At 44.8% G+C, this 144,179-nt stretch overlaps 3 protein-coding genes across 4 annotated transcripts; 1 reads left to right on the top strand and 2 right to left on the bottom strand.

Annotated features, from left to right (window-relative positions):
- The first annotated feature begins 5,291 nt into the window (after positions 1-5,291).
- Positions 5,292-6,653, top strand: dpm3 (dolichyl-phosphate mannosyltransferase subunit 3, regulatory). The gene is made up of 2 exons (XM_034546091.1): positions 5,292-5,336; positions 5,592-6,653. Exon 2 carries the CDS (start codon positions 5,615-5,617, stop codon positions 5,891-5,893), a length of 279 nt encoding a protein of 92 aa, XP_034401982.1. The 5' UTR covers positions 5,292-5,336; positions 5,592-5,614; the 3' UTR covers positions 5,894-6,653.
- Positions 6,654-13,424: 6,771 nt separating this feature from the next.
- efna1a (ephrin-A1a) lies at positions 13,425-27,232 on the bottom strand. 2 transcript variants are annotated; one of them, XM_034544430.1, is made up of 5 exons: positions 26,875-27,232; positions 16,368-16,663; positions 15,360-15,425; positions 15,146-15,247; positions 13,425-15,014 (listed from the first exon to the last, which is right to left on the bottom strand). In XM_034544430.1, the coding sequence occupies exons 1-5, from the start codon at positions 26,970-26,972 to the stop codon at positions 14,890-14,892; spliced, it is 687 nt and encodes a 228-aa protein (XP_034400321.1). In that variant the 5' UTR covers positions 26,973-27,232; the 3' UTR covers positions 13,425-14,889. The 2 variants fall into 2 exon arrangements, with proteins under 2 accessions (XP_034400321.1, XP_034400320.1); XM_034544429.1 differs by having other exon boundaries at positions 13,425-15,017.
- A 29,605-nt stretch (positions 27,233-56,837) lies between these two features.
- efna3a (ephrin-A3a) lies at positions 56,838-114,516 on the bottom strand. Its single transcript, XM_034545297.1, has 5 exons — positions 114,339-114,516; positions 66,520-66,821; positions 66,246-66,311; positions 64,688-64,765; positions 56,838-59,040 (listed from the first exon to the last, which is right to left on the bottom strand). Exons 1-5 carry the CDS (start codon positions 114,446-114,448, stop codon positions 58,922-58,924), a joined length of 675 nt encoding a protein of 224 aa, XP_034401188.1. The 5' UTR covers positions 114,449-114,516; the 3' UTR covers positions 56,838-58,921.
- Positions 114,517-144,179: the final 29,663 nt, after the last annotated feature.

Here is a 144,179-nt window from a genome sequence, read left to right on the forward strand (position 1 = left end):
ATGCCCTGAACGCCAGGCCTAATCCAGTGGAGCAGGAAAGGACATCGTCTGCATAACGAGAGACCAAAGGCAATTTATGGTATGCAGGCAGTGATGCTGACTGGACTTAATGAGTTTTTCTATGTAACTCCATGTTTCGTTGGCGGTGTTTGGCTAGCTAATGCGTGGCCCATTTTCTCCAGAGCCCCCTCATTACATCAGTGAAATGAGGCGATAAAGTTCGCAGTGTCTGCCCTGAAATCAATGTGGTATTGGCAGAAAATATGTGTGCCCTGCTGACGGTCTGCAGCTGCACATGGCGAGCAGTCAGATTCACCGAAGCAGGAGCTGCCTCTCACTAACACCTGCGTGGAACGCATCGATCAAAGGTGAGCAGATAAGACTACCGGACAACATTTCCCTCTTCCTCCCATTACCATCCGTTATGTAAACACAAGATGAAGTCAGTTTGCTCTCATCTAGACATGCAGCCCTACATCAGCCGCCCCATGCTGAGCACACAGCACTGACCCACATTAATACATTTATAATCAATACCTCCCCGGGTCCCGTGCGCAGACTCGCCCATCAGACATCGGAGGAAATTGTGCAGTCCAATTTAAAATGGCCCAAGGGGAACTTCCATAACCATGTGCCAATTAGTTCCCCTGTCAATAATGGTAATGCTAAAGGACATTGTGTTCCAGGGTGAGAGGAGACGATGGATGGAGGGAGGAGGGAGACATCATCAAGCGTATGCCCGTTGTTCATTGTTAATGGCTGTTACACTGACAAGACGCATTTGATCACACACACACACGCACACACACACGTGCACACACACACACACGCACACACACACACACACACACACACACACACATGGGGGCCGTGGTTGAGGGGGTTGTGTTAAGGGGCCAAATTACACAACCCATGAAGATAATAAGTAATGACGTCTTATAAAGGTCAACAAACAAAGCACTAGTAGGACAATCACAGGCCGCGTGATGAGATTCATTAGGACAGCGTGGAGAGAGAGAGAAAGAGAGAGAGAGAGAGAAAAAGAGGGGTGGGTGGGGGGTGATGCATTCCACCGTTTGCCACTGCGCCGCGCCCGTCACAGCAGCAGCTGAAACAGGTGTGTGTCTTTACTCGGGGGCACCGAGGGCAAGACAAGTGCTATTCTCACATGGCTCAGGCTGGTCACACTTGACCACACTCTGACCTTACACCCACTTGCGTAGCCCAAGACTTCATTAAGTAGGCCCTAAGTAGCGCGGGGGTCTCGCAACTATTATCTCGGCAATTTCATGCAGACTCTCCCTGTCCACAAATGATCTTGGCTCAAGGATATTCAAGAGCGCTGCGCTTATCAACGTCAAGACTTTCGTCAGCCCCCCGCTTCGAATTCGGGACCCCTGATGAGCTGTATCACGGGGGCCTCTCCGGGCCAAGGCTTCTGGGTTGATCCGTGGTCACCTCACCTGTCTGAGGAGCCACTTGTAAAGTCATCCCACAAACTCGGCTTCACTCAACGTGGTCTGTCCCGGCACGAAAAGGAATCTGCGAGGGCCAGGTGACGTTTCAAGAAGAGCGTGGAGAAGTATTCAAGGAGACGACACGAACCGAACCCGTGATTTGGGAGAACTAACGACTTGCCGGGCTGTCACAAGTCAAAGCTCGAGACATGAGACTGTCAAACTTAAATCGCAAACAGTTTTGATGTTGTGAAAGCTCCTGAAAGCGACACGCAGATCTAGTGTGGCGACACAGAATTGTGCAAGACGGGCATAATTAATTATGATGGGCTAAAATTAGGCCTGTGCATTATCAGCTATAACAAAAAGGCACTTTTAACACAACTTTGAAGGGAAAATCTTCAAATGCTGTGTTCAGCATTGAGAGACCTGATAATCATTTTTTATGATATTGATATTTAATGTCAATGTGATAGCTGTTTTGTCTTTATTTGTTGGGTATTTCAATACGTGAGGGAATCTCGTTTATTTCTGATAAAAGAAGTACTTTATTAATCCCTCATTGGGGAAATTTATTTTTACCTTTGGTTATAATTCAATACCCAATGGGCCTGAAATACACACAGGCACCCACAAGACCCAAAGACGTGCATTAGTGAGGGAGGCTGCCACTCACAAATAAAGGCTATTAAAATTACTTTCCCGTTTTCTCAGCCCAAGATCGACTGAAGAAGATTTTGTTTACTTGAGACTTTTTCTAAAGGTTAGATTTGGGGAAAAAGGGAATTGTCCCCAAAAGACTTAAAGAGAGCTGTACTACTGGGAGATTTTGGGATTTCTTGGGTTGCATGTTTGTCCCGAATCAACTAGAACCAGATCAAGTTTGAGGGGAGAAATACGTTTGTAAAAATAGTGCTTTTCTAATGTCTCGTTTAAACACATTTTGAAAAGGTCTAGGAAGCCGAAAGATCGCCTCTTCAATTTAACCTCCATCCTCCAGCCCTCATCTTTCACTGATTGGTCTGACATTTAGCTGCCAGGCTCACTCTATTTAATTTCATTCCAGACAAATATTTCCCAGAAGAACCTTGAAAGATTTCGTCTGGTTTTGCCAGGCTCACGTCTCCTCCCTGTGCTTCGGCCACCGAACGAGTATCAGTTCTCTCTCCTCCACCAGCGACAAAACCCCTGGAGCGTAGACATTGTGACGCACTTTTAGTCACACTCTTTTCCTTTTCCCAAACTCTAATGACAACAACACACACAGCTATGGTCTCCAGCTCAGGAAACAGAGGGTTCCTGTTTTTAAGTCCGAGCTCCATTGTTATCTTAAACAACGTTTTGACCGTACACTCTCTCGCCCTCTCTCGCTCTCTCTCGCCCTCGCTCGCTCTCGCTCCTTCCGTCTGCTTTTCTCTTTCTCCCCAGCTCTTGCTTCACACCCTTGACATATTACACAGTCATTATCTAGCCAACTCTTGTTCCCCATATATAGTCCTTTAATAGCACACATTCTTATCTGGACCTTTCCCTCTACTAATATTGACAAAGTCATGAGATAGAATCAACACAACCCTCCATTACCACTTTTCCTGTTTTATCAATGCTCCCTATCTTTGCTCTGTGGATGGAGTCACGCGGTCACTCGTGTATCTGCGCTTGAGGCTCAAGTATCTCCTCTCCCACCGCTCCATCTCTGCCAATCCCTCACTGTCTTCACGCTCTTTTCTCATTCCTTCTGCCTACGCTGCCATACTCTCTCCCCATGTGTGGGAACCGAGGTGCAGTATGCAGTCGATTGAGCAGTCGAAGGTGTTAGGGGGATTGAGGAAAAGTCTGGATAAGCAACAGCTGGATTTAATGCACCATTAAGGTCATTGGTTGTTCAAGCTGCACCTGCAAATCCCCTGATTTCACCCCCCAGCCCCTCTGTCTAAACCTCTCTCCCCTGTCTGCTCCCGCCTCTCCTCTTCTCCCTGTTGCCCTCTCCTTTTTCATTCTCACATTCTCAGCTCTCCCTTTCTTTTTCATTTCTGGCCCTCTCAGCTTTCTCGCTCTTGCCCTGTCAACTATGAAATCCCCCCCCGCCTGCTCTCTCTTCTCTGGTTCTTTATCAGGAGTAACTGCTGCCACTGTTTCACCTCTCTCTCTTTCTGCCTCCCCGCATCCCTGTCTCCTTTTCTGTCTCACTCCGCATGCCCCCCTGTCTCTCTCTCTCTCTCTCTCTCTCTCTCTCCTTCTCTGTCTGCATGTCTCCCTTTCATTCTCTCTGTTTCATTGCCCCTCCCGCTCGCAGGCTGTTGTGTTGTGTCTGCCAGGCCTTCTCAGCCGGAGCGCAGGTTTCCTGAGTACTGGAACGGAACAGGAACTGGCAGTGAGATACACTGAGAAACGCCAGCTCGCCTGTTCCCACTGAGCGTCTCATGGCGATGCAACACAGGCAGGACGCAGCACACGCTATGATGTATGCCATGAGGCAGCATGTCATTCCACCTGGATGCCGTTTATTCTATCGATGCAGTCATATCATACTCCACCTTTTAAATGTTTACACTATATTTCTTACACAAATAGAATTCACAGAAAATGAAGTCAATAATTCATAATTGATGTCATATATTTAGCAAAGGTATGCCGCAGATGTACTGAGTTAGCATTTTTATGACGAAGATGTTTCCTTCCTTATTTTCTGAGATTTTACTGATTAAATGGGGACATTATTCAAAGCGTATTCAAGATTTATGTTTCAGTCTTGCATATAACAGTCTCCATAAACAGAAGCAACAGGCTTTACCCCTCTGGCAGACGCACAGATCGTCACTCACACCATTAACACTGGTGCCGACAAACATAAACACCACTGTCCTAAGAATAACTCTCCATTTTTCCCCAAAGAATGATGTTTATTTCTCAGTGGTTCTTTAGTGCGTCCCTCTCCCCAACTAACTGAATGATGTTTACGTCTCCCACTCCTCCTGATTTCACCCTGGAGAGGTCTGTGCCCTCCGCACCTGGACAGGTCACCTCCCTGAATGAACGGACACGTCCCATAGCACCTAAAGAGACACAGAGATCAAACAACAGGGTGCTCCCCGAGGCCCCTAATTAAATTGTTGTTGGATTCCTCGCTTTGAAATAACATTAGTAATTATGGATAGCTTTCAGCTAGCGCTAATGGTAAATTCATTTCCAAAATGGCTTTTCTAAATTAAGAGGATGGCACAGAGAAACAGTTAAAGGTCTAATGTGAATTAAAGACCTGACAGGGGTCCTCATTATAGATTCAGTGGAAACAAATTGTTTTCTGTCTCTCAGCTAGTGTTGTTAATACATCCGCCAACAGTCTAGGGCACCGTTTTAATGAAAAACATAAACAGAGACACCATTGAGATTTACTGAGAAGTGTAATGAGGGAATGTTGTAATTCATCTTCCTGACCACTGTCTTCTCATACCACTTACAGAGAGGACGATATCTACAACAGGACACATACAATAAAGTATGAATTTAGTAGTACAATAGTACTACTAATACAATAGTATATGTATATATATGTGTGTATAGATAGATTTAAACAAGTTCAGGCTTAACATGTACAGTAACATGTAGATGTAGACAGTATTAAAAACGTTATGTTTTTAGATTGACTGTATTCGAGATTTGAAGTATACAAATTAATAATGATAACGATTTAAGCTTTTTCATTTAAAAAAAGTTTGATTGTGAATAATTAATTTTGCGAATTGTATGACACAAATTAATAAAGATTCAGTAGATTTGTAGGAATTTCTGTCGCAACACACAGCACTGACTACATGTCCCATGAGGCGTCACGGCCTACGTCATAACACTGCGCTGAGCTGAGGTGGCTTTAGAGAGGTAAACACATCGGATACTTTCTCCCAACTGTATTTATTGAAGGAAACGCTATTTAAACGAAGGACTCCTCCACTTTAGTATCCCTCGTGCGGCGCTTTGCTCCCGCCGCCTCGTGCCATGTGCCGGTTGTCTGTCTCGTGTGTTGTTGCGTTGTATCCATCGACATCGCTCACCAGCTAACACGGTGCTACTTCCGCTGTGCTAAAGCTAAGCTAACTGAACCTGCAGCCGCCTGACCGCTCGTTTCCGTTGCAGGTTGTTTCTCGGCAGCTCTCGTCATGACCAAACTCGTGGAGTGGTTGCTCGGCGTGTCGCTGGTGGGCGCAGCGTGGGCGTTGGTCTCCTTCGACCTGCTGGACCTGAGCCTGCCGCAGACTTACAGAGAGGTGGCCTGGCCGATGCCGCTGTACCTGCTGGTGTCATTCGGCTGCTTCTCCCTGGCCACGGTGGGATACAGGGTGGCCACCTTCAATGACTGTGACGAGGCCGCGAAGGAGCTGATGGAGCAGATAAAAGAAGCCAAAGAGGACTTGAGGAAAAGGGGCCTGAAGATGTAAAACTGTAGATAAGGAGGACTGTGTAGGAACATTTGAGAGACTAGAAAGGGATGAACGGACGAGTTTTACACACGACCAAGCGCCTGTACAAAAATAGATCTTGTTTAGGATGTGTGAAATGTGTTGAACTACTACTTCGAATTGGCACCTTTTTTTTTCTTGTTTCCAGCAGACGTGATCAGAATCATACCATCATAATGACCCGTCATGCAGCAATGTTTCTTCTTCAGGCTCGATAAGATATTGATCAAATGTGCTTCGGGAAATTAGAAATTAACGGCCTGATGGATGTTCTCTGTGCTACTTATAAGTGACAACACAGCAGTTTGCACTTTGGAGATGCATGTTTCGTATTCTTACCATTGAAATACCTCTTTTATGAAGTGAAAGATATTTAACATCACAAGTTTGTTTGAATCTGTTTAGCGGGTGCATTTACTGATTAACACACCCCAAACCAACGAAAACTGTAAACACATGGTGATTTCTTGTGTTGGTATTTACACAGTTAAATACCCCGAGAGTCACTGGTCAGCTAAAATATCATCTGTAACAAGTTGTCGATCAATGAAATGCCAACAAATGAAACCAGAAGGTCACACTGGAACAATATCTCTAAATACTGTGTGGAGATGGTTGCTTCTCTGTATGGACTAGATTTGATCTGTAAAGAAGTGTACATGCGATTGTCCAATTTCAGACTTGTGCCCCGAGGCTATTGCTGGAACTTAATTAAAGTGGAGTCTATTTTTCTTCAGTTTTTCTGCATACAGATGTGTTTGTGGGTTGGGGGCCTGCATAGGGCCAGGAGTTTATGCGAGTATGTGCATGAGTGCGCTGCATATATATGATGCATTCCTTACATGGCCCGGGGCTTTATGTCAATGCCTCCTTCTGTGCAAGAGACAGATCTCTTTTGTCCCATTTTGTAGTCGACGACATGAGATATATTCCATACAGCATTCCCTCACAAAGGTTTGCTCCAATCAGAGAATGTAAGCTAAGTATGTAGTCCTGCACTAATCTGATGTTGGCGAATACAGTTCTTTTGTGTGCGCTTTAAAATGCTGCATATGCTCATTTTCAGCGAGTTCCCCCGCTGAGCATAAACAAAGCGTAGCCTGGCCAAAGGCGTCATTACAGGGTTTCAAAAGCTCCCATAACTTAAGAAGAAATGCAAAAGAGTTAACGATTCTCTGTGCAAGCAAGCGCTGCCTGTTGTGTCGTTTGGCTGCAGCCCCATCATGCTTTGCAACGTCAGCCCCCCCCCCCCCCCCCCCCCCCCCCCCCATGTGAACGTCTGCAAGCTGTTGCAAGAGCAGACTGGATGAAAGGCAACCTGTTATTTACCAGCAAATCTTCTCCTTTTGCCAATTACACCAAAGGCTTCTCTTGGTAGGCAGTTATGTTCTGCCTCGTGACCACATGAGAAATAGTTAAATCGCTTTTCTTTGTCATCATTCTGCCCATGTCTAACTTTGAAGACATCCGTCTGTTTTTATCCTGCAGGCTGTCAGGCAAAAGTGCAACTCGGAATAGGCCAAACATTTTACCAACCAAGTGTGTGTGTGTGTGTGTGTGTGTATGTAGCTACAGCACAAGTAGTTTTAATCCTTTGTTTCAAACACACAGTAAGCTTCATTCCAGACTTATCTCTTGGCATGATAGCAAATGTAATCAAGTGTAATCTGATGCACAGACAGATGTATTAAAAGCCGTCCCATGACAAACAACCTTGAAGACTCAAGCTTTTTGTCTTTTTCTTTTAGGCATCACCACTGCTGTTGATTTTACAAGTGAGTGGCAGTATTTACAAGAGATGGTGCACCTGATATACAGCAACTTGAAGCACTTAGTAAAATCCATAATAATAATAATTACATAGCAGTTTTGTTTCCCCGCCTCTCAAGATTTTTGGCTTACCATGAGTATTTTTTATTTTCTTGATGTTAATGATCTTTCGTATATCCCTGTAGGAATCAAACCTTCACACAGTCCTTCATAATTTATATCACTTATATCACTTTGAGCTATAAGATTACCTAAACCTGACCTGAAATAATACAAAACCAAAGTGTTTCCAAATTGAAAATATTAAGCTGGTTTGTTATGAATTACATAAATTATTTATCCGTTCTTGTATCCCAAAGCTGTTCTGTAAACTCATGTCAAAGTCATCTAAAATCTCTCGGTGATATAACGTGTCTAAGCGGCAACTTCAAAATCCCCTCGCTTCAATTTTCTTATTTGGGGGCGGGGGACATTTGGAGTATGAGGGCCACTTAGCCACACCATTTTTTTTCTTCATACTTGCTCGGTCTGGCTGAGAAAGATGGCCAACGTGCCCGGAATGTTCTTTATGTTCTGTTCCGAAGTGGTGAGGTGAGAGGCGTCGGATAAATTGGGAGAGGAGCTGAACAACGAGAGGAACCCTGAAGGGGACAGAGCCCGTGAGAGGGGCCGGCCACGGGGTTAATTGTGCCCGCAGCATGGCCTCCCCGAGAGCTGAAGAAAAAACATTCACAGGGACACTCGATGACACCAAGGAGCAAATCCATCTCGACAGGCTGAGAACCAAAAATGGAAAAATGATAACCTATCATTTTTCTGCACAGAATACTTTTTTCTTCCCACCCACACATTCCACAGCAAAACCTCAAACCCATATACAGATAGAGAGAGAGAGAGAGAGAGAGAGAGAGAGAGTGAATGGTTTAAAGTGGCCGAACAAAAGAAGTGTGGAAGTAAGAATGAATTTGAAAAAAAAGGAAAGTGACCGAGTGAAAGTGACCGAGTGACAGGAAACTGAAGCATGAGCTGGAACAAGACAAATGACCGTAGCGGAGAGTGTGTGACAGGACTATTTCCGGGAAGAGCAGACCACACCCTGACCGCCAGAGAAGGCAGCGAACCAAAATGTGTCCCGATTGGCCGAGAGGCTGAGTCCTACTCTGTGGAACCAAGGTGCTTCCTTCCCATCAGCCCAGTCTGACCCAGCTGTCATCTAAAGCTTTTACAAGCTCTAAAGCTGGACTCCAGCAAAAGAGGGAATAAAGGAGCTTCCAAATATGCTGCTAAAATAAAATAAAAAAACGGCATGTAATCCGAGCGTGCGTCATCGCTGAATAAAAATGACGTGAACCTGGTTAAAAAGTCACTCACGGCTTAGTCTATTCTTCTTTCGCTGCTCATAAACAACTGCTTTGATACTTACAGGACACCAGGTTCCAATTCTAGGGCAGCATGGAGGCTTATAAATGCTACAAATAGCTACAATAACATTAGGCAACGTCCCAGAGGCCCTGTGAGGCTGATACTCCTGGCTCTTCCGAGTAGTAACACATGCTAGCAGGCAGACAGGCACTGCCCATCAGAGTCAGAAACGGTTTATTGCACAGCACGTTGGGGTTTGGCGAGGTGATTGGTGTGCAACAGTAAACACAGTGCAAGACATAATTAAAAAAATATGGTAAAGAAACAGATAAGAGTTAAAAACAAGTATATTATTAAGTGTAACATGTATTTATAGATAAATGATGTGCAGGGGTGTGCGACTGTAAGTAATTATCATGGGGATGTAAGTGTCCCGGGCTTCATTGATGAACCCGACTGCAGATGGAAGAAACTGTATTCATGGCGTGAGGTCTTGGTCCTGATGGACCGCAGTCTCCTGCCAGAGGGAAGGGACTCAAAGAGCTCGTGCCCAGGGTGAGAGCCGTCGGCTACAATCTTTCTTGCCCATCTCGTGGTTCTGGAGGCGAAATAGTCTTGGAGGGACGTCAGATTGCAGCCAACCACCCTCTCAGAAGAGCGAATGATACACTGCAGTCTGCCCTGGTCCTCGGAAGTGGCTGCAGCGTACCAGACGCTGATGGAGGAGCAGAGGATGGACTCGATGATAACAGTGTAGAAGTCGTTGTCTTTGGCGGGTTGAACTTCTTCAGCTGCCTCAGGAAGAACATCCTCTGCTAAGCCTTCTTTGTGATGGAGCTGATGTTAAGCTCTCATTTGAGGTCCTGGGTTATGATGGAGTCCAGGAAGAGGAAGGACACCACGGCGTTGACGTGGGAGTCAAACAGGGTGATGGGGGCGGGTGGGGCTGGGTTCTTTCGTAAATCCACAACCGTCTCCACTGTCTTTAGAGAGTTGAGCTCTAAGTTGTTAAGTCCGCACCAGGTCACCAGATGGTCAGTCTCCCACCTGTCTCCACACCGGAGATGAGTCTAAAGAGGGCGGAGTCATCCGCGAACTCCAGGAGCTTGACGGACTGGTGACTCAGGCGGTGCAGCTGTTGGTGTACAGGGAGGAGAGCAGAGGGGAAAGAACGCGGCCTTGAGGGGAACCGGTGCTGATGGTCGGAGTGGCTGAGGTGCGTTGTCCCAGCTTCACACGCCGCTTCCTGTCGGACAGGAAGTCTGTGTATCATGGATCATGTGTCTTACTGATAGTGAGGCGTGACTACGTCCAGAGAGTGATGGACTAGCTGGCCAGGCCAAACCTATACTCTGAATTGTGAATTTTCTTGTTGTGGCCTCCTCACAATTTTTAGTTACACACAATGTTGGCTCAGCTCTCGCACGATTAAACGCTGATGTGCAATAAATTGATAAAGGCCTTGTTTTTTGGGAAATGTTTGATTTCATACGGCCCCAATTTGTGCCTCTCATGTTTTAGTATTATATTATATTATATTATAAGTCACATAGCTAAGCATTTACGTATATTTTGGCATAGTGCTGTTGTTTGTTCCCACTTAAAGCTAACATCAGCATACATAATACAATAACATGCTGATGTTTCAGAGGTATGTTTACTATGTATACAATCTTAATGAACATCATACTTTGTGCAGGGATTTTAATTTTAGTCAAGTATTGGACAAATGTATTGCAATTCATCCTCAGGAGGGCATGCATGTCTCCACAATATTTCATTGCAATCCACAATGCAATCAACATTTGTGTCAACACATTCCACTCAAAACCACTAATGTCAAACTCAGTAGCGCCAGAAGAAAAGTCCGGGGATCGCCTAAGTCCATATGATTCATCCTCTGGTGACCATAATTGTGATGGCAAACCATCAAGTGGATGCTCACATGCACTAACAACACACACACAGAGCGATAACTTAATCATCTGCTCAGGTAGACATTTCTCCACTGTATCTTTACATTTCCTGCTATTAATGTTCAGATTGTTAGATACAGCTCTTAAAGACAGCATCTGCTGCACGATAAAAAAAGATTTTTACCCCTTTCTCAAGTCGGCCTGCTGTTGGAGGGACAGTGTGTGTAACGATCACTGGTACTCGCAGACTGGAACCCAAAAGCACGACAGTGAAACAGTCTGAGTTGCAAGGAAAGTTCTGCTTACTATCAGTTCAGGAAAGGACAAAATCAGGAGATCAGACTATCTGGCTAACAAAAAAAAGGTCCAAGAACAGGCAGATCAATTTAAACGGGCTAGGAAATGCTGGAGAGCTTGGAACACACCAACAAGACAATCTGGCAGGGACCAGGTGAAAGTGGGCTGGTCTAAATTCTGAGGGACCAATAACAGAATGAGCTGCGGGTGAGGAAGACCAGGGGAGGGAAATGAGTTGATGGCATGGTCTGAGAAAGAGGCGGGACCTGAAATAACAGGAGAGTTAGTGATGAAGCAGAAGCAGATGAAAAGCAACTAAGAGGTGGTGGAGTTCGTGACAGTGTGTAGGATCTAGTGGTTCAGTTGCAGATTGCAACCAACTTATGAAAACATAGTTATTAATATTATATTCAATTTCTGCTGATAAACCAACTCGATAGTAGTTGGAAATGATGTACTGTAACGCCATGCTTAAATTGTATAAAGTGAAAGAATCCCAGTTATTTTTGTCAATATTGATGTCATACTGTAACATTCTTTACTTTAATACAAAACATGTTTCTGTTGTTCTTGTATTGTACAAAGGGAGGAGAAAGCAAGGAGATGAGTCATTTCTGGAAACCTGAATTGGAAATATAGCAACAGCTGGAGCAATGGAAGAAACATATTTTACATCGTGCTGCTGATGTCATTTCCTTTTCATTAAGATGATTGAAAGAGTCTTTGAGGATTCTAGAAATACTTTCTGAACAGCTCTTTTATGCATGAAGATATTATCATGGTAATACACGAGAGGAACAAACTGAGGCTTGGTTTAATATGCATTCTACTTTACAGCATGTGTCCTCGAAGCATCTTCTTTCATCATATTCCCAATATTCAGATAATTGGATTCATACTCACCTTGCTACCGCTTGTAATGCATCTGATCTATGAATTTGAGCTTTCAAATCTTATGCCAACATCAAATAGAGATTTCAGGCCTGTGAAAACGATACCCTCAGGAGGATTCCTGTGCTCCACGGTCGTTCCGGCTGTCCGCTGACTGCCCTTAACGTTTACTACTTCAGCGTTAAAGGTTTCACACTTGCCGGTCACATTTACTCAAGACGCCCAACGAGCAAGTAAATAAAAATAATTGTCTGCTCTTGACGAGCTACCGCTCAGTGGAGCCTCTTCTTGGGGTCGGGCGGTCAAGGGGCCTGTCCGCCTGCCCTAATTTATGACCATCCTTTTGAAAACATTGGTTGTGAGGCAGGGCCAGCACTTTTTTTTTTTTTTGGTGCAACAGCTGTTTTCACTGTCACAGCCGTAATGCTCCCCTGGGAAAGGAGAGGCAAGAGGAGAGATGGGAACAATTGCTCGTCATGCAACTTGCACACAAGCAAAGTTTCGTGGCTGAAGAACAGAGGAGCTGTGTGGGGGGGGGGGTTAGCTTAGGGGGAGGCTCGACAGAAGGTTGAGATAAGTAGAGGGATCACACCTGTGTGCTTAGTCTTCATGCCAAAAGGCAACCGTAACGGTAGTGATAAACACACCTCTCATGGTTTTTGCCTCCATCTCTCGATTGTAGCTGGCCTCCAGCCACCCGTGGCCTCGGTTCTATTTAACTCACATTAGCGTGTGTGATTCATTATGTGAGCTATTGGCTCCTTCTGTGGAGATCTTTAGAGCGTAATCATATGTAGAAATGGGCTGGGTTTCCTGAAAGCTTTTCAGCACCAAAATCACCTTACTTTAAGGATAATGCTGGGAAACCAGATCACTTTTCTAAGGGTAGCAAATTAAAACTTTACCCAAAAGCATGTGCATACAAGACTGCTAGTCCTGTTACGGCTTTACTTGCCGTTTACTAAATGTGCTAAAGCCAATGTGTCAACTACAATGGTAATGTTAACATGCGGATCTTAGTTTAGCATGTTAGTTACTACAAGACACAAAACGGACCAATATTACCAAATAAACGGTCTACACGGTGGAGGGATGACTGCCTAGACATGCAAGCATATCGAAAACAAACACAAAAAGCTGTTCGGGTTTTCCAAAAATATAATTTTTTATTTCACATGAAATTTTCACATTTAGCATATTCATCAAACATTTTTTATATAATCTTCTGTCTCTCTTTCTCTCTCTCTCTCTCTCTCTCTATATATATATATATATATATATAAATATATACATATTATACACCTTTTTGTCTTCTTTTTTTTTTTAACTTACACATGTACAAAATTAGGTAACAAGAATTCAGATAAAAAATAAAAAAAAGACCGACTTCAATGGTAGTCATACACCGTTGAGCTTTGTTGGTCAAGCCAGCCCGGCAGGTGAAGTTGTACTTGGCAGCTTAGCTTGATGTCGTGTCTCGTCTCTTGTGAACTGGTGACTGACTATAACCTTTTCAAATCACCCCAAACTGTGTGAATTATTAGGTCCAAGTAAATGAAGTTTGTGTTGAAAACATGAGGACAGCACCATGATACACAGGGTTGGGTCCTGTAGTAATAACAGATACCAGCGCTCCATGCTAGACAGTTTAACCAATGCAGCGGCAAGATCCAACAAACAGAGAAGTCCAGCCTCTCCGCAACACACACACACACACCCATATCTCAGTGTTCACTTTTGGCAGAAAAACATTTTGTATCATCACTCGTTCAAGCAATCGCTCCCTTTTTCTTTCTCTCACTTCAACTCACACGTTTGCCCTTTCACACAAGTACTAACTCTACCAGGAGAGAGAGAGCGCTCCCCGTTGCCGCCAGTAAACATTTCTCTTTGTGAGCACATGGTATATACAGTAAAACCTCTCAGCTGCAAATGTTATAAATTATCTTCACAGAATGTACACGCAACACAGTTCGATGGAGTGTGTTTTCACGTCTCATGTCATCTGATGTCAGTGTGTGTGTGGGTGTGTATGTGTAACACTGTTATGGGGTGTATGTCGTACTGGGCCGCGTTAGTGCTACAGTATCAAAGCACATGGTCGAGTTCGCAGAGGATTGGTAGTCATGAGAACGGCCCCCGCGCCTGTCAATGCTACATTTAGAGAAAGTAATCACTTGGGACACCAATGCCACTCGATACCATTACGATAACAGGACAACAAGTAATACACAATACTCAAGGGTGGAATAGTGTACAAGTTGGAGAGATGACTGATCTTTGGCTCAAAAAGGTGAGAGATTACTTTTCCACTGAATGTGGAGTCATCCCGTCTAAATTTATAGAATTCAAACAGAGTTGATGTCTTTGCTCTTGATTGTTCTTCGGCCACTTTAGGTCCCTCTTCATCTTCTTCATATTGTCTTCTAGGGTTATCCTCCAAACTTGGAGAGAGCCCGGAATACAAATCAAGATCGAGAGCTTGGTCTTTCCGAGAAAAAAACCTTTTGGAAAATAAGATGAAGCACAGATACTTTGTCTCAAACGCTCAGGAGTTACTCCGCACGTTCGGGACGAGCGAGTCCCTCTGTACTTTACCAGCTTCAAAAGTGTCTCCCCGTGGCCAGCACTGGGCATGGAAAACAAAGTTGTTTTGAGTCAGTGGTCTCATCCCCACAGACTGTCTTCATTGTAGTCCCTGAACAGAAAGTCTGCTGACAGCGGTCCTTTCATGTACTCTCAGTGCAACAATAGCAGTAATGAAGATGGGACGAGCAGGGAGAGAACCGAGAGGGACGCAGCCGTCGCCACAGAGTTTGACCGCGCGCTCTTCTGGACGTCCGGCAGGATTACCACTGGGTCATCTGCTTGAAGATGGGAGATAAAGAAGACACGTTAGCGCCACATATTTACAACACAAACGCAATCCTGAATGGGCCTGGACTGTTTTAAGATCAGGGATAATTATAAAGGACACTAGGCTTGGTAAGCATACCTGCAGGCAGTCTGTTGGACGGGTTGTGAACCCCACCCCCAGCTCCAGCTCCAACTACAGCCCCACCCGTGCCTCCTTTAGCCACTCTGGCCTCTTGAGAGCCTAAAAGAAAAAAACAAAAATGCCATCAATTACTGTGGGGTCTCACAATAGCTTAAGCCGACTATCACAACTATGCTGCTTTCCCTACAGCTGGGAGGGCGGTTAAACTCACCATCAGCAGCTACGACGTCCACCCTGAGCCTGAGGCACTCCTGTCCATGATGGTGCAACGGTTTGGCTGCCGGGAAGAAACAACACAGGCGTTAACATCCCAACTAATACACTTAGCCTTTTACTGGCCCCTTAATTCACCTTCACGAACACGCTTGTCAACAGACAGATACAAAGCTTAGGAAGCCATCTGTGACCAGGCGAAGTGTGTCTCGTCCTGCAGTTTATCTAATTACAGCCGCGGTCATGGGGGCAACACTCCTGGCTCTTTACATTCTAGCAGGGGAAGTGTTGCATAAACTTTGCAAACTGAGCCAACACCCCATGTTACGCTTCAATGCGCAGGCCACCGAGCTCCAGCTTGTTACGGTTCGTAGCAAAACAAAACAGAATTTTGAGCTCCCTTCCTTCAGTCGAAATATGAGCTTGATTGCTGTGACATATTCCCATATGGTTCCCATATGATGAATCTTTTGGATGGGTTGCCTTGAAATTCAGTATACACATTAGTGTCCCTCTCAGGATACTTTGTAATCATTTTGTCTGTCGCTTAACTTTTCATTTAGTCAAAATCGGAATTTGGTCTTTTTGCATGTTGGTCTTAAAACGCAGGTTTATGACTGAATACCTGCAAAACCAATGATCCTCGATCAGCCTCGGCTGTACGTTGTGTTAAGGGCTGATTAGCTAATGCTAACACGCTAAACTAAGATGTTGATCATCAGAGCGTGATAATATGCTGAGGTTGGCCTGTCCATTCACATCCAGCAGTTTCTAACTGCGCGGAGAAAATTAGGAGCATTGAAAATGTTTGTTTGCTGCGAGGAGATATACAATTATATATGCGTGTGTGTATATATCCATACAAAAATCGGTTCATGTCAGTGCGACCGTCATTGCGGAAAGTCAAAGTTCTCAATTGTTGGAAAACATATATAATTATAATTGGAAAAAAGAAGACTGACAAACACAGAGAACACTTTGAAAAGAAAGTTATATTGACACTCACAGATATAATAGTAGCTTTCTCCTTGACGAAACTCCTTTCCCAGAGTGAACGGGGTAAACCGCTGGAACTTCTCAGAGAACTTCTCAGGGGCGTGGGGGGCAAACGGATGACCACACTCCCAACGCATCTGGTCGTACGATTGGGGCTTGCAGGAGTCGTAGTCCTCGCGCTCCACCATGTAGAGCACGTATCGCTCAGCATCCAGCAGTGGCACCTCCCCCTGAGGGTAGTGGGGGCAGACGATGTCCAGGTAGTCGTTGAGCTTCACCTCCACGGTGTAGTCGTCCCATAGAAACCTGCAGGGAGGAGGCAGAGGAGGACCGTTATGCGAGTGGCAGGAGACCGATAGCCGCGCTTATGCCATCGGAGCGGTAATAAATATAAGCCTCAAAACCTGTGATTACATATTGATCGGCTACACGCCAGAGTGCAACAGGGAAATCAGAGGAAAGTCTAGGAGGCCTGGGAATAAGACATAGAGAGCAGGAGTGTTTGTGAGTGACGAAATATGTGTGTGCTGGCGCGGAATGAAGAGGGGAAAACGAAATAAGGGGAATAATGATCTGCAGAGAACATGTGCATGAATATGGATGAACGTGAGGCCGAGTGCACATTGATCCCACGTGCCCCGGGAGTCGAGAGACGTTTACAAAGAAACATTAGCAGTCAGTTAGCCCGTCAAGACAGGAGATGAGTATCGACATCAGCGTGCCGACACGCAGATGAAGAGGCAGAGTATGCATTATGACGAGTCCACTTCTACAGACGCGGACACACAAACCGGAGTTGACGAGCGATATGGATTCAAATGAAGGTCACATGTGTTCTAAGCCATTCATTAGGGTGAGAGAGACAGGCGGACGCATACAAAACGAGTCCGGTGACGGCCCGTAACCGTCTCCCACCACATTCCCTCTCATTACAAATACAGAGACACAGTCAGACTGTCTGCCTCCCCTCCATTCCTCCTTGCATCCCTCCCGTCACTCCTCCACCCTCTCCACCCACTTTACGATGGCCCTCAAGTGGACTAAACTCCCCTCCCCTCCCCTTCGACGTAGGCTAAAGGAGCAATCGCAGAAAACCTTTGAGCATTTAAACCTGCTTCTAATGTCCCCACAACACACAATTGAATTATTACAGAAACACGTAAAAACAACAGCATTCTCTCAGGCCGTCTGAACTGCCAATGATTCCTTTTCTGTCAGTTATTATGAGTTTATCGCCAGGGAATTGACATAAAAAGGTATTTCAGCTTTGTTCCTTGCCCCCTGACTGAGTGGCTGCTCAGGGAGCGGCTCACAGCTAATGCTCTCTTCTCAGCTAAAGCCATCTATCAGCGGAGCGGTAGCTGGCCGCTAACAACACACACACACACACACACTTCCCAGTAACTCCCATCTATCAACAACCTAAAGCAGTAGCTACCTACTGTTTGCCCCCACTGAATACGAATACACACACACACACACACACACACACACACACACACACACACACACACACACACACACACACACACACACACACACACACACACACACACACACACACACACACACACACACACACACACACACACACACACACACACACACACACACACACACACACACACACACACACACACACACACACACACACACACACACACACACACACACACACACACACACACACACACACACACACACACACACACACACACACACACACACACACACACACACACACACACGATGCCTATCAGTTACCGTCTCCTACTGTTCTGGAGCACCAGGGGTTCTCGGAGAATGGAAGAAATTTGACAGACTTCAATATTTTCACAACATACAAGGAGAATGTGTGTCTAATATAGGGTTTTGTTGCTTTTGCAATGAATACATGGCTAGTTCGTGAGGCTTTCATCGACTCCAAAGAAAGAGGCAGGCAGCCAGTGTGAGTAAGCGATTCAATCTGATCTACAGATCTCAAAGAGTTCCAAAAGCCTACAGGGTGCCAATCGGACACCTTTAGCACTGAAAACCCCCCTCACCACTGGGTTTTTCTTTGAGAACTCTGTTATTTTCTCATAAAACCCCTAAATGTAACAAGCGGCATTTGGGGACTGTGTGTTTGTGTGACACGGTCCATATGTGTGACTAACGATCAAAGTGCACGGGCCCCTGCCGCTCGTTAGCTGCTGTTGTTGTTTTTGGCCGGGGGTCCCCCTTGTGCCGCCTGGTAAAAGGACAGACGCCGTGGCTCCAAACACCGGGCCCTGACTCCTGCTCCCCCCTCCCCCCTTTACCTCTCTCCGCCTGGCTGCATTCCCTCAATGCTGATGACCAGATTAGCCGGCAACGCCATTATAACAGCCACACACGCCCGAACACAAGCACCTTTTTTTGTATACCGATGAATCTTCCATCTAACTGTGCTGATAATAGTGTGCCCCAGCCAACTTTTGATGTGTGTGTGTGTGTGTAATTATCATTGTGCGATGGTCCAGACAGCTTTGTGCTTATCTGCAACTTGCCCGCCACGCTCCGTTTACCAGATTGGCGCTAAAGTGTTTTTTCCCCCTTCCACTTTCAATTCCAGTCGAATCGATAACACTATTGAACAAACACTGTTGTCTGCGTTTGCCAGACAGAGTTATCATCACGCTGCAAACACAGAAAACACACACACAAACAAATCCCCTAAAGCCAATCCCGCATCCCGCCGCCCCCACTCACGCAGAGCCCGGATAACAAACCAGTTGTGGTATGCTCCCAATGTGTTCATCTAAAAAAGGGGGTCAAAGGGGGGTGCAATTAAAACACAAAAAGGGGTATTAAAGTTGCCCCGGAGGGGGGTAATTATGCCCTCCCGCTCCCCACTTCCCAGTCCCTTTAGGCTGAGAGTTTTTTTTGGGGGGGGGGGAGGGGGGGAGGGTATGAATAGGCGTGGGCTGGGGGGAAATGGCTTTTGAAGTTTCTTTCAGTCAGAGCAAGTATCTATGCGAGTGCTACAGTTGCTTCATTAATGCCACCGTTCCATACAGGGTCTCTATTCACAACGCGCCTGAACTGAGGGAATACCTCACTTAGCAGAGAAAACAGTGGTTGAATACGAAACCCGGGGAGGCTGGCTATCCCTTTTACTAATGGCAAATAGTTTTAATTATCCTGCTGCCTTGTGTTCCCCTCCAACGCCTCTGCATTGAAACCTTCCCCATCATCTGCTTAATTAACTGATCGGAGTAACACCCTTCAAAGGGAGCTTAGGTCTCTGTGTGAAAAGGTTTAGCTAACAAAGTCAAATCATGCCACCGTCACTTTAGCAGACAAAGTCCTGCTCCGTCTCCCCCAGTGTGAGTCCCTTGTTATTTCCCTCCTCCAGACTGTTCCCCTCTCTCTGTCTTGATTTATTCCCATTCATCCGAAAAAAAATACTCTCTCTTTATGACAGTGCTGCTTGGAGCTTCAGCCGAAGCAACAGCATGGAAGAGTTGTATTCTGTACTTACGGATGATTTGTGGAGCAATGGCAGATATGCAGCGGGGATTGCGTGCATGCGTGTCCGTCTCATCCTGAGACTTTTACTTGTGATTGTTTGTGTGGGACTGTGTGTGTGTGCGTGTGTGTTGCGTCAGTGATATGGAGGATAATAAATGCCAATAATGGACAGCGATGATAGCAGTGAGGGAATGTATAAATGTGTGTGTGTACAATCTGCTGAAAAATAGACTCCAGGCTGTTACCGGCTGCTCTTGCATCCTATCCGAAGAAGGAATTTCTGATTTATTTGAGCCTCTTCAGCAGCAGGAGTCTAATCTCTCTTCTTTAATCTCTCTGGCCCGCGTTTTGCTTTCTTCTCCACCTCTACCCCCTCCTTTCACCCATCCATCACCCTCTCATCTCTGCACTCTATCGCCCTGTGGAATGCTGGACCTCTGAGGCGAAGAAGCCGCGATGTGGATCAAAGGTCGGACAATCTCCAAGTCAGCACCGGAGGGGCCTGGTGCTTTTTATTATTATTCTAGCGACGAGTGCTCACGCAGGAATCGCACACGTTAAAGATCGATTCGGAACTACTTTAAAGGTCCATAAAAGGCCACGTCTAAAAACAGGAGCTCCGGTCTACTTGACCTGTGCGGTCACCCCGACCACATAAACATGATCATTTTCCTTTTTTTGTGCACGACAGTAATGTGACCCATAAGGTAACCGGCCTGCGCCACAGATGATTGAACCGGAATGCGGGGACCACCTAATCGGCTCATCCAAGCCTGGATTATTGGGTGGCGCAGAGGCTGAGCTCTGGTCCATTCATCAGCACCAGACCCTGTTTAATACGGGGGCTTAGAGTGGACAGCGAGGCCCAGAGCAGCAACAGAGGGGCTGGGGCCAGAGTATAGGGTGAGATAGGCAGAGTGGGGCTTTCTTTTTTTTTGTCCCACTCCTATTGTTTTCACACAGAGAAGGGGTATTACTCCTTTACACTGGCGTTTTGGAGTTCAGGAGAGACACAGTGATTGTGAATATGTGTGTAAGTGTGTCCGTGGTTGCAGAGGGGAAAGTGAGAGGTGTTAACAGAGCAATGAAAGACACTGGCCACAAGGGAGCCATTTCTTTCAAGATACATCTGAAGCGACGCGACTCCACGGAGGGAGGTGGCACATCAGAGAGCGGTGAAGCCGCTCGCAGGTGCATCATGAGTTTAGTTAAGCGGGAGGGTTTAACGTTATTGCTCAAACTCTTTTTTGTTTCATCTGTCTATCTGTTCATCCATCAATGTCAGCCGTCCCCGCCCACTCTCTGTCCGTCTTTCATCACTCAATAAGCAAACCAGATCCTCATGTCAACTCTCTCCCTACCCCCAACCCCAGACCAAGACTTGGTGAACCAATCACAAAGATGGTATTCCAAATATGCAACTTTCTGACCCACCGTTTGCAGAGCACAATGCCGCGTGGGTATGCCGCGTCGCCATAGAAACGAATATGGTCCAACTCACGCGGCTCCTCCTTCTTAAACACAATATTCAAACCTTCATTCTTTGCACCGTTTGACTTTTTGTCATCCATCTCAATCAGCTTTCTCCCGTCCGTCATTCAACCTTTGTCTGTCCGGATCATTGGTCATTCCGCCGGCGTTCTTGGCTGAACTTGCCAAGCTCCCTTTTGCCACCCAGCAAAACAACAAAGCTTTAAGTCCAGCAGATAAATAATTGGCTGATTCTGCTGCACCGAGAAGGCGTGGATGAATACATATGCTCTTTCCAACTGTCTCACGCTGTCCCCTGAGCCATTTGTATCCTATAAAATGGGCCAGAACACAAAGGTGACTACTGACAACACATTTCTCAGGAGGCAAATATCTGTACAAGAAAATTGATTTTCCTGGATTGATTTCCACAAGGCAAAACGTTCATGCTCATCTTTTTTTTAACATGAACTCTTGTCTGAGCTGGTGGCTTAAGGAATTCCATGGGGAAATAATGTGAGCTCAAGCCACAGTTATTAAATAGATTTATTTTAATGCAGTAGCAGTAGCAGTAGTAGTAGTAGTAGTAGTAGCTTATCTAGTAGTAACGATGGTAATAATACAACTGACCCCGAGGTGGCGGTAGTATTCGCTGTCTGGACATGTTTACACACTGAACCCAGAAATCCAACAAAAAGGAGAAAAAAAGTTTTACACAATGAGCCTTATTTACACAACAAAACAAACACAATGCTTAATTTTCAGAGATAATATCTGACTCCTGCTTACTAATTCTTCCACATCCAAACACATATACACTGTTGGCACATTGAATGTCACCAAGACTTGACAAACAAGTCTGGAGGACACACGCGCTCTTTATCACACACTGCAGTCTCCACTCATAAATCTGCATATTAATGCTTTTTTCATCCTCTGATTTTTCTGTGCGGTTGAAAAGAGGAGGAGCAAGGGATGTCTGCTGCGAAGATAAGGAAGAGGCAGGTTGACTGGGGTGACTTTGATCAGAGGAGAATCCAAAATAGAGACTCAGAGAATTGACAGCAGTAGAGGCGGGGGGGTGGATCCCAAATCATCCTCAGGGCTCGACAGTCGAGCACATCCATAATGGTAACAATGAATCACTGCCAATATACTTATTCCCTTTGTTCAAATATATTCATCCCACAAACAAGCCTGGGAAATGCAAGCGCCTCTCAGAGTCCAGAACCTTTACAGTCTTGCGTGTGTTGGTGTGAGAACTGTATTGTTTATTGTGCAGACAGGATACGCTGTTTTCCCGGTAAAAGCCGTGGCCAGGAAGTGCAGCACGCCTGCAGGAAGGTAAAACCTTTGGCCTGATTCTCTATCTGATGCAGTCAATAAAACAAGCCAATGACACTGGCTACAACAAGTGTGAATATTGAACAGGATAAAAATCTGCTTTTTGGAGTCAGGGGTAACTCCTGGGAATGTGTTCAATGAGGTAAAGTCTTCCTACAGACGAGTACAGACTGTAAAGATTGGGAACGTCAACACACTTCAATGCACATTGAGCCTGCAAGAGGCGATTACCATCAGTTTGACAATCTCTCAGAGTATTTCCCCCAGATTGAATTCACCAGACAGATTACAAATCAGATTAAATGGTGGTGGGAGGGGACAGACAATGCGATAAAAAGATGGGGATAGACATCGGAATTTGCTGAAGAGAAGGAGGCGGGGCGTTTAGAGCGAAGGCTGGATTAGGAAGTAAAGTGGGAAACGGAGATGTTTTTCAAGGAAACTAGCTTTGGATCAGATTACATGGAAATCGCAGAAATCCCACACCTATCGTGTCCACCCAATCACACCCGCTCACTAGCTAATCTTATCTTTCTTCTCGAACATGCGCATGCTCACATGCACGGAAGTCAAACAGACACGTGAACCTGTTTGAGCTCTGAGACTGGCTCGACCGCTTCCATCTCCACTGCTTCAGCAAGCCACTCCAGAGGGGAGAAGCACAAGAATAAACCTGTTTGCTGGGAAGACTAGAGCGGCTTTTTTTTTTTTTTTTTTTCATAGGGTGGTAGAAGAAGGAAGCTTTAAGAAAGAGGGCCGGTGGGGAGCGTGAAGGAAAGGGCAAAGTGCCTTGTGACAGCCTGCCACGGATGCCAAGAACGATAACAAATTCCACACCTCTTAGCGTGCTTCGCTCCTTCCCCCCTTCTCCGAGAGCCAGAGTTGGAGATGAGGAAATAAAAGACTGAAAAGGGACAGCTTGTAAAGTTGAGATAAAAGCTGGTGAAGGAGCGAAGGGGAGCGAAAAGACAGGAGGGGGAAAGAATGAGAGTTTCCCAGAGGCAGAGCCACGGCCGTGTGAAGAGGGGCCGGCCTGAGTGGCAGCCAGTATTCAGGGACCACCGCCGCGACAGAATGACTGACAGATTGATAGAGGCTGTGCCACTTCATCACATAGCGAACTCTGACCCCCCAATCGGTCACACCAGTTACTATTCTCTTTCTGTGGCTCACCGTGAAGACCGTTCCCCAATTTGTATGGGAAGCATCACAAAACACCCTTATTGACTGGATAAATGCCACACACAAGAAACATTCACACTGAGGAAACATACCTTGAATAAGGCCCTCATTTGAGCAATCGCAGCTCAAAAAGCATATTCAATGAAATGAATTAAAGGTTCGCGAAATACATTTTGGAAGCATATTTTGCCCATTTTAGCTGAATCAAAAAAAGCTCATTAAAGGCATCGCATAGCCAAAACTTCAGAGTCAGAATAGCTTAGCTCAAAAATGTGTCATCATCATGGTGAGGATGATGTCAAAATAAACATGTGCATGAGAGAGCCATGAAACAGTTAACAGACTCGCAGAACTGGAGACCACAGAACCAAGTTAAAACGGGAACTTGGCCAAGGAGAGGGGGAGGGAGGTGCTGGAGAGAGGGAGAGACAGGTACAAAGCAGAGGAGGAGGAGGAGGGGGGTGGTGGAGGTGGGGGGGTGGGGAGTCTACTCGGGCTCTGTCAGCAGGAGAAGAGGGGGAAAGGGAGGAAGGAGCAGATTATTGGAGTCCAGAGGGCTCCTGGGACGATGTTAACATCAATCACCACTGTGTGGCACATGTGTGTGTGGATGACTGAGGTTAATGTGTATAAGAGTGTGAGTCACACAAATCTGGTGATGTTGTGAATGTGCGCACACACACGCTTACTTTACAAAAGACACGTACACACACTGGCACGCAGGGGCCCGAACTAAATGGGCACACTGGTGAGCCTCTTTCTGGGAATCGGCCGGTGCTGGTGATTAAGCTGTTGCTAATCAGACACAAAGGTTACAAATATACTAACAAGTGAAAAGGTCAGCGAGGGCTGAAAGACTCGCAGTCAGCAATAGAGTTCACTCATGCTGGAACAAAGTGGTCGTTAAAGTACAGACAGGGATGACCTTGGAAGTCACACACACACACACACACACACTCGTGTGTGTGTGTGTGTGTGCGTGTGTGTTGCTAAATCCCTCAACAATCAGAGAAATAGGAAATTAGCCTGCACCCCATGCACCACAGTGATCAATCTGATTAACGACAGCTTTCTCACCATCAAGATGGAACAATAAACCGGGAAAAAAAAAAGAGGGGAAAACACATCTCACAAGAGAAAAGATGGACGTCAACACGCTGTATGAAGTGACGGGTCAAAAGGGGAAAGCAGCTTGCTGGAAATGATGAAAAGCACCAAATGAAAACATCTCAGTGACTCTGTGATTTTTCCACGAATACAGGATTAAAAGTAGTGAAAAGGGGGAGATTTAGCACAATCATCAGGAGCAAAAATAGCGAGTGCAAAAGGGCGGATTACTAGTGTGTGTGTGTGTATATATATATATATATATATATATATATATATATATATATATATATATATATATATACACACACACACAAACACACGCGCATGATCACTGTCGTTCCACAGTGGGGGGAAACAACTAAATGCCTTTCCATCTGGGACTTTCAGGGCTTTGACGCTGTACTCGTGACCTTTACGACAACTGTGAACACTGTAGTTTCAACCACTGGGGAGATCCGGAGGGAAACAGTGGTTGAATGTAAGCTTGTGGGAGCATTATTGAATATCTGTTTGTTTTCAACCAAGACAAGACACATGTGCAGAGAGAGAGAGAGAGAGAGAGAGAGAGAGAGAGACTGATTGATTTAGATGGCGTTGTCAGTTGGTGTGATTGAGTGTCCTGCTTTGTGATTGTCTGCTAGGATTCCCTGTTTGTGCTTGCCCATCCCGAGTGGGTGCGTTTGTGTGCGGGTGCGTGTAGAAGTTTGTTTGTGGCATGTAAATGTAACTCTCCTCGTCCCCCCCCTGGCCACCATCAAACATAATTCTAATTGACCCCCGTTTATTCTGAATGGCCCCTAACCCCCCACAATTTGAGCTCCAATTCCTCCTCCCTTGAGCAATCCATCTCTCTCCCCCACAGCGTGACCTACTGGGCAGGCCTCAAGTTACCTCCTCCGTCTCTGTCACACACCATTATTACTCGCCTTACCACCTGAAATATGAACACCCCTATGTCTCCCTGACAGCCACGTAAACCCCATGTGGTATCTCTTGATTTAGGAGACACCTCAACCTCCCACTCCACACAGAAGATTCAGACTCGGCATCAGATGGGGAGGATATGATATTTCAACACGTTGTTCTGTTAGTCAAACCAGAAAGAAAGAAGAAAAAAAACACTCAAATATAACCCACTTGCAAAAGGGGGGGGGGGGGGGGGGGGAGATTTCAGCTCCTTGGATGAAGATTCAACAGCATCAAACAGAACTGAAATTCTCTGACTTTTTAACTGTTTTATCACAATGCTACCATATTAAACCCTCTTCCCTCTTACAATACATGGACTCACATATACATGTGTGCATCAGGAGTCCAAATAAGGAAGTGCATTTTAGTATTCATATATCCTACTTAATAAAATTAAAATACAAAGAACAACAATCCTTGCATTTCTCTGTCCATGAAACACATTCACCAATGTAAAAAAGGAGCTATCCTCTCCCTCACAAGTAACTCTCTTGTCCAGATAAATAGATGGTGTGACTAATCCCGCAGCATTGGTACACAGATTGTGAAACGGATTAAATCTCAACAGGTTAGACAAAGTATTACAGGTAAACAGCACCATAATAACAGGGTCGAGCCCAGAAAGGGCGGAAGGGGGAGGGAGAGAGACTCCCAACTGTCCTTCATTATCATGACAACCGCAGCCAGTTGCTTCCATCACAAGCAGCTCGCTGAATATGCATGAGCCGCAACTATTCAACCGCATCCGAGTATGGATCATAATCATGCAATCTGCACTGGTAATTAGGGTGAAAGTTGATTTTATGTTCAAGATGCCAAACAGTCTTGTTTTTTTTTTGTTTTTTTTGGGGAGTGGGGGGGGGCATTGGTAAATAAAATAAGTGAGTGCAAAGGTGGATTCAAGAGCACTGCATGAGCATGGGAAACCTCACACGAAAAGAGATACTTACTTGGGGTTCGTGCTGTTCCAGTAGACGCTGTGCCGCTCCGCTGAAGTGAACCAGGCGCAGACGCTCACAACGAAGCCCACAATCCAGACCAAATCCATGGCGGAGAGGAGTGGAGGCGTGCAGAGAGGAAACACAACTCAGGTAGTAGTATGTTGCGCGAAAAAAGAATAAACGACAACAACGAAAAAAAAAAGAAAAAAAAGTTCACCGAGAGGAGCTCGTCCACGCACCTCGAGACCGCACGAGTAGTTAAACACTTTGCGCCACGCGGTGAACCGACAAGACAAGAAAACGCAAGGAGATACGCGCGGCAGTAAAAAAAAATACTAAACAAAACACCGTAGAAAAATCAGGTTAACTCGACAAATCCGTAGTCAATGAAAGCCCGAGCTGCGTGGTGGCTGGTTTTGTGAAATGCCCACAGCCGCGAGCCCCGCCTCTTTACCAGAGGGGACCAATCAGAGGGCGGTCCGAGAGACGCGAGCTCCGCAGCTTTCTCTGCATGTCGGCCTGCTGCGTGTTTACGCGTTGAACACAATATCACAACTGCATCATGTACAGTGGGTCCACAGCACAGCATCTAGACATATTACCCCGGCATTTGTACGCTAGATATTTGCAGTATAATATCAACACGTCAAAAATGTCTGCTTCCAGTAACCTTATCATACTTCGTGGTATTTTTCAATGTAGCTACATTTTTTTAACTTTTTTGCAGATTTGATAGTTTACAATTCCATAGTACCCTACGTTTAAAACATTTGACACCCCTAGAAAGGTATCAGTTCAGTCAACTACAATATGAGTCATGTTGCGTGTTCATTATGAACATTGCTACTCTGTTGTCTTTAATGTCTTTTTATATTTATCTTGTTATTTGTATATTACATGTGAATATGTACGACGAGAGCGTACGTGTAACCGGAGTCAAATTCCACGTATGTGCACACATACGTGGAATTTGCTGATTCTGATGCTGATGTTTTAAAGCAGGAAATCACTCATCATGTAGTCATATGATATATTTTTTACGTTACTTTGGTGCATGTAAAATAAGCAATTTTATTTCACTTGCAACATATACATGGACACCTAACATTAAGCAGCTTTTACACAAAACTTATTGTGAATTGAAACCTGAACATTGAAAGCTGCAAAACACTGTTTTCTTATATCTGATGCAAAGGCATTACATTTCACCTTTGTTCAAGTTATTATGTCCAATGTCGAATGCATTCAAACTATTTTTCTTATCTATCACTGAAGTGCACCACCCTTTCTTGAGTACTGGTTGAGCAACATCTGGTTTGTTTGCACAATGATTTCTTGAAGGGAAGTTGTTATTTTTTCAATCTTACACAGTTCTTTTTCCACTATGTGTAAATATTATTTTCAGGGTGTTCATTCGTAATATCAACGTGGAAGCAATTGCACCTTAACTTTGAAAACGATAACTCTTTGAGCCTCGGAAATAGGCCTCATGTCACGTAAAACCTAGATAGTCAAATACAAAGACTATATCTTCAGCTGGAAGCTCATAACCTTCTTGCTGTCAGATACATTGCAAATCCTGATTCTCATTTTCTGTTCCATTGACATGAATAATCTGTACCGCGAGCTGCTTGTTCAGCCCAGTGAGCCATATTGCTAGAGGGGGGTTTCAAGCCTGCTTCTGCTCGACATGGCACTTTATTAGCTATGCCTGCTTAGCAGAACAGCAGCTTTCAACGGTATCAGAGCAAACAACAACAAAAAAGAAAAAGAAATGGAAAAAAAAGAGAGAGGTGCAACCATTGTGGATAATACATTTAAACAGCTGAGAGTTTCGAGCATTGACACAATGTCCAGACATAGATACAAATCATTGATGTGAAAACTCAGCAGGTATTTGGTCCATATTCAAGAAAGCAGTGAAGGAAGGCAGAGAGAGCAGTATACTCTCCCGATGTAACCAAAATGTAGTCTGTGCAGCCCTGAGATGGAGCCTTTAAGATGTTATGTTTTTGTAAAAGTCATCTCATATCAGGTTAGCCACAGGAGACAGTGCATGAAATTTGAGACGGTTGTGTCTGTCACAGAGGGCCTGGCAGTTTCACGAGATGATTAAACTGTCAGGTATACTCCTGACTGCAAATCCACAGTTTATCGGACAGTTTAATTGTCACAGCGCAATTACATACCATTCACCTGGTGCTCCAAGCGGATTAGAGCAACCATTAATATCTCTTTACATCTGTGCTGTGTTGTCCTCTTTGAATAATCACCTCAGACACCCACACGATTGCGTCAAGCGTTTTACATAAAGCCTATACTTTTACTGTTTACTTTATGCAGCCTCAAGTGGAGTCCTCTGTATATTACAGGCAAAATAGTCTATGTTCTATGTGGTTCTGAGTATAGTCACAGTTCATGCAATCTGCATAAAAAAAAATTCAGCCTGAACTGACAAACCATTTCAGATCTAACAGTACAAACGCAGAAAGGCACATATATATGATAATTCTGTGCTACTCTGTGTCAAGCAGGTCGTCCAAAATAATGTGTTTTGTATTCATGAAGAGCGCTCATCTTCCCGGTGGATACATTTTTTAGAGTCCAATTGTTTTTTCTGGCTCGGTGGGAAGATAAAAGGTTGTGAGGGACTGCCAACATAATTGTCATTTGCATTGCAATATAACATTTGTTGTGGAAAAGCTTTCGCCACGCCGCAGACATTTATGTCAAAACTCTATCAGCAGCCAAATGAGTAGACCTTTCATTGCCAACCAACCTGAAATACGGAAGGAATAAATAGAAAGATGAAGTGGGACAAAACTGCAGCTCAGCCCTGATATATATATATATATATATATATATATACACACACACATATATATACTCTTCAACAGCCAGACACACAAACACGCGCACACGGATCTCTGCAGGCTTGCATGTTCACATAAACACAAACCAGGTCGCACAAACACACATAAACACAAACCAGGTCGCACAAACACACATAAACACCAAACCAGGTCGCACAAACACACATAAACACAACCCTATCCACCTCAAATCCTGACAGAATTTGCACCAAGCCTGTTCTGTGGCATGAAAATAAGATATAGGAAAATAATAGGGAAAGCTGTTTCAAGTAGGCATGGGAACAGGCTGTCCATAATTTGTTTTTTTCCATCCATTTTAACCAGCGTAATTAGATGATGTCAGAAGGAGTTGCACTTTCTGTGATCCTGAAAAGAGAAATCAAAACATGGAGGATTTTCCCCTCACAAATCTCCGAAAAGTGTAAAGAACGTTCACCTCTGTACGGGAACAAACTACAGACATGCTTTTTAATGGTCTTGTGTTTGTGTGTGTGTGTGTGTGTGTGTGTTTCCTTGCGTTTATCTGTCTGTCCACAGTCAATCTTGCATACTACTGGTACCATTTTTCTGTTTTCATTCATGACTGTACTGTATGTTTAAAGACCTCTCCTGGTTGCGGTGATTCACACTTTTTTGAAAGGTTTGCTTTATTGAATGTTTTGTACCGTCACTGACTGCTGAATCTTCACTCCTCTTAATGGGCCGGTGGGCGAAGCACGTAATCAACAATTGCTTCAGTAGCAAAAGATCGGCTAGGCTAAAAACAAGCCTTATCTAGTCAGTCACAGTCCACATTTTGACCTTTGCCGTGGCTCAAGAGATGACATCCACACAAACATTTGGTCTCATCTTCAATCGGAGTCTCTGCAGGTTAATTTGATCGATATGTTATGATCCACGATACCAGATAGACAAATCCCTGTTTATGTTGACTGTAAGAGTAGGTTTGGGCGGGGAGAGGGAGACGCACCTGGCGGGGATGAATACACGTTTCTAGTTCAGCATGTGCAGAGACTCGTCTTGAGTCAGCTCGTTGCCACTTTCTTCCTTCTGGCTCTCCAGCGTGACCATTAAAGGAGAACTGTGTGGCCCCTTCAGAATACAACTGTTAGGTTTAATGACAGACTATCATCATGCTCCCATCCCCAAACAACACCTCACCATCTATTTACATAAGAGAACTGTGTTGGTGTGAACTGAGCAGCAGCCCAGCAGTGCTCGGGCCTCATCGTGTCCACCATTGTTGTTCCTGAACCGGCGAGCTCTTTCTCAGCAAACAATGGAAGTGAAGTGTTTCCTTTAATTAGCATTACTTAGGTCTACCTTATCTAATGAAATACTGACGCTGTAAAGAAAGCATCGCCGTCCTTCCCCAAATGGTTCGCCTGTTGAGAACAAGTTTGTTCATGGTCTTTTTTTGTTTTTGTTTGCTCTGGCACAAGTGTTGATTTTTCTTTGGCTTTCCTGAGGCCATGGAAGCAAAGTTAATGATTAGGTGGAGCAATTTTCAAGGTAATCAGTGAGTAACCGTAGCATTACAGCAAGCTGATGAAGTGGTAAGTGCCAGTTCTTAATTAGCTGTATTTAATTACCAGAGGTAAACAAAGAGGTGGTTGATTAGCCGTAGTCGTATCCAATGATCAGCGTGTCGGCTGAGAGATTGGAGTTCAGGTAAGACTATTAAGACGACATCGTAGTGAGGGGCTCCGCTGACGGCCAGGCAGTCGTTCTGCTTAGACAGTAAAGAAAGACACCCACACACACAGACACACACAAATGTACGCCTGCATACCCACCAAACAGCCAAACTGAGAGACAAAGAGCAGCTGAGAAGGAGGCGGATGAGGAGGAGGAGGATCGAGGAGAAATGCAAACACAGTGTTAGATAACGAGAGTGGAAGACCAAGAATGAAAGCAAAAGTGAGGAGGCGTGTGAGATGAGAGTGAAGAGCTTAAAAAAAGATGCTCTTAAGAAGGACAATATGCAAAGTATGAAAGATGCCGGAGAAAAAGTACAAAGGAGGGATGAAGCAAAAATGGACATCTTTTCACCTATAAATGATGCAGGCAAACCTGTGGGCCTGTTATTAGCGACATGTTACCTTCAACCGACCTGCAATTATGTGTCCCTCCCTTGGGCAAATTGAATTTTTGAGGTGCGATGCATCATTTCCCTTACACTGTCAAAATCTAGTGTGGTGTGTGAGATATATATTTATATATATATATATAGCCAAACAAATGAACGATGCAGTGCCGTCTCTTGGGAAACGCAGAGTCATTTGGATAGCAGCAACAAATGGAGGGAGTCCGTCACATCCATTCAGTGCAGCTTCAAGCAGCACAGAAAGCACCAACGGAAATCTACAGGAAGTTTAATAACGCGTAGGAGATAAGAAGGAGGAAGGTTTTGAAATAAAGGTGAAAAGGGACTTGATGTGTAAACATAAATATATTTGAGGCGAAATTGAGTGCAGAGGAGAAGCGGAAGCAGGGACGGATGCCAAATGAATGAGAGGGGGCCGGCGTGAGGAGAGAGTGATAAAGATAGGAATAGACAGGAAACAAACAAGAAGGACAGAGGGAGAGAGGAGAGGCACAACATGTAATAAGATGTTCAGATGAGGACTGTCGTAGAAATATATGGGAGCTGGATACGAGAGTGAAGCTGGAGAGATGGAACAAGATAATAGAGAGGACTATGTAGTAGTAGCAGTAAGGAGTATGATTTTAGTAAAGCAGAAAAAAGATTATAAGAAAGTCTCAGAAGAAATAGCTGAGAGATGAAGAAAGAAAGTTGCATAAAAGGTATCGTTTTTAATGAGCCATTGAGAAAGACAGAGATATAGTGAAATAAACATTTGGAGTGTGGAGAGACATTTGGAGAAAAAAAGATGGAGAGGAGTGTGAGTTAAGGGAGGGAGACGAGTTTTCATCTACAAAACAAAAGCCCGAAACAAAAAATGAGAGAAATTTGGAGCTAAGTGGTGTGAGAAAGTGAGGGGGGAGGGGGCTTCCACCGAAGTGGGCAGGTGGAACAGAGTGAGAAAAACAGAAATTGAATAGTGGAATGCGAAAGTACTTTTTAAGGAAAAATACAGACAAATGCAGGGCGAGAAAGAAAAAAAAAAAGGGAGAGATTGACACTCGAATGTAAATAGGGGAGAGGAGGATATAGGCTGGATAAAAAAAGACGCACACTGGTGGATTCCTCAAAAGCCCCTTCAATATGTATGAGGGCAGCTCCATAGACTGCTGCAGCCACAAACAAGCAACCGAACAGAAAGGAGAGCAGCAGTGCAGGTTGTGTTGAAAAGAAAGAGCTCCTCTCCTGTCAGCAGACTTTACAGTGTGTCCAGGGAGTCCAGAGAAAGGGGACCACCCAGAGGTTCTGTTTACCATCCCCTGCTTCCCCTTGACACAACAACACAACAACAGCCTGGCATCGCTCAGGAGGCTCCGTGTGAATATCCGTTCCGCTGAATTACAAGGGCCGACCGAAGCACTATTACGTCATTACAATACGTACAAAACTCAAATAACATCAACAACCCAGCACCGCGGGACACTTATACAATGGCGTTTTTGAACGGAAAGGCTCTAACAATCTCACGGGGGCCAGCTGAGCACCTTTTGAGGTGGAAGGGAAGCTGAATAGTAATGACTGTCGTGGTTGGAAGAAGCTGTAGGCTAGATGCAACTGATCCCGCAGAAGAGTCAACAGAACGAGATTTGAGGAAAAAAACAGCATGTGCTCTCACGCTCGTCAATCCCAAGGATGCCGAAGCCGTCCAATGTTTGCTCATTACCTCCTGAAATATGTTCAAATCCCTGTGACATGCTCCGTCTTGCGATCTGTCCAGAGAGCCCAGACCTCCCCGGCACTGCTAGGCCCTCAGGAGCCTTGAGGGAGACGGGAGACATTGTCAGTTGGCGGTCCCAGAATAGCGCCATCCTTACCGTCACACTGACGGCAAGTGACACCATTGCTAACAAGGGGTTGGACTTAACATGCACTGCTCAATGGCTTTGCGGTGGTATTGCCGCTGACTCCTGCTGACAGATGGGAAGTAGTATTCGTGCAACTTCAGAAAGTTGCACGAATACTCATGTGCGTTATATATTCAAAGCTGGTTTAGGGCTTTGCAGCTGAACCTCAGCAAGAGATGGCGTGAAAAAAGATGCAGTGAAGAGGTCTGGGTGTATACGCACTGAGAGACAGTGTGGTAAATAGATGGCTTGGGGCTTTTCAGCAACAAACAAGATGGTGTGAAAAAAAGAAATGCCGCCGCTCCAATGTCTGGAGGAGCACAGAGATAGAGCTAAATCCTACTGACACGAATGCAGTGGCTGCGCGCACGCTGAAGATGTGTTTACATAAGTCTGTTTATGAATGAGCGAAGAGTAGGCACATGTGGTCTCGGGCTCCAAGGGGAGGAATTGTCTCTGTTGCCCTGTGTGCCATGCTAAAAAACAATCAGCTTAATAGCAATTACTCCACCCTCCATTCAAGCTGGCACATGCTACCACTCTGTCTCATTACACGAGGAAACAAGTGACTTTTACAGCCTCTGACCTCCCTTCCTTTTTTCCATATGAACAGCCGTCCCTCTGCCCCGGCACACTCCGCCAGCCAAACCTCTCTCTTTCCTAAGAAAATACGGAATGAGAGGAAATGAATTTTATTACCCCATTTCCCTCCCTCTGCTTATTGACAAAGGCACCGCACTCACCCTCGGCGACTTCTGCTTTCCCATTACTTAAAGAGAGGAAGGGAAAATGAATTTTACAGCCTGTGGTCCTATCTGTCTCCTTACTCTGCAGCCACCCCTAACCTCCCATCTGAAGTAGCACACTCCGCCACCACTCTCCCTCTTTCTCATTACTTAACACAAAGATTGGAAATGAATTTTACTGCCCGTGCCTTTTCTTCTCTCCTCAGCACCGCTCCATAGTTGCTCATCCACGTTGCTCTTATTGTCTCTCTCCTTTGCAGCCTTAAAGAAGGAGAAAATCAATTTTACAGCCCCCTCTCCCCCATAAAATGGCACACTTCAGATTCGTCTTGTTTCTTCCCTTTCTACTTGTTCAAGGGTCCAAAATAATTTTTTGGCCCTCAAGCTTCCGTTTTATAGCCCCGGGCGTTCTCCAGAAGAGCGGCACACTTCATCCTTCTCTCTGAAAGCCTCACAAGGCATTAGCATACAGGTGGTGTCTTTTGTCTGCCTGTGAGGCACACTTCTGCTCTGTATAGTGCCCATGTGTCCACTTTCAACGCCCGCCAGCAGAGGTATTGTGAAAGGGCAGAGGGTATTAAAAGGTCACTTAGGAAAACCGGCCCTTCTGTTGCCACACCTCCTCCGACACCTCCCATAGATAAGGTGCAGTCATTAGTCTGGAGCTGCGCTGCCCTTTCCCTGCGTGAACCCCTTCAGCAGTACGGGGGAGTTTATCTGGCTTTTTTTATTCATCATGTTTGTAAAATGTAAAATGTTTCTGCTTAAAATGTGAACACTCACGTTTGACCTTCCGCAGAATTAACTTTTCACAAAAGAAACGTTATTTTGATTATGGGTTTTATTTGCATTTGCTACATTCACAGAGCGCATTCTCAGAGAGGTCACAGAGAGCATTGGCTTCAAAACACATCTTTTGATTCCTCTCCTCCCCGACGTGCAATGTTACCGCAAGCCTTTTCATTTTTTACATGACTACACACATATCTGCCGCCCAGATGCTACCCAGCCTCCCCCATCCTCCCTGCCTCCACCACACCTCCCTCCTCCAGCTGCCCTGCTCCACTTGTGGCTGCTGCTCCAGCACCCTATTCATTAACAGCTTCTTAATGCTCCCAGATGGGACGACTGTAATTTACGGTGGCCTCAGTGTGTTTACGTTTGTGTGTATGTGGGACTGTGTATATGATACGGTGTATTTGTCCATAAAAGCTAGGGATAGCAGGCAGATTTGTTTATATGTGCAACGGTTTAGAACCGATGGAGAAAATAAAAACCCTTATCATAATTGGACTGCAGCTACGATTGTTTGGAACCATTCTCCACACAACATTTGCACGTGCTCAAGAATAAACTGGGAGCATATGCAAATATATTTGAGCTGATTTCCCTCTTCGTCCTTTGTTTGACTCCAGCATAAGCACGTATTGCTGGAGGGCAGAGTGAGGACAACGATTAAAGCACATAGTTCAGGTTTTCACTTTGCTCGATCATCAAGGGGTTTGTCTCCAGAACTGACCTCAGCTGGAGCAGCACAGTTTTTCCATCCCATTTCCCCTCCGCTGTGCACCACTTTGTGCTTGGCGCTGCTGAATTAAGATGTCATGATGAGCTTGTGTGGGAAGTCCCCGCGTCCACGCAAACATCAACATGTGTGCGCGCGTGCATGCATGTGTGTGTGTGTGTGTGTGTGTGTGTGTGTGTGTTTACGCGCTGACATGTGTGCGTATCTGACTGATGTTCCATGCCCGAAAACCTCAGCTCACGGATGCTTTGCACGCTCACTCCCTGAGATTGTGGAGTATCGATTCCCGGCTTCGCTCCTGGAGGGTGAGGCTGGGTGGAGGTGGTGGTGATGGTTAAGGTGGGTGGAGGTTACAGAGGTTGCAGCAGATCGACGGGCTTTTGCCAAGGAAAGCCTGTTTCCTAGAACCGACAAACACACACTCCGACAAACAAACACACGGGCAGTTCTCCTTGCTTAAACACAGCGCACGCATACTGTAAAAGCCCACCCGCATTTGGTAACAATGAAATGTTCACATACACCACGCAGAAACATAACCATGTGCGCTACACGCAGACATGACAAACTGCTGTGTTAAGAGGGAACTTTCCCCTCCTTGACTCTTTGACCATCTCTCCGCTGCCAATCCTGCAGAGCGCCACACACACATAGTAAAAATAACCCCTACGAGGGCCAGTCAGCACTCGCCGGGGCCCGCTCTGAAAACACAGGGTGCCCACATCGCCTGTTAGCAGCACCACTTCTATTTGCAGAGACGTGCGCGTTGGGTAACAGTCAGGCTCCAGTGGTGGGAACTGCTGCTTGCGAATGCGGCAAAGGATTGTGGGAAGAGATATTTGTGTGTGGGGTGGGGGGGCGTGGTCTAACCGTGGCACCTTTGAGCACTTATTCCTAATTACTCCGTTTGTGCTCGATATCGCTAATGGTTCGCAGACGTGACACACATGTGGAGACACAGTGACGAGGCCGAGATGATGGAGTGGTACATGGGGACACTCTACGCACCAATATCCTAGCAAGAAAAACAGATGGAAACGAGAACCAGCACACTCCATGCAGACGTGTAAATACACGTACACACACACACACACACACACACACAGATGTGCATACAGGTTCAGGGCCATGAGCACAAAGGCTGAAGGGAAAACAAACACAGACAGGAGGATTCTTTGGTAGCGTCCACATTCCCTTTAGCATACAAGGATTGGCTGTCACATTCAAACACACACACATGCATTCAGGCCAAGTGTGTCCTCATCCCCAGCATGCGTAGATAAGTATATGTGTTTGCGAGTGTGTCCTCTCCGAATGGACCACAATGCACAGCTCGCCAGGAGAGAGAGACCTGAGTGTGTCAGTGTGGTCAGGTCAGGGGCCCCGTCTCTCCACTTTCTCCAGCATCCAGGTTCTCTCTGCCTTCTCTTCCTCTTGTCCTCCCTTGTTTTTAACATCGCCTTCCTCTCTCTCGGTCACATTTTGGCATGTTCATCCGTCTGTCTGCCCGATTTGTCCAGACGCTGGCCCTACCCAGGTTTCTCCCAACGCACATATACAAACATGCAGATGGAAATTTTTCAAGAAAGAAAAAGAGAGAGACAGAGAGTAGGAGCAGGCTTTCCTAGAACTGCAGAGACACATGCATTTAGAAACATAGAGACAGATACATTTTGGACAAACCCCAACACAAAAATGCAGTAGGTTGTTGAGTAGCATCCAGCTCAGTTCACACGGTCGCAAACATCTCCCATCCACCCTCTATTGGACATGTCTCTCGTGTGAGTGCTGACCACATTACAAATGCTGAAACAAAACACTCACTGTTTAGTACCAAACATAAAAGACCACAACACCCTGGAAACCAACATATCTAAATACAGTCATGGTTCAGGAAAAAATGACTTTTATCCTAAACAACCAAAACATGGGAGACAAAAACAAAACTGCACATCCTGGAATATGAGTCCAGTCTTCCTAGAAAACAGAACCAGCATGCTGGAGCCCGAAAAAATATTTTATGGATGAGGGATCACTACTTTGCCCTAAAATATTTTTGTTTTGGCTCAGTGGATTCAATTCATCTGTCAATTTTGATTATGTGAGAGTGTTGGGTGTGACTGTAGCCAACAGTTACAGGCAGCAGGACTGGACCAAACACAGGCATATGGCAGGACCTCTGAAGACGGGTTGGACGTGATGCATTGGTGTGAGGTCATCATCTTTTGTATTTGGTGACGGTGTAGAAATTCACCAAGCTAAACAGCTGAGCGTTGATTGATAATCAAGGGCCTCTGTGTAATGTAGCCAAAGTTCATACAGGCATGTGTATGAACATGTATGCATCTCGCGTGATGCAATTTTGCTCTGTGTGCATGAGTGTGCATTTGATCTGCTCGTTAATGGCCTGCAGCACGAGGCACAAACACACCTGGTGATAGCGATCTTTCATCAGGCCCTATTCACTTTTTATTTAATAGAGAAAGAGTGTGATGAGGAGATCCCTGGATCAAGTATAATTAGCCTGGACATTTGGCTCTGAGCTGCAGGAAAGCCGTTAAAAGATCCCGACCGTCAGTGCGCACTATTAGAATGATTTATTCACATCCAAGCGCGGTTCAGGGCTTGCCAAAAATGTCTTCATTTCTGGTTTGGAGAATGAATTGACCTTGGGAACTGAAATAATTGGTTGTGTATGGGGCACTTGTACTTGGAGTACAAAATGTCACAGTGTTCACAGACAGCAAAATGATGTGGTCAAATCTACATGAGGAAAAGGATGTCCCGCATGAAAACAAAGAGTCCTCACCAACAATTAGGTTGAATGTCGCCCCTATTAAATGTACCATGTTGCATGAAACAGAAATGATCGCGCTCACCCGCTGCAACCCCCTCACTGATTCTGGCATCGCGGCCTCGGAGCAATCATCCCAGAAATGCAGAACCAAGCCGAAGAAAACAATGCCATCAAGCCAATCTCCGTGACTTGTCATGACAACCAAGGTTTCTATATTTTTTTCACCCTGGAGGTCAATTGTGCCCTCCAGCTTGTTTACTGCTGGTAAGAAATTCAATCTTGCATCTAATCAAACCAAGCGAGTGAAGCCATATCTTTGCGGTTTAACCAGTTATTCGCTTTTTTATTGCCTCATGGAAGATGGAAATCACAGATGTGTTAAATGTCTTTCAAAATCTGGAAACACCATGACGGACATCCACAGAGCTATGAGAGGAAGTTTAGGGAATATATAACGATAAATGGCTGGTGGTGATACTGGTTTTCTCTGATGGGCTGACTCATCTTCGTAGTGACTCGCACTCCGGGCTGCTTTTTCAGAAACCATAGAGAAAAAGAAGATTGCGGTAATAACACACACTCCGAGCCAAAAATAATCACAAATGTGTTCAAGCAAGTGAATACTACCCCACAGGAAGGAAGGCTTTCCTCAGCGGTTCAAGTCACTAATGAAGTAAGACATCTGAACTGAAGAGAAAACACTGATCATCTGACTGATCAGAGCTCAGGGCACGCAGATCATTCTTTTAAATAGTCCTTTAACATTTGTGTGAACATAGTTAGGGACACAAGCTCATTGGCTTTCTTGGTGAGAGTTAGAGAAGGTTGATACCAACCACATGTCTGTAGAGCAAATATGAAGCTACCGACAGCATGTTAGCTTAGCTTAGCATAAAGACTAGAAGTCTAGAAACCTCTGAAGCTCACGTGTTTCCCTCGTTTGTTTAATCTGTATAAAAACATCGTTGCTAGCTGTGGACAGAGCCATTCTTGTCATTTCCACTATTTCCAGTCATTGTGCTAAGCTAAACTAAGCTAAGCAAACCGACTGCACCTCCCTATTGAAAATGTACAGACATGAAAGTGTTGTAAATCTACACAACTTCCGGACAATCCAGTATCGAGCAAGATGTACATTTAATGAAACTGTTGGGAGGCATATCAAATAGTCTTTCATTCATACGATCTCTACATACATATAGTACAATTGTGTGTGTGTGTGTGTATATATATATATAAAATAAATAAAGCACAACCCAGCCAAGCGATTCAATAATTTTGTGAGGAAATACTATTTGCTGCATGTACTTTTTAAGAATTGAATCTTATTCTACTGATGCACTTCCGAGCTTCTGCTACATGCTTACAACCTACAAATGTAAATGAACCGTAATCTCCTTCCATCCTCGAGAGAGAGACTGTAATTCCAGAAGTCAAAATGACACCAAGGAGGATCACAGCGTGATAATCCTGGAGTGAACATTATTGTTTGTTAATGAGGGCAGCGTCCACATTGGATGGCCCGAGGGCCATCAGCTATCGGACAACCTGACCCAGTTTCAATCAACAGCTGACCTTCTTCCGCTTGACCTGCTGTAGATGGTGCGGAGAGCTGCCGGCAACGCCACGGCCTTCGTAAGCTTTGTTCACTGTTTTTATCCTCCATCCAAACTAGTGATTAACTGTGAATGTGAACAGTCAGAAAAAGTGGAAATAAATAAAGAGGTTGCACACCAGAGAGACCACGGCAGCACTGTGTACATATTTCTGTTAATATGATAACACAAACATTGAACATAGATAAGCAGGCTCAATCTGAATAAATGTGGGTTATCACATTTATGGCATGGACGTGGAGATACCAATGAGGAATACATTCAATTTCAGGTTATCCTTAGACTCAAGGATATGGATCTCAAGGAGTGTTACAAAGAATATCGGTAGTTTTATTTTGTTTAGAAAAAAATCTTTTTCTTTTTACTTACTAATCAGTCTAAATGTATACATGTAGTGTGCCAATTTTAAAGACCTTTTTACACTACTATGTTTCAAGAAAAAGATTTTCAAGTATTATTCTAATAGATTGTATTGGTTTTGACGTTGAGCGAAACAGAATCGATCTGATTGATTCTTTTGTTTTCGATGTGCAGCTATGTCCATGTAGACCTTGAGGAGTCCTCGTGGAATAAAGCAAAAACGAGAATTCACAACGCAGTCTCACACTTAAAGCTTTCTTCTACTCCTTCATCAGTGGCCACATAGCTTGCTACCACTGTGTTGCCTCGCTTGAAGTATACACTGCTGCCTCATTCCCACAGAGCATAGCACTGTTAATACATTGCTCAAGGGAACTTTAGCAGTAGTTACTGAAGTTAAAGTGAGCAGTTTTTATTCCTCCCCATTAAGACTTTCCCAGCAGTGCCAGCCATCTTCCAGCCATAATCGTGCAATCATAACATCCACTCCCTCCATGGTAATGAAATAAAGCTGCGTGTAAAACCAATATGGAACGGCTTGACATATTAGAAGGGATTTTTCATCTTATTCCAGTGCCGTGTGGTGAATGACACTTTGTTTATACTTCTCTGCAATTCATGCTGTTAGTGTTTTAGACAGCTTGTCAGGTCCTGCAGAGTTTTTCACAACATCTGTGTCCAGTTATGCTGAATGCATGTGTATTTAAAACTATTGGTGAGTTTGATAGACAGCTGCTGGAAGCACTGCATGTCTGTGCATTGTCTGCATAAGTGGCAACGGGGTCTGGACGAGGACATAACCTCCACAGAGATGGATATCTTAAGCTCACAGTGTGCGGCGCGTTGCAGGCCTGCGTGGAAGTGTTAAACGCTGAGTCATAAATCAGCCGTGACACTACTGCTGCTGATGAGATTATTGCTTTCAGCTGTTTTCGGACATGCCAGAAGTATTAATTACGTGTTTGAGAGGCCCGATCCCTTACCGAGACATTTGTGACAGTAAAGAACAACAATGAGCGCAGCAAGGAAAAAACTACGAAAACGGGGAAAACAATAAATCAGTTGTGTTGTTTTCTTAACAGCAACCACCATTAGAAAGTCCAAGGCTGGAATTATGGTAGAGGAGCTGAGCAGATTGTTTTAAACAGGAACAAAAGAAAACACCTTCACGTTAAAGGAATAGTTTCACATTTTAGGATCTTTGCAATGTTTTCAAAAGGACAATTTTGTAAATTTTTTGTGTACATTACAGGTTACTCTGTAATCCTATCGGGATGTAGATAAGTAAAGTGGTGTATGCGTTGCTTATATGTATGTCTCTATACATGAGTGTGTGTGTGTGTGTGTGTGAGAGAGAGATACGATGGCCGTCCCTGGGAGTGTGTTGTTGTTGTGCGTGTTGCGTGCTGCTAAAGAGTTTATGTTATTCCGTCCCTCCTCTCCCTCGTTTACTGGCTATTCTGAGAAAATCCAAATTACAGTCTTTCAGCGTGTGGTTGGCTTGTGTGGTTCCAAATTTGTACTTAACCTACCCCTCCTGCTCCGTCCCTCTCCCTTCGCCTTCCTTGACTCCCCCCCATCTCTCTATACCTCCCTTGGTCAAATGGCATTCATATTTCTGTCTCTCTACTTTGCATTCCTCATTCTGTTAATTGAATCTAAATGTACTTTGAATGAGTCTCATTAGTTAAATGTGATTTAATTTGAATCCAAGTAGCACACAGTACACCACAGCTGTCAGAATTACATATTGAAGTCATAAGAAACAAGTTTTCCCATGCTCCTCTCTGTCTTCCCCTCTCACACTCCATCTCCTCATCCTTTTCCTCTCCTCCCTCCACATTTATTGCTTTCTCCTCTTGTTGATTTGTCCCAGTGCCTGTTGCTGTGCGAATGGAAGTCCTGAACACATCCACGTCTTCTCTAAAATACATATCCTCCCTGCGGCTTTACTCGCCGCTCAGTTTCAGCGCTTCCTGTCTCCCCCCTCCAGACTGCCTGTAATTACCATTGTAGCCTATGGATTTGCATCCCCCTCTCCATTCACAAAATGGCTATTTTTATCTGAGTCGCAGCTACACCGATATATTTTCTTTTTTTTTCACAGTATGTCTATTTGTGTAAGGATTTATGCAAATGCTCATTTAGCGAGCCGCTTTCCAGATTGCTTGGCTCTATGCGGATACCTGTTAAATCTATTCTCCCCCCCCCCCCCCCCACACACACACACGTCTGTCAGATATCAGTCATGGTGCAGTCGCTAAAACGACAGAATGAAAATAACCTCTGCACCTCTGAAATGGCTCATTGCCTCGGCACACTAGTGCGCCCTCTGAGGCTGTTGGCAGTTCTTTGTAGTCATTACTGAATATTTTTTGTTTTAGAAAAAAAAATCCCTTTTCATTTTGCCCTTAAATGCCGTGACGTACCAGGCTGGCTTTGAACTCCCTCTGATGAGAATAGGCAAAGCAATTTGTTAGTTTTCTCTCACAGATGTGGGTGAACATTCAAGCTTTAAAAAGCCCACATGAGAGTGCTTGACTTTTTCTTCTGTATCTGGAAGGACATCTTCATCTTGTGTGTTGAGACAGACCAGCTTTCTCTCAGGGGACTCTCTTCTCCTACTTTACATTATACGCAAAGAGGGTATTTATGGCCGGACATGAGCATCAAAGCGTGATGCCTCAGTTCAAGCTATTGCACTTTGACATGTAGCACAATGGACGTGCTCAGTACAGATTATGTTATGATGACCACCTCCGCTGCAATGCATCACGTCAAAAGGATTTAACCGAAAATAGGACGCTGAATCTGTCTGACGCGGCCTCATCGTTGCGGCGACTATTTTTAGACGTTTACTTTTCAGGGCAGATTAATGGACTTCTTGGTAAAAAAGATCTTGTTAAATCTTTGGGGCAAATCTGCTCTCACATCTCTCAAGTTGTTATTTCTGCTTTTTAGTCAGAGTGAAATGCAACCGGATCATTAACCATCTGAAGTGACCAGCTGCCTCATTTTCTCCTTGTCTATCTGTGGCCCCAATCCATGTCTTCCTGTGGTACTTGGCTACTGTTTACTACTTCTGTCTGCGTGTGCGTTTTGCCCGTGCGCGCTTGTGCAGCAAGCTGGCGAAAAACGCATGACCATGATGAGTGCTCACCACTCGCCCCTCTAATCCTGTCGAGGAGAAAGGGGAGAGGCTGCGTCAAGGCCGAGCCCTGCTGGTATGACCCAACGCTGTGTGACATTCTCAGCAGCATCCCCTCCGGCTCCGCATGACAGCGAAGGCGGTCACTTTTCGGGCCTCCTCTTCCTCGTCCTTCCCCGCCTTTCCAAGCCAAATAAGCCCGTGTTTGGTTGAGTCGCATGGTTACACGCGATAAATAAACAAATCTGCATATTTGTGTTTTTCTGAACTGAGTGTTGCGAGTCATGCACTGATGGTAGCTCCCATTTAAGGGTGGTACAAGGCTCTCCTCAAAATTCAGGAAATAATATCAGCGATGGAAAAATAGTCGGGGTCATGCTTGCGTGTGATCTAATGGGCTGGAAACAACTGGAGAGACAAGAGCTTCTGTTCGCCTGATGGCTAATCTCAGATCAGTGGATGAGGAGCCAGTTTTCATCCACCTTCAACTACTCCACTCCAATCCAGTTATCCTTTTTGTTCTTTTCTTTTTCCTACTCCTATTATTTTTGGATGCTGTCCTCTACAAATCTCAGCAGTCCCGCTCATGCTTCCAGAACTCTCTCCTCCGTCTCAAGCCTTTCTTTCTACCTTGAACCCGCTCTGCTTCTCGCTGCATTCCTCCTTTCTATCTCCTTTGCCTTTCCACACTTCCATCGCTGCCTTTCTCTCTCCCCTTCTCCCCCCCTTTCCTCCTTGTTCCCTTGCTTCGGTTTTGTGAAAGGGGGCTTTATCAGCGCGGCTGAATGGTGCAGGTCCACTGGAGGCACGGACAATGGGCCCATCATCAGAGGGAAGCAGAACCCATGAAAGAGGAACAAAGACCCTTCTGCCCAAGAGGGGCCCCACTCTGCACCTCACACCAACGCAGCAACAGCCTCCACTGGCCCTGCATGCTGTGTGTGAGTGTGTGTGTGTGTGTGTGTGTGTGTGTGTGTGTGTGTGTGTGTGTGTGTGTGTGTGCTTAGGAAAGTAATGTGTGTGTTCTTGCCTGGTTTAGCAGGTGCTGCCTCTTGGGATTTCTGCATTATGGATCCGCCCCCCCTAAAATGGCTTTGCTTTCAGCTATCGTCCTTAAACAGGCTCCTATACCACAAATTCCTTATTTCGGAAATGTATCTTTCTGCACGGCCTCCTGTGCATTGTGCACTTGTGTTTATTGGCAGGTAGAAGCCCTGAGCCGTTCAACCAAGGAAGGGTTAGAAGGTACATGCTTTCCTTCCTTCGGCTGTAACTTGACAACATGCTCCCGTCATGAATATGCATGCTCACTCCCTGTCTCCTCGGAGGAGTAAGAGACTCTTTAAAAAGAAACGTGTTTGTGCCGAGGAAGATGTTTGTGTGAGCGGAGTGCGAGACGAGTCCTGTTTGTCGAACAGGTTTTTCAGTGGAAGTGACTGGACATGACAGATTTGACAAAGAGCTCATCCCTTCCTCCATTTGTCATCCCTGTTGCCCTGTTGTACTGCAATATGTAGGACACCCTTGGAAAGAAACATGACCTGAATTTGATAATTGGATCGCTCTTTTATTGTTTGTAGGTTTCATATTAAATTCTGCAAATAATAATACATTTCATTTGTAGCGCTATAAAAAAGGTACTCAAGAGTACCTAATAAATTAAAAGCAATTGCTAATCTTTCTGAGGTCCATAAACGTAGGACATAATTGAAAGAAAATAGACAGTAACAGATATAAAAAAGAAAAAAAAGAGTTCACAGATTCATCGAGAGAAAAATCTGCAGATTAGTCAATAAAAATGATTATTATTACAATCTTTAATTTGTTCATACAAACATAGTTTTATTTAATTATTTTCTTTCTGTTTCTCTTATTTTTCTAATTATCTCTTATTTATATTACTATAATTGTTCTTATTGGGAGTGGGAGGGTGACAGGGTGGGAGATGCTAACATGGTAACAAGAAGCTAATGCTGATGTTAAGCAGGTATAATGTACAAAAACAAAGTTGTTCGTTTTCAGGTCATAAACTGCAAACATAAACAGTTTTTCAAACAAAGCACATGATCCTCCACATGATGGAGATGATCTGTAGGATGAATACATTTGTGTCATATTACTGTTCCCAAGGTCAAAACAACTTTTAAGCCAACATGGATAAAGTGATATCGACGAAATCATATCAACGACCCAGCTAGCATGTCAACACATCCATATCCATGACAACCAGGGACACTCCATCCAGAAAAGGAAAAAGCTGGTCGATGGACCTTGAGCTGGGATGGTTTCAGTTTCAAGACGAGATAATGCAGATACATACTATACTATCCAGATGTGTTCAGTCAACAGTTCATTTTGTGCACAAATGATAATATGGAAGAAGGTGTGCCACGAAGGTACATTACAGCCCTGTATGGATTTCTTTGAGCTCACAACCAGAATAATTTTACTAATAACTACAGCTGCTGTGGATATTCGCTCTGTTGATATTGTGAAATAATATTTAATATTTTAGGGGAGTTAAGGTCATATTAATCTGTCGACCTTAATGGGCTGTGCTTTACTTATACTGTACATTAGACCACTCATCAACCTTCATTATGGCAGTGAAGGCCTCTTATGACCTGGTCCAGAGGTTGAGAGTGCCTGTACAGTCACTCTCTGCTTTTATCGCTCATCAAGAGGGAGAAAATGTGCAAATAATGGTCTGTATATTGTACATATGTCAGTTTGTGTGTGTGCCTGCTTGTTTGTGCATGTGATCTGCACCATACGTATTAGCTCATCATTTTTTGTGTTTCCAAAATGTCCATCGTTGAGCCGGACAGTTGCGGTGTGACGGCAGATGCTTGGGCGCCGACCCGGACCAGAGGTCTTTCTATTTCTGAATGAAGACAGGATACAGGGAGCATATTATGCTGCCCACAGAACAGGACACATGCAATCAACCTTTGACCGTGGGTCATTTCGAATCATTATCTCCAAGCTTAAGAGAGGGACTAATCCCTGCTGTGTTTACCACACAACTGGCACAACAGCTGGATGGTCTGTTTGCAGCCTGTCCTGGACCTCATGGTCGGCTAATACATATGGATACTATCTGGGGTGATGTGCTCTCATTTGGATTTCCACCAATGGGCTTCAAGGAGGCATTAGTGCATGCACAGTAAGCTATGTTCATCTCAGGAGATATGAGGGGCTCAGCCCAGTTGGGTGCTCTAAATCATCCCATTGCGATTGGCAAATTTCACAATTCCAGTGAAAGAAATCGTATTAGTGAAGGATTAATTGGAGTGTTCATGTTAGCCATGAGGTGGGTGCTATGAAGCTTTGATAGACCTTCCTTGCTGGTGATCCCCTATAAATGGATTGGTGAGCTCACTGCAGCACAGCCTGTTGTCTGGAGCAGCAGGGTGCAGAGAAAGTGCCAAGTAACATCTGAAAGTGGCGCAGCAGAATGAATTTGTGTGTGCTCGTGAAATGAATAGGTGGTGCTGGAGGCCTGGTGATGAAGTGACTACTTGCAGGCCATGGCATACAGACACATGTCGTAGCTTCTTCCATTTTTATTTGGCAGGGCAGCGATAAAAAGATGTTTTGCAGTTGGTCAACTGGTATAAAGTGATGTGTAAAATTTAAAGGAGTAGTTTGACATATACTGTATAATAAACCTTTATTGCTTTCTCGCTGATTATGAAGCTACTGCCAGCCATTTAGCCAGTTAGCTTAGCATCACAAGTGGAAACAGGAAAAGCTAGCCTGTTATAAATGTTAGTGTGACTGAGTTCTGAGCACACTGAACCACAGCATCTGAGTTAAGGCAACAATCACAGCAAGTCTACCGCCACTGAAATGCCTTTTTACAAGACATTGAACTCCTAGCGGTTGTTGGGAATGTTTTTTTTTAGCTAAATGTGTAGTATTGCTACCCTGTACTGCAATATGTAGGACACCCTTGGAAAGAAACATGACCTGAATTTGATAATTGGATCGCTCTTTTATTGTTTGTAGGTTTCATATTAAATTCTGCAAATAATAATACATTTCATTTGTAGCGCTATAAAAAAGGTACTCAAGAGTACCTAATAAATTAAAAGCAATTGCTAATCTTTCTGAGGTCCATAAACGTAGGACATAATTGAAAGAAAATAGACAGTAACAGATATAAAAAAGAAAAAAAAGAGTTCACAGATTCATCGAGAGAAAAATCTGCAGATTAGTCAATAAAAATGATTATTATTACAATCTTTAATTTTTTCATACAAACATAGTTTTATTTAATTATTTTCTTTCTGTTCCTCTTATTTTTCTAATTATCTCTTATTTATATTACTATAATTGTTCTTATTGGGAGTGGGAGGGTGACAGGGTGGGAGATGCTAACATGGTAACAAGAAGCTAATGCTGATGTTAAGCAGGTATAATGTTAATAATTAGCTTAGCATCACAAGTGGAAACAGGAAAAGCTAGCCTGTTATAAATGTTAGTGTGACTGAGTTCTGAGCACACTGAACCACAGCATCTGAGTTAAGGCAACAATCACAGCAAGTCTACCGCCACTGAAATGCCTTTTTACAAGACATTGAACTCCTAGCGGTTGTTGGGAATGTTTTTTTTTAGCTAAATGTGTAGTATTGCTACCTTCAAAATGAACGGAGCCCACTTTACATGGGAAATCAAGTTCTCATTTGTCATCCATCCCAGGGAACACTGAAGCTGTAGGAAAAGAAAAAGAAGGACATAATTTGGTGTTCTTTGCTTTTCACCATTAACTTTAGGAAAAACTAAGATCATAACACAAGGCAGGATTTGAACAAATAACTACCATGAGCTATGACACTAGTGTGTGTCACAACTTGGAGCTATCAGAAAATTTCCACTTGCGAAATTGTGAATACCACATCGGTGAGACGTTTACAGTAAATGTAGATAAGTCGCATTATAACAATAAACACGCTTGAACGCATCATCTGCGCGGGGGAAATGTATGACAAATTAACCTTTACAAAGACCATTAATCTATGACAGCGTACAATGCAAGGAATCTGTTACGTGAAGACAAAACAAAAATGTCCACTCCCCGCTGCCAACGGGGACTGTGATTAAATTGAAATTATATAGTAGGAATAAGCCCAATAATTTAAGGAAGAAATCAGCAGAAAGTCGGTGTCATTGTTATTCTGCTTTTCTGCGATGTGTTTTTAACAGGGATTGCGTAACAGCTCTGCCAGGACAGGTGAACCATGTTGTGACTTGTTTTCATTCTGTTGAATAAGTACTGCCTTGAGCATGCATCCACATGCACATCCACATTTGCACTCAACTCACTGACACACACGTCATTCTCCTTTTACTCATCCCGCATCGACTTCATTTGCTCTTTCAATATCCATTTATGGATTTAAACACAAATGCTGCAGATGTGTGTGTCTAAGTTTCACCTCTGTTTGATCCCACTCAGTGAAATCAACGGTACTTTATAACACATCCTGATGGCCTAAGAGGACTTAGTGTCTGGGCAGAGGTCACTTCCCTCATATAGGCTTGTTGATAATGGTTAAAGGGCCAGCTGAGGTCTTTTAATCTCTCTCTCTACATCCAGGGTTCTTTTCAAACAACATAATCAAATACAATCTTGCTGATAGGCTGTCTTTGAGGATAACAGCGTTAAACTGAGGCTGTGCCTGGAAGTCGTCCGTGTCTGTCAGTGCTTGACTCTTGTGCCCATTCCGGGACCTCGATGCCACCGTGGAAGTGAGGTTTGTTCTGGGTCATTTAAGGGGAAATGAACTGGGTGTTCTCCGTTAACGGACTCTTTTGTTTAAATCGCACCGAAATGTAATGGATAAGAAATACTTGAAAATCATTATCATCCTTCATAAAATTAAAATAAGAGTCATTAGAGATTGCCAGAAGAGTAAACTGACAATTTAACAGCCATTAATCTTTTTTTTTTAAATCAGTTATTCAGAATGAAGGTTGCAAACGATTTCAGAGTTTCTCAAAATGCTCAATATTAGAGAGGGAGTGTTCAGAAATCTCAATTGTCTCCAGGGAAGTGAAAGGGAACAAAAACCCCACCTGCACAAGTATCAACACATGTGTTTATGGGAAGGGTTGCCTCAATGTAGTCTGTAAGATACAGGCTGTTCATCACCTCTTCAGATCCAGGTGAAAGGACAGGAAATCAGGTATTATTCACGGGGGAGTGATTGTTGAATGTTTGCTGATTTTATTGGTCAATTGCTTTGCATGAAGCCTCCTGGTACATTGAACCATGTGACACATACATCGTGTGCCACAGCTTCACATGTCGTGTGTCTAAAGCCTCCCTCACTGTTTACTGAGGCTCACAGATATAAAGACTCAGGTTTGATTAGGCACAGGTGCTGCTTGTTAAAGGCAGGACTTCACCAACAGTCATGCTGCGTTCATGTGATGTTGGGTTTCCCGTAAATACAAGCTGCCAGCGGGCTTTTTAAAACATTTTTTAAATAGGGCATGCGATCTCTGCAAACTCGACATATGTCCAATTTTAAAATTACTGTTATTACCTACTGTAAAAAAAACAATGAACTCCACTCATGAAAATGCTGTTAATTTTTGATTATAGGGCTGATTAATAATAATAATAATAATAATAATAACAAATACACTTTCCAAAACCTTCAAGTTCTAGCAACGAGATGCCACTGTGTTCTTTAATAATAATAATAATAATGCATTGAATTTATATAGCGCTTTTCATGATACTCAAAGACACTTCACATAATTATAAATAAATAAGAATAACTAAAATACAGGTAAAACAAATAAAACTCAGTCGCTCGGACCCTAATAAATAAAAATAATAAAAAACATGGAGCAAACAATCACACATTAAAAGCATGGGTTTTGATTTGCGATTTGAATATGGAAATATCAGTGCAGTCTCGGATGAGTTTGGGGAGAGAGTTCCAGAGGGAGGGGGCAGGTATAGAAAAGCCTTTCACTTCATTTGAAGGCTGCACCACTCTGTGTTAACATCTCATCTATCATTATGGCTATTAACACTCTGCAGCTTGCTGGTGTACTGTTGCGCTCACACGAGTCTGATGTGCTGTGAACGGGTATTTGGCTTCAGCCTCAAAGATTATTTATGCTCCAGAATAAGAAACAGTTTACTGTGAAGGCCAATGCATAGCCGTTGATGAAAGACGATGTAAACACCAACAACTCATAAACACAGACTGTTTGTGAAATGTTTTCATGAGATCGGTTTCCGTATGTCTTTCTTTTCTGAATGCGTGTTTGTAAGTCACAGAGCATGTCGGTCTCAGTTTGCATCAAAGTATGCATAACACAGAAGGAATACTGAAATTGAAAGGCATTTGCAAGATTAGTTTGTCAATATGACATTTTGGGGCAACATTCCCCCGAGGAAAGTGAGCCAAGATACCTTTTGACATCTGAAGCAGTCAGTTGAAGTGAGTGGATCTGACACATGCTCACACAATGTATATATAATATAGCTATGGAGTGCAACACGTTTGACCTTTAAATAAATTGCCCCTTGATATTAGTCATTCGTCATCAGACTGAGGAGTTCAGCAGTCTAAACGTTCAAAATGGGTGTCAACTAAATCATGGTGTCCAAATATGAAATATTCATGCTTAAGGATTTTATTTGTACACTTGTAAAACATTATGCTTGTATTGGACACCCGAGTAGATGTATTTCTAGCGTCTGTATTGGATTAGCATAACATCTTTTACAAACATTCATGGATGAACCTAAATAACTGTCTATCCCCTGGTTTGTGGCCATGCTAGTTGTCGTCCCACCACTGAAGTATCTCAGCTGTTGAATGACATTTTGTTCATGTTTTCCAGAGGATGAAACCTACTGACTGATCCCCAGACTTTTCATCTGTCACTATTGTTGTGGGGATTTATCATGTTGTCCATTTGAGATGTAACTTGTATCTCTTAACCCTGAACATAGTGTGCTTGCAGGCGGCTCATCCTGACCTCACAAACTCGGAGCGGCATCCAAACTCACCAAACCCAAATAACAAATGTATCTTATCAAATGTATCTCATGTCTGACTTGCTGTACCGTCATGCTCTCCCCACGTAGCCCTCTTCCTTGGAGACAGCAGCACATACAAAGACGGGGACCTTGGCCTTGAACTTGGCGTGAATCACAAAGTGAGAAACCCAGCTTCCTGGTTGTCATCTCGAGGCTGGTTTTCCTTCTTTTTTTTTAAATTTGTTCACAAACCACACAAGATGTACTCTCTTTGCAGCTTTCTGTAAATTATAAATCGTGTTATCTTTCCTTTTATACTGAATACTCCTTCACAACATCTTTTTGGGAGACAAGCATTTAGCGATTGCTGGGTTTAAGATTTGGCCAGATGTCCAAAGTGTGGGCACAAGTGAATATCTGCCCCCCCACACACACACGCACACACGCACACACTCGCACCCCTCCCCACCCCCCCCCCACCCCCCCCACCCACACACACACACACACACACACACACACACACACACACACACACTGCACAAGGTCTATGGCTGTTTGTGTGAGTGGGTCCCCAGCTGTTGAGTGCTGTGCAGATGTAGCGACCAGAAATGAGGGATTACAGCTAAATCTGGAGGCAGAGGGGAAAAGGGGACGAGGAGGAGGGTGGGGTGATTAGGGAACAATGTGGTGGTTGGGGGTTAGGTACGATGAAGACGTGAGTTAAGAGGGGTCAGAGGAAATGCAAGCTTATGGTACAGAGATTTGACACAGGGCGAGATTTGCAGTAGAGGAAATTAGAGACAGAGAAAGAACACAGAAAGGAAGAAGAGATGAGAAAGCTGGAGGGCGTAAAAAATGGAAATAGAAAAAAACTATCCCATGGAGGGAATCTGTGAAGCTGTAGCACACTCAATTTTGTTTTTCAATTGATTACAAATTCATTGATTTTCTTCAACTTTCTCCACAATCTGCAGAGCAGGCTGTGCAGGCAAGAAGAAGCATGCAGTTAAATAATCTTGAAATCTCAATTCCATTAATATACTCACACATGGGAGACTTTGGGATGTATTTGCTAACAGAGTTCCTGCAACGGAACAGTGCAGCTTTCAGCTGAGATCAGATGTGTTTCTATAATTCATAAGACGCTTTAGCTTCTTAAATGGAAAAACAGATAATGGTTTATGTCTGACTTCGCTGATATGTTTATGAATGTAAATACAATGTGAAAACCTCAACTAAGGGCAAACAATATTTGTCCTTTTGCAGCCTGATATTTACCTCTTTTTGTTTTTATATCCCAGGGTTACAGTCAAATCCTGCCCTGTTTAATATTCAACACATTTTCACACGCGCGACTGCAGCTTGTACTCGAGGCTGCTGCAGACGCCGAACGTGGTCTGTTTGATATTCCGCGATAACTTTCCTCCACTTGTCAACGCATTAGTCAACTGATCTGGAGAGGATTGGCAAGAGCCCAAATTAATGTGCGCGAAAGCAAAGCCCTCTAGGAAGCTTAACGCCGTTCTGATTAAGATGCACATTCACATTTTTCTGCCTCTCTTCCCAAGATCCAAGAAAGTCTGCCTCAGAAAACCCAGAATCAGTGTGCTGTTATTGTAGAATTGGAGGGTTTCATGTAATGTAGGCCCATTATGACTTCAATAAGCTTGTGCCTATTTCAAGGAAGCCAAACCGCTTGCAGATTTCCCATTTTTGACTTCAACGTGACCCTTGTTCCACGAGGGACAATTATAGGCTCAAAAGGGACTATTAACGAGCTTGAATGCCAAGCCCACAGATCCTTCTGTATCAGTTCAGTAGCTGTGAAATATAATACAATAAAGGCCGACATCTCACACGTCCTACCAGCCTTGAAAGCTTGTATGTCACCACAAATGAGCCAGGCATCATACATGTGTTTCTTCAATCCGTGCACGAAATGAAGAGTAAAGACAGGGGATTACGTGCCAGACAACAACCAACAAACCTGTCCTCAGAATGCACAGATTAAGTCATTAACAAACTCTTTTACACGGAAATGTAAGTTTATTCTTGTCTCAAACTGTGATGACTCACCCCCTGGACTAATATAATCCTGAAGGTTGAAAGAAATGGTTAGTACAGTAGGTCATAATCCTTTTAACAGTTACATAAGAGACATGTTTCCCAAATGACGCCTTTGATGGTTCATCATTCCTCCACACTGGACGTCCCTCAGCCGCCTCACTGGCAGCCTTGACGTACATTAAACCCCTTGAATGAGTTGGAGGAGATCTTATACTCACTGGACAGTTTACCATGTATTCAGACCAACTTCAACATCTGTTTAGGATACACAAGCCACCTGAAACATAAACCAACCCATCATTGTTCATCTAAACTAATATGTCATCCTATAAGCAAACATAGTTACTGTAAATCTGTTGCATAATGTTTTTCAGATGTCCTGGAGTGCTTCTCTCCAGCAGAGACACAGGCTGAAAGAAAGCTTTGGCGACACCTGTAGGTGGAAAGTAGATAAGACGGTTACACCAAGTACAAGTCTGCAGCCTGGCAACCAGACACCTGGTTGAGATGTTTCCCTTGTCATCGTTTTGTTTGTCTTGAAAGTGTAGCCGTAAAACCTGCGAGTGCGTCTGACACAAGAGCACATATGAAACTGAACCTGACTTGTTATATACAATAAACGCATGGGTGCACATGCGGTATATTTAGTCTGTGACAACTCAAAAGTACTGTCAAGAATCAGAAATCCACAAACGAAGGCCTCTCAAATGTGTCAGTGGGTGAATGCACTGAATGATATTTACTTTAAGTGGAAATGATCTGCCTCTTTCTGTGATCTGGACATCACTCATACAAGCTGAGCACCAAAGGAAGTAGAAGTGAGTAAATAGCTGGCATTGACACATGTTTCCATGTGCACTCTGATAAATGTATAGCTGCAAACCATGTTAAAGTCTTCATTATGCCTATGAGTGTTATGAATGTCACACATTCACTGCTGGTTGCTCAGACTGGTCATACATTGTAGAGTTGGTGTTTGATTCCCGCCTCCTTCTATATTTATTTAGCAATGCCCTGATATGTGTGTTGGCCAAAAGCATCTGCCAAATTTATTTCTTGTGCTGCATGATTCCAAAAATAAAACCTTCATTATGTCAGTGACATCATTCTTTGGCCAAAGGCATCGGAACGAAAAACACTACTCTTTAATTTTTTTACGACTCCAAAACCTTCAAAACAGGCGATTCCAAAAAGGCACTTGAAGGCAGCACCAGTCCCAGTGATCGTGTCCTAGATGTCCTGAGCCGTGACAGGTTCTCTGAGGAGGAGGCCTCTGTGGTTTGGTCCAGGCTCGTCTGGGGAATCCTTCTCCCCGACACGTGGCCTGCCCGGGCTACAGATGGCTTATCTCACAGCAAATGACTCAGAAAACAATAACATGCCTCCAAACGGAGACGAGGTCATGTCCTTTTGCTAATGGGACGTCGTTCGCAGTTACAGTCTGGACAGAGCACTTTTTAAATCTTTCCCCAATGGAAACGTCAGCTGCTCGGGGGAAAAGTGGCCATTTTTGATGCACTCGTAACACTCCTGATTCTCTCATTTAAATAGTAAGCGCATTAATTAATGTTTAATTTAGGCACAAGCAAAACATAAGCCCTTCCAGGCAGGAATTTAAGGTGTAAATATGACAGCGTTAATTCCCTGACATAACTAACCAGAGACAGCCTTGCTGCCAAAAACCAAGCAGGTTGATTTCCTGCGAAGAAAATTGTGGTTTAAGTTGTCAACTTGGGGCCCGGAGCAGAAGCTAAAACCCTTCTCCTGTTCTCCCAGTGTCTAAACCCTGAAACATTTACGTGCAAGTCCAAACCTATAAGTAGGCGAGGGACTGTAAGCCAAATCCCACAGTAATATTCAACAATTATCAGTCTGTCAGCTAAATGCACAAACGTCAGGCCGAATCAGAAGCTGCTCCCTCACAGGAGAGTCCAGCAGCTGTGAAACATTTATTAATCTATGCGATCACTTTGATGTAACTTGCTTGGTGAAGTGTGATTCACATTTTGTCACAAAGAATATTAAATGAACGCAGGTAGTTGGCAGGAGCCCCCTATACACACTCACATATAATCTTTGACCCGGGACTGGAGGTGACACGTTGACAGCCGAGAGCCGAACGTCTTGCTCTCTAATGTGATTTTAGGCCTGATGTGTAACATCAAAGACACACATCTCATCTGGCCCCCTCTGTCCATTTTGACATGGACATCAGTGCATTTTGGGAGAAGTGTCCCTCCCCATCGTCAGCTTCTTTCTGCTCTGCGGACAGAGAGATTAGAAAGAAGCTGACGGGAGCGAAGGGGAAGGAGAGTGACGTGGAGCGACGGCGGGACACAGATTTGTGGAGACACGAATGGCTTGCAGGTGTTTATTTTTTTTCTTCTCTTTTTTTTTTTTGAGAGCGAAAGAGAGAGAAAGAGAGAGAGAGATGGATAGAGTGGGAGATGTGGAGTCGTGCCTCCCCCCCTTCCCTCACGCTGTCATTATGTTTTATGGCAGAAGAAGTGTTTGCAGAACCGAAGCGAGGTGCTGCACGGATGGGCCATGTGAGAAAGGGTGATAATTCTACAGCGGCGAGAGTGCTGTCTGTTCACGTGTCTGCTCACACAGACTGAGGGGAGGAGGGAGGAAAACAAACAGCAGTGAGTGCAGCAAGAGTGAAGGTGAAGGAGTCACTGTTGAGATAAGGAAAGGGCAGAGGCGAAAGTGTTATCTCCGTGCAGAAAGACCGTCGTGAATCAATACACACAAGTAAATTTGCAAAAAGATTTTAATAGGCATTGTTTTAATCATTCTTCGATCAATGTACAGCTTCTTTTTTTTCTTTTTTCTTATTCATTCTTGTCAAAGGTAAAACACATTTCTTGTGGTTGTCTTCAACACCAGTAAATGCTTTTCGCCCCGCTTCCCAAACCCCGTAACGTAAACCAACATTACAGAAGAGCACATTCTCTCATACACACTTGCATATTAAAGATCCTACAAACGACTCCTTTTACGGGTACGGAATTTCTAAATGCAACAAACTCGAGAAGCACGGACAAACACATTCTACATACATACGCACACAAATGTACACACGCACACACGCACACGCACACACACACACACACACGCACACGCACACACACATTCAATAACCGGCATGTATTATAAAGATACATTACAATGCAGACTCCTTTGTTTTCACAAGGGAGGAATGCTGCCCTTCCATCAACTGAGTCTGTGCATCCACAGTCGGTTTATGACAAGATATCAGCAACATAATCTGGTTAGCAGTGTCTGTTACATTGGAGTAGGGTTACTGAGAGTATGTCCCTACTGATCAGTCATAACCAATAACCCTCTCTTTTTGTCAGGCTGAATTACATCTGCCTATCTATCTATACAAGCAAAATGCTGCAGTAAAAATTCCACTGTTTAAAAAAAAGAATACAAAAATGGCGCAATAGCTTATTGAGCAAAGGCCTATAAATGCACATTAATAAATTAGATAGATAAATAATATACTTTAATGATAAAATAAATAAATTTGAAAAGTAAATAAATTCAAAAAGCACAACATTGTAATCTGATTAATGCCATCCTACGTTGTCCTGTATTACAATATAAAAAAAGTGAACTTCTCTTTATTTGCACATTCACACGTGTTTTTATTTTTTCTCTTTTCTCTTTTAAACAAAATGGCGGCAGCGTTACTTTGAGACTCAAAGCACAATTTCTCCTCAGGCACCTGCCGCACTCTGGCGGCTGTTTAGGGTCGTTTCCATGGTGACCGGGACTGCTGTAATGGCCATCAGCACTGATTGGCTGGGAACCGCTGAACTGGAAATGGAATTGATGGCGTTCTCTGGGAATAAATGGGAACTTGCTGCGCAGAGAGGTTTTTAAGAATTGTAAATTAGTGGTATTCTGAATGACTGCTGATTGCTGCGAGGAGAAAAGTTTGACATCCGAATATTCGACGCCAAGAGCTGAAGGTAAACGCATCGGGGGAAAAAACACATCTACCGCGTCTAAGTGCCGCCAAATTACTAGTCCGGGGTCTGTATTTTTCTAGGTTGTTAGGGTGTGAAGGCAGGAAACGCAGACAAAGGACTAGTTCTGAGAGGGCACTCGCCGTCCTCTAAGAAACGCGGGCTTTGCATCTGTAGCTCACAAAAGCCAGGGGCATTTTTGATGTCTGCAGAAAATGGGTTCTTGAAAAGGCTCGTGGATATCCTCACAAAGACTTGAGAAACACATGTGGCTCTTATAAACGCACCGGTGTGAAAACATTCTTCAATGTCCAGGATAACGGCAGCAGTTCTCATCACTGGCTGATCACATACATGTCCTGTATAGCCCAGGTAAGATCAGTACAGTTCCAGAGTCCAGCTTGCTCTTTACTACATCTACATTGAGTTCTATCCATCAGCATACTTCCGTGGTCCAAGGCCTAAAAATCCACTGCAAAGTCCACATTTCCTCAATGCGTATGGTCAAAAGACTTCCTCAAGTGTTTCTACATCCATGCTACAATAAGAGTGTGTAGTCTGCATCCGGCTCATTTAAGTCCACTTTCTTTACTCATTTTAAGCCTGATTCTGAATATTGGTTGTGGTCTCTATGTCGTGGCCAACGCACCTGCATGAAATGCCGTGGTATTCATACGACAACGCATGGAGTGTCAAAAATGCACCGGTGTAAATATGACAGCAAAAAAGGCCTCTCCTTTTTAAAAGTCTGGTGAAGTGAAGTTCAAGGTGTTTTTTTCTCTCTGTGTCCTTTTGATTGCGGTTCTGTTTCCGCCGCAACTTTATCTCCGTCTGTGTTTCTGCCAACTCTCTCACAACAATGACAACAATGTGGTGGACACAAAGCCCTTTGGACAAGGCGGTCCCAGCTTTGCATGAAGGCGTCACTTGGGGTGACGAGTCGCTAGGAAAAAAGGACGGCAAACACGAGCAGCATCGCCACGGTGAGAAGAAGGCGGTCCCGTGAGGCGCTGCTGCCACTGACGCTTTTCTCCAGTTTGGGAACTTCGGGGTTAAATTCATCTGCAGAGAAAAAGTCACAGAGAGAGAGAAGATGAGAAAGTGAGAAAAGAGAGGAACGTGAGTGTGAAAGAGCGAGAGAGACAGCGTGCGGCAGACAGAGGGAAACGAACCATTACTACATTATTAATTCATCAATCTAAAGGCAATGTGCGATGCACGCTAATTGTGCTTTAATATATGCAGAGAAAAAGACATGATGCAATTAACAAACCACCAATTATCATCAACACTGCTACATAAGGCCATTTCCCCAGTGGGATGAGAAATTAAAAACACTTTTATTTCTGATCTGGCTTTTTTTTTTGTCACGTACTCTTCTCACACTAATTATGTTTATATCCTTGTGGGATTTCAATCAAACCAAATTACTATGGCCTCGCCATTGATTAGACACAACAGAACATTAGCTGGAGGGGAGAAACGGAGAAAGAGCTGGGAGAACACATTTAGTAATATTCGGTAAAAAGTGGATTAAACGGAGCCATTATGCTCTGTCTCGACATAATGTTTCCCATTATATCTAAAGGGTTATTATAAAATAAATCAAATATAGCAAAAGGAACCAAACAGAGCGCACTATAGGAACAACCAGTGCCGGCTGCATTGAGATGTGAGGAAAAATAAAGTAATCCTAGTAAGCGCAAAAGAAAGCTGCACTTTGACAAATTGTGCCCAAACACTGACAACAATCTTGTGTGTGTCTATCAAAACCGCATTACTTTGACTTTATTATGTTGTCATCATGGTGCGTAAAAGTTGCAGCCGGCAGATCGTTTTTCCGACCAATCAAGAAATACATCAAATTGAGGAGGTAAGGTGTCTTCAAAAAAGCTGTTTGGCTGTGACGTTAAAGCCTCGCCTGGGGTTTGAGAAATATAATGGAGACAGTAACTGGTTACAAGTGGAAAACAGGAGATGTGATACGAGATAACAGATAGAGACGACAATCACACGACAGCTTGATGTTTGATGAATGTACGGAACGTTGTTGTTGTTGCTGTCTGAGAGTAAACCAATCCGGCCGCTACCGGTTTGTCCCGTTTGCGTGCGCCTCTGCGCCCACGTCAGAGTTGTTCTTAAGGAACACGAGGCCTCCGTCGGTGGCGATGACACACGACACTGAACTCGAACCAAACGCAGCCAGTGAAGAAGGCGAGAGGGGAAAGTGCAGCGCAGCCTTGCCTCAGGTGGAGCCATTCACAACCAGTGACCAGGAGAAGAGACGCCACCCGTCCCGGCAAAAATAAACAAACGCTCACTTATTTTCACACACGTGAGCACAGCTCCCTTTCCACCGCTGCATCGAGTCCGCTGTGAGCGGATTCGATTCGAGTGCCGGTGCCGACTGTATTTGTGGACGCGTGGAGAGCTTCGACAATCAGAAAGCTGCACCTCTTCAAAAAAAAAAAACCTCGCTATTTAAGGAGGCCGCCCTTGGAAGATGAATGTGGGGGACGTCGGGCGCCTCGGGCCCTAACATGTTATCAAAGGTCCTAACATCACAGCACAATTGTGGGATACACAGCAATCAATTTCGTGTGCAGGCTCGTCTGTTTGGGGTACAGCAGCACGCGGGGCAGCTCTCCTGTCCACGGTGAAGCGCCCGAGGCATTTACAGTGAGATAAGAAACATCAGCTCGAGACGGTCGATGAGTGGAGGAAGGCTGTCTGCTCCGATAAGTCCCCGCGCCAACGTCTCCACGACGATGATGCGGGAACTGCGTGAGGCGATGGACCCAGAGTGTATGGCTACAGCTCGCAGGTCAGTGGGGGAGGTGTGATAGCGTGAAGGGCATTCAACTGGCTAACACGTGCCTGGATGCCATCTTCCCTCACAGCTGCCTGGAGCTACTCCCAGAAAACAACTGAATTAACAACTAGAGTGTGATTTGCACCTGCCAACCGCTGTGGTCGCTTTCTTGTCAACTGAACATAACGTGGTGGATACATCACTCCTTACTAATTGGTTAGAACAAACCCCCCCCCCCCTCCCACACACACACACACACCCCAAAATGAACATGGCTCAGAGGCTGCACCAAAGGTGGTCCAACATGTGTTTTGAACCAGTGGTTTTGAACTGCTTTTACAGCTGCTGACCTTGCACAAATGAGACAAAAAAAAACGTCATTCTCAAAGAGCACCCCTAAGTGCGCTGCCGAGCAAATAGCGTCTCGGGTCTCATGTGCTGTTTCCGCGTATCAAAATGAGGTCATATGCATAAGTTTGGTTTGCTCATTGAAAAAACTGTCCAATCAACAAAGATCAGAGCTAATTAGCCTCTTCAGAGAGCTGGTGGTAATAATGTGAAGCACATTTATAAACTGTGTTCTTCTAATAGTTCATTTACCTCTTGCTCATGGTTTGGAATTTCCTCAACTTGGAAAGCACATTGTGCATATTGCATGAAGTGTTGCTCTATGAATAAGTATCATTGCAATTATTATTTTGCAGCACTGACAAATTGACAAATGATTTCCTCTCAGTCGCGTTTAAATTGTTGGCCCGAAGGTTGGAGGGATGCCTCTGCAACTCGTCAGTCAGGGTTTGTAGCTCGCCGTCTGAATATTTCATTTTTCTTTAGTGTCGGCCATTCTTCTGCCAAATGCAGAAAAAGGGCAAAATCGCACACTCTGGCTTTGCACTTTGCAAAACGTTGTTTGCTCTGTAATATTTCATGTATTGTTTGTAATATATACCCATTACTTTAGCCATATTGTATGTAATAGACCGATGATGTGCAATTCATGGTGCTATCAGCGGGCGCAATCCATCCTTTGTGACTTCGCCAGAGTGTCCAGACTGCATATGTGAGATAAGGTGTTTTGGTTTGCACCGTGCAACTCAAGTATATATCTTACGACATAACATAACAAGCCACTCAGAACAGATGAGTCTTGGGTGCCGGTGCCTATTGATGAGTCTTAAAATGATCTTTGTTGTTGTTGCATTTTCCGGTGCGCTACCTTATTTATATTGCAGGCTTTAACCATTCCACTGCTGCAGACACTTTATATAGGAGGACAGCGTTTAAGGGCATGTCGCAGCTGGAAGAATGCACAGCGTGTACGAAGCTTTGCTGCAGCAAACTATAAGGTTATGATTCATTCAAGCAGCAAGGCTGCCGTTCGCTATGAGATGCTCGACTATAGCGAGTCCCGGCTATTCTGCTATATAGAACAGATGTGTGTTTCAAAGGGTTCAGATCATTAAAATCATAAAAAAAGATGAATCAACTCGGTTCACATTTGAAAGATGATTCTGGTCTATTACAACCTGGGTCTTGTTGTTGTAGTGTATGCTACGCAGTGGGCTCACCAAAGTAATGGCTGAGATATGGAAATACTTTCTAATGGGACAACAGAGACGAGCCAGTCAGACGATCGGGCAGGTTGTAAACAAGCCAACAGCGTCTCATTTCACAAAAGTGATTCACTTGCACTGCTGGCGCACAGATTGCCAACGGTGGCAGCGTCTCGTTTCACAAATGATAAACTGTGATCATTACAGCTGACAGCTTGAGAAATATATGTTTTATTGTTGGCCTCTACTTCCAAGCGAGTTGGGCGGATCCGTGGATTTGTTTAAAGCATCTTACCGCACGTGTTTCTCGCCCTGTCGGACTTTAGCGCGCCGCCACGTCTCCAGATCGCAGCAACTGACGTAAAGCTATTAAGAGGAACTTTAATATTGTGTTGATTTGTGCGGTCCCTGTGGACAATTGCAGCAGCTTTTCCATGCGGCAAGAAATCTCTGGTGATCCTGCGTGATTTCATTAGATTTTGTGCGGCATCAGATCCGGTGGCCTTGACTACAAGCATTAAGAATAACAATATAGAAATAGCAAATCTGCTTATCTAGGTCATATAGAGGCATCCGTATTAAACCGAGACGGTTTCATTAGCAGTTCAAAGTTCCCCACAGTAACTTGAACAGCCTTGTTATTACCCATAGTTACAGAAAACAAGACCAGGATTATCCTCAACACACCCCGTTAAATAAGGGACGTGTGACGTAGCAGCACTGCTAATAATAAAGTAACGAGTCCCAACATATGTGGAGAGAGAGGGAGGGATGTGTTGATGCTTGATGTGGGCTGGTCTGGTCCTGAGGGTGAGTCAGAGAGTGGGTGTCCAGCGGTCAGCAGGGCCATCAGGTGTGTGTGTGTGTGTGTGTGTGTGTGTGTGTGTGTATGTACATGTGTGCATGAATCTGTGTGTCCTGATTGTTGTTATTCCGCCAAATGTATTCAGCAAAATGCATCATGAAGCTAGAGGCTATGCTTTTTTTTTATGATTCCCTGCCAGTGTGTGTGTGTTTCTCTTTTATATTAAGTTCTACGTAAGCCCGAGTTGCTGCTGAGCAATTCGCCCACCACTGAGCTTTTCTTTCTTCCTCTGCCCCCACTCTACTTCTTATCTCCTTTTCTGCCTGTTTCTCTCTCTCTCTCTCTCTCTCTCTCTCTCTCTCTCTCTCTCTCTCTCTCTCGCTGCCTTATCTGTCCCTCTTTCTGTCAGGCTTTCTCCCGCCCCATTTCTCTTTCACTGCCTCCTTCCTGTCTTTCATCCCACTGACTTTCTCTGTCTCACTGTGTCTCTCTCTCCCCCTGTCTGTCTCACTTTTCTGCCCTCTCACTCTCTCTCTCAAGGAACTCGTTGCCGATGGCTCAAGAGCTCTCTTCGCTCCGTCTCCGCTGGTCTCAGTTTCCATCTCAGGCAGGTCACACTCTCTTAGCCCTCGTCACAGACTGCCCACAGCTCCCAGAAACAAGCGCACTAAATGATTCCCGGCAGGAGGCTTTTGTGAGAAAGGAAAACAGAGGGTTTATGTCACCAATCAGCTGACAATTGACTTGCTCGCTGACATGCTTTCTCTTGGACCTTTCGTTCCTCACAAGACATCGACTGACCTTGTGGAGGTTTTTCTGTGTGTGTGTGTGTGTGTGTGTGTGTGTGTGTGTGTGTGTGTGTGTGTGTGTGTGTGTGTGTGTGTGTGTGTGTGTGTGTGTGTGTGTGTGTGTGTGTGTGTGTGTGTGTGTGCGTGCGTGCGTGCGTGTGTGCATGATTAATTGTAAGATTTTGTTTTTTGTTGGTAATTCCGGTTTAATTAAAACTTAACTTTGTATATCTGTTGTGTTGAGTATCGAATCAATCCAATCCAATATGCTTGTCTTTTCTAGTTTTCTCCAAATAAGTGATCTGTTTACCCTCACTTAGTGCAACTCATTAACATCTTTCTCCTTGATTGTTTTGGGACTAAGAACTGAGTAAGCGTCCTGTCATGACCAAATTTATGTAACAACGGAAATGCAGAATTGTAAAACAACGCTGACAAATGACTATGGAAATAAGACCCACATTGTAACACACCGGAGTTACTTGAAAGTTGCATAATAGATCATGGGTCTGCTGTTGGGTTAAGTGCCTTTGTTTGTTTCCATATGTGTGTTCTTACACAGAACATAAAGGGTTAACTCATCAACCAGCTATGGCCTGTGGATATTCTTTTGCTAAACATAAAATACATTAAAGAAACTAACACAGGTTTGGTGCTTTTCCACAATGATTGGGACACAAATCAAGCTTTGCAGTCACAGACAAATATTGATCCGCATCTGGCAATTGGCTGCTGTTGCATTTTCACTCACCGATGTTGTGTATTTTGATGTTTGGCCTGACTGTGTAGTCGGGAGAGGTCTGACTAGAGTCATCGTCTGCCTGGGAAACTGAGACACACACCACAGATACACACAAAGACAGAAAAGACCGCAGGGGGAGAAATACAAAGCAGAGGATGGAGAGAAGGGGAGAGACAGGGAGAGAAAAGACGTCATTAAAATGACAAGACTGGGTGAAATGTGCATTTTCAGGCACCACTAAATTGTGTACGGATATAGAAGAACGGGGAGCAGTGACAGAACCCTGTCACCGAGCAAGCATGAAGAAATCCTGGACTGAGGACCCAGACTTCCATCTGAAGATGAAAAGCATTTGGAACCGAAGGACAGAAAACATTTCCACATTTGCCGATCGTCTAGACAGAGAATTACATTCAGACCGCATTGCCAAATTATCCATGAATGGAAGATGTGTGGGTTTGAATGCATCTTCTTTTTCTTTAGTTTTTTTTACTAAATATGTGCATTTGTGTGAGGCTGTGATTCTGATGCACAGTTCGGAGGATGAAATAGAATTTACAAAGAAAGCTTGTGGCAATCAAGTTGCAGCTCTTTGCAGATGTAAAGCATGAATATTCCCATCTCTTTCTTGGAAGGGTTAAGGGGGGAGACACGCAGAGAAAAATGAGAGCGCTCTGGAGGCGGCTGAAACCAACATCTTCTTGATAGCAAGCTGTTAAAATGACCTTGCTGAGTAAAGGTTGTGGATTGTAAACTGACTAAATACACACATCGCCATTCATGCACACACACACATTAAAAAGATTTACGGTTAGAAAACTGCCATGTGCAGACGCACACACACACACGAGCTCGAACGCCTACACAGATGCACAGAAACACGCACAGAAGCAAACCGAGGGGTGGTGGACACATCAATAGATTAGCCGTGACACTGGGATGGGGGCGCGGGAGGGGGGGGGAGGGGGGGTGTTAAGGTGATGTGTACACAGGGGCTGACACTGGCCTGAGTGTTGGATGTATTAGTGCTGACAAGGTTAGAGAAGAGGGGGAGGCTTTCGGCACCGGGCTCCCTGATCAAAGGCCTGCAGGGGGAGAGAAGGCTACCAGAGTAAAAATAACACACACACACACACACACACATACACACACACACACACACATACAGTACACACAGGAAGAGAGAAGAGGAGAGAAGAGAGCTAGAGAAGAGAGGGATGGGGAGTAGAGGAAAGCTGAATCTTGCAGCTGAGTCAGTTTCCGTGCTTTACATCTTTTCGTATGGCTTCATGGGAGCATGGCGTTCACAGAGAGAGATAGAGCATTATTGAAACGGCACTGAGACAGAGAATAACATTAAGCCGTCATCAAAACCCCGGCAGTAAAAGCCTCTCCTCTCTCTCCGAGACCAGACTGCCAGATCTTAGTTCTTCCGTCTCCCTGTCTGTTTCTCTGGAGGCTCGGGCGATACAAAGAGATACGAGGGGAGAAGAAAGTGGAGATGAAATGACGCGGGAAGAGAGGAAAATGGTTTGAAAGGAGGTAAGACCGGGCGGTTTCCTCTCACCGGTGGAGCAGCAGACGTAGACCCTCAGTCTCAGGCAGCTGTGGCCGTGATGGTGGGTGGGCGTGGCTGAAACGGAGAGAGCAAACACACACATGTCAACCTTGTGCCCTCTGCAGGACAATCAGCTGTGCAAACTGAAGCTCTGCTGAACTTCCAGAATCTATAACATGTGGCTGACAGCAGCTGAGGACACGATATTAAAATACTGGATGCTCAGCACTCTCAGACATTTTCCCTCCGTCACAGTGAACTGCCGTCCACCCGCCTGACTCACAGATGTAGTAGTACTCCTGGCCCACGTTGAACTCGTAGCCCAGCGAGAAGGCGCTGTAGCGCTGGAACTTCTCAGAGAACTTGATGGCGGCGTGAGGCGCGTGCGGCCGGTTGCACTCCCAGCGCTTGAAGCCCAGCTGGGGGTCGCAGGTGTGGTAGCCGCGGTAGCTGACCATGTAGAGGATGTACTGCTCGGCCACGGTGCGCTCCAACGTCCCGCGCTGGCTGGTGTTGTAGTGCGGGCAGTAGATGTCCAGGTAGTCATTGACGCTGACCTGCACCGTGTATCCTTCCCTCCGCAGTCTGAATGAAGAAAAGGAGAGAAAGACAGCAATGGTGATAAGAAACGATAGGGCCCCAAACAATAAACAGTTTTCATTATCTGGTAAAAAAAAAAAAAAAGGTTTGGAGCCTAGTCATCAGCCTGAGGTTGCCAGGCAATAGTCCCGCACAGAACACCTCATAAAACTGAAACTCGCTGTGGACCCACAAGGTATCGCAGGCTGTAGCTGCCTCAGAGATGGAGTGAAGATACAGTTATCATTATGAAACTAGACGACCTGATGAATCCATTCATACCATAGGTTTTGCTAGCTTGTCGAGAAGGGACTCCAAATTTAGGCGATTTTCATTTTTTCAGTCTCCCCTTTACAGACTTTATGATAATACCATGCAGTTTTGGTATTTGAATGTTTCTGCATACTGGGGTCCCTAAACAGTCTTGGAATTGCATAAATCGGGTTTGACTGGAAAGCTGAGTCCCGTGAGGATCCAATGAGCCCATTTGTATTCATGCGTGATGATGTTAGTCACCATAGTGCCATTTCACATAGTGAGCCTGTTTATTTTTAAATTCACGTCACTGTATAAAATGACCTGTTATGACCTCCAGGATAATCACAGCCTCGTGAAACATTACTACCACCAACGACAGACCTCTGCCCTTCAGATATCGTCATACTGACGATGTGGGGGTATCCGGGCAGATTACAAAACAGAGGTGCTCACCATCCAATCGCAGAAAAAGGGATTTTAGATCATTTCTATCAACTTGAATATATGAAATCCAAATCCCACCAAATCTGTGTCACAGATGGTATCAACCAAAAGATTGCAGCAACAGCTTTTAAGATATAATACCACATGGTCACCATATACTATCATCATAATGTTCTACGACCTTGCACACATTTAATTGTTTGTTTATTTCTGATTAGAACAACTTGACACACACTTCTGAGCTGCATTTTATATAATGTTCTGGTTCTCAGCTTCCAGGTGTGGTGCACCACTTCATAGTGTTGACCTCCATAAACATCCCCTGTCTCCCCCTAAAAAAGACTGAATCAGGTCGATGTGGCCGGGAGCTATGAAAATTATGTATATCTTCTCTTGGCAGTAAAAGCAAATAAGATAATTTCCCAAAATGTGAAACTATTCTTTTAATTATGAATCAATTATGTTTACAATTAAAAGAGCAGGATTAAGGATTTTAGGATTTAGAAGCATCAAATCAGGAGGTTATAAAGATTGCATCCAAGTGAATATCTCTCCCTTTCAAAGCCTGTGGGAGATAAACGGCTCATTCTGGTTACAAAAACAACAATTCTTAGTTCCAGGTGATTATACACACAAATGCTATGAATAACATTATGAATAATATATTCAATGTCAGCCAATAAATCCCCTTAAATCCTAGACCAGAGCCCAAGATGATGTCAGTCTGAAACCCAGAAATGTAATTTACAAAGTGAAAAAAAGCAAAACAAAGAGGCCAGAGAGCAACAGACTTTTCTCTCAGTGCACATCCCCCCACCCCCCCCCCCCCCCCCTGCATATAACAACCCACATTTCCTCACTAAACGCCTGGTGGCGAGTGCTGAGAACGGTGCTGAGAATGATAATCTGCACTCCTGTCTTCCCCCCTGAGCCGACCACAAGCCGGGTCATTGAGGCGGAAGGAGATCCTGTCAGTGGCGATGTATGCTCCGGCCACAGGGGAACCGGCCTGCACGCGCTATGATGGCCAGAGCTCCCCTGGCAAACGCCGCTGATGGACGACTATGGTGAGGAAGGCCACTCTGAGGTTGTGTGTGTGTGTGTGTGTGTGTGTGTGCATGTGTGTGTCTGTGTGTGTGTGATGTACACAACAGTGCAGTAACCCTGATTCAAGACTCCACACTGAACAACTGAGATGATGATGTGATATGATTTCGCATTCGGCTGCCACGCTGTGATCTTCACTGTTTGTAATACTAAGTATACACTTATTATGTAAATTACACAATCTGTAATTAGACAAAGTAGAAGTCATTAGAAGGGCTCCTGCAGGTGAGCTGATGAGATGGGAATTGTCCTTGGCTGCAGCGATGTGTAACGCATCAACTGCCGCTGTAATGACTCCTTTCCACCACTAGGTGGAGGTATTGGGCCGTCTTGTGTTTTAAAAGCAAACCTCCGCACTTTCTTCCTCTCCTAGTTGGCTCCTTTCTTACACATTTTATGTTACACACAAAAAGGAGAGCACACACATACACGCAACAATACCTCCCGATGTATGCGTTGTTCCCCCCACACCCACGCGCAAACACGCACGCACACACACACACACACACACACACACACACACACACACACACACACACACCCACACACTCCCACACACATAAAGCGGCTCACACTTGCATACCTTATAGGTCAGGCCTCCAGAGAGATTATTATTCAATTACAAAATGTGGATCAGAAATGTCATAACACCTCTCTCTCTCTCTCTCTCTCTTTTTCCATCTCGCCATCTTTCTCGCTGTGGCATTGCATCGGTTTCTTTTTCTTTCCTGGATCCTCTCCTCCGCTCCCATCCTCCTCTCATCCGCACCCCTTCCCTTCGTTTACACAGGCAGATGAATATCAGTTTTCTTAACCACTGTTCTTTTTGGGGCCATCAATCTTATCTGTGCTTTCTCTCCCCGCTACTCAGATGTGAGATGACAGACTTTTGTCTTGCAGTGTTGCGGGTAGAGACAACACAGCTATGCTTCAAAGGAACTATATTTAGAGAGGGGGGTTGGTGGTGGAGGAGGGGAGGAAGTTTGAGATGGGGGGGGGGGGGAGAGATAAAGCAGTACAATGGGTGTGGGATAGAGAGAATGGTAAGCAGATAGACCGAAGATGAAAGTGAAGTGTGAGAAAGAGGCTGTGTTGAATATGAAAACATGCCGCGAGGAGAATCCTGGATGCGTGTGGCGTGTAAAAAGTCGGAGAGTGATGCAGTCATTGAGAAATAGGTGAGAGGACGTCGGCAAGCGAGAGGAAGGTGCAAGGAAGCAAGAGCAGGAGATGTTGGAGCACTCGATAGTATTTCAGGACAAAGAGCTGCTGGGTGCTACTGAGTCAGGAAATGCAGTCAACCCACAGTGATGCATGTGTTCAGGATGTAGTTGTTGTCCATGAGAGGCTACTGAAATGGACACTTTATTTGGTGCATTCATGTGGCTTGTTTGTCCGAGGTGGGGGTGAATCTAGGACTGCAATGATTAGTTTCTTTATCAATATATATATCTTTTTTTGATTAATCTATTGATCGTTTACTCTTTGAAATGTCAGGAAGTGGTAAAAGAATAGAGTAAGGACAGAAAAAAGAAGAAAATCCTCACATTTGAGCATCCAACTTGGGATTTGGTTTTTCATCTTTGCTTGTTAAATTACTTCGATAATAACCAGTAATCGATCGTCAAAGTTGTTGGGACCGATTGTTTCAACCCAGATAAACATGCGACCCTGTTACTTCACTGCTCACTGTTTCGGTTATCACTTCGCCTCAGCAGACGTACACACAGCAGGAGGATCATGCGTTACGATTGTAAAGTCAGCCAAAGAAGAAGCAGGAGGAGGAGGAGGAGGAGAAGCAGGAGGTGGGCGCCGTTATATAAGGAGTCCACTTAGTGGCACAAGACAGAAAGGTTGCAGGGCAGAGAGGGACGGAGGGAGAGAGCAGAAACAGTGGAAGGGGATGAGGGGAGATTTAATACCTTACGGTGGTGGGGAGGGGGGGGGGGCTGAGGAAGGAAAATGCGTAGAACGATGACAACAAAGAGAGAGGTGCAGAAAGGGAGGCAGAGGCCATGACAGAGACATAGTGCTCCCCGGAGATGAACATATATGTGGTAAAAGCGCCTGAAAAAATAAACATATTAAAAAAAAAAGAGCGATGGCTCTCATTCTCTCGTTGTCTCTCGGTTCTCCCCCCCCCCCCCCGCTCGCCCCTCTCTCCAACTCTCTTCCCCTCTTTCCGCTGTGCATTGTCTCTGCGACGGTTTTGCTGTCTCATCATCATTTTCCTACGAGTGGGAGTGCACAGCTAGTTAGTGAAGGCTGCACGAGCTGCATGGTGAGGACTGCCAGGGGAGGCAGATAGCTTGGGGGGGGGGGGGAGACAAAGATAGCACTTTTCACATCTGCACTAAAAAGAGCTCTTTGGAGAATACAGCCGGTATCAATAAATAACAATGTTGAGGTGTTGAGGTATAGCGCTGCAGCTAAAGACATTTAAAAAAACTGGACAGAAACAGAGCTACAGGAAATCTATAATCTAAAAAAAACCTACCATAAAGAGTCCTTTGTAAATAACAAAAGTGAGGTATTAGGAGGAATTATTTCCCTCAATTTCACTCCATTTTTTGTTTTGCTTTACTTAATACAGAAACAAAACCATGCCATTTGTCTGAATAATAATGTTGCGAGATAGCATCAAAGCAGAGGAATAAGCCCTACTGACTTTCAAGGAATATAACAGCAGTGGAATAGTTTTTTCTTCTTCTTTGTTTTCTCACTGACGTGAATGGATATGAAGAGTCTCAACCCACCAAGGTATTCTTCACAGTCTGCAGGTAGTGCTGTTTGTTCTGCTGCAGCTTCGCCCCACATTACTGCCAGAGGCTCCAACGGTTTTCAAAAAATCCATTAAAAACAGCTGGAAGAGACAAGTTGTTGCTTCTGACAAACATCGTCCAACCTCGCAGTGGAAAAGACAGTAATGACTTCTGACTGTAGAAAACAAACTAAACACGTGTGGGTTTCAACTCTTCAGGTATTAAAAGGAATACTTCACCCCGAAAAAAAAAAAGATTTGTATATAACTCGCCTCCAGTTACATTGAATTCTTGAAGAACATTTAGTTTTTTCTCCCATTAATCTTGATGACTGTGGGTCAGTGGTTAGCAGGTCCGTCTTTCAATCAGGGGGTTGGCGGTTCAATCCCCGCCCTAGTCAATGTGTCCTTGAGCAAGACACTTAACCCTGAGTTGTTCCCTGTAGCTGTGTCTACAGTGTATGAATGTAACATGATTGTAAGTCGCTTTGGATAAAAGCGTCAGCTAAATGACATGTAAAAAAAAATGACATGGAATCCAAATAACTGCGGGACACGTTTAACAATAATATCCGTTTAACTCTTAAACAAGCCGTGCAGTTTAATCGCGTCTTGTTTATCCAACACTTGTACACTTGAACTGCCTGGCGTGCGTCCATATATGTTTGTGCCAAGGAGTTTTAAATAGTAAGGTATAGCAATAGGTACTGTACATATCCTGTATATGACTCCAGTAGTTTCCTTTGCAAATGCACATACCAGCAACTTTTAGAGGCTTGGTTTTATCGAACAATATCATAGCTGCTAGGAAATGAAAGCCAGATAACTGTTGAAATGTGTTTTTTTTATTTCTTTTACCTCCCACACTTTTCAAAACTTTTATTTGGCCAGATTTTCCTTCCAAAAGATATAAAAGATGTGTCCTCCAACTTTCTTTGTGTGCTTTTTTTTCTGTGTCAAATCAGCCCCATGGAGTCCACATTCAATTAAAAGAATCAAGAAAGTCATTTCGGTCTAATCCATTAGTACAAGGTGTTTTTTGATGTCTGCATTCTCCGTCATTAACGCTTTCCAAGAAGGCTGCCATGAAAAAATCAGTTCATTAAACTTTTTTTATTAATGCAATCATGTCAGATGGAGTGGTTGCTGTGCACCTCCGCAGCGTCTGGTGATGTTTGCGGGGTTGTGGAAGCTGCTCTCAGTACAGATGAGGTCAGCGTGGCGTCATCATTGATGACCTTACAGACACACTCTCCGGGGTAATCAACACCAGCCTCGTCAGGAGGATAAACTACCGATGTGCGAAATGGCGTGACTTAAACCACCAATCGTCTGTTTACCGCCGGCAGGACTCCTCCAAGGGACAAGCTGTGCTCCGCTGTTTTTCTCTGTACCTCAGCACCTAAACTCATTACTTGTGCACGCACAGACATCCATCAGACACACGCACACACACACACACACACAAGATCACAACATCTCCTGTGAGTCGTCACTGATTGAGTTAACGCCGCAATTAACGGCCCGGTTTACAGTGTTTTCGATCCAAAATGGAGGATTGAAGGGGAAACAAGTGCTGAGCCAGTCTGTGAGAAGAGGCGAAACGCTGCAACTCTCTTCTTTTACTATTAGACCACAGGGAGTCATCCACCAGTTCCCTCCTCAACCTCTGTCCACTCTAATCTCAGAGAAATTGAGGAACATTACCTTTTTTATATTTACCCATTCCCGTATAAACCTCCCCACGGCTCATTCCCCGGCTCTGCAGCTTTGCTGCCCTCGTTCCAGAAGCTGCGCCACAGTCCTTTCCTGGCCTTTATCTCATTCGGGGAAGCTTCGCAATAATGGTTTCCAGCATTTACCGACACCCGCATCGTGGGAGCTATCCCACACATCTACATCACCTGCAACATAGAGTCCTGCTGCAGAAATTACAAGTCTTGCTCAAGGACACCTTGACCGCAATTACCTTTTTCAAGGCGGTCACCTTTACAGCAGGCCCAGGGTGGAAAAGAATGATTGTTAAAAAAATGCATCTCATTTGCCATTATGCTCAAACAGCAACGTTTTCAAGTGAATGGATCCCTTCAGTAACTAACACCTTTTGTGTCGACGTCGTGACATTTGCTCTGCGTGCCAACAGCAACGCGGTGAGATGACTTCATGTGCGCGGCGTTTAAAGGCTCAATTGCTGCTGTTGTTTGAACGTGCAGAAAGGTATGGATTTCAGCTTGAAAAGAGATATTTTATTGATCTCCCCATAAGCGAATTCTCTTTGCTCTCCTCTCTCGGTGGGAGGTCACGGTGCAGCCTCAGCTAAAGAAACAGCATCTCGCAGCGCGGGGCCGTTCTTGCCGACACAGTTGCTGAGGAATGGATCTTTCCGTTAAAGAACGGACCACCTGCTCACTATTCCACACTGCAGTTCAGTTGCAAGGTGTCTCCGTCTCCCCCAGTCTCGCTCCGGGCGTGCCTTTAGTGAAGTGGGTGGGAAGGAGCTGGAGGGACCCGTTCAGAAATGTAAAGTATTAGCCAACTTATCTGAGGCAGATGCATGAGAGGGGCCATGCTGTGTCACATATTAAGGAACACAGCCTTTCTGGCAGCACTCCATGATTTATATTCTAAGCTGGGGGGGGGGAGATGATGCAGAGGTGAGTCAGGACTCCACTCAGCTGGTGGTTAAATCCCCATTGACCACAAATAGACACAACGTTCTGAATCTGGGGGGTTTACAGCCCTCCATAAGGGTCACCAGATGAAGAACAAGCGACTCAGAATCAAAAAGTGTCCAGTATTTTTGTTCCGTTATTCAATGCATCCGTTTGATCAGAAATCCCGATCACAATCTTTCACAAATATGCTTCATATTGCTTCGTCTGACCGGCAGTGAAACCTAAAATACTTTAATTGGCACAATTGTCGCTCTACTATGTGATACACAAAGTTATATTAGTTACATATGTATGCTGAAATGCATCTTTCCTAAATATACTGAGAGTGGTTACCTCGACAAGCCCTGGAAAGAAAACCGTATGAGATCATGCGGTTGAATCGCTTCAAAGAGACGTCGACCTGTTGAAAAGGAGTCTGGAGACATCGACGCAAAGAGCACTTTGTGTTTGCTCGTTGGCTCAATGGGCATCCTTATTGAAATTGTTGCAGTGAGGGAAACAAAGCTGATCATGATCACCATAATCACACCATGCCACAGCGCCAACCTCTGATTAAATCACTTGCAAAGCATTATGGGTTGCTGCCTGCTCGTTCAGAGGAAATATGATCTGGCATGAATTCCATTGATTAATCTATGTGGCTTAAACTGCTCTTTACTTTCTAGACATCCACAGAGGGAAGTTTAAATATCAAACAGAAATATGGATGACAATGTGAATATTAAACCGTGGCTCTCCTCCAACTAGACTCTGCATAAAATAAATGTATAAGTGGCCTTTTTCCCCCTTCTTTTTATTACAGTGAATCGTTTCCAAGGAGCACTTGGGAATATTTTATTGGCTGTAGTTGGCTCCTGTTTTTTGGGCTTTGCATTGGTGTGGCGACTCGGACTGGCACTCGTATCCAGCAATTAAACTAATTATTTTCATGGCTATGGTTAATTAATAGCTTTGAAAATATTATATATATATATATATATATATATATATATATATATATATATATATATGCGCCATGGTCCAAAAATCTAGTCATATAGAAATCTGAGTTACAAAAAAGGATGTATTACACACGCACGCACACACACACACACACAGAGCTTGTGATTGGGCTATATCCTGCGACAAGCCGCGATAACAAGGGTCCACCTCTCTCGAGGTGAGGCTCTATTTGTACCTCGGTATTAACGGCTCCACATCTGCTCTATCTGTGAGCTCATTGCTCATTTACTGCCTCCTCCCGCTCGTTCACTATTTATCCAGCCTCCTGAGATCCTGGAAAGCACAACTCATTCTCCTTCATCCAACAGGGCCTGTAAAGGTCCAGCATTCAGACATATAATGGACCGTACCAACCCGGTATACTCCAAACTCAATTTAATTTGGGGTTTACTGTTCTTTAAATCAAAAAGGATAGACGTTTTATTCCAAAATGGGTTTTTTTCCATCCCTTTGTCTCTTTTTTGCAGATCTTCAAAATGTTGTACCTTTAATTAAATCAAACCCTTTTTTAGAATGAATTCAATCGGCAAAGCACTGATTAAAAAACTAATAAAATCAGTCACATTTCTTTCAAAGCAAAAGTAATTTCAAAACCATATTTGATATAATCCAATCAATGGGTGCTAATTTATGTATCATAATAGTGTATAAGAATAATGAGTTATTACATTTTATATTATAACAATTATGTAAACACACAAGGGCAACTGGTAATTCATTCTTTTATTCTTTCTAACTTTGCTCAAATATACTATTTTTACGAAAAAGTCTCAGAGGTTCTTCATTCTCAGTGACAAGTTATACAAATAATAGAAATGTTGCCTGTTACATAAATGAAATGGGTAGGCTTTTGTCTCAGAAAAATTAACCAATTTCAAAAATAAATTGTACACAAAATAACCCTGTAAAAGAGTTTTTTTGAGGGATATCTCAACAAATCAACCAATAACGCTGGACTCCGGTTAGGATCAATTCAGAATCGTAAAAGATAAGAATCTCAATCCTTACATGAATTCTTTCTGTCTGCTATTCTGCTAAACACCTTCTCCGAATGGATCTCATGCCCATACGGTGCCTGCTGCAGTAAGGAGTGGAAAACAGTGTAAGTATAAATCCAGAAAGCGATGAATCATGTGCAAATTAGACAATAAAAATAGTGTAAAACTGGCAAAAAGAGATTAATTAAAAAAAGCTTCACAACCTTAATCAAGGACACAGCCTGCTCGCACATTCTCTAATTAATCTGCGACACTACATTCTTAGAGTAGCTGAAATGACACTGAAGCTGGACAATCGACATTAACGATCAATATCTGTTCCCCGGGAATTGATTCTGACCGGAGGTGCGGACACATTGTGGCAATCAAAGCCAAATGTTGCCCCCTCTTTGCCACAGACCGGACACACATCACCTGTGACAACACACCGGTCTCTATTTGTCTGCAGTGTGCCGCCGCCTGAATGGAGAAGGCGGCGGCCTCAGAGAGAGACAGCGCCAGACACACAGGCAGAGAGACAAAAAGCCAGATAGCACACAAAAGGAGCTCTCGGCGAGATGAATTCGCCACAACACGCGTCATCGGTGAGGGTGCCAGGCTCTCCCGCTGGCCCGCCGTGGCCATTTCCAAAAACAAAGTGCTTATCTCGGCCATCTCCAACTGTCTGGCCACAGAGAGAGAGAGAAAAGGAGGGCTCACAAGTTCACAAACACACATCCGCTTAGTATTCATGGGCCTAAAGAATAAATGGACACATTCAGCATCTCAACCAGCGTAACAATGAACAACCACAATGATAATAACCAGCAATATCATATGACACAAACGTAAATCCCTAGATATGCTTGTGCGCCATGAGACAACTCAGCCACTATTATCTCTGTAAAGTGCGGTATGCAAGCTTTGAAGGTCTTAAGTCTGCTCTCACAGGAAGTCAACCACAGTAGGGTGTTCACATAAAAAAAGAAAGAAAGCCTCAGTGTGTAAGCCCTGGACTGGGCTTGGCACACATACCAAAGACAGGAGGGAGGGATAGGGGGAGAGGTGGAAAGGAAGAGAGAAAGATGAAGGAAAGTAGTTCTGGGTCAGATTTAGACTGGACGACATGCAGGCAGCGCCAACCTAATGTGGAGCGCCAAGTAGAATAATCTGCTCTTTTATCTCCAAGCCATGGCAACCGCAGCCTCCCTAAAAAACACCAAACACACTCGCTCGCGCACTTTGAGAAATGTCAAAGCGAAAGGAACGCACCCCCCTCTGGCCGAGGCCAAATACGATCAACTTGCACACGGCGTTCAACAAATAAACACTCACGCACTCCGTCCCTTCCCAGCTTGTGATCTGCCCGAACACACCGAACGTACAGAAGCACAAACACGCAAACACTTCCGAGCGGGCCTCCATAAATAATTCACCCGCTTTCTTAAAATAACCCACGTCCTTTTGAAATATATCTCCTTTTCTTTGTGCAACCCTCTGGCGGAGTGGTCAAGGAGTAATTATTTACACGTTCCACCAGAGAGCACTGATAAGAGCCCGTACACGAGGAGAAAAGAGCTACTGGGGGGGGGGGGGGGGGGGGGGAGCATGTCAATCTGTAGACCATTAGCAGGTGATGCGAGGCAGCCATGTTCAAAGCAGCTCTTTCTATCTGAATAATTGACTGACCGCAGCCCACGTCTGCTCACTCCTGCCTATATCCTCTGCGTCAACCGGCGAAGTTTCTCTCCTTCTTTTGTTCTCTCCCCCCCCCCCCCCCCCACCTCTTAACTTCCCATCGCTCTGTCTTTTGTGTGTTCTTTCATACTTCCATTGCCTCCCGCTTTATCTTTCCTCAACCTTCCATCACTCTCCGTCTCCCAAGGCTCTGAATTGTGAAGGTTGCCGGTACACATATATAGCACTTATGTAACGGAGGCGATAAAGAGGGGAGCGCTCTGAAAGCGTTCGATGCGAGACATCCCTGCAGAGGCGAGGCATCCTTCAGCTTCATCACCTTTTTAGGACAACTGGATGCTAAAAATGCTTCACGTTTGTGTCGTTTTCTGTTTTCGCTCTTCTAAAAGATTGAGAGTGAAGATTTGAGTGGACAGTTGAGAGCATTGAACACTGAGCCGGCTGCCATGAGAAAGCCCTGGAACAGAGCGGGATGGGATGGAGGTTATTCCACCACACAATGGTACACGAGGAAATCCTCTCTCTGTAGCCGCAATGCCTCCTCCTGAATATGGAAAAACCCATTTCTGGAACTACTTTTTGATATGGCACAATACATTATCCCGAGGAGACAAATTAAATTCAAAACCCCACCCGCCCCTGTTCGTTATGCGGCGCAGCATTTGGCCGGGACCGTTAATGAATGCCGCCTCATGCCATCTCCTAATGGAATTGCCTCGTCTTGCAGTTCACTGCTGTGACACCGGCTCAGCAGTGGCGAAAAGATTACTAGAAAGATTAAAAGACAGAATCAACCAGATGCTGCGCATGACAGGCAGCGGGGCCCCCCAGATCACACATTAGATAATTGGTGGAAAAGAGAGAGAAAAAATAGAAACAATCCCCCGTCTCCGTCTTTCCTCTGTTTTTCGGGCCGAGGTTTGGAATTGGTGGGCAGCAGATCCCCCGCCTGGCGCGCTGTCACACCTCCGCAGTGAAAACAGTTTGAAGGGGCTGGAACAAAGCCTGTGTGGTGTATGTTATGTCTGTGTGAAAATGTTGCCTTTGTGGACCCAGTGAATCCAATGACTTGGTTACGCAGCTGGTTAGATTTAGGAACAATGCAGCGTCAATCTTACTGACATACACAGACAAGGCAAACATTATTCACACAAAGACGAGCACACACACTTCTTTCCTCACTCCAAAACAAACACCCTCTCACTCCACTACACATGCACGCTTTACCTCCTTCTCTTGTGGGCCAGTGCATCGTTCTCTCCTTCCTCCCCCCCCACACACACTTTGCTTCCCTCTACACTATCGTTCTCTCTATCTACAACGTGTAGTTATCTCTCCCTCCATCTCTTCCCCTCTCAGAGCAGCCCAGCGATGGGCTTGTGCCCTTTCATAATTCATGGAGTTGTTCTTATGGCTCAGGCAGCCATGTCGGATGTGAATCTGTGTGCCTCAAAGGCTCACCCAGCCTCCACCGCCTCAGCTCGAGCTGTGCTCAGGTACCATACAGCACTAAAGCAACACGCTCCATCACGCCTGGGTCTTATAGCACAAAGCACATGCAAATGCTCTGCTTTTGTTTAACTCTCCACTAGCTAGGCCCCCTTTTTTTTCAGGGCTAGGCAAAAATTCTAATCCTTTCATGTCAGGAGCTGTAGTGTTGTTTCGTGTTTCCTGTCTTATTTTGAAGTCCTTGTCTCTCGTGTCCTCTGTTTCTCTTCACTTCCTGTCCCTGTGATTGTCTGCCCTGTTCCTGATTGTTTCCTCCTGTGTCCAATCACCTGCACCAGCCCTCTGTATTTAAGTCCTGTTCATGTCATTCCCCTTTGTCGGTTCGTCTTGTCTAGATCGTGGAAGATCTTGTGTGTAAGACTGTTTTGGAATCCTGTTTTGGAATCCTGTTTAGCAATAAGAGTTGCTTTTCCATCGTTGACGGCGTTTGGGTCCAGTGTTCCTGTCGAGCGGCACATAACAGAACGAACCGACCAAGAATGGACCCAGCCTACAACCCCTTCGAAGGGACCCGCTTGGCCTATGGGGGCCCTCGTAGCCTGCAGAAGGGGAACTACAACCCCCATAGGGTCTCGGCACCAGACCCCTTCAAAGGGACCCGTTGGGCTCGTAGCCCCAGTGGCAGAGGTCACGCAGGCCCAGCCCCGGAGTGGGGGGCGCAAACCTCCGGACCGCGTCGGTGGAGGGTTCCGGCTGCCGCCTCTGTGCCGCAGACTACTCCGGTTCCCGCAGTCGCCTCCGTGCTGCAGCCCTCGCCTGTTCCTGTTGCCGCCTCCGTGTTCCGGCCAACCCCAACTTCCTGGGACCTATTGGACTTCCGGCCGGCCCTTGCTTCCTTTGCCTTGTCCCAGGACGCTTTCCGGGACATGATGGAGTCCCTCCAGGCGTTAGACAGGGTCCTGCTTCGGCCGCAGTCCCCGCCGGTTCCTGCCAATGCTGTCCCGTCGCCCCGGCCGACTCCAGCTCCCCGTGTCCCGTCGGCGCCCCGGCCGATCCCAGCTCCTCGTGTCCTGTCGGCGCCCCGGCCGATCCCAGCTCCTCGTGTCCTGTCGGCGCCCCGGCCGACTCCAGCTCCCCGTGTCCTGTCGGCGCCCCGGCCGACCCCAGCTCCTCGTGTCCCGTCGGCGCCCCGGCCGACCCCAGCTCCCTGTGTCCCGTCGGCGCCCCGGCCGACTCCAGCTCCCCGTGTCCTGTCGGCGCCCCACCCGACCCCCGCTCCTCGTGTCCTGTCGGCGCCCCGGCCGATCCCAGCTCCTCGTGTCCCGTCGGCGCCCCGGCCGATCCCAGCTCCTCGTGTCCCGTCGGCGCCCCGGCCGATCCCAGCTCCTCGTGTCCCGTCGGCGCCCCGGCCGATCCCAGCTCCTCGTGTCCCGTCGGCGCCCCGGCCGATCCCAGCTCCTCCTGTCCCGTCGGCGACCCGGCCGACCCCAGCTCCCCGTGTCCCGTCGGCGCCCCGGCCGATCCCAGCTCCCCGTGTCCCGTCGGCGCCCCGGCCGATCCCAGCTCCCCGTGTCCCGTCGGCGCCCCGGCCGATCCCAGCTCCCCATGTCACGTCGCCGCCCCGGCCGCCCCCGGTTCCCCGGGTCACGTCGCCGCCCCGGCAGACCCCGGTTCCCCGGGTCACGTCGCCGCCCCGGCCGACTCAGGCTCCCTGTGTTCGGTCGCCACCATGGCCGCTTCCGGCTTCTGTTCCTGGGGTTCCCCCGGAGCCCGTCTGTTCACCTGGTGGTCGCCCTTCTGCCCGTTCCCCGGAGCAGGTCTATGTGCCTGGTGGCCATCCTCCTGCCCGTCCCCCGGAGCCCTTCCGTCCGCCTGGTGGCCGTCCTTCAGCCCGTCCCCCAGAGCCCTTCCGTCCGCCTGGTGGTCGTCCTCCGGCCCGTCCCCCGGACTTCTTCTGCCAGGCTTTTGGTCCCGCCTCCGGCTCCCCTCCACCCACCCTGGGGGACTGTGTTGGGTCGTCTGGAATCCGCCCCTTGAGGGGGGGGTTATGTCAGGAGCTGTAGTGTTGTTTCGTGTTTCCTGTCTTATTTTGAAGTCCTTGTCTCTCGTGTCCTCTGTTTCTCTTCACTTCCTGTCCCTGTGATTGTCTGCCCTGTTCCTGATTGTTTCCTCCTGTGTCCAATCACCTGCACCAGCCCTCTGTATTTAAGTCCTGTTCATGTCATTCCCCTTTGTCGGTTCGTCTTGTCTAGATCGTGGAAGATCTTGTGTGTAAGACTGTTTTGGAATCCTGTTTTGGAATCCTGTTTAGCAATAAGAGTTGCTTTTCCATCGTTGACGGCGTTTGGGTCCAGTGTTCCTGTCGAGCGGCACATAACATTTCATGTATCATCTTATTGGTCTACATATTTGATAGTTTCTTTCATGGTGCAGGTTATCATAAAAATCACTAAAATTATAAGCGCAGGTTGTATTTATCGAGCTCAATGCTTGAAGCTCACCATGAATACTTTATTTGTGATTTTATGTATATTCACTGTAGTGTGATATATATATTTAATGCATAAATATCATCTATTAAACCTGTATTCATTGAGTTGTTGGCCACTTGGGGGCAGCATTACTAGCTTTAAACACAATCATTTATTGTCACTGTATACATATTTGTGTCTAGCGGGTTAGCAAACAGTGGCTTTTGTACAGAGAAATTTTGAATTTGAAGTTTCTGGCAATCTGGCCGAGTCCATATTCACTCTCGTTTTCTCTCTGTTTTGGTCTCCACCATCTCCTAAAAGAAATATATGTCTCTTTCTTTGCTTGCTGCTTTGAGCTCAATGTTACCAACCAGTCACAAACGTTGTCTTCCATGTGGTGCAGTGAATGTAGTGTCAAGTGTTTTTTTTCCTTCTTTTTCCAGAAAACAGCTGCCACTGGAAATATTGCTAATTAAACTGGTGAGACTGAACAAAATATTAAAGTTGATATGCAGAAAACCAAAAACAAAGATGCTAGAAATGCTTTGTAGAGCTGAAGGTAACTGCAGTCAGGTGAATTCCCTAGAAGCGAGTCCTGTGACATTATACCTATTGTAATATAATAGAAGCAGCTTTAAATCAATATTCCATTATTGATCTAACAATGCCCGTCTTTATTTTGTACCAAATCAGTCTAAACCAAACAGTACCATAAAGTGAACAAATACATCCATGCAGATGAAAAAAAGCCACACACTTTTAAATAATAAAACACCATCACACACTCAAAGTGCTCTCGAAGTAAAATGACAGATTTGACCGGTCACTTGATTGGAAGCTGAACCAAACTGCAGGACGTTTTGTTCTCGCTGTGCAATTCTGTGTGGACAATGGTACATGTGGCCGGGAAACAAAGGATGAGTCATGTGTGCTGTATACCACACACACACACACACATACACACACACAAATACTGTATTTGGACGTACAATCCCATTAAACACACCGGCACCTGAACTGCTCAGCAGTCACAGCTGGACTTCTCTTTCCTCACACGCCCAGCCCAGATGAGTGACAGCTTTATGGACACGCTCTGAACACAAAACACACACACACATACACACACACACACACACACACACAGAAAAACAAATGTTTAAAGGCACACTCTCAGACACATACACAGCATCACACCGACCGAATGAAAAGGAGACTCGTTAGCCACGTTAATCAATGTTAATCACTGCAGACTCGCCTCACTGTCAAGACTGAGACAATGTCTGTCTGAGAAGGAAGGGAGGGAGAGACGGAACAAAACAGACGGAGGAAGAGAAACTGACAGACTGGATGGAGCAGGGCGGGGAGTTGAGTGCAACAATGTGAAATGGTATCCAAAAATATACACTGCCCACGGAGCGCTGAACCCATTGCAGTTTTGATGTACTTTATCTTGTTTTTCAAGGTCTGCGTCTTGGGTCCGTTTGGCTGGGCCTCGGTGGGAGACGTGGACGGGCCAGACTCGCAACTAGGGGGTTTAATTTCCCCTGGAGGGGGGCAGGAGGACGGAGAGCGGGGGGATAGAGGGCACAGGGAAGTGAGGAGGCGAGCGGTAGCTGGGCAGAAAGATAGAGAGGGATAGGAAAAGAAGAGATGAAGGAATATAGAGGTGAAGATAAGAAGTGAGTCGAATGGGAGAGGGGGGGGGGGGGGCAGGGGGGGAAGAGTGTGCCCAGGCATAAAGATAGCGGAGAGGTGAACCGCTTTAAGCGAGGCAGAAGAAAAGGATGCAGAGACGGAGGGCGGCAAAGGAGAGAAAATTGAAAGATGAGAGGAGAGATTATTAAGAAAAGATGTGAAATGCATAAATAGCTTGTGACAAAGGGAATGGATCCACTGAATAAGCCGTGAATGTTGGGGGGGGGGGGACAAAGACATTGTTTTGAAGTTGGACCGGTGGAGGCCAAGGTGATGGGAGTCCGGCTGGGATTGGGGGCAGAAAGTAACACACAGATTGTGTTTATCAATATGTAATACAAATGTGGGTGTTATGAAATGGGCTTTGGCCTTCACGGTTTAACCAAAACTTCTGTGCAGAGCTAAGCCGTTGTGCAGGCAGCCGGCGGGAGCACAGACTGAATAGTAATGTCTGCGGGCGCAGATTAGAATTTCAGATAGAGACCAGCAGGCCGCTTTGCCACGATTCGTGGCCCGAATGCAGCCGGCCTGTGAAGCGAGGCATAGAGCTCTGAATGTGACCATATGTGTGTAAAGATAGAATACTCTTAACAGCCTAATGCACGGAGCGGTGTGTGTGTGTGTGTGTGTGTAGCTTTGCATTGGTATGTGCTGAAGCATGACACAGCAAGGTGATCCGACCATATTTAACATGCACATATCAAACCGTAAACCGTAAATACGTGCTGCTCAGAGAGCCAAAGCAAACACTCGGGTTAAGTGTTGACCCTGGTGCAAGGGTCGCACTAACAGGCTTCACATCATATTAAGCGCAAGCAGACAACTGACACACGCTTCACATGCTGCTTCTCTGAAATGTGTCCGTCTGTCTGAAATTGACGGCTGTCAGTGGGCAGGGATCAGCGGGAGGAGGAGAGGCTGAGGTGAGCGTTGTCGGGGTAGAGATGACAGGATGAAGCAGATGGAGGTGGCAGAGATCAGGAAAGGTGGTACAGAGAGAGGCAGAGGGAAAGAAAGAGAGGGATGCAGAGAGGGGGAAGAAAACAAAGAGAAAGAGAGACAGAGGGAAAAATAGCGAGTGATAAGAGAATAACACCTCCCTCCCTCCATCCCTCCCTCCCTCCCTCCCTGTCAGTCTTTATGATCGTCTATTCGGCGTCTTCTCTCCATCAGCGACTCGGTAACCTTCAGCACAAAACCCAAGTAGAGATGATGAATTGAGACGGAGAGCAGAGAAAGGACGGAGATTAGCAAACACGGACAGATGATGAAAAATGACAAACAGAGAGAGAGAGAGAGAGAGAGAGAGAAACAGAGAGAGAAAGACATGGAGAAAGGGAGAGGAGGAGGCGTTTGAGGAGGGGAGAGTAAAAAGTGGAGGGAGGAAAGGTGACATTGGGGGAGGAGTGTGGAGGGGAGCAAGCCACTGGCTTTTAGCTGGAGGACGGCCACAGGATGACATTAGAAGAACACACTTTGGCTGCTCCTGCTGGGAGGTTCTGCGGGTACACACACACACACAGACACACACACACGCACACACACACACACACACACAAAAGTGGCGGGCGGATAAACAGACACATGGACAGACAGCTCTGTAAACACACACACAGGTTAAAATAAGCACCTAACTGGTGCTGCATACATATGCCTCCTAACCTGTGGGGAGCTTCCCCCCCCCCCCCCAGTTTGTGCGCTGGTCTGATAACCTTCATGGCAACTGGGCTAAACACACACTCAGGGTGACAGGTCTGCCTACCTGCAAAAACAATGATAACTTTGTCTGGGGGGGCTTTAGAGGCTGCTGCCAGCTCGTTACAATACTGATACAATTATTAGTACCAAAAATTGAGCTTTTGACACGTTAGAATTTCAGCCAAATAAGCGTTATCACGTTGAAACAGAGACGTATTTTAGTGTTCATTTTTACGACGGAGAGGATATTACTTATATCTCGCGTTAGACGGATAGATTTTCTGGCTAATATATTTCGACAGCTACTGGCCTTTAATTAAAAATCAGATGTCAGCCAGTCTGTGCTGTAAAATGTAATAATGGGGTCTCGTTCCTCCATGGACACTAAAAAACTGACTGTAAAACCAGCAATGACATTTATCATATTTTTACTTTTTATTAATTCTTGTGGTTGTTAAATATATTTTTGTGAATTCATTCTTTAAATAACCCCATACTCATGCTCTTGATTGGACATCCAGAGTCCTGCCAGCCGTAAATCACGTTCATTGGCTGATTATTTTAAGTTTTAAGCAGCAGGGGTGGAAAGTGACTATTGAACTGCAGCAAATTCACATTGTGAAACAAAACAATGATTGTACCGTCACTTGAGTAAAAGCTTTTTGGACTCTTTCCACCTCTGTTGAGTGCAGAGTTGAAGGGCAGATGGTTAAAGTCACTGAAATGGTATAACATTGGAATACATGAATGAAACAGCTAACTATCAGCACAAATGTCGACTATCAAAAGATTGAATTAAAATGAGTCACTTCAACTCTACTTTTAAATTGAAAATAATAAAAGTGTAATGGCATTGACATCATTAAGTGACACATGAGCCGTGTATTTTTCTGTGCATAATCCTCAGCAACCAAAATGGCGCTAGAACAAATGTTGATTAATGGATTAGTTTAAAGAAAATTAATTGAAAACAATTGTGATAATCAAAGTCATTTATCAAGCACAAGGCTTGAAGCAGAAAGCCGTGAATGTTTTACTGGTTCCATCTTCTCAAATGTGGGGATTTGATACTATTCTGTTTTATATAACAACATTAAAAAGAAAATGTTATGTAACATTTGGCCATAACAAAAGTAAATAAAAAAACTCTGGGTAACAGTTATGATGCATTTATAGAGTTGAAGAGTAAAATCAATAGCCTAATAGATTATAAAAAGAATTAGGTTTGGATAACAGTGGTCATCCAAACCTCAAAGGCTTTGTGTACTTAATGTTCTTAAGAATACAAGACAATAAGTAGGAAGAACAGCACATCCTGTTTTTGCAAGGGAAGAACAAGACAGGACAGAAGAGATGTTGAGGAGTAAAAAGGGTGGTGGGGGGAAGAAAAAACGCCCAATGAAAGGAGGGATGACTCATTCAGGGATGAAAAGAGCATTACAGTCCTTTTTTCCAAATTGCCCCCATTCTCACTCGAGGCACCTCAAACACGCACACACACCGACGACTAAGCGGCCTTTCCCTTTCCCTCGGAGCGAGGCCGACACAAGTAGAGTGACAGACAGAGAGAGACGAAGGTCCCCCCTCCCCAGAGAGGGGGAGTGCACTCATCCGTACTGATCTTAAAACAACAACCTTCCTTCCGTCTTAACCTCCCTCGTGGCCTCTCTCCTCACATCTCACGACCCCCCCCCCACCACTTAATTTCCCCATTTCCAAATTCACTTTCATTTGCAGCTCCTTATTCACCGCCTTTTTTGTTTGTCTGTTTGATTGCTCGGTGTTGGTTTGTTGTTTGCGCTTGTTCTCTCTGCTCTCAGCCCCTCATCAGTAATCGTTGCTCTATCAAACACTCATCTCTCACTCGGTCTCATCCATTTGATCACATTTTCATGTCACCCTTTATGTCTCATAAATACCAAAGAAGGATCTCTGACCCTGCTCTAGTTTCTAGCACAATCAGTGTCTCTCTTCTCCTTCCTCGCTCCTTATTGGAGCTGAAGAAAAAACTCTAACTGCAATGCAAACCGGAGCAATATTTATATTTCAATTCAGATTACGTGACCCACCAACCCTGTATTCATGTACAATACGTAGAATATAGACGATGCACTTGTAGCATAATCACTGCATCTTGTATCAAACATGAATAAAGTAGAATACTGGGGTTGTTGTTGCTGATGTCCTCCCTTACTTTCAAAGCAATTACTGAGAAAGAAAATGCATGACCAATTTAGCCCACATTTATATAGATATAGCATATGCATTATTTATACAAAGTTGTCCAGTTGATATACCGTGTCTGACTGACAACCCATAATAGTAGGTTTGACAGCGCTGCTGTCGCTGCTTGACTTATTGTTGGCTTCAGATGTGACAGCATGAGCTGGTTTCACAGTCCTGAATCCTGGAGGTCAGCTTAAAATATGATTTGCTTTTAATGAACCACTGACAATAACTCCTGAGATTATAAAAATAACTCTTCACATCTCATCGGCTAATTGAATTCAATAAATTGTATGGAAGCCTCCAAAATTCCAGAGATGAATACAAAAAACATCTCACCTGTGAGCTAAAAATGTAAAATCTCTGTATGAGTGCGAGACATATTTCCTTATTATCCTTGAACTGACTGGACAAGACACATTTTGTCTTCCATTCGACCTGTTCATTAGCTCTTTGTCAGAGTAGGAACAGCACAGGTGTTACGACATAAACAAGGGCTCTGTTGCATTCAATGTCCCATTAAGCCTTAACAGTAAACCAGCATGCACACAAAGCTGAAACCGATGCAGCCTGTGCTTTTTTTCTACAGTGACATGTCAAAATGTCTTTAGTTAAAAAAATAAATAAAGCACACAAAAAAAACAGTTTGAGTTTCCATAACTCTGTGCGCCAGCTGACTGTCATTTACACCTAATGATAACTCCTAGCTCCCTGTCAGTGACACGGGGTGATCAGTGAAATTGTTTACTTCCAGGACGTGGCCAACTCTATATTTTTCCACCGACATCAAAATTAAACAGAGTGTGTTTCTTCCTTAGGACACAAGCGTTTACAGAGCACAACAACGAGACAGCCCAATGATGTCAATTAGCTGAGGACCCAATGACTTCAATTAGCTGAGGGCCCAATGACTTCAATTAGCTGAGGGCCCAATGATGTCAATTAGCTGAGGGCCCAATGATGTCAATTAGCTGAGGACCCAATGACTTCAATTAGCTGAGGGCCCAATGACTTCAATTAGCTGAGGGCCCAATGACTTCAATTAGCTGAGGGCCCAATGACTTCAATTAGCTGAGGGCCCAATGACTTCAATTAGCTGAGGGCCCAATGATGTCAATTAGCTGAGGGCCCAATGATGTCAATTAGCTGAGGACCCAATGACTTCAATTAGCTGAGGACCCAATGACTTCAATTAGCTGAGGGCCCAATGACGTCAATTAGCTGAGGGCCCAATGACGTAAATTAGCTGAGGGCCCAATGATGTCAATTAGCTGAGGGCCCAATGACTTCAATTAGCTGAGGGCCCAATGACGTCAATTAGCTGAGGGCCCAATGACTTCAATTAGCTGAGGGCCCAATGACGTAAATTAGCTGAGGGCCCAATGACGTAAATTAGCTGAGGGCCCAATGACTTAAATTAGCTGAGGGCCCAATGACGTAAATTAGCTGAGGGCTCAATGACTTCAATTATCTGAGGGCCCAATGACGTAAGCTGAACAACTTCGCCACCAACAGTTGTTATTGTTCGGAGAGTTAATGGCTGCCAAGTGAAACTTTGACCGCCTACAGCTTGTTGAGAAACCGTTATTTATATGCAGTTATATTTTGAATCTAAAAGTCTCCCTCAAATTGCACTTTAAGAACTATTAGGGGCTCAGCTGGGCTCCCTAACTACAGTATCTTGCAATCTTTTTCTCTCTTTACCCGCCTCCCACCTCTTGCTTCATGCTGCCCGACTGCACTTGACAATCAACGCGGGACAGAGGTGCTCTGCCAGTGGCCTTAGTTTTCATTGTTTTCCTGTCCACATTTAAAATGGTACATAGGCAATCTCCACAAGCCTGATTCCCATCTACTGAGTGAGAGAGCTTTTCTCCGCTCCACGACACCGCTGAGATGCCACTGACGCAGTCCAGCGTTTGACAAATGAGCCAACAAATTGACTTCTCCGAGCATTCCGCACAACAAAGGCAAAACAAAACAAATCTCGTTTAACTAAATGCTGGATGAAATGGCGCAACAGAGCGCGCAGGCTATTACAAATGATTCCACCAGTACGCTCCATCTCATCTCATCGCTCCCGCCCTCTCTGTTTCCCTCTTAATCTCCTCTCTCCTGTCCTGCATCCCCTCCCTCCTCTCGCTTTTTTCCTGTTTCTTGCCGTTTTCGCCCCAGACACACATTGACCCACGCGCTCTGCACCCAGTAGGGGGCCTTGTTCCTGTGCGTCGCTCCACTGCACATGACTGACGTTCTGCTTACGGGAGGGAGGGAGGTGGTGTACAGGAGGAGAGAGAGAGAGAGAGAGAGAGAGAGAGAGAGAGAGAGAGACAGTCAGTGGAAAACGGAGCAGCCCTTCTAGTTCAGGGAGGAGGGAGACTGAAAGTGATTCATGATCAATGGTGCTTCTCCAATTACATTCCAATTAAAGGCCAGTCGCAAGCGCGGCTCTCGTGCAACGCGCCGCAGAACTGCTTTTGACAGGCTTTGCACTGGCTACGCTATCCCCATAGCAATGGCCATTTATGCGGCTTCTTCCCTCACACACTTCAGATATACCGATCCACAAATATTTGTGTGTGCGTCTGCGGAAAAGAGAAACTCTGCCACTGAAATAAGTGTGGGTTTATTAAAGTAAAATTAAGGGCAGTTCAAAGTGGGTAATGCGCGCGACTACATCGATGCTGGTTTAACACCACCTTACGCTCAACAGTCAATAAAGAGCAAGGGAGATGGAGGGAGAGCAGTGGACCGGAACCGCAGCGAGAGGGAAGGGAAGGAGAGAAAAAAACGGTGTTAGGGGGAACTGAAGCATGGCTAACATGGATTGGAGCATAAAGCTTCAAATGATTCCAATTACATTTAAGTGATCAACTAGATTGTTACATTGGTTGGATTAGAGTTGTCAGAATGCAAATCACAGTCAGAATCAGTCTATCTGTAATGTGCAGCCAATGTAAGGTGGATTGCTTTAACTGAAGCAGCAGCAGACAATGAAAGAGACGGGCTTTCACATTCAGTACAAGGAAACTACACGATAACGGCAGTGAAGTACAGAAGCATAAGCAGCTGAGTCAGTCTGTGCGCTGATGAGAAGGCGTATCGTGCTGTGCTGGGTACCAAACCCACATCTTTTCAGGGATCGACCGAAATGTGTCTGTAGAATCAAAACCAGGTAATGGAAGTTAGCATTTAAAGGTTGATAGCATTCTCAGTATTGCATAGTTTGAACGTTATATTGTTCTGAGTTTGTACTCATGGTTGAATGCACTTATTGTAAGTCGCTTTGTATAAAAGCGCCAGCTAAATGAAATGTAATGTAATGAACAGACACCAATTCACCTTGTATTTCATCCAGCTTAAGTTCTTGGACGACTTCGTATTAAAACCACATGTGTTTTTTTTAGGAAAGACTTTATATACGACAAAGTTTACCAAATTAAAATCTCCACTCAAGGTCCACATACTAGCTTTTTCCAAAGCTTTCAACCACATCTCACAGTCTTCCTTAGAAGATAGGGTTTTGGAAAATCTAAACTATTTCCAACGTCAGGAATACATTTTCCCACAGGGCTCAAACTAGGGAGCATTTGTATCATCGATTCATCTTTTGATCATGGTTTTGATTAGTGGATTGGTATTAAATGTCATAACATAGTCATAACCAACAGTCTAAAACCAAAACATATGACATATTACATTCACTGCAACATAGAAAAGCTGCAGTTTAGGAGCTGGAACCAGAGATAGATTTTTTGCTGAGATCATTATTACTCAATAAATATAGAAAAAGATGTTCAGATTTCTTTACTGTCAATTGACTAATGAAGCAATTGTTTCAACACTTTTTTCATGTTACAAAATGGTATCATTTTGTTATCAGTACTAACGCAGCTAAACAATGTAAATGCTAGCCAGCCCTTATAGAGGGGGAGCTGTAACATCACACACACAGACACTGTTATCCTGCAGCTGATTAATATCCATCTAATTGTAGCACTTCTTGTTGACATAATGATGAAACATGAATGCAACCCCCCTCCCTCCTGAAAAAAATGTAAAAGCCTATAATCATTCACAACAAAGATGGAAAGCTTAGTCATCATCACCCTGAGCTTTCTCTCTCTGGGCAAGCTGCATCCTGGAAGAATGGCACTTTGGACTGAGCTCGTAATTAGCAGCAGAGTTAATTATCTTGTGTTACATGCTATAATGCATTATTAATGTCTGCAAACGACATGAGTCACTGTCTTTTGGCCACGAGGGGCTCAATTCAAACTGCTCAGTCATTACTGATGAGAAATGTGGACAGATCTCGAGTCGGGAAGAAAACGGCAGCCAGTTTCAGCCGGTTGGCTGCAGTTTAAGACCCGTATTGATTTGTGAGGAAGTTAGGAGACCTCTGACAACCCTGTTGTAAAACCAATTCGATCGGTCTCCTCTCTTGCTGTCCCTGGGCACAACTACGTGCTGGGCAAATGGCCTTGAACCACCCAACTCCACAGCTGAGAGCAAGCTGGACATGTTCCAGTCGGTGGAGCGCCACACTTCAGAAAACCCAGACGACCACAGCTACACCGGTCAGCGGGCCATAACCTGAACTGTGAAAACTGGACTGTTACTGGAAATTAAACTGGACTGTTTTATCACACCGCATCATGTACGCTTCTAGCAGCAGTAACAGCTCTAGTAGTTATATTATTCTATAAAAGTCTTATCCTTATATCACTAAGTTAGAGGCATGATATATTTTTTTAATTCCCCCCCACACACACACAAACACACACACACAGTATATGAAGTAATTCAATGTTTTTGGTCATGTTTCTTCTGTTTGCAACTGGAAAATACTGTAACATAATCTTCAGCATAGCAGCTGTAATGAATTGGAGATCCTATCAAGGATTTCTGGATCCTGAAGCCTGATCTCAATGGATAAGAGCACAGCATCGACCTGCGATTATCAAACACATCTCACGACGCAGAAGCCTGGGCAGCCACAGGTGAGAGGGCTGTTTTGTTCTTACAGTATTGCATCTCCAGACAAATGGGCACCCCACATTGCAGCCTGATTCATGAGTTACAAACCGACCCACCACTGTGTTAATTGTCTCCTTTTAAATAAATAATTCCTCAGGTATGTCGGTTAAAACATTGTATCCTGAAATAATTACTGAAACAATTTTCCTTTTTTTTCGTCCCATACTTTGCTGAACCCGTTTACGTCTTTTCATTTCCCCATCCCTTTCTCCTGCTCTTAAATTAAATCAAATTCGTTTGCCTTGCATCGCTTGGTTGGCGTGACAAAAGAACATTTGAATAGCCAAAGTGTGAAGACAAACAAACAAATTGAGCAAGGAAACAATAAGCGGGAACAATGAGCGGTGATTATAAAAATCAGAATTAAACCAGCAATCCTGTGAATGTGCGTTGAACAATTAGAGGGGGGTGGGGGGGGGGGGGGGGGGGGTGTTCTGACAGGCAGGTGGTTTTCTTCTGCCCTACCTGCTGCTTTGAGGGTTATGACAGGTGGCGACAGGCTTGCTGCACACCTCGGCGTCGCTCTCCAGAGGGGTTCAAAATTATTGCTAAACCCGTGTTCCCATTTACCGTCTGTTTGTGCACAGCTAGTGTTCTCCAGCGGGGGGCAAATCATCCTCTCTGACAGAGACAAACAAATACACCCACGCTTTGAGAGGTGCTTGTGCATACAGTGCCCCCCGCACCCTGCAATTCAACACCGAGAAAAATGGACGAGGTGTGCATAGAAATGGCGGCTGCTTCAATTGACATCTTTCAGTTGCGCAGAGCCATCCCACAACGCAGTTTGCCCCCCACGCACTTGCTCCATTCTTTGCAAATAATTACCTGTTGTACCTGAGTCTGCGAGCGTGTGTTTGTACCTCCCCCTGCATGTTAAAAAGAATAAATAAACTAGACTCCCAGAGGCAGAGAGGCGTGTGAGCACACTTACAGCATAATGCTGAAAGCAGCAAGAACAATGAGGGGGGGGGGACACTGTACACTTAATGGGGGCAGATGGGACATTTTGAGTCGAATGCAATGCTGCAATCTGTTCCATTTGGTAGCAGTCTGCCCAGCGATCACTGTCTGCAGGTAAAGCTGCCAAGTACATTATTGCATTGTAGTGACTTCCTACTAACGAGGAGCAGATCTTTTCTTAGTCTGAAGGAGGGCGAGGCTTCAGAAACTGCAGTGAGACGGGCAGAGTCTGGGATTTTAAGTAACTGTTTCAGACTCTTGATTGTGTTTTTGTCCATGTGGTTTTTCTCTGTGTGTCTCCAATTTAGCCGGGTGTAGATTAAGTGGAGGCACTACTTTGGGTTGGTACTCCGCTGCATCACTCATCTGCAGCAGCGGCGTACATCTTAGTACCCCCATTCACACACACCCTCCAGTTCCCATCCCAATCCCTTTGATCAGCCCAGAGACACTCAATGAGGATATGTATGTCAGGGCTGGTGCATTTCTCTCTCCGCCGTTGTTAATTCAAGTCTGACAGAACATTCAAAATAAGACGACTCTGCAAAATGCCAGATTGCATTCACTGTCAAATAATTAAATTATTGATATTCTTTTACACTCCAGTTAGATGCTTTTTTTTAAAAAAATGAATTTTTTTCTCGATACACAAATTGGACGCAATTTTGGAGTTCAGTGTCCTGCTCAAGGACACTCCAACATATAGACAGGAGGAGCTGTGGATCCAAATGGTTAATGGTGAATGGCCTTGTGCTTGTACTTGTATAGCACTTTTCTAGTCCTACGACCGGTCAAAGCACATTTACACTATGATCCACCCGTTCACACCTTTCCCAGCATCTCTCCCATGCAAGGTGCCACCTCATACCCATTCATACACCACAGGCACAGCCTACAGGAGCAATTTAGGGTGAAATATCTTAACCCCAGGACACATCGACGTGGACTACCGGAGCCGGGGATCGAACCACCGAACCTGTGATTGAAGGATGACCCGCTCCAACACTGAGCCACAGTCAACCCTTATGATTGATGGCCAGCCCTGTCCTCCAGCTATATGTAACGAGGTGTGCGTGGCAACCGCACGTGAAGCTCAGTTTACCCCACATGGTGGGAATCCTGTTTTGTACAAGCGACGACCTCCAGGTCTAAAGAAGTGAATAAGGAAGTGCCTTGAAATGACTTCTGAGGGCGATCACTTGTGCTCCTCTGGTTGCAATATGAAGTCTGATTGTATAGAAGTCTATGAGAAAATGACGCTGCTTCTCACTTGATTTATTACCTCAGTAAATTGAGATTTTGAAAAAAAATTGACATTCATCAAGTCGGTCTAATGAAACACGTTACAAAGTGGCATTATGGGAAATACACGCTCCAGTGTTTTTTCAGACCGAGTTACAACATGTTGGTACTCCATTGGGTGTATTGATGTACTACTAACAGGTATCATTTATGTAGTCATGACGCAATTTAGCAGCACTTCTCAAGAAAGATGTAGATTTATATAATATTGTCACATAGCAAAAAAAAAGGGGTGGAGCCCAACATGTAGGATGAAGTGTTTTACCTCTGCAGCTTTTATTTTTCATTTCTCGCACATGTCCCATAACCACTATATCACCGGAATACCCTTTCAAGGTTAGAGAACAATTGTGGTCATGAATTGTTGGTCTGTGACAGGATGTAAAGTATGAAAGTTAGAAGCCCGTCCGTCTCCTATCCATCCGTCCTGCACTGGCACTGAACGTTGACATCGGATATACGTTGTGCGCCAGAATCGTCCAATAGAAGCAAAACTCCCTGGGACACCGGCCTGCTTTATTCTATTCCCCTCACTGTTTACCTCGATGCCAACAGGCAGACTTGAACCCCTCGCATCATGAAATACCAAATAACCAAATACCCCAAAACCGTTTATCATAATTTACACCATCAGCTGCGGCGAATACAGATGTTGTGTTTGAACAACTTTGTTTGCTGGGATGAAGCTCTGCTGATGGAGAGTAAATTAATCAATTAAGTCATTGTATGGCGAATAGACACACATGCGCTGCGGTTAAATGTATTCGGTTTCGGTTGAGCGGGCTTTTGGGAAATGGAGATGATGCAACCAGTCTGCCTGACAGGTTGTGTACCGTACACAGCTCATATCCATGTAGGTGCAGATTGGCCTATAAGCTGTCAACTTGTGGCAAGGTGCGTGTGAGGCTGACAACATGTTCTGTTCTGTTGCCCCCCCCCCCCCCCCCCCCCCCGACACCTTCAACTTCCTGAAGCACAGAACATTTTGAAGACAGGGCTGAAAGAGGGCAGAGAAACGCAATTACTGGTAAATAGAGACTCCCTACTACTGCAAATTCATCCAGGGTCCAGAAATCATTCCTCCCAAGCCTGCTAGAGGTGTTAGCGTGTGGTTCTGTGTGTGTGTGTGTGTGTGTGTGTGTGTGTGTGTGTGTGTGTGTGTATCTCACATGGTGTGAATCATTGTGGCGGTGCCATTAAAGCTTATCAGACTCCAGTGGAGCTGCCAAGCTGTGGTCGGCTCTCTCCACTCCCCCCCCCCCCCCCTCCAGGGCGTCTCTGAGTGGCTGTGACTGGCGGTCGTTGCCCACTCAGGCGCCCCCGCTGACCCGCACTGGTCTCGCACTGGCTCTTGGGCAAAAAGGCAGAAAGGCAGAAAGGCTTTGGCAGCTAGATTCTAGGAGCCTTTAAAGACAAGTAAGTCTAATTCAATTCTCCCAATTCCGCGCTAATAACCGGTGGATAGGGTGTCCAAGTTGGGGGCCGCCACAATGGAACTGGTACACTTGGGGCCACGTTCTTCTGCCACCTTCTTTAACCTTGAGTCCTCTTTGACCAACTATTTTCCTCCCTCCTGCAGGTCTCCTCCATTCCAAGTCACCGCTTTTCTTTCCAACTCTCATGAGAGAACGACTCGTAACAACGGGTGGCCATTGTGACAACCCTCTCCGTCTCAGGGAACGTACATTGCTGCCGACTGTATTGTTCTCGGTGGCAGTTCATTTGAGAACAGAACAATAGTGAGGCGATGGAAACAGCGGGGAGGTGCACCGGACTCAAAGGTAACTAAGGAAGTTTGCTGTTACTGCATTGAATTTTTGACGAATATGAATCAGCTGTCACTTGCTCTGTCTTGCGATTTATTAAAGTGGCTTTTTCATTCTATGGATGCATTTGCTTAAATGTGTGCCAACACCAGGGATACTGGAAATGTATTATATATTATATTCTATATTAGAAATAGTTTGCCTTTCCATAAAAATGTAATAAATCACATCTTCTACACCGATGTCTTGCGTGTTTGGTCCGTAGCCTGGAAGCTCATCCTGACACACGGTTTTCTCTACTTTTCCCTCTCACACTCTCGGATTCACCTTGTCCACTAAGTACAATAAACACTTTGATTTATCTCAGTGGCATTGGTGCAGAAACGTATCAACAGCTCTCATTACAAAGCAATACGTTCTGTTACACGCGGTACAAAGGCAGCGGGCCCTCTGAAAAAGTCCAAAAAAGGTGGTGCAAGGTGAAACATGACTTAGCAATCACATCTACGTTCAATATTTGCTCCAATTACCTGAATGCAAATGCGCTGCATATCTATTCCAGACCAGCAGCTGTTACAAAAATGAACCGCAACCAGGACATGGACTCGTATATCCATCCACGAACTTCTCACAACCTTTTGTTCTGCAACTTCTGTTGGCTGTAAAGTTGTAAACCCAAAACCCAATCTGCATTTTCAGTCATATGAAAAATAAATGAATATTTTTATATAGAGAAAGCAGCAACTTAATGCAGTTTCTAATTAAATATACATTTATTTTACACATACAGCTTTAAGGACGGCGTCTGACATGACAACGGCAAAGGATTTTACATCCTTTTTGCAGTCAGAGTGATGTGAGGCGAGCTGAGCGGTGGGAGAGTGCGGTTGCCAGTTCTGCTAATGAAATCTGAAACCTACCTGGCGTTTTCTCCGAGTGTTGAAAAAGGATTTTCGTTCAGGAGCAAAAGCAACTGTGATTCCATCTGTTGATGAATCTCACATTGATTTTCCTAGTAACAAATACAAAAAAAGAGTGTGCAAACCAATTTCTTTGAATAGAGGTTCTTACTATTGTTTCCTGATTGAGATAAAGTATTGCCACAAAACTTATATTTTGAATTAGCAGCATTCGAGATTAGAGGTTGTTATACGCGGAATGAAAGATGAAAGTCAACTGTGTTTCATTCAATAAACGATTTATTTCTGTATCTCTTTTCTCTTGATTTTTTACTTAAATGTTAAACATTGTCTACGTTCTGCAACCTCCAACAAAACAAAAGCAATAAAGCACATTTAAGGAATAGATGAAAGTCCGATAAAAATCCTTAAATAAATGTTTTCCAATCTAGTAATGTTTCTTAAGACCACTAAGCCATAACATTTGATTAGTTGAAGTGTTTGTAGCAAACAGTTTAATTCCCCTTTGAGCTACTGATTGTAAGTCTGGCTCTTTGTCAGACTCATTCTTTTAGCGGCAGCTCCTTCCAGGATAGGTTCTGTACCACCTCCAAAGAACATTAGGCATTTTTAAAGTCATTGGAACAACACAGCCAAAATCCCCCCTTTCATTAGCAAACCTGGCATCCACACACTGCCACCATCACTCTCTGACTGGAGCGTCAGAAATGTGATGTGTCCCCCTTGGCTCATCACACAGAGACATCAGATGTCTGCCAAAACTCTGCATGTGTACAAGATGTGCTCAATGCATTATTAATCAGTGAACAGTGCTGTGTGTGTGTGTGTGTGTGTTCGTGTGTGTGTGTGTGTGTGTGTAAATATAATCATTTTTACACATTCATAGATGGTGATTTTCATCCAGCAGCTGCAACACCTGTGTGAAATCCAGGTTTGATTTGTATTCATGAAAATTTGCCCTGGTGAAGAAGCACAAAAGGAAGCGCAAAAGTACAAATATTGAAATATGAACACTACCATTTATACTGTAAGAACAGCCCAATGAAATGCCCATTATCACTTCTTAGATATGGTGTTTCTGGATGTTGCAATGCTGGCTTTTTGGCATTGGTGAAAACAGTGAGGCTGGAGAGGGCGGGCTTTAGTTCGGAACATCCATCGATACATCAGCTTTCTCCCATAGCTGCATCGGCTGCATCGGCTGCCGTTGCATAGATTCAAATTGCAAAAACCATACAGATTGAACGGCAACCTTTTTTATTTTTATTCTTTCAAAACAAACACACAGAAAAAGGCAGAATTCTATCTATCGTATACTCAATATGACAACCAGGATTTATAGCTGTATTAAAACAATGTTAGTGCTTGATCTGCAACACTGACAAGGCCCTTTATGCAAAGTCCCTTCCCAGAAGCTTGTGTGTAGCTGCTGATTTTTCATATTACCTTGACTGTCAGCATCAGGCCATACATCCAACACGTCATTGATGGGGTCATGCATTTTTCATAAGGTTGTACATGTATTTTAATGAGCAGGGCTGATGAGGTGTGCTGCATCAGCACAGTGGACGGCCTTCACCACTCCCCCTCATTCACCATGTTGCTCACAACCCGTCAGTCAACCACTCCAAGGCCTCCTCGCTCTCTCGTAGTATCCTCCAATATCAATCACATCCAAATCTCTGCATATTTCCGTGGGATAATTAAGTGGAGATTGCAACGTGGCGCAAACGATCAATCTGCAAATCAGTGGACCAGATTAAATCCAAACTCCGACTCCTTATCGCAGATGGCAAACTAAACAGCCCAAACTGACGGAGATGCGTTTGGATGGCAGGATGGGATGCCCCCCTGCCAGGGCAGAGGAGCCCATATCAGTGCCTGTGTGTAATTTGGAATTAATGGGACGGTAAAACTTTTAATTCAAAATCCCAGCCTTGGGGACAAACACATTTGCATACAAATGAACACAATTTCCTGTTTGTTCGGTATGCAAATACGAAAAGGAAGGGAACTTACAGAGGGGCTGCCGGAGTTGAACAAGCACCGCGGCTCTCGCAGGCAGCCAACCAAGCACTTCAAACACAGCTCTGTTTGAGATATCAGACTCCGCCAGGGGTGAGAAAGGACCACTCTGAAGGACTGCGCGGTCTTGTGGGGCCGAAAGTAACCTTTCTCTCCTTAACTCATTTACACCTGCAAATGACAAGTGAGGCGGGTCTTCCTCCAAACACAGGAGGCAATCAAAGACTGCTGATCTGAGGTGGCAGAGGAGCGAGAGATGCCCATCCCCGGGGCTGGATGTGGCGGGAATGCTTCCACCAAAAATCTGAATAATTTCACGGTGTAATTAACAAATACACCTCTTTAGACCTTTCATTGGGAGGCACTATGAGATCTCCTCAAGTCATTGCTGTATTAATTGCAGGGGTTTTTTTGTGTTCCTCCACACAATAGACTGAGATAAGCTTTTCTGAATAATGCAACAACAAAAAAATTTGTCTGTGGGTTTTTCAATAAAGGTTGCAGAAGTGCTTTGAATGCCAATGGCCCTCAGGATGCGAGGCTACGATCTGATGGCACTTAATTCATCGCTGTAAACATGAGCTCGTTGGCATTAACATACATGAATGGCATGCTTGTTAGATTCGCCAGTCACACGGATCTACTTGTCAGGTTGGATTCGGTTCAGACACTAAACAGTGCACTTCATGCCACGGTGCTTTGTGCTTGCATTGTGTGGGACCAGCTTAACTGAGGCAGGCATTACTTATTTACAGCGACACAGTTGAGTGACTGAAAATCCCTCTTTTCCACTATATCTAGCCACAGACTTTGCACCCGCCACCATACACCAAGTTGTAATTAAGTCTCGGGTTGTAACGGAAATGAACCTGGACATGGGGCTATGTTAAAAAGCAACCCATTTCCCAATGACTTCTCATTAGCAGGCGTTGCAGCAGCTCCACATCTACAATCCTCCCTTGGAACTCTGAAGGTGACACAGCAGTTACAGTGGACTTTGATGGGGCACTGGGGAGCTGTACTTCATATCACAGGACTGCTTCCTCCGCAGAGGAAAAGGTTTCAACAATCAGCAGCTGCAGCCATTTGGGAGGAAGGAGGGAAAATCTTCCTTTTCTGGCAGGGGGGGGGGGGTATTTCTCTGCAGCCTCTGGTAGACGGGCACCACTTCTCTGCCAGTAAACCAAAGATTAACATCCTCCAGGTCGCTCCCACCTAACACAGATACAACCCAGTCCCTAAATCATTCATTAATTGAGTGTTTGCATCAACAGGACATCTTGCAGAACCTCCACGGGGGCCTCTGTCGCCTCGCCTGCTCAGCATCTCGCAACTCTAAATCAGCGGGTTAAAGGGTCAGCGGAGCAAAGGCTTGTGGGCACTGCAGAGAAGTGAGGACCAGCTTTCCACACTCGCCTGTCTGCAGATACGCGGATGCGCTCAATCGACAGGGCAGATTGGATCGAGGTGTCTCCTCCCCCGCTAAGCCAATCCTCCATCCCGCAGATGGAATCCGGCTCCCACGCTGCTGGGCCTCCCGTTACCACCGGCCTGATCACATTGCGTATTCACTCGCCGACTGCGGGGCTGATTAAATCTGTATTTAATTGGATCAGATCTAGTCGTGATGGAGCGCTCCCCCCGGCGTTTAACCCGCGGTCCTCTGTCAAGTGAGAGGGGAAAAAAAATACTGTGGGGGAATTAGGAGCGGGAAATGAATACCAATGATAGGCTGTGCTAATAGCCAGCGCAGGAGGAGTGGACCACACCTGCAGGGCTTTACGCCGAGGAATCAGAGTTACCGGCTTACGCGCCTGTGCCTGTGTGTGCACGTCGCTCCTTCTTCTTTGATTAGTGAGACATTATATTATTCAGGTCGTACAATGACTTTTTCTGTTGATGAGCTGTTTTATAAAAGCACATCACTAATAACTCAAGAGCAGCGAAAAACTCTTCTCCCAATCAACAATTTAATCAGTTTGTCATGATTATTCTACGTGCATCTTGAGGAAAGTCGGGAACAAGGCTATTTGCATAATTTCTCAATACTCAGTACAATTTTACAATTACTCCCCGGGTATGAATCTTCCGAGTAGTCGATCCATACCGCGTGGGTTGGCTCGCACAGAGGATGCAAAGAATCTTCTGGTGGATTTACAGCGTATCTGGGTGCATATCGAGGGGCTTAGGGAAGGAAAGCAGGAGACCTGGCATTTTAGTTTGTGAGTGAAAGTGTGAGGTGAGGTGACTACTGAGATTCAGCATCAGTCTTTGTGCAAACTACTCAGCTATACTGATTCCAATATCTGAATCATATCATACAAAATGTCTGAATCATATCATATCTCTGCCGCTACCGAGTACCGATCTGAAACCACTGTGTCATAAATATATCTAAATATACATACACACACACACACACACACACACACACACACACACACACACACACACACACACCCTGCTGGGTCATACCACTTTTGTTTACGCAGACCACAATCTCATTTTTACAGTCACAGGGGTGGAGGGTTACACACACAGTAAAACCAGTCCTGTACCACTGGCCATTAAACAGCGTTTATTGCGTTGCTCAGGGGCACCTTGACAGCAAGTGTTGAAAGAAGGTGGAGTGTCAATCTTTCAGGCACTAAAACCAGATATTTTAATCATATCACTTCTACAACATCTGCAAATGATGATAGTCGATGGTAAAGATTATGCTCATGGCAACTAAACTATGGTTAGGATATTGTTAGAAGTATACTACAATACACCCACCATTAATAAAATGAGTTATTACATTACCAATCATTGCATGTCTGTTGTGACGGGACTCAAACTCTGGCCTTCTGCCACCCACCACCTCCACGTAGAAGGCACTACTTCCTGCATTGGCACTGAGAGCTGGTATCGGGCATTAATCATGAGATAGGGAATGGTCAAATATGGACTTAATTACTTAAATGATAAGGCAAATAATGACTATCTATCTATCTATACACACACACACACACACACACACACACACACACACACACACACACACACACACACACACACATACGCATGTCTAAATAAAAGGATTGGGAATCCTTTTGAAGATGTCTTGCACGTGTAACAACCAGTACCAATTATTAACTTGAAGTCATTAAGTTTTTTTTTTATCAGGCAGTTTTATTTTATTTTTAAAAAATGTGGGTAAAAAATGATAGTAACAGATGTTTTGTCCGCCATTGTGTAGCTATAGGGGCAACAGCTTCGGTCCAAGTTGACTTCCTGTCAGCTACTGCATTGACACACTTTGCAACAGGAAATACAAACGGGTCCATTTAGAATGTTTATGCTGTCAACAAGAAAGATCTATATAAAAGTCCAGGTGAAAACATTTTAAACAAATACATTTAGTTTAGCTTACAGTTCTTTTTTATTTTAAAGAGCAAAATAAGCAGCTTGTGCGTTTACTGTGCATCAAGGTTTGAATTTAATGATGCAATAAGAATGCAATGCAAGAGTCAAGACAACATTACAGTTAATGTTGACAAAACAAAGTTCTGCTCACTTTTAATTGCCTCATTAGAGCTGCTGCCAATCTGGGCAGTATCTTGTTTCCAATATCACAATATGTGCTCTTACTTATTTGTAAGCGACCGGAGGTCGTTTCTATGACACCTGGGTGAGTTTCTCCCGCCTCTGAAGAAAAGCTGGAGAGTCAATCAACAACAACTTCAGGTCAGGGCTTATGTTATTATAATGCAGAATAACCTATTCAGTAAGCCCCGGACTCTGGCACCCAATGTTTCAATATTACCCAGCATTCAGTGGGGCTAACACCCAGTCAGAGCGATCACACCCCATCAGTACCTTCTCTAAAAACAACCTCACGGCCCGTTTACTTTCAGTGACCTCGTCCATCTCTTCGGAGGCCGTGAACAGTGACTCGAGGTTAGTGATTAAAGGTGTCATTCCACCAGGTGACCTTGGAGGTCAAAAGAATTCTGGGTAAATTACCTTGCAGAAGGCCAGACCGATATCGAACGCCTCAGAATGAACCACAAGGTTGATTGAAAAATAGGTATTTGCATACAAGGCAGTGAGCAGGGTCTGGCAGAGCATCAGACGTGGGGGGGTGGGGGGTGGAAGGGAAGGGAACGTGTCCTCATTAAGCAGAAAAGCATAATTTTCTGAAGCTTCCAGTGCTCTCTCCCTCCTCATATATACACACAATAGGGCTGGCACTAGTTTGAAAATATAACTAAATAACTAAAGAAACCCGTGCTGCGTGTTTAGAAGGAATTGCTCATAAATAATACATATCATGATAGATTGCTGATGAACTGTCTAATGAACAGGAGTCAATGGGGGGGGAAGGGGGATCCGGGTTTTTGCTGACGAACAGCATTTTTTTTTCTTTATAGATTTCAAAAGTGAGACCTCGCGCACACAGCACGATGCAGGAATGCTAATGTCCCTGGCATTTTTGAAACTGCTGTTATCTTCCTGGCAATGCACATTAGCTGGAGATATGGTTTCCCTGGCACTAATTTAGCCCTGGAAGGCGGGCGCTGGAGGTTAGAATCAAAACTTAATGGAACCTCTAATTTGACCAAAAGTTAATTCCCGTTAGGGAAATTAAAGCCTGCTAATTAGGGATTACAACCTGGTTTATGAATTGCAAATGCCAAGTCAGAAGCTGTTGGAGATATATGGCATTCGAGACAATGCTGCGAGTAAACTTTCCTCAGACAGGATTTATGTTGACAGAGACGAGAACTAGAGGGCTTTGATGTTACAATTTACATTACTCTGGATCAAATGAAAAAGTAACCGCCAGAGATGTGAATTTGATTATTTGACCAACAATGTTTTTAACATCAGTCGGGGCTCGGAGGGAATAAACCTCCTGGTATTAAACCAATTTCCACGGGAGGAATCCATCTTTTGCCGTCTCCGTGTGTCACACTTGCTTTACACATCATAAACAACGACCTCAGGCTGTATATGTTATTCTCCCACCACTACATCATTTAACTCTTAACAACGTGCACAGCTGTTACTCTCCCTGCCACGATACTGTGTGTATGCCTTTTGCATCTCTGTCATTTCTCTATTAAAAAGGAATACCCTCTTGCTCCCTGCCTCTCTGAGAGGCCTGTTCCTGGCCCTGTCACCGACTGTCACCTGGGACACTGACTTCCTCGCAGGCCGGTCATGATTCTTCCTTGCATCATGTGCATTCCTTTCAATCTCACTCTTTACTTACTCTTGATTCCTTTCGTCTCTCTCACACACACACACACACACACACACACACACACATACACACACACACACACACTTGCGGTTCTTTCTCGCAGTAGATCCGCCTTGACAGGGGTTGGGAGGGATTTCAGAGTCCTGACACAGCTGCAACTGTAAAATTGGCAAATGTGTTCGAGTATGTGCATATAATACAGAAAGGAAGAGATGCAGTGTGAATGAGGAAGACAGAGAAGCGAGCGGATGCATAGGTACAGTAGATACATATATTAGAGTAAATGTTTGCTAAATCTCTAATGAACATGTTTTATTGATCCAAACACATGCTCCTAATGCTCGACAAAGGGGTGAAAAAAACAATACACCAAATGTGATATTGTCGGTTTAATGAATGCGAGAGGGGGAAATTCTGCCATTGAGTCGGTGCCATATCCTGCGCTCTTTCCTGGTTTTACAGCAGTGCCTCCAAGCTGCTTGTTCTGATACAATACGCATGAGCACCAGAAGAAAAGGTTGAGGTCTTTAAAGATACTCCACTACTTGACACACCATTAATATTCTCCATACAGGCTCTTCCTCTCCTCTATATACGAACACCCCCCTTCCTGCTCCTCCTCCCTTATCCCCACTTCCACTCCACTCTCTGCCTTTACATCTCCGCACTGCCTTATGTCTCCCCCCCGCCCCCCCAGCTCCTGTTTTTTTATTAGATTTTTTTTTACACTTCCCTCCCCCAACCTTACGTTCTTCCTCTTGGTTATTTTTTGTCATAACTTTTTCCTCCTGGGAAGTGGCACAGAATCCCTTTAAGTGCTGCAAAAGCAAATATATGTATCATAAACATCTATCTCCTACTGTATGTACACTTTATGCCAGGCTGAAACGCAGCCTCTCTCGTGTGCACCTCCACTGTACTAGAAGGACAAGTGCATGCACAGTGAGCAAAAGGGATTTCTAAATTATGATACAATGTATGTGTGATTCACTCTCTCAATGGCAGCAGAGCAATAGATTAAAGGGAGGTAAATGGCCAGTCGTGCCCACTCTCCTCCCACGAACGGCAATGCGGTTGATCGCAGCGGCCTTCGGGGACTTCCCTTCGACTCCACACAAGGTGAACAGAAGGCTGAGCAGGAACACCTCAAACGACTCGGCAGGAAGACGGAGAGGGCCGCTGCCCTGCGAGGCAAACACGGCGAACGGAGAGGGAATGCAGGCGTTAAGGGAAGGGACCGGCCCAAAGAGACGGAGAAAGGCCGAGAGGGGCCGAGACAACCGGACGCATCATTCCACTTCCACACACACACACACACACACACACACGCACACACACACACACACACACACACACACAGAGAGAGAGAGAGTGAGAGCGCTCAGCAGGACATTCATATTCTATACACCCACACACAGCATGGAGAGGATCTGGACTGGTTTCTGTGTGTCTGCTAGTTTTACAAACTATACGCTGGTCTAGACACAGTCCCCACGCAGCATTACACAGGTTGCTACCATCAGAGAGAGAGAAAAAAAATCACGATGTAAGCAGTTTTCTGACACATACTGTAAGCCTAAACACGAGGATGTTCTGTTAGAAATGTGGCTATTAAGTCCATTGGACCATCTCTCACAGATGTACGTAGCCCACAGCAAACGAAGAGCAGCTGAGGCAACCAAACAAATACCGTAACAAACAGAGCAGATTGGTACACAGCCAGAGGAGAATTTGCACGAGGGAATATGGTGAACAGGACGACTGGCCCTGCTATACACTTCCTCTATCATCTGGTCATTAATAGTGGAGCATTCAAAATGTGGTGATAACGAGCAGGGCACCACCCCTCCTCAAATAACCCCCCTCTGCTGTAACAAATGCAAATAACAGACTGCCTGGTGGGCTGTTTCTCTTTCCAACACTACCCACCGCTCCAGAGAGACAGGAGGCAGGGGAACGGAAACCTCCCAATTGATGGAGGATGGCAGTTGTGCGAGATGAGTCACGTATTGTCCATTTAAATCAATGGGTGAGAACACCAGGAAGGAAAGAATAGGAACAATGCACGTGTGTGTGTAGAGAGACATGATTATGCATGTGCCATATAGCTCATGTATTAACCATAAGTGAATTTACACATCAAGGCGGCAAATGAATTCCAAATAGAGTTTTGATGCAGGCCAACACGAGACCTGATTCAATGATGAGGTGAAGATATGGAAACAGGGACAGAAAGAAAGAAGTGTGGCGCCACTGACTGAGCTGTACTCTGATCCTCTGACTTTGTATTCAGTATTCAGAGTTTGAGCGTGCCATTGCCACAATGGCCACCTTTAAAACACAAAATGTCCCGACGCTATGACTGTCCTTCACCCAAATGTCCCCAATAAATTAAAGGCCAGAGTCAAAGCAAACTGTACAATGAACCTGTTCACTACATGCTTCCCTGCCAGTGTTGCCACTATTTACTGTCTTGTTTTCATATTCAAAAAGTTAGCTCGGTGGCAAAAAGTAGCTAGGAAACCCAAAAATGTAACAGCAAATTAACATTTAATCATCAGTAAGGATGAACCGACTAATGATGAACTGACTAACAGCTCGATCGGGTATGTGTGCCCATTTATTCAAGTCAAATAAAAGTACTACTTTAATTTCAAGGAATGTAGTTATAATCAATGAACATGAGCTATTGGTCTGATTTCCTTGATGATTATTTTCCCTCCATATGATTTTATAAATGTGTTTATTTCTTCAGTGTAATCGAGGAAAGAAATGAGTAAAATGTCTTACGTAATATGTCATTTCAAAATATTTTGAAGCACTGTTTCTGCTTTCACATTATTGTTTATTGTCGTCCTTAGAAAACACACGAGTAATGGGCCCATTTGACCCCTTCACAGGTGATCCTGGCTCAAACACTGCACAATGGCTTGTGTGGACAGTTAATACTGTGTATAGTTTACAACAACAGGTGCATGCTCTCTATGCTCTGTGCAGTTACAGCACCAGGAAGGAGTATTTAAATATCTGCAAATGTAAAAATGTATCAGCCCTCTAGCTCCATCACAAGATTTGCCAGGAAGATAACAGCAGTTTCATTTGGCTGTCAGTCGGCACAGAGTCCCATCCAAGACTTACATCACACTTTCAAGCTCCAAAGACTTTGCTCTCATATTTGTAATAGAACAGTTTCGCTTGAAGATTTTAATGTTGCCTCTAACAATATAAGAGGGATATATTAAGTCACTGGAGGTGGCAGCTGCTGCTGCCGCTGCTGAAGGGTCAAATGACCTGTAGTCATTCAAGATGCACAGAGCACTAGAGAGCGATTTCAATTTACTTCAAATATTCTCATTACAGGGACGACGCCTGCCAAAGGGTCTCAGACCTTCATATAATTATATCCTCAAAAAGAAAAATCTCAATTATAACAGAATACCTAATTATTACGCTGCCCGTATTCCAAATTGCCCTCGCATGAAAGGAAAACTGGAGCCGTATCATCCACAAAGCTGTGAGAACAGATTCCACTTCTCGTAACACCGCTGTTGTTAAGCACCCGAGAGCATTAGAGGGAAGACCTGTCATGGCTCGAGACCTGAAGGGAATGAACAGAGAACCAGATATGACAGAGCACCAACCTGTGCCTTTTTTATGAAGGGACACTGATAACTCGGAGGGTGCTGGTCGGTGCAAAATATCCCCTCAATTGCCATACCTCCGAAGAGGCCTTCTGCTTCAATAACAAAACAAATTATTTTGACCGACTGCTGTGGCTGCCATATCATTTTCCAGGCCATGTAGCGTAACAAGGCCAATTTCTCAAATAATCAAACTCCAGCCAGTGACCATCCACCCATCAACAGCTTTGATCTTTTTCCGACATGGCAGCCATTTCCATCATAGTGGCAATGTAATTTCCCAGTGGGTAACGGGCTCTGCAGTGAAGACTCCCAGTGTAATGTACTGTGGAGCTCCCATTCTAAGTTGGAAAGCCTTTTTTTGTGGAAAGCATTTGCATTCAAATCATTGAGTCTGAAATTGGTTCTACGTGGCTGGGATCGGGACTATCTCCTGTGGGTTCCCACTGCCAGTTAAGGAATGCTAATTGCTTTTGATGGCGTATGAAGGGCCTAACTATGTTTTCCTTCGGACTCCTCAAAATAAAATGGCACCTGCTACACCTGGGGTAGCTTTAGTTAGACTCTTCTCCACAATACGCAAGCTAGTACCTTCGGGCCAGCCGGCGTAAATAACCAGTTGAGTTTCTACGATCACAACGACAGCCTCGCAGTATTGCCCTAAAACGTCCCCCATGACATGCCAACGTGGCGTTAACTTCCCCCATCCCACAACCCGGATGACATAAACAGACCTGTCAGACTCCTGTAACGAAAAATTGCCACACTGGAATTAAAGTTATCGCAATGGAGCGTAACACAAGTAAGATGTTCAGTTGAATCACTATCGATGTTTGGCTGAAGAATTCATTTGTTAGAAATAATTCAGACAATAATTATTTACTGGTCAACTATTGAGGAGATAACATATAGTTAAGTAACACCTATGATCAGATTAGTCACTCTTTTGATTCTTACTCACATTGGAATCACTTCTATAGTGAACTTAAAGTGAAAATATACAATTCCCCATTTTTCTGGGGACCTCCTCAAACACCCTGAAGGGCCCCTGTGGGTCCCTGGAACACTGGTTGAAATCCACTGGGACCCCAGAAGATAAAGAAAGATTGGTGATTTTATTGTGACAGAAGTTTTCATTATTTCCCTTCGGTTCACATCGATTAAAATCCAGGTTGATTAAGTGTTTCCTCCTGAGGTTTTATCTGAATCCCCGCCCACATTTTAATTCAACCCATGCTCACTTTAGAGTCAAATTAGTGTTTTCCAAGAGCAACAGCCCTTTGAATGTACATCAATACCTCTGTGCTCTTTCCTTTTGTCTTTTAAATTATTCTAATTATTAAGTCTGACTATGTGGGTGTAGACATTTCTTAACAATGCACCTCAAATATGAACAACACACCAGGGATGCACTGTTTGGTCTTACTTAGCTTGCTTATAAGTGTTAAGTGAGCTGTGAGACATCTGGAAGAAATATATATATATATATATATATATATATATATATATATATATATATATATATATATATATATCAGAGGTATTGATGCGCATTCAAACGGCTGTTGCTCTTGGAAAACACTCATTTGACTACACTGAGCATGGGTACCGATGTTCTCACCTCACCTTTGAATCTGCAAAGCAGGCAAATTCTAAATGTATACACCAGGATGAAAGCTTGTGGAAAAATAACTTACAGTTTGTTTAAATCTAAGAGACGTCTTCCTCTTGGTCTTCTCTGAAGTGCTCCACTGTACCAAGACCTTGCTCAGCGTAGACACAGATAGGGCCTCCATGGAGCGTGGACCCCGGAGCACTGACTGACAAGCCCGTGATAATCAATTCTCAAGCATGCTGCTCCAAGGCAATACTTTATATCAGCTTCCTGAGCTCCATGAGAATACTTCATGGAAATTCACTGTCACACCGCGAAATCCAATTAAAAATACATTTGGACATTGATCACCTGATGCACTCGTATTGATTGCTGCTCAAAAAGCCACTGTGCAGTGTTTTTGTTTGGCCGGGGTCCACTCACCTCTCCATACCATATAAATGTATTGATCCGCTCACCCACCTTTGGATCCATACAAACCATTAACCATCCTTTCAGTGTTTCGCCATCCATTTATGTGACTCATACAGACTCCTATGAGCTAAAAATGGCCAGCACGCCGCTTAGCAGACCAATCGGCTTTGAGACGTGATAATGTCAAGTTAACTATCCATTTAAAAGTGCTGTTCATCAAACTAATCTCCTGGATGTCTGAGGCTGATCAAGAATATAAAGCATTCAAATGTTCACAAACAACTTGAATAATTCGAGAGGGGAATACTTCATCACAGATGGAGAGACGCGGCGAGTTCAAAAACGTATACAAAAATTAAAAAAGAGAGATACATTTGCACTTTTCAATCAGTGGTGTTCACACATTCTCATTTAACACAACTGCAACCACAGAAATAAATTAATAATAATACACGCCACCTAATGCTGTACGATGAATGTAAAAGAATCAATTGAAGGGCAGTGAATAAAACAGCATTTTTTTATGCAAAAATCGCAGCGAGGGCGCAGAGACATGCGATCAGGTATCAAATGGTCTCGTCTCCTCAGAAGCCTGTGTGCTCCGGCCGCGTCGTGTTGCGCAGGGCCGTGGCAGGGCCTATTGTCTCAGAGCATCGGTCCACATGAATGACCCGGCCCGTGTCCGCATTAGCACGGATCAACTCCCGCGGGTATTATCTCGTCAGACAACAGCCGCTGCAACACATACGGCCAAATAACCTCACTTCCACGTCCGGTAAGACCCGCGCTCTCTTTCACCCCTCGAGATTTATCAATCTTTTTTTTCCCTCGCTTTCTTCCTTCCGAAAAGCTGCTCCGCTTTCCACCTCTCCGGCATGCTCTCCTCCCAATCTCTCCATTACGCCCACCTCTTCCCCTGCAGTAACATTCTTCACACTTTGCATCCTTCTCTTTCGCTCTATCTATTTTCTCACCTCTCCCTCTCCATCATCACTCATCTCGCTCTCGTCTTCATTTCTCAGTAACAATTCCCTTAACTAGAACTAAATATCCACAAACCATTTGTGTAGGGTGTCAGGGTTCTGATCTGCCCTGCAGGGAACCACCTCCAACTCTAGCTGGGTCTGCACACGCCCACGCAGACCGACCTGGCGGTTAATAAGCCCGTTGAGTAAGAAGGCACCTTGACTCAACATTGATCACCGGGTCCCTACACCTCAAAGTCTCAGGGAGGCTATTTATCAAGGTGATAATATATTTTCTAGCACCCGTCAGGGTGTGCAGAGAATTGGATTGTTTCTTCACCTTCATGTGGTCTACCGTGTCAGCTACAAATCAGGGGTGGTGATGTGTCGCATGAAGCACGCAGATCTGTAACTCAACCACAGACAGGGAAAGAAGACTTTCATCTTGCAGGCAAGAGAATGTCAATGCTGCGATGTGTGGCACATTTTCAAACTCACTCGCTCCCCTGCTCCATCCCACGGCCGTTCAAAGGCGTCTTACTCTGGTGTCCTGCTAAGTTGTAAGCATCGCCGGACGCACCGGGTGACTTGTGGAAGAAGTGGGAGAGCGGCGCAGTTGTTTTGATCATGCTGACATGGGGTTCCCAATTATGGAGATGCGGGCCCGTCTAACCGGCGAGGCCAAACACCTGGTGGGAGGAGGTGGGGGGAGCACCGGGCGCTGCCTGTGGGTAGGCGAGGTTACCGCAGTGCACCGCTGCTCCCGCGTGCTCTCAAGATGTTCCACATCTCCCCTCTCTAATTGGCAGATGGCCTCAGATGCGAGATGATTTATTGGGCTGCGCGCGCGTGTGCATGTGTGTGTGTGTGTGTGTTTTTCCCCTGCCTCAGTCAGCCATTAGCGGGGACATCTGTAACGAGTTGGCCAGGCACACTGCTGAGAGCGGAAGCTGAGAGCAACAATTTCTAATGGGGTGTGGGAGGGGGGGGAATCAAAGCACTCTGAGCTATTACTTTGGGTTATGATAATCAAGACATCGCGCCTTAAATTGTCCGAGGCAAGGAAAAAAGCTTTAATAAGCCTCGGATGTTGTTTACTTCAGACTGCAAGAATCAAATGCTGCAAAGAATCAAATGGCACGTTGTTGTTGGGTATCGGCGACGTGACAATCCCCTTTTGACTTTCAATACTCCAGAGCAAGACATTTATAGCTGCGCATTATCATAAAAAGCCATTTTCATGGCTTTGGCACAGACAGCTTGGCTTCCGAGCGATGCCATCTCTCGCAGCTGTGCCGTAACCATCTGCGCTAAAGTCTGCCCTCAAGGGAAAAACATTAAGGCCCCGACCAGAGTTTGGCCCTAAAGGGCCTCTGGTGTCTGGCTCTTTGTCGCCGCCTTCCTTCCCACAGCTCCCTCCTGAGTTTGTCTCTAGAACCCGGAGATGAGGGAAGGTTCTGCAGGTCCTTCCGCCGGTTCCCCACACGTATACGGACAGAGTGTTGGAGAAGTGGCCCTTTTATATCTTGACGGCCCTCAGTATTCTTGCCACAGAAGGCTACCTGCAAACTGGGTCAATTTTTGCATTATTATTTTAGAGTTGTGTATCTCGCTGTGGAGAAAGGAGAGGTTTTGCACACGCAGGCACGTCGACCCACACCTGCACTTTGTCTCCTCCGTTCTCCATCCCCCACTGCCTCTCTCTCTCTCTCTCTCTCTCTCTCTCACACACACACACAGTATTCTGAATTCATTAATATGAGCACATATTTGTCACTTTAACACATAAATGTCAAGTGAAATCCACAAAATGTGCTAACGCTGATGAACGACACGGAGCCGCCTTATCCGTACTGTTGCAAATCATTTTTATACTGAGCACACAGCGAAGGACTAATTCAAATTGATAGATAGGACTGACACTGATTGTGACACTCAAAAACCTGGCCACTTTGACGGAGCTTAAATGCAAGTACAGCAAGTAATACGCCACTCCTCTATCTATTTTCGCATCACGGGATTAGCTGCACATGTAGAATAGTTCAGAATGTGACTCTGCCATTCACACATTAGCATTAATGAGGCAGTGGCCGTGCTGGGAGCAGCACCTTGACCGTTCCCATTAGGTTTTATGGCAGTTTTCTAACCTTTGAATATGTTAATCACCCCACGTCCGGTGCATTCAAACGACTTATACAATTTCTAATCATCTACTGTATGTGTGTACTGTCAGATGAGGAACCAGGAGATGTGCGGGGTGCGGTAATGAGATGCAGGGGGGGGGGGACAGGCCGGCTGGTGAGATGCAGCAGAAAAATAAGAGAGTGAAGAAAATAAGCAAGTATGAGATACAGAGAGGCGATAGGAGAGACCTGTATATGAGGTGCATACAAATGGACAGGGGAGGAACACAGATAGAGATGGTGTGTGTGTGGGGGGGGGGGGGGGGGGGAGGGGGGGGATAAAAGAATGTGAGAAAGATGGATTCACTGGTGGCTAATGAGAAGACAAAGGCAGTAGAATCCACATCGATCTCTGCCCCCACTGCAAGCTGGCAGGTATGGAGACATAAGAGAGGCTGGGGAAGCTTACCTGAGGTGAGCCACCTCGCTGCTGTGGGAGGAGTGCGAGGACAGGCGCCGATGTCCATGTGAAGACATGAAAGGCGCCCTCATCCACAGCGAGCGCGCATACAGATGTGTGGAAGTTTGAGCCGCGCGTGTGAATTATGCATTTGTGCTGCAGGAAAGGTGACGGACAGCACTGAAGTGAAAGCAGGTCAAATGAAATGAGGACTGCGGCTTTTAATGAGAGATGTGTTGTTGTGGAGCAGAAGGTGGACTAATTGAGAGATTACAAATGTTTTTAAATGATAAATATGTATACATATATTTATATAATCACTCTGCATGCAGAGATACAACCCCCTTCCCCTCTGGAGATGCGTTACTCGAAATTATTTATGGGGATGACAAACATGGAATGAGATAGATGATGGCAATCAGGTGGATGTCCCATCTCATCTGAAAGCAGTGGCAATAACTAATTTCTCTCAGTATTGTCTTTCTGCCAGAGGGTAGGACCGCGGTCTTGTAAACAAGTCGCACAGCACAGGTGCGTGTGAACAAAGAGTACTACACAAGAGCCGTGCACTTACAGGAGGTTGGAGCTGTTCCAGTACACCGCGTGCCGGTCGTTGGCTCTCGTCGGGTGCAAGTGTGTCAGCGCCAGCGTGATGAGGCCGAGAGAAAACGTTGCGAGAGCCATAATCCCCTCCGGTGCTCGTGCCCTCTCTTCGCTCTGCGTCCCCGCTCCTTCTGTCCCGGCTCGACGCGTCGCTCACAACATCCCGGCGCGTCGCGGAGAAAGAGAGAGGAGAAAAGAAAAGGGGGAAAAAGCGTCTTTTTTCAAGTTTCCCGGTTGCCTGAACGACGAGTTGAATCGGGATGACTTCTGAGGGGCTTTACGTGTTCTTCAACTCAAATCCCATTGCGACGAGAGCCATGTGGGCATCTTCACCTGCGCGTGGATCTGTCTGCACTTCTTTGTCGTGCCCGTTGCGCACTTTCTAGTCTCTCCTGGTTTCTGTTCGGCTTTCGTCGGAGAGGTGCGTTCACAGCTGACACCTGAGCTCGGTGTTTATTGTTCTTTGCGCAGCTGTGAAGCCGCTGCTGCATCTCCGCTGAAAGGATTGTGTAGCGGATTGTGTAGCACGCGCTCCTCTCATCATCATCATCATCATCATCATCACCCTCACCAGCAGCACCAGTACCAGCAGCAGCAGCAGCAGAAGCCACACGCTGCGCACACAACGCTACAAAACCGCCCTCTGATGGCCGAGAGGCGCTCACATGTCAGTCTCTGCTGCGGCCCCGCCCCCTCAACACATGCAGCCCGCGTGAGAGTGCGTGTGTGTGTGCGCGCGCGCGCGTGCGTGTGTGTGTGTGTGCGTGCCTTTGTTTGTATTTCAGTAACTGTGTGGAGAAATGTCTCCTCTTCATTTAGGATTCATAAGGTTCAAGATTAACATAATAATTAGAAACAGTATTTTAATGTTTTGTTTGAGGTGAGATTTAGTGGTATGTTATTATTTTAATAATACAGCATACTTTACATCTATAAAGTTTTTTTTTAATCTATAAAGTTCAGGGTTTACTTTGGGATTAAACTGGGAACAAACTAAAAAGACTCAAATACTCACCAGCTGTGAACTGACTCACTATCACATGTTTAATCTTTAGAGTAGTTAATTACAAGCACGCTGTTCACATCTTTGTCAACAACTGGAAGAAAAAGGAAGCTGTTTGATGTAGAAAGGTTTGACAAATTAAAGGAAAAAACAACTCCATGGTGGTGGAGAGCGCTGGGATCAGATTACACGATAACCCTGATAATGGCCCAATTTTGAGATCGTGAAATGATTGGCACGCTATGATTGGTCAGGGCCCATCATGGGGCCTAGCGGGCCTAATTACAGGGACGAGACTCTGCGATCGCTCTACGTCGTTCAACTTGCTGAGGCATTTTAATTGAAGTTGTTCAGATATTGAAACCACTGGAAAAGCCTCTGATGTGGCTTTAAAATGCCACATCAGAGATGTCACGTAGACGACACTAGAATAAAAACACCACGTGTCACTCGTTCCATCATCAGCGCCCGGTGGAGAATCCCATTAGCAAAACGACGACATGTTTTTAATGCAGGCATTGGAATGGTTTTCTTTAAGAAAGCGTTGTTTCATAAGGTTATTGGAGTGAAAGAAAGTTTAGAGAAATTATTATTTCCGAGTATTCAGCGGGGGTTAAGGGGTTAAAGTTAGAGCTAGGATTCAGATTAATATTAGAAAATGAATACAGTCAGTGGAAAGTCATTATACGAGTATAGTAACAACAGTGTGAGTGATTGTGTGCGCTCGTACATGTGTGTGAGTGATTGTGTGCGCACGTACATGTGTGTGAGTGATTGTGTGCGCACGTACATGTGTGTGAGTGATTGTGTGCGCACGTACATGTGTGTGTGTCTCACAGTGAAATACAGACCGAGGGAAAGGAGCATGAAAATGTGGAGACTTTAATTAACCTGTTTAATTTCGCCTGTGGTGGTTTAACCACTCTATCTAGCCTAACGGCAGCCTGCAGTATTAATGGCTCAGTTAATTCCAAATATTAAGCATTAGCCTCGGTTTGATTAACTCTGCCAATTTCATATCTCATAATAGTGTCCTTTTTAGAGGGGATATCAGTGATACCACCCATAAACGTGGCCGTAGACTCTGTTGGTGAAACTTTAGCCGAGCGATCCAAACATTAATCTGAATGACCTTCAGTGATGAATGAGTGTTCATTATACTTCTTAGCCAAGTCCCTGAAGGTCATATATGAAGGTCATATGCACACTTCTGTGAGGGAGGAGAGGTAGCCGGAGTCAGCCGTGGATCTGCTGCCGTACTTTCTCCTGTCTCGGCTCTCATTCACACACACACACACACACACACACACACACACACACACACACACACACACAGTCGCTCTCATTTGCTCTCACTCACTCCTTGCCTCTCTGTTGTTTTTGTCAGTGATGACGCCTCTCTCGAGTGCCCTCCAGGCATGTTGCCGTGGCGACTGGAGTAAAGGCGCGGATGAAAGAGCAAGAACCATCACTTTTTTTCTTCCTCCCAAACTCTCCCTCTCTCTGTCCCACCACCTATCTGTGAGGCTCCAGTGGATCACTCGCCTCCATCCACTCTAACATGTGTCATCCTTTTGTCGCCTCGTACTCAGGAGGAAAGTGCTGCATATGAGGAGCATATTCTTCCAATCCTTCATGATCGGATGATCGCTGGCTTCCTGTTGTGCGGCGAAAATATAGAGAGTCACATTTAATATGTTTTCTGCACCTCGTCTCGACCGGCAGAGGCACACATGCATATTTATGGTGTGCTTTGTGTGTATTTGAACATGCGACTGAATGAGGCTTCCCAGTGTCATAAGTTATTGAACGCCTGTTGTTCTTTGTACCATGTGATGCACTGTTTATGCTTATTGCCTCCCGCAGCTCCTGCCGCAGCACGGTTTGTACTTTGCAACAGGCGCCGGTGCACACAAGTCTAACAGTAACCATGGCTCGTTACCTCGGCCCTGGCTCTGTTTGTGATTAATTCATGAACAGCAGCGATGGGCATATTGATTATTCAGATAATTTGTTATCATCAATCAGCCTCAACTCTTTCATATATCCTTGTTGACTTCGTATTGATTTCCTAACTGACTTCATTCCTGGCGTAAGCAAAACTCCAGGAGAAAATGTGCTGCTTTTTCGTCCTCAGTGGGGTTTCTTTATTCTTCCTCCTGGCTTCTATCTGTGCGATCTCTAATTTCCTAAACCCATCGGTTCCCCTTCTCCCCACGTCTCACTTCAGACTAATCTCAGCTTTAATGTTATTGGATTAAAATGAGGTTGTCTTGATTGAGTTTCATGTCCAGTGGCAGTGTCAGTAAACAACAATTCATTTGATTAATCAGTTAATCTAGCGAAATGTCAAAACGTGAATATAAAGTGGCTGTGACAAAAATAACAACAGCCCTTTGAACTTGGAGAGACAGACAAATAAACATGTCTGTGTGAAAGCACGAGCGTGTAAAAGACGCATCTCTAGCCTGCCGCCCAAGCTCCACATCGTGTTAGCAACCTGTCAGCCTCACATCATCCTCCCTTCTCTGCCGCTTCTATTTCGTGTGAATCGGCATTTCTCAGTCCCTTTAATCCATTTCACCCGTCCAGGTGACAAACGTGAGAGATGGATGAAAAGAGTAAGGGACAAAAATAAAAAGTTTTAGAGTGTGAGAGAAATAGAGAGAGCCTGGGGCTCGGATAGATCGGGGCTGGAGAAAGGAAGAAATTACAGTGCAGGAATCAAGGGAGAGGCGTAGAAGGTTAAAGAATACTAACGTGTATGAGATACTGAGGGGTGTGGGGAGAGAGCTGGAGAAAGGCACATGGAGGCATTAGCTAAATGGAATAAAGGCCAACAGTGTTTTTGGTAATGGCGTGGTGCTGAGGAGAGTCCTGGCCCAAGCTCCAGGTGGGCCGCCATCGGTTTGCCCCCTCGAGTGTGGCGCTTAACCTGCCTCGCTTGGGTAAGTGCGCAGCTGTGCAAATGGCTAACGTGATTGTGAAGATATAAGCCCAGGATAATGGCATCTGCCAAGCAATCAAGAACAATGTTCCTCGGCGCCGGGCAGTGATGAAGAGGGAACGCCCGGAATCGGATGCTATAGGATGAAGGGTGAGCCCTCTGGGTAGGGAGGGAAGTGTTGGTAAATGGTCGTAAAGGACAGAGGGCCGGAAGAGCGGGGAGATGAACTTTGAGGACAATCTGTTTAGAGGAACAGATAGAAAGGAAAAACTAACAGGATGTTTGGAGTAAATTGTCACGGATTAAGGGCACATTAAATCTCAAGAAAACAAATATGGTCACCATATGAGGGCTTGGAAAACCAGCAGAATAATAACCACTATGCAGCAGGGTTTTGTGCTTGAGGTGCTTTGGGAACTGGGCCTTTTAAAGCCATTGTCTGCATTACAGTATATTAGGCCATACAAAAACTTCACTGGTCTAAAAGACTTTGCTTAATTTTACTCCGGTTACACGTTGCTCTCGTACAGATGTACATATAATATACAAATGAACAAGATAAATATAAAAAAAACATTAAAGAGTAGCAACATTAACATTTAACAAGGATGTACAATATAATGAGACCGATGATACTGAAATAACTAACACTGAGAAAAGAAATGTTGCCTTTGCAGTGTTTATTCTCTGCGCAGAGAAGATTCAATCATCATACAGAGTGCAATGCAGTCTGAAGGAGGAAGAACAAAGTGTATCGAGAGAGTGTGCCGTGTATGAGGAGCAGAGCGCTACGGTCTGTACGCACATACGGTTGCTTCCTTCCAGGGGAGCTACAGCACACATCCAGTATGGTCTTACAGTTACACTTAAGGAAGCTCAACAGAAATACCACATATGGTTATTGAGGCCCACACAAGCATAAGTCACACAAGCATGAGTCTGAATAAGTCTTAGTGTAAATGTTCCTTCACAACAGCCTGCCATCCCACATACATTGTCCATACAAAAGCTGATTGAAGTAAATGTGTGAAGAAGAAAGTATAGGAAGAAGTATAAATTATGCTTTTTCTTCTTATGTCTTCCAGGAGTTGTGTACGGATGGATTACGCTTCAACTGGAATAATTGCTCCTCGGTAATAAATAGGTTTTTCAAGATTGGGAAAACTGGATAAAATGTCAACATGTTATCGACATAACAAAAGGCCTTACCTGGTGTCAGACTCATTGGCTCACAGCTCACTTGTTATTCTGTTACCAAGTGCACTGTACAATATTTGATGCGTGAGTGATAACAAAAAACATGTTCAGAAATGTCCCGAGTGACCCTTTTACAGTTTGTAAACTGATGACGTACGTCAGTGTGAGCGTAGAGTTCTACAGCGGAGCTATGAAAGAGCAATAACCACCAAATATCAGCAATGCAACCTGCACAAAATGACTCTGCAGATCCATTTGCTGCCGGTAAGTGAGTGGAATACATGAGCATGTGGCCCAGTATTTAGTGGTCAGATACACCTGGCGTGTACCGTTACACCATCTGCGCTCATGCACAGAACATCAGATACCGTGACATCGACTCGGAGCGTTGTGTTTATTGAGCTGTAACTTGGGCTTTATTAACACCGTCCATTTTCACAGGCCTGTGTTATACAACACGTGTAATCGCTTGCGGTCATAGACGTCGCCGGTGTTTTGGTTTAAGGAGTGACTATGGTAACTGGTGCCTCTCAGCCCAATGAGTCCGTGGTTGCTCGTAGAGACGGCAGCTGTTGAAAGCACCAACAGAACATGTGGGCGTCGTTTTAAAAGCCTCCAATCAGTCATAATTACATACTCATCTGTGTTCCTTGTCTACGCCAACCATTCATTCAAGTTACTGCGAGCAACAAAAACACATTTGGCTGAAAGTGACCAGTTAACATGGCACCTGTTGCTCTTGTGCCTCTTTCAGAATGCTGTAGAACTTGTTGGAATATCGATGGTGAAATGTTTTTTTTCAGACAAAAGTTCAGATTTTCTGTCTGAAGCTGAATTCACAAAACATTTTCTATTATATATAATATTGTTTGCTTCAGTCGGAAGGTGCTAGGGCACGTCCAGAAAAGATACACTTTCAATGGCATGACATATTTAGGAGAGAGAAAACAAGAGCAGAGCAGCATGTGTATAATAAGCAAACATAAAGTGGAGTAAATAAGCATGACGATTTCATGAAGAGGAATGTTTTCCACCACAGAGAACCGTCGGGAGGCTGAAACAGAACGGGGAGAATCCAAAAAGGTAATAAATAGTTTGATTGATCTGCAAAACAGAGAGGTGACGAGAGTCTCGAATGAAAGACAAATGACCAAAAAGGAGAATTAAACTGCTGAGCTTTCATTCACAGAAGAAATCAGGAAGCTCAGAAAATGTGCAGCTGTCATTTTAATCATAATGTTGCATTATTAATCGTAAGTAATAACAAATAAGTACACATCTGAATTGATCTCTAGTAAAGAAATCCTGTGTAATCGGCTGTTCAATACGAATAATAGCCTGCCTAATTAATATGTCCTCATGAGTTATTAACTATAAAATGTATTAACTGTATATTGATCTGACTGATATTGCTGCTGTAAAAGCACACGAGAGACGGACAGAAAGATCTCTGTGCTTCTCCAAGATTGACAACAAATCAATACACGTAAAGGCAAACCTCTTGGCGAGCGTTTTGTTCCCTGTGGCTGCGTCTTGGACATGAGTCGACGCCCTTCGTTACAGAACACAAAGCATAAAACATACCTATATATGCCCGATGTAATAACAACACGACCCTGTGCTATTTTTCTAGCTAAAAGATTTAGTTTTTTACTCTCACTTGGGTCTGTCCTTAGTGAAGCTTCGGGTATTGGTTTTGTACGACAAAGCAAACAACAGCTGAGTCAATATCCGGGCTCCAATCAGCAGCCCGGACTGACCACGGGACGAGCATCGATTGAGGAAGCAATCAAGTATGCGTCTATATATTCATGAAGGATGGCTTCTCTCCTCACCCTCACTGCTGTGTGTCAGTAAAGCTGGTGTCCCTGAAGTCCTTTAATGACCAGTAATTAGCTGGAAGGAGGGCGTCATCAGCAAACACTTAATGTCACACCCCGTATGGTAAAAAGATGTAATGTTGCATCACTGTGCCCCCCGCTCTAATGGCAAGCTCTGGAGGTGGAACCGCACTGGCAGAGAGAGCTGACTGGCAGCGTGACTCAGAGTCAAAAGGCAGTGTTAGTCATAGCCACCGCAGCCTCAGGGGTTGGCTGCTTCCAGCATGTACAGGCTCCACAATGCTCGAGGAGAGCAGATATTATTAGCATAGAAATGACTTTGCAATATGCCATAACAGCTCGTACAGTACGCGCGGCAGGGAGCAAAGATCAATGTGTGACCACTCAGCCTGGCTATCCCTTGTCTCTTGGATGAGACACTTAGCTCAGTGTTGCCAAACGATGATAATCCATATGTGCCGCCTCCACTCACCTATGCATCTGTCCTTCATCCAAAAATATGCATTGAACCCGTTGCGTCTTCCCATCGACAGATATTTTTTTGCCTCCTCTGTAAATGTTAGGTCGAAAGTTCACTTTGAAATAATGGAGCATGTGACCTTTTTCTCCCAGAGCGATATTGCTCCGGAGGAATTGAAGCATTTTGGATGAGAGGCCGTGCAGAGGATTGTGAAGGGGGGGGGGCAGCAGTACCCTGGGGGGGGGAGGAGGAGAAATGTCACAATCACTACCGGAGCAAGGCCTGGCGTGGACATCAACCTTACCTCGTGTGTGCTTTCTGGAAAGAAAGATGAATAAATAAATAAATCCGCAGCTGGATTATGGTGTCATTTTAAGGACTGTTAACACAGACGAGGAGGCAGACAAGCTGATTATGGAGGATGATGACACAGTGGGTTCCATATTCATCAAGCTAATAACTAATGCTTTGATTATTGATATATTGTCAGGCAGAGCGCAGTGTGATTTGAAGTCCACAAGCCTGTTATGCACTCATTACCATGTTCATGCTGTATTCACCTTGCATGCAACAAGTTACTGTCGCTTAGAGAACAGCATCCAGTCACACTGCACTGCCCTACCTTTTAAATTACCAGTAATCTGAGGCGTAAATGAGCCCCCTGCGTTAGCTTCTGTAGCTAACTGCCGAGAGGGATCCACTTCCTCTGCAACTCGCCGGCTCACAGACAAGTTTTACAGGATGGGAAACTGTGCTTGAAAAAGCAACATTCTGCTGAACGAAACAAGAAGTACACCCTGGGCTGAGATTGGTTCATCAACCGCGGGTTCCGAGGTCAATAACTAAATGAGAAACAAAAAAAAACTCATCTTGAATAATTTAATTACATTTCATTAAATTTAAGAAAAATATGTATGTTGGAAACCTTCTTTGGTTGTAATTGAATGTACTTGGAGATTAAAAGAAAACACAGTTTCTTTGTGCAATTGCTCCGTCTTGCTCATCGTCAGATTGCGCCAGGTTGCCAACCCCATCAGGCACTTCATGCAGGTTTCACTAATGCTCGTAAATTGTCTGCAAATAGAATTTAACCTGAGAGTTTTGTGGAGGAATTTACTTAGACTGTGAAAAGTCTGTGTTTATCTCCAGAAATCAGATCAACCGTTGATTCAAGTTGATCACAGCGACACATGGCAGGATGCCCAGAAGGCCTGTATTTGATGCTCGGGATTTCAATCATGAGTCCAACTGACGCTCATCCCTTTGGCTGTGAACCAATCCCAGCTTGCGATGCCCAGGCATGCCGTCATGAGGTCACTATGTCAGGCGGGACCATCTTGCACAACCCTTCGCCTGCAGGGCCGAAGGAGCTGACTGACCTAATTAGCTGTTTGAATGATTGCCGTACTGCCCGGCATGTGGCTGATTTGGATGTGTGTGCTTCAGTGTTTCACTGCTATAGACAATTTCGGGATGAGGGCAACGGCAAACAAGTTGCCGTTACAGCCGCCGCTCACTTGTGAGCACACTGCAAAGTATGTGCCTGTGAAGGATTTCACCTTTTAAGCGGATTTGCCAGGAAATCTGTCCAAGATCTGCTGTTGAACCTGTTACATGCTGAAAATGCTGTCATCCAACGCCATTAATTAAAATTGATTTAACAAAATGTAGTCCACTTTTGTGAGACAGCTGGACGCCTTTTCTCTTCTGTATTGTAATTAGCAGCTCCACTTAAACTTTCTTTTTAAACCCACAAGCTTCTGCTCCACTTTTCTAATTCTCTTTATTAAACCCTCTCATTTTTAGCCAACCAGGGAGCACTAAAGACCAAGCAAAGTGCAAACTCTGGGCCGCCCCACATACCATCTTTTGCTAGCGTGGCCCAGAATTCCACTTTTATCATATGAAATCATGCATCTTCCTCGGATTACAATGCATCGAAATCACGGAGTTTGATGATTTAGCTCATTAGCTAGCAAGTAATCCCTGCTGGGTTTAATTAGCCAGCTGTTCCACACAGCACTTTCACATAAACACACTGCTGGATGGAAGTGGTATGGTAATGTTATAGTTTTTCTCAAAGCCTGTATCATAACCAATTTACTAAATAAGTAGTGCTTTGAGACTGACACAGACTACCTTCATAGGGGGCGAACAACCCAAATACCTCTGCGTCTACTCTCAGTGCAAATGCATTCGGTTCCACGAGGCCTCGGCTCTACGGCGGCGGCGCTCAACACATGAATCAGCCACCGGATTCATCTGCACAGAGTGGGTCAACCAACCGCCCACACATCGTCCCCATCAGGCGGCCTCGCGCCTTTTCTTCTGCTCCTGCTCCTCTTTCCCAACTAGGAGTCACGAAGCAAAAATCTGCCTCCATTTAAATCCCCTTGTTCTGGCTTCTCCCCGGACTACAGTTTTGTTTTTGTCTATTTTTTGTTTTGTTTTTGTAAACGTCAGTATGGGCCACAGGGGAGGGGCGGGGGGGGGGGGGGGGGGGGGGGGGGGGGATCAGCTAATGCTCAGAAAGCTATTTCAGCCAGCCGCACACTCCGCTCTGCTGTAAGGCCAAGTGCGATGCCTCAGAGGAGTATTGTTAGTCAGCAGTCCAGTGAGGAGGAGTAATGAACCGAGCGATCGGTGTTACTTGCTCGTAGCCCGGTGACACGCGGCTGACGTGGTCACATACAGTAGCTAATGTAGTTACACAAGCCTCATGGGGGGGACTATGTGCGGAGCCACAGCTGTTTTTTTTAAGCCCACTGTAGATGCACGGAGGCCATCTTTGGTCTGCGTTCTCCGATGAGCTGATAGTCGACGAGGAGAGGCGGTCATCAGATTATATTGTTCTATTTGCCTCTCTATCGCACGCTGCCAGACCGAGTTTCTCGTGGCGGCGTGATTTTTCCCAAATGTCAATTTTCTTTCGAAAAATGCCACTCAAACTGCAAAAGATGGAAAGAGATAGAGAGAAAGGAAATGATTGAGAGGGATTTTGAATCCCCGGAGAGGTTCGAAGAGAACCTTGTTTAGCTACATTAACGTTGAACTCTGCTGAACGAGAGAGAGAGAGAGAGAGAGAGAGAGAAAAGAGAGAGAGAGATGGAAAAGGTAATAGCGCTCTCTGCATCTAGGATGCCTCATTATTTGTGGTGATGTGAATCGCATCAAAGCAGCTTATTATGATCATCAGCGCTCAATAGTGGAGATGGGGGTGATCCACTCCTGGGCTGAGGGCACAGCCGTAGTGTGCTATTGATTTGGCTGTTAAGAGGTGCTTGTGTTACAAAGGGCATGCATCTCAGTCCTCCATTAAGATAATTATGCTTTCTATTGCCTTTTGCGCACCTCTGTGGCCCGTTGAATGAATAAAATCGCAAATAATTAAGTTGTTCTTTATGTGTTTTTTTGCAGAGCGCAACAAACTCAGCAGTTACGTGCCATGTATATATATATAAATGAGTAAATGCTTTCTCAATGGAGACACAAGACACGTTCTTCATCAACTGCATGCAGGCTTAAGGTGATTAACATATCTAAATTGATCCATCAGATGTTGAAATTTTGGGAGAGCAATTCAGTTCTGTTTTGTGCATGAACCTAATGAAATGTTTGAAGTTATTTGGTTGCTGCCAAGAAGTTATTCTGCCATAAAAAAAAATAATAGACACACTTCATAATGAATGCAGCCAGCCTCACATCACACATGGCTTTAACCCCTGGAACTTGACACAGTGCCCTCTGAACACACATTGCTCGTGGTCGTCTTCCACCCTTTCATTCGACATGCCGAGGGCCTTCTCGGAGGACTTGTAGAGAACCGTTTGGTATTAGCATTTTCAAAAGGGCAACCCGAGTCAGCGCGTCAGAAAACAGGGAAAGGTCACCAGGTTTCCTGCCGCTTAAAACCTCCACTCTATCAAGTTCTTGCCTCGCTGCCACGGACCGGCTCATGCCAAATTGAGAGATTGACCATTTTTCTCCCCAGTGACATTAAGAGGGTCATTTAGCACTACAGCTCCCAACATACTGATTGGGCTGAACAATCCACAACAGCAGCAGAGAGGAATCAGTGGAATAAGGTAGCAAGATCTAAGTCCCCAAGACGGTTTAGGGCCTGGCTGTGACATGACTGGCACTGAACCTCTGGGGATGAAAACCTGCGTGCTGGGTTGGTAAAGGGCTGAGAGCACGGGAGGGTGGCTTGTGGGGGAATTCTCCGTGAACGTCTGAAACTGGTGCGTTGGCTGCTGTGTGGCAAAGCAGGCGTGGGCCCCCACAGAGGTTGGTTCCAGCGGTGGGGGAGATGTGCTTACACGGTTGAGTTGGCTAAGCCTGCAGGTCCAGAGGGGACAGAGGGGTGGCATGGGGAGGAGAGGCAGAGCTCCAGGGAGCAGTATGAGTCTTGGCTGTGGATGAAAGTGCTGCCTCGCAGACGTCGATATCTCGGAGTACCCCGGGGTTGACCTTGGCAGGCCTGCACTCGCTGCCAGCCCATCTGCTTGTTATAGAGATGTAACGACGAGGCCGGTTGCATGTTTGTTATTTGGAAAATCGGTTTAAAATGGCGCATACAATAAAGTGATTATATTTTGACGTTTGCATCTACCCCTTTTCCTGCATTTACTGCGCTCCATTATTGTGTGGAGGCTCAAAGGGGCTTTATATGAGAATTGATTGAATTAGATTCAACTGTCATCGCACAGAGTAGCATCAACAGATAAATAGCTAAAGTTAAGGACAATGAATGTAACTGGGATATATATATATATATATATATATATATATATATGAAACAATTTCACATGACAGATTTCTGTTTATTTTTCGCCGTAAGTCGGTGCACCAATCAGGATTCAGCATCACTGGAATCAAAATGTCATGACAGCTTGTTTGATCGTTGTCAATCAAATCTGATCAAACTACCTACACGGTCCTGATGTAGCAGATTAGCTGTTAAACACTAAAATGTGTTTTTCTCTGAACTTTACTTTCAATTGTTGATTTTTGAAGTCATGAATATTTCATGTTAGAGAAAAATACTAAAGATTTGGCACCCGGTGTTCCAGGTAAGCGACAACCCGCGGTGCGGAGAAATGGAGCCAATGTGGAAGTGTCAGTTCATCAAATGGCCATTTGAGGTTTCCCCATAGACCCAACCCAAAAGGCCCAACTTTCCAGAAGAAATAAACGTGTTTACAGCCTGGTACAACAAATGGTTTTGATCTCTAAAAGCTAATTCCCTCGTTTCTCCACCGTTTTAAATCTATGAAGACTTTAAATTGGGCATAATTGGGGGCCTGGCAGCTCTCAGGTCCACCAACGATCTACCTCTTTGCCCTTTTCTGGGTTAGCTGGAAGTTGTTCTGTGTGTTCACTGCCAAGATGGCGACGTCCGGAGGCACCCACTTTATACTTCACAACGGCTCTTCAGAAATCTATGGGTGACATCATGGAGACGGCATCCGAAATGACAAAAACTGCATTTAGTGCTTTTGTCATCATTGAAAATATATATATTTTACACCAATGATTAGAAAAATAACGTACGCTTTTAACAGAATAATTCAGATGGCCCCTGTATTGAAATACCTGTCCACCTATTTTAAACTGATAGAGCTTTGGATTTGGCTGGTGGGGTAATGTTTACATTTAAGCTTTCGTTCACATTTCGATCACAGATTGCACCTTTCTGCGTCTTCAGAAATATCCTTTTGTTCTGGAAATTGTCTCTGAAACATCATTATGTGCATGGGTATGTTTACATATTCAAACAAACACATTTGTTATTGCTTCCTGACAGCAACCAATCACCTTTTATTGACTAATACCTTTGGTCTGCCACCACCTGGTGTCTCAGCTGTTGGCGATGTCTTCCTGTGCATGACGGGGTCCACACACTAATGTGAAGTGGCGTCCTCTGGGTTTGCGTGGATTTTATTTCCTTCAAACCAAATCTCCTGAACACAATTAAGAGTCTGAATCTCGGTGCTGTTGTCTTCATTTTCTCCTCCCTCCTCTCGCCCGGTCCGTCAGTGGCTCTGTAAACGACGTCTGAATGCGTCTCTCCACCTGCTCCTCTCATCGTCAGCGTGTTATCGTCGCCCCAACACTCTCTCTCTCGCTCATTGCCTCCTTTCTCTCCCCTTTCCTCTGTCTCTCATCACCTGTCCTCAACCAGTCCCCCCCCCCCCCCGTTCCCTCCATTCTCTCCCTTTTATTCCCCTCGTCCTTTTTGCCAGAGCGGCATGTGGCGAGCAGGTAAATAAATCACTAAGCAGCTCTGGAGGAGATAACGAGGCAACGGGGGATACTCTGCACGCTGCAGATGTGTGCAGATGTGTGCAGATGCTGCGCCTGGAGCCACATGGAAGAGGACCATGCCACTTGATATATATACACCAGATATCTGCTGCGCCCCTAGAAAAACACATGGACTCTAATCAGGTGCTCCGGATAAACACTACTTTGAATGCATGAGATGTACTTTGCCGGCCTGCCTGTATTCGATAGAGAAACATTTGGAGGGGCAGCCGAGGGGGCATTGGAAGGGAGTGATAGAAATTTGCCTGTACTGATTTTTTTTCTTTTTCTTTCATGCTTTGTGACTTTACAGCTCTCCCAAAAGTTATTCATCGTCTCCCATCAGGAGTGCACAGAAGTCGAGAGGGAGGTTAAGAGACGGTGAAAAAATGCCGCGGGTGAAATTTCACTCATGGTGATTTTACACGCATGCGGATACGGAGACAATCACCAACACGCAAAGGCCCAATTACATTTTCTGAAAAGACGAAAGGGAGAGACAAAATTGTGACATTAGGGTAATGAAGGGAAAACGTTGCTAATGAGAAGGAGAGACACAGAATGAGAGAAAGAGAGAGATAGAGAGAGAGAGAGAGGGTCTACTTCCAGTCTGGTTTGGTGTCTGTCGAAGGAGCATAGTTCAAGAACAGGGAAAGACTCTGAAGAGGACTTTTAGCATGCAATTAAATCCCTGCTTTGGAAAAATGATTATTCCAACCCGGAGAAAGAGAAAGCCGTAGCTTTTAATCATTAAGAGGAAAGTGGGGAGACGAGGTGGTGGGAGATGATGAGTGGGGAGTAAAGGCTGCCATCAGAGAGATATCCTCTTACCAAATGACACTAACAAGCACCACAGAGAGCTGAGGAACACAGGGACAAACAGATGGGTTGTCCAACCACACACCCAATGTTGGGCGAGTAAGAAGATAAATGAGCGTGGAAATCTTATCACAGCACATTATACAACACACAGTTTGCTAAGATTGCATTATACTGTTATAATTAATGTTGGGGTAGGTCTTCAATATGAAAAGGATGTAATTATCGCAGAAAGATTGCCAGGGTGTGTGTGTGTGCGCACACGTAGAGCGTAGGTACGCATAAGTGTGTGTGTGTGTGTCATGAAGTTTCTGACATTGAGGAGTTTTCCTCCTGCTTATTAGGCAGGTGAAGTGCTACAGTGTATTAGGATTTGCTCAGCTAAATGCTTCATGGCATCTAGACAATGGCTTATTTATTAACACTTCTGCCAACCATTGGAAAAGCAAATGGAAGCTCAATTAAGGCGAATAAATTAGGATTAACGCAGAAATGCAGCGCATTTTCATTTTAATTAAATGTGTTTATTATTTATTTCCAGAGTTGTTGTAGGGGGGAAGCGTGTGTGGGGGGGGGATCAGACACCTCGCTGATTCAGGACGACACAGGCTGAGGGAGAGTTACCCAGGTAGACTCTTTGTAATCAAAGGGGCGTGTGGATGACACACACTGTGCACCTACACTTTTTATGACAACATTATATGGTTGTCATTAGCTCTGTTTCACAGAAAAGCGCCATCCCAGCGCCCGAGTCTGAACACATTTATGATCCCTGCAATGCGACAGAGGGAGTCGAATCAACACGGTCCCTCCATTTCATTCTTTTAAAGTTACGCTTGGCGAGGTTTTATGAGCTCCTACACAAATCATGTTCGATGAGTTGCCACCAAGTCATTTCTTATATATTACTGCTCCTCATCACATCCCCAGAAGGAGAGAGGGAAAGAAATACAGCGAGGGCCCCACACACCGGGTGCCACATCGCTAAACGGCAGAGAGACAGCGGAGGGGTGACACGCATCCTGTCATCGATGTCATGGCAGCACGTCCCGCTGTTTCCTACGCTGTAATCTAACCAGCCCGGGTGTTAAGGCAGCCTTTTTTTCTGCCATGCCGTCATGGCTTCTTGGAATGGAGCTACAATGACAAGGCAGACAAAAACAAGGGACATGATGCAGGCAGATTCACAAACAGACATAATCAGACATGCGCTCTGTATCCGCCCACATGCATTAAGTTATGTCCATCTAAAACTGAATTATGTTGATGCCACACCCATTATGTAGCATTGGTGGAGTATTTTCTTCTGATATTTCCAGATTAATGGCCAAACATAATTGGTATGAAATCACACTGAGAGCATTTGCAGTGGTGCTAGAATAAAGTTTGAGAAGCAGAAATGTTTTGATGTTCACTCAAACTTGGCAGACATCCTCATAGTTTTAGAATAAGACAGCAGGATTATTTTTCATTCATTTATTGGAGCACAGATACAGTACAACATGTCTGAAATTGTGTAGATAGACCAGGATACAATGCAGTCGCACAATATCTTAAGTTGGATCAAAAGGAAGAATTCACATTTTTCCCAACTGGTTTCCCCAGCCATAAACAAAATGAGGAGGAGATTAAAAATAAATGTGCGGCTAAACACAGAAATCACACCCATAAATTAGAAGTGAGAGGCTTGTGGGTGGAAAGCAGATACACCACACCGATAATTTACAGTGTTTCGTTAAAAAACAATTCTGGACTTATGCTCAAAATCTAAACCTACATTAGCGTAAAAGTAAATAACCACAAATGCATTTTACTCTCGAAACTTTTTTCTTTTCCTTTTGACAAACAGACCTTCCTTTCCTTTTGACCAACTGCTTTTTATAAGGTGACAGACTCTGTGCTTCACCTTTTACTCACAAGAGATCCAGATTGGTAAACTCTTACATTAAACATGAATGAAAGTGGTACCGCAAGGAAGCCTCCACATCAACCTCTGTTGCAAACTCCCAACGCTGCAGAGAAGAGTGACACTTTACTGAAATGACCAGAGCGTAGCCAATCATCATCACTGACAAATAATCTGTCAATCACAGAAACACACAGAGGGGAGGACGCCTCACTGCAAGACTTGTAAATGTGTTTTTAAAAAGCACTTAGAATCTGTGGAAAAATCAAACCGGAGATAAGTGTTTCGCTTGGAGCCAGCGGAGGTAGGTTGGTTATTACATAATTACATCAGCGTAACCCTTTGTTGTGCATTAGCTCCCCTCCACACCTGAACCCAGTGGGAGTAAAACTGTAGCCTCAGCAGCACTTTGCTTTGAGTGGTCTAAATATGTCTCTACGTCCATTGTCTTCTTGGGTAGATACAAGAATGAATCAGCTCTCCATTAAACTTTCATGAGGGAGCAGAAAGACAACCAACTGCTTTTCATTTCTTTTACATTTACTTCTTTGGTCACAAAGGTGGAAGGGAGCTTTGCAAACAATGATATATGGCACATACCCACACAGATGCATTATCATAAAGAAGAGCCCTACATTTACTCATCATGGGAGCTCAAGCCACCAAGCCGGGGAAAGATGGAAGCCCTGCGGTATTGTAAACACCTATTTGGGGAAGCTGCTAGAGTGGAGCCCGTTTGAGTATTGAGGTAAATTAGGTATTAATTCTGTGCAATGAGACTTGCACGGCAAGTCACGTTGACGGCGGCTGGCCGACGAAATTAACAAAATAATGAGATTTCGACAAAAGGGAAATGAGAGAAAGGACAAGGGGACCCGATGGAAGGGACAGATCACGGAGAAAGCAGCGAGACAGACACGGACAGACGGGAAACAGAATATATGGAAACCTGAAAGATGTGATTTTAGAAGAGATGGAAGATGGAGACTGAGGTGGTAAATACAGCGAGAGAAAGGGCATGAAGGGAGTCATAAACTGCATTTATAAACACGTCTCTATAGTAACCAACTCGTAATTTCACTAGCGGGAGTGTGAGGGAAGAGGAGGCGGGGACAAACTGGGCCACCATTTACCAATTCACTAGACTCAGGCTAGGTGTTACAAAGAGAGACGGAGACGGAGAACACGCGGCATTATCATTTTACAAATAAAAGCGACTGTTTGGAGGGAGAATAAGAAAATAAAAAAAGGATTCAAGGGATGCTCACACTCATCGCTTTTCTTTTAACACAAGCAGAGCACAGGTCGTGCTCCCTTGGGCTCCATCATTCTGTGATTGGTCTGTAGTTTTACCATGCTGGGGGAGTGATTCCATCCTTTCATTTTAGTGTGAGCAGCTTCCAGGGTGCTCTGAGCCGCGCTGTGTAAAATCACAAGCAGTTACAGCCCACCTTTACCACGGCAGGTAGGTGATAATGTTGGCGGAGTAAAGACAAAAAAGGTGAGACTGAACATGGAACGTAGAGGTCATTTTTTCTGTATCAGTACGTGCTGCACATACCGTAAAGAGCTGCAGCACCTTTCCAACCATGTACATGTATTCAAGTGTTTGTGTCTTTTGTTGTTTTTGTTCTTTCATCATCGAGGCTCTACTACCCGAGCCATAAACAGCCATTCTCTACTACTGTACGTCTCTTTTCTCCTCCCCCATGGCCCTGTCTTTGTCTCCCTTAATCACACACACACAGGCACACACACACACACACACACACATACATACCATACATGTGAGACGCAGCTCATGTAAAACACCTTGTGTGGGATTTAACTGCAAGATCAGCCATCACAACCACTTCCACTAGTAAATCCCAATATAATGCCTGTATGAAATCTACCTGTTATGCATACAGCAGGGTGGTTACGTCTGGAGTGTCTGATATACTGTTTCATCGAGTTGTCATGCAAGACACTCAGAGGTTGAGAGACAGACAAAAAAAAAAGTAATCTACATTCAGATTTATGGCAGCTTCCATTAGCCGGGAGTGTTTGAGCCCAGGGATCGGGCAATATTCCTTTACTTTCAATCTCTTTGCAAAGCCGGAGTAAAGACGATCCGGGTGAAGCTCTGCCCCTCGCTGCCCCCCCCCCCCCCCCCCCCCCCCCCCCCCCCCCCCCCTCTGTCCTGACAAGATGCAGATAAGTCAGCAGCGAACAACGGCGGGCCCCGTCTCATGCAGCCCAAAGGGGGGAGGCAAACCATGGAGCAGATAAATAACAGTGCATTCTTGACTCCTGGACGCCGTGCCGACCGGAGAATTGGTCAGCCTCCCCTCGAGGTCCTGCGGAGCAACTGAGGTCTGCCGGCCTACGGGTAGCAGCTCGTTTGTAGCTCTGGTCCTCGACGTGCGCCACATTCATCCCCACAAGCACACACTGTCACTGACCCAGACAGGGACGAGTGCGCACGGACCTGGCGCGCGAGCTAACACAAACACATGCGAGCACAGTGGTAAGAGTCGAGGCCCAGCAGCATTAGTCACGCCGCATGGTTGTCCTTGTGAGTGATGGCGGCGGCATACGGCCTCAGGTGAGAGTTATCTCGCCACTTTACACACTCTGCTGTGCTGTAATGTGACACTAGCATCGCTAATAACATGCAGCCCCCCCTCCCTCCTCCTCCTCCTCCCCTTCATCATAGTTCCACAACTCTCTCTTTCTCGCTTTTCCTATTTTGGCTTTCTTCCGCACTTGTTTAATTGCTCCTCTCCGATCTTTTCACTGCTCCCTTCCTCTTTTTTGGTCTCTTGCTTCCTCTTCGCTGCTCCCTGTTTTGTTCCTCTCTTCTGTGATGTCTGTTATATATAGGCTGCAGGAAAGCTATTCTGCAGGGAGCCCTTGAGGCAACATGCAGAGAAATGAATGCCAAGACCATATCACACAAGTTGCATATAGATACACAGTACTTATGTTGAGCAGTGTGCAGCTCGGGCTGCTATAGAGGACTTATGGGGATTATGCCTGCAACAAAGCATCTGCACTGTAAATGTCTGCGTAAAAAAAATATACATAATGCACAGAGAAGCAAAAAGAAGGGAAATTGTATGTCCTTAGAGGGAAATGTTGTGTTAAATCAGAGGAGCGTGCGGTGCAATGGCTGTGTGTCATTAATGCAGTCTCACAAGGCCGATCAAGCAAATGAATTACTAGTTTATGTTGAGGCCACCTACTTTATTTATTCATTTATTATTTATCCTTGCATAAATATCTAATAATTCTGTGATTAATAGCAGTGCTTTGGCTCAATATCTGGACCGCCAGTTGAGAATAAGATTATGCAATGCAAATTCATAACGCTTTTTCAGTGACACCCTGAAAAGCACCAAAGCTGAAAAACAGGAATTCTCTGAAGAACGGGGATGGGGCGGCCATAAGACCTACTAATGGACCCAAACTAGAAATCATTGAACCCGACAGCAAAAGCAAACACAGGAGGGAGGGAAATAGTAGATGCAGGCTTCTCTCTTTTGAACTCAGTATGGGCCACGGAGCATCTGGGGGAACATATTACTGATGTATGAGTATTGAGTAACCTGACAGAACATCAGGCCCGAGCGCTGGATGAAGTGAGGGGGCTGTTTAAAACTGCGAGGGACAATTTCCTTTCATCGAATAAAATTGATTGATCCATGCAATAGCCCTGGAACAGCTAAATAACAACATAAAGATACTGTTTCATACATATATTAATCAGAGCACTCACGTATAGCACTATCAGAGCGCTAAATATATTTTAATCTGTGAACGATTCTCTTTCAAAATCCTGGTATATGGCGAGAAACAGCTGATTTCTTTCTCTATCTCTCTCTATACAACCACGAGCTAAGAATCCCAACTCAGTGACATGTTCTGTCTGTCTGTCTGCCTCTAGATCTCCGTTTCAGGACCACGGGCAGCGCCGTGAATGTCAAATGGCCTTGTAGCAGTCAGTGGGAGAGGGTGACCATGACAAAGAAAACAACACAATTCAGGCTTTTATTTGTGAGAATATCATATGAAACGAGGTGCTGCTACTACTATACTGTCACTTACGGCCCACATATTCTTAGCAGGCTTGGAATGCTGTGTTCCTCTGCAAAAAAACAAAGAAAAACTCTCTTTAAGACTTTAAACACTGAGGCAACTGATTGCTGATTGGAGACACAAAGAAAAGTATGCTTTCTGAATAAACCAACACCGCAGAAATGTCATGTCAGCCACTGGAGTAATTGCTTGTTTGTGTTACTCTGTGTATATTTGGTTCACCTATTTCTTTCCAGATCAATGCTTTCAGATATAGATCAGGCGAGCTCACATTTTGACAGGTGAATTTAATGAGGAGTACTCTGTCATCATTCAAGGTTTTAAAAGGGCAAACCCCAATTGTATTCCCACCTTGAAAACTGCATATCAAATGAATAGCATTTAGTTTTTCTGTGGCATTGTGTGTGTTTCTTATGTGGCGCATACATTAATGTCAATCTGTGAACTTCGTAAGCCTCCGTGTGCACGTGCGCACGTATTTGTGGATGCTTTTGAATGCGTCTCAGCGTACAAAAGGTGTATTTGTGGGAGTACGTGTGTGAGCTCGTGGGGGATTGTGCGTTCAGCACGAGATGTCATTCAAATAGCGCACTGTGAGTGCTGCGAGGCTGCGATAAGCGTGAAGATCTGATTTCACTTCTCAGCGTGCCTACTGCCTCGGCTAATTTTCATAATTAATTAAAAAGCCGGTAAACATTACATCACGCGGCTGATAAGTTTCCCCGCTGCTCTTCTTGCTTCCCATTGAATTATCAGTGTGCGATTGAATTTTCCCTCTGTACTTCCCTATTGAACTTCAATGGAGTGAGGATTCAATGTCGGACACTGCACACAATGTGGCCCCAGTCAATCAATGTGAGGAGACTGAAAAATACTTGAGAACATGTCTGGTAAATATATATATATATATATATATATATATATATATATATATATATACTGTATATATGTTCACTGGCCACGTTATGTTGATTGTTTTCCATCAGCTTAATGTTCCTTAACATTAACTTGTTAAAGCGTAATATTTCCCTCAAGACAGAGAGAAATATATATTCACAAATCATGTTGTGTTATTCTCGTCTTCCTTCAAATCTTTTCATTAATGAGCAGCAGGAGGAGGCTTCTGCCCAGTTACACCCTGTACGTGTACAGATGGAGAGAGAGGAAGAACGGAGAGATTTTCTAATGTTATTTCTTACTATAATTAACCTTTTTTTGTTAGCAAAGTTACTCCCACTATGATACAGGATCTAATTTAGGTGCCAAGACAGCAGCTTCATATTGAGCCAATAAAAAAGACAACAATAAAATAAACAATTCATAATAAGTGACGTGCAATCTATGCAAAAGGGAGCAGGAGAGCAGGAAAGGGGGGTGGGGGGGGAGAGAGAGAGCTTTCAAAATGATGTGCTAGCAGCTGCCTGCTGTGAACAAGCCCGCTCAGCATCCAGGTCCTCATTGGTTAGGATGACTTAGAGTGGCGCCACGGGCCCTTCACTCTCCTCCACCGCCATCCTCCGTTTCCATCTTCTCCCTATTAATCTTTCACTCGTATTCCTTCCCTTTCTTCCCCTTCCTCCCACTTCTCTCCCTTTTCTCATTTGCCGTTCTCTTCAGCTTCCCCTTCTGAGTCTTTTCTCCTCACACAACACTCTTCCCTCTCTCCTCATCAGCAAAGCATCTCCATCACATCTTCCCTTTTCTCTCCCAATCTCATCCTGTGGGTGTCACGACACTGGATGCAAATCAAGATCATCCTGCTGCTTGCCATACTTGAATGCAGGTTAACATATATATATATATATATATATATATATATATATATATATATATATATATATCCCACACCTGTCACTCTCTCTCTCTCTGCCTCTCTCTAGTTGTTTGCTTTAGGCTTTCTAAGCAGGTCTCCTGTTGTTGTGTCTGCCTCCTCGCTGCCCTGTGTCGAGTGTCGCTGTCAGGATTAAGGCCTCGTAATGAACAGCAGAGGGAGAGCCGCGGACCCAAAGGTTGGGCTTGAACAGTACCCCGATGGATTAACGCAGCACATGAGTCTGTGGTTGCGCCACAGTGCGTGATTTGACAAACTCATTCGCAGGGAAATGCTCTCTGTGGGTTGCTGCAAAAGCCAGCAATTAGCACGGTGAACCGGAGTGAGATTGGTACATCACGAAAACAGATCAATGTCATTCCAGAGAACCAAATGTGAACATGCACATGTTTAACACTGTGTCTCATTTCAACACTAAACTAGGCGGCAAAGCAATCCAGGAAGATATATGATACTCTGTGGCGTGTCATCTAATTGTTCATAGGCCATATGCTCACAAAACTCTTTCATCCATTAGTGGGAATCCCTACGGAGAAAAAGATTAGGAAAATAAAATGTGCTAATTCCCCCAAGATGTCCCTCACACAGACCTAGAGGCGACAGGAAGATGGCATGGAGCATTGGAAAACTCCAGAGCCTCTGATATGAGGTGTAACCCTAATAAATATGGAGCCACGCGGCACAAACTGTCCACTTTAATTGCACATTTTCCCACAGTAATTGACGGAATAATTTAGACTCAGAGGAGTTACTGAAACCATCTGTGCAGGTACAGAGAGGATATCCAAAAGAGCCAGTACGGAAACAGTACGACCAGCAGAGAAATAAAGAGGAGTGTGTTTGAGGGAGGCAGATCAAGACAGAGGGAGAGAGAGGAGAGAGAACAAGGGTGCAAATGTGGAGCAGGAAGGAGACGGAGAGAAACGAGGAGTGGACGAGATGAACTCATTAGTTTTATTCGCCGTGGAGGAAGTGCTCTGCCAAATTCAACTTCTGCCAGACAGATTTACCCAAGATACCGAGAGCTGAGAAAAGTTTCCCTGTAGGTGGGTGTCTCATTGTATCCGCGCGCGCGTGTGTGTGTGTGTGTGTGTGTGTGTGTGTGTGTGTGTGTGTGTGTGTGTGTGTGAATATGTACAATAGAGTTGGTCCGATACAAGTTTTGGAAATGCATTCGATACATCTATATAGCCTAAAGTGCTGGATTGGGTATTGGAGAGCTTGTGAATCCTATTTCACATGATCATATCATTTATCAGCTCATCTTGCGCGAAGCAGGAACAACAACAACAACAACAACAACACTTCCTTCCCGAGCGGTACTTAGCACATGCGCAGTTGCGATCGGGCAGGTGCTAGCGGAGAGTGTAAGGAGTATTTTACACTGGGTGTTCTGACCAGTAAAACAGCAATGTGTTTTTAAACACACCAATATCAGATCAGTACTTGGTATTGACCAACACGCACGTTGAGGTATCTGAATCTGTATTGGGAAGGAAAAACTGGTATGTCCAGTACAAGTGTGTGCATGCCATGTGTGTGTGCTGTGTGTGTATGCGTCCGAGGTAAAGTTACTTATTTGTTTCAATGTGATCATTCAATTTAGAGGACAAACACAGGGACAAAGAAGACAGCACAAACAGAGATATGAACAAAATAAAGGAAGAGACAAAATCCACTCTATTACTCTTCGGATGGCTCTTCTGCTGTGGAAACAAGTATTCTATAACATAGAGACAGACCGGCCATCTGCTCTCTCTTTGTGCATGCTAGTATTACAAATTGTCGGCAGCGGCAGCTGATCATGACGAGGCCTAACATGATGGCTGGCTGACAACAAGATGAAATGGATTTGCTTCAGAGTCTACAATGTGAGCAGGATGAAATGAGCACTGTGTGTGTGTGAACAGGTAAACGCAGTTAGCTCCCCTTAACCGATGAGTAATGCCGTAGCTGTGGTTAAGGGCTGTAGCCATGGCAACGTTTAGAGCCACAGACAAAAGATGGTGACTTCAGCAGCTTGGTGAGCGTATTGACACCTCACCTGAACGGCCAAGCAGCCAGAGGTGTGTTTCTGACACCATTCTAACACGGTCACTTGGACACACGGACACTTCTTATGGATTCATCACTTTCACATGGAGAGCCCACAAACTGGTGGGCCGACAATGTTTTGAATTGTTATCAAATGAGAGAATGTCACATCTCTCTTATCTCCTTCTGCAGCATGTGCAACTTCTAGCTGTCTGGTACAAATCTAATATGCATTACAGATAACAACCATGTGCACTCAGATTAAAAAGGAACTACCGGAATTATTCAATTGCAATGGAGTTGTCATCTTTTTCAAAGTATGAATGTATTCACTGTAGCACGCCTCTGAGGAGTGAAAACTGCATTGCTGTGATGTCTATATAATGTAGTCTATTATTGTCTGTCAAGTGTCTGATCTCCTGAAATGTCCTGAAAACAACGCAATAATGTGTTTTTAAGCGTGAGCTCTGCACAGTAAAAGCAAAACAAAAGCAGGTGAAAAAAGAAAGACATCTGGTTGACAGGTGGGTGGACACAAATATTATAGACAGTGTAGTTTTTTTTCTTTCTCTGTTTGTAGATTTCTAAACCCAACCTTTTTTTAGTTTCCCAAACTCATTACTGACATTAATCAGTGTTTTTTGGTCATGCCTAAACGTAACACATATCCAGCATTTCATGGGACACACAATGAACGAAAGGCGCTCATCTGATTCGTGCCACTGTTTCCTAATCCAAATCATGACTTTGTCACATAATCCAATTTTTGGGCGTCGGAATGTAATCTTGGCATTATTCGGGTCCACAGCACATAATCTCCATTTCAGTTTTATGAATGGCACTATATCCCCTCTCTCTCTCTCTCTCTCTCTCTCTCTCTCTCTCTCTCTCTCTGTCTCTCTCTGTCTCTCTCTCTCTCTCTCTCTTTCTCTCTCTCTCTCTGTGCCTCGTGGTTTCTCTCTTGCAGTTTATCCAATTTGAGTTGGCCGGGTCTGGGAGAGAAGGCATTAACCCATAATAAAAGGCAGGGAGACAGGAATCAATACATTATAAAAGGATGGGTGGGGAGGTAGTCAACAGCTCCTACAACATCAAGGAAGTCCCAGGAGGGAAAGAAGAGGAACGGAGCCAGGTCCACGGAGGCCCACGGACAGGGCCAGAATACATTACTGTCATCGACGGCACAGTCCCCCAGACTCACAGGACTAGAGAGTAGTCTTGAGAGTGAAAAGAACGCAGAACACAACCAATTCTATGGAACTACAAAGAGTTCTAGCTGTCAATGGTGTAGAAGAAGTGTGTGTGTGTGTGGGGGGGGGGGGGGATACTGACGCCTTATCGAGCAGCAGGGTGACGTAGAGATCGAGGTGTTGAACGGAGTAACCGCAGTCCTGCTGAAGAGTCCTTGAGCAGAATTTGTAATCTGTTCAAGCTCCGGTGGTCCTTTTCTAAAGCTTAAAGCGCTAGTTAGACAGCCTTGGGCTTGCCTTTTAAATACAGAGCAGATGAGTTGTTTTTGTAACCCTTGGACAGAGCCAGGCCAGCTGTCACCCCATTTCTAGTCTTTGTGCTAAGCTAACAGGGTGCTGATATGAGAGCGGTAACACACTTCTTCTTGCAAGAAAAGCTCATATTTCCCAAATTGTACAACTATTGCTTTAATAGACTCCACATATGTAGCATTTAACTCCTCTAACACACACACTCATGATGGACACTCATAGGCAAACACAACATAAATAGAGAGATATTGTCTTTTTCATTCCACATGTTCTTCATCCTCGTCAAAACCCACAATGCAACTGGGCCACCGACAGTTTGGTTTGGAGATTCGGCCGTGTTATGCTAGTAGCGGTAGCTAGTACTTTTTGTTCATACCCCGAGACCAAACAGATTCCGAAGTGTGAAATAGAGTTCCTCTTCAATGACGCCTGCACGCTGACTTTGACTGGCACATTAGTGTTAATATGGCAGGGAGCAGATTAAATGTATGTGTTTTTGAGCACAACATATTGTTAAAATCATAATATCAGCCCAGCGTTGTGTCAGCCTGCTGATGAAAGCATCTGGCTGCAGCCAAGAGTTTCCCTGTCAACGTTATTACTCTCAGCAGGTATTTGAGATATGATAAGAATAATTTCATTACAAACTCATTTTTAAACTGAAAAGATGAAAAAGACGGAGCCACTGAAGTGCTCGCATGTCCTTGTGCAGCTATTATTAACACAAGAAAAATGAATATAGAACTTGAGATGAATGGGATTAGTGTCTTAACGCTGCTCTTTTCAAACATCAGCTGGATCCGACAGTCCCTGCCCTCTCCAGGTTATTAAATTGCCCATTGAGGGCATTAATCTCTTCTGATAATTACGAACTGCCTGAAAAGATCTTCCTTTTATTTAACAATGAAATGTCTCTGAAATATTCAGAGTAAAGATATATTTTCTCCTGCACATGCCCAGTTCTATCTGGCCCGGATTTTTGCTGCCTGCTCCTCTCAGATCTAAAAAGCTCCGACGACAGATGGGGAGGGGGGGGGGGGGTTTGGCTGTGGAACCTTTAAAGCAACTCTGAATCTCAGAATATCTAAAGAGGCAGGGAGCACCAGGAGGAAGAGTGAAAGGAAGGAAGGGTAGGAGGGGTAAAGTAAATGAGAAGGGTACAGGCATAAAAAAGGATTGGAGTAGGCTACAGAGATTCAGAGATAGAGACACAAAGTGTGCCCGTGAGAGATGGGGAGAAGGGGGGCTGGTGGTTCAGTCAGACTGTGAAACTGCTTAAATAAACACTGCAAGAGAACAGGAGGGGTGGGAGGGAGTGTGTGTGTTGGGGGGGGACACAAAGCAAAAAAAGAAAAGAGAAACGAGTGGATGCAGCCTTTAGGAGGAGGAGGAAGAAATAGAAACATTAAGGAGATAGACACAGGGGTGAAGAATGTAAGGTAGATGGTGTGTGTCACTTCAGAAAAATGTAAAATAAAAAAGAGATAAAGACCCAGATTACGAACCAGACCGTAGAATTGGACTCAGAGGTGCAGCTTTTTTAAATGGATGGAGCAATGAAGGTGAAATGTGGCTGGCATAAAAGGTGGCAAAATGGAGGGAAAGATCGTAAGTGACGAAGGAGAGTGACTCGATGGAAACGGAGACGATGACTGTCAGAGGGGAAGGATGCCGCAGGGATCGCTTCAGCCTGAACTCACATTACGCTGCTGTGAGAAGGGGAAAAAACTTTTACATCCAATCCTGGTAATTTCCATATTCACCTCGGCCACGGTCTGCTACGTGACAAGCCGGTGTCATGACTCTGCTGGGATTACACAGAACCAACTGACATTTCCAAAAAACAAATGGTAGTTTAACTTAAATTACTGTACTTAAGATGGGAGCTTTTACACCCAGCAGCTCCCCCACCTCTTGCTAGTGTTGGAGCTGGAGCTTTCAGTGCAGAGATTTGCAGTTTCTGCACCAATATCCCAGAACCCATAGTACAGCATATGTATTTCATACAGTAAATACCTTTGTTTCACACACATTATTGATTAAAGTAGACACATGCATATACGGTTCAACTCCTCGAGCTCCATAAAAGTCTTCGACCCAATCCTGAAGAGAAGTCCAAGAACACGTCCATTTTCTGGATCACAGTTTGGAAGTTGCTCATACTTTTCATAAAGGATAACACAACACAATGGGCTATTTCGTATTGCATACCATGTGCCACATTTGTACCTTTCTGTGTTTGGATGTAACATGCACATACAGCATGGTACAGAAAGTGTATTTCTTAACTTTGGACAAAGCCCGGCCAGCTGTTTCCCCCTGTCTCCGGTCTTTATGCTGAGCTAAATTAATCTCGACCTTAGTGTGCAGACATGAGTGTTATTTATATTTTCTTCACTCTGTAGGATAGCAAAAAAACAAACAATTTCCCTTATTTAAAAAAGAAATAGCTTTAAAAAATCCATTTTACATTTTATTTATTATTATTAATATATTATTTAAATCGAAACCTTTCTTGATATAAAATATTAGCTTTACTAAGCAGTAAAGCAATGACATGTAATACACTCATAGAATAAAGAACTAATTCAGAGAGAGTCATTTTTTTTTTGTTGTAACTTGACTAATTGTGTGCAGTATTTCATAATGATGATTCTCAAATCTTTTTAAGGATGTACTAATTTCCTTTTTTACATGTGGTTGAAACACTGCTCAAGCCAAACTGACTTGCACACAGTGTGGTTACTGTTGGAGGAATTGTATACACACTTTCATATAGTGCTCCGTCTGTGAGTATGTGTGTGTCTTTGGCTGTGTTTTCTTATGTATGGAGTACCCATGTGTGCACGGGCGTTGCTGCACCGGCTGCCGGTTCCTGACTGTCGTCTCCGGGACCAAAGGTCAGCAACTCGACTGTCACATTTAGTCCGTCACAGGATCTGCTCTGTCTTACAATGCTGGTGTGAGGTTCAAGCTCCGCTGACGACACCCGACCCTTCGGTGTGGGCTGCGTCTGGGCCGCGGGGAGAGTGACAGGGCCGGGCTGAGAAATGGCAGCCGACACAGGGGTCACCGAGCCCAAGGGCCATGAAGAGAGTCGCAGGGGTGGAGAGAACACAGGCGGGGTGATGGAGGATAACCAGAGGAAAGGACAACTTCTCGGGGGTTGCATTTGTGTCTCTCATGCTCTCTTGCTCCGTCTTTCTGTATTTCTCTCCACCACACCTGGCTCTGCCTTCCTCAACCCCAACCTCCTTTGTTTTGTGTTCCTCTCTCTCTCTCTGTCTCTCTGCTGCTGCTCGCTCCACTGCTCCGTTGGCTTCAGGCAACGCTGTCCGTTCCCCTCTCTCCCTCTGTGATGGAGGGATGGCTTGTGGAGTGAAGGGGGCGATGAAGCGATGGAGGTCTTCAGCACGGGGCAACACGTACTCCCATCCCTCTATTACCCTCTTATGCTGCACCTGACCATCATTCTGGTTAGTCGTTCATTGTCTGTACGTTAACCTTCAGAACATCAGTTATTACATTAAAGGGTCAGTTCAGCCAAATTACTAAAAACGTTCTCTTTTGCCTATGGTGGAGATTTCAGGAGTTTTGGTTTTATGTGGTCCAAGTTTTGAGAAATCAGTATCCGAGAGGATTGGTTATCATTAACAGTAATCATAGTCTTCTAGAAGCTACGCAACTCGGTGTATATTCGTATCCCACACAGAGGCTAAGGGAGGAGGTCAAGCTGTGTGGTTAAGTTTAGACAGACAGAAGCACTTTGGTTAGAGTTCGGAAAAGACTGTAAACACATCATGTCTTAAGTCATTTGTGAATTGTTCAACATTTAACTGAGAACACAATCTATACGTAACCAAGTGCTGTCAGTTTCTAAACGTGA

Source organism: Cyclopterus lumpus, chromosome 11 (assembly GCF_009769545.1).
Source record: "Cyclopterus lumpus isolate fCycLum1 chromosome 11, fCycLum1.pri, whole genome shotgun sequence".
Taxonomy (NCBI): Eukaryota; Metazoa; Chordata; class Actinopteri; order Perciformes; family Cyclopteridae; genus Cyclopterus; species Cyclopterus lumpus.

Excerpts from the sequence above, each read along its gene's own strand:
- dpm3 (XM_034546091.1), top strand. The coding sequence starts at position 5,615 with ATGACCAAACTCGTGGAGTGGTTGCTCGGCGTGTCGCTGGTGGGCGCA.
- efna1a (XM_034544429.1), bottom strand. The coding sequence starts at position 26,972 with ATGGATTTGGTCTGGATTGTGGGCTTCGTTGTGAGCGTCTGCGCCTGG. Across the intron at positions 15,426-16,367 it reads AGAAAGCTACTATTATATCT|CCAAACCGTTGCACCATCAT; the intron begins GTGAGTGTCAAT and ends TCTTCCCGGCAG. Across the intron at positions 15,248-15,359 it reads GGACGTCGTAGCTGCTGATG|GCTCTCAAGAGGCCAGAGTG; the intron begins GTGAGTTTAACC and ends TTTTTCTTTTAG.
- efna3a (XM_034545297.1), bottom strand. The coding sequence starts at position 114,448 with ATGGCTCTCGCAACGTTTTCTCTCGGCCTCATCACGCTGGCGCTGACA. Across the intron at positions 64,766-66,245 it reads CTACGTCTGCTGCTCCACCG|TTTCCCAGGCAGACGATGAC; the intron begins GTGAGAGGAAAC and ends TGTGTGTCTCAG. Across the intron at positions 59,041-64,687 it reads CATCAAAATACACAACATCG|ATGAATTTAACCCCGAAGTT; the intron begins GTGAGTGAAAAT and ends TTTTCTCTGCAG.